Below are 116,247 nucleotides of genomic sequence, written 5' to 3'. Positions count from 1 at the left end.
GGCCTCTGGGTCTGTCGGACATTGTTGTATGAGAAGACCTCGAGGGTTACTGATGGTCCTTATCATAGCCCTGGGAGGCTGTGGCAGGGAGTATTAACCCCTTTGAAAGTGAAGGGGCAGAGAGACCTAAAGGTTGTGGAACTTGTTTGGGTCTAGGCCTGGAGAGATTCAAGAAACCCTGAGTTATAACCCTTTGGTCCACCTTGGTTTCCTCATTTGTTGGGAGTAAGAGAACCTGCCTACCAGAGCTGGTGACCTTAGCACATAATAAGTCTCCCTTGTTGAAGTTTAAGTAGCTGCCACATCTTGGACTGGAAGGAAGGGAAAGAGATAAGGAGGCACCCTCAGAAGTTCTATCGTGTTCTCCATTTTACAATGGAAGAAACTGAGTCTGACTCATTCCTCAGGGTGCTCCCTTTGACTCTCCCTTCTCAACCTCCCCCAGGAGGGGCAAATGCCACCAGCTCCTGTTGCCTTCCACTCCTCTCCCTTTGACAGCTTGTCTTTCACTGCTGTTTGCCAAAGCTGCTTCTTGGCCCCTCCAGCTTCTTCCTTTGGCAGACAATAGCCTGAGTCTTCCCACCCTAGGCATCACTCTAGTGGGATGCTTGATATACTCTTGGCAGCTTCTTTCCTTGGTTGGTCCCTATTTGCCTTGGCATCTTGGGAACCCCAGGATGGTACCCTATTTGGCTTTGAGTCTAGGCCATGGGGCTGCCAAGAAGGCCAGCAACACCCATCCGAGGAAGCTTGCCTGGGAGGTGGAGGAACTTGGAAGACTGTCTTGTCTGCTTCTCTTTATGGAACTATTGACTAATAGAAAAGGTTTTGAACTATGCATATTTTTAATTTGATCAATTTGAATCTGTCCCACGATGACACCCTTACTCTGTCTTGTCTTTTTTTAATTAAAGATTTTATTTATTTGTCTTGTCTTTAAATGAGAATTTAATGATTAATATACTTATAGTCCGAGATTATTATACTTATAACCTAAGATTATACACAATTACATATATAGTTCACAACCCAAGATTAATATACTTATAACTCAAAAGATATGCTATTTTATATATATACAAATGTTCAGGAAAAATATCAGCATAGATAAAGGAAAGGAACGATAAGAGATAAAGAAAAGTTACTCAACCAAAGAGGCTCCAACAAACCTGGAAATCTGACTAGGGAAGTCCCTAGATATCACGACACAGCCTCTGGGTCTCGATTGGGAAAGTCCCTTCAGCAGAGCATCCTCTCAGAAGGGATGGACTTCCAAAGCCCACTTTCCCAAGTAAGACCTTTATAGTGCTCACACAAAAGTGGCAGAGGTCCAAGGATTTACAAGACTGAACTTAGTCATCAATGGGCTCCCTCGACCGAGCTCAATGATCTGTGAGTTTCAGCCAAAATACCCTCAGATCCTGAGTACGATCACTCTCTGGGTGTCTTGTGGTAAACACCCAGGGATGTGCCAAATCCCTAGGTGTGGACCCCAAAACATATTTACTAGGAATGTTCCCCAGCATTCCCTGCCCTGTAACATGCCTTCATCAATCATGCCTCTGTTCAGTGTGCTCAGGAAGTTCCTTCTCAACTTAATCCCTCACCCTTCAGGTGGGAAAGGGCAAAGGGAAGGAAGACCCATGGCATCCTTGGAGGAGCCACTCCTTTCTCTGCAATTCAGTCCAGAAGGCTGAAGAAGATGCTGAGGAATGGGCAAGAGCCCCTGCTGAGTTGTGGGGAGGGAAGGTCTAGTGCTGAATCCTCCAAATTTTTATCTTTGGGGCCACAGGATCAAGAGATTTTGGATCAATTGCTGTCCCTGCCTGGTCGTGGTGTTCAACTCCACCTCACTATGAACAGCCCCTAGCCTTCTGAGATGGACACAGATGAGCTGGGCAAGCATGGTGAGTCTGACAGGGGGAGGGGGGGGATATGACCTGGAGAAGAAAATGGGGGAGAAGGGAAGAGCTCTGACCAGCCTCCCCCTTCCCCACTTTGGGCAGGAGCCAAGGTGACCCCAGTAGAACTGGAACAGCTCACCGGAGGTATCATCCACTCCAAATTCTGGGTGGTGGATGGCCGGGATATCTACCTGGGCAATGCCAATGTGGACTGGTGGGCTCTCACCTAGGTAGGAAGGTGGAAGGGAATAAAGTGTGTGGCAGAGCAGCAGGTAGTGTACTGTGTGTACAGACTTGAGAAGGATGGGTAGTGTAAGATGGGGAGGGGGAGAGGGCTGTGCCAGTTTCAAAGACTTTGGGAACCCCCAAACCTCATTTCCCATTCAGATCAAGGAGCTAGGGGTCATACTGTACGACTGCAACCCTGTCGCCCAAGACCTGCTCTCCATTTTCAACATGTATCAGGCTCTTGGAGGCCCTGGGGCAGTCCTGCCCTCTTCTTGGCCTTCTTAATTCTCTGCAGGCTCCAGCCTCCAGAAGCCCATCCATCTACAAATTGATGGCCATTCAGCTGATGTGTACCTCTCGGTGAGACACCAGCCTCCCCCTCCCTGCCCTAGGCCCTAAGCCATCCCCATCCCCATCCGTACAACACACACACACACAGAGGCTGACCAGTAGGTTCAGAGATTCAGAGATTCCCTTGGGATTGTAGCCATATTGGGAAGCTTGATTCTACCTTGCTGATCACTGAATGAAGGGTCCCAGGGAACATTCAAAGCTCCTTCTGATACTTAACACCTAGGTGATCCTGAGCAGGTCATAGACTCTTCCTATGTCTCAGTTTCCCCATCTGTAAAGTAAAGGGTTGGACTCAAAGACCTATGAGGTCCCTTGAAGCCCACCATGAGACTTGGGGTTTGCCCCAGGTGTATGGAAAGTCAATCAGCTCCAGGTAGCCTGGGGTTGGTCTGGAGTCCTGGGACTAAGAGGACAAAAGAAAAAGCAAGAAGTTGTGCCCATAGTTGGTTACTCTTCATTCCCAATATGCTCCTGTACCTTCCTATACCCTCCTCATCCTCATTTCCTCTTCTTAACTTCTGTGGGTTCTTTTTTTTTTAAGGGCAAACGGGGTTAAGTGGCTTCCCCAAGGCCACACAGCTAGGTAATTATTAAGTGTCTGAAACCAGATTTGAACCCAGGTACTCCTGACTCCAGGGCCAGTGCTTTATCCACTGTGCCACCTAGCCGCCCATGGGTTTTTTTTTTTAAGATTTTATTTATTTTGAGTTTTATAATTTCCCCCAATCTTACTTCCCTCCCCCTCCCCGACAGAAAGCAGTCTGTCAGTCTTTCTATTGTTTCCATGGCATACACTGATCCAAATTGAATGTGATGAGAGAGAAATCAGATCCTTAAGGAGGAAACAAAGTATAAGAGATAACAAGATCAGACAATAAGATTTCAGGTTTTTTCCCCCTAAATTAAAGGCAATAGTCCTTGGTCTTTGTTCAAACTCCTTGGTTCTTTCTCTGGACACAGCCGTTATTCTCCATCGCAGACAGCCCCAAATTGTCCCTGACTGTTGCACTCATGGAATGATCAAATCCATCAAAGTTCATCACCCCCATGTTGCTGTTGGGGTGTACAATGTTCTTCTGGTTCTGCTCATCTCACTCAGCATCAGTTCATACAAATCCCTCCAGGCTTCCCTGGATTCCCATCCCTTCTGGTTTCTAATAGAGCAACAGTGTTCCATGACATACCTAGACCACAGTTTGCTAAGGCATTCCCCAATTGAAGGACATTTACTTGATTTCCAGTTCTTTGCCACCGCAAACAGGGCTGCTATGAACATTCTTGTACAAGTGATGTTTTTCCCCTTTTTCATCATCTCTTCAGGGTATAGACCCAGTAGTGGTATTGCTGGGTCAAAGGGTATGCACATTTTTGTTGCCCTTTGGGCACAGTTCTAGACAGTTCTCCAGAAAGGCTGGATGAGTTCACAGCTCCCTTCTGTGGGTTCTTGAGGGTCTTGGGTTGTTAATCACTTCTATGTCTGCCCACCAGAAGAGGAATGGGCACAAGGCCCCCTAGGGGAAGTCCAAGAGACCAGGAAAGAGGGAGAGCAGTCCAAGTGGTAGGCACAGCCAGGGCAGATGCCCAAAGGCTAGAATTTGAATGGGCCCTGTGGGCTGGAGGTCAGGGAATCCACAGATCATCATCCTGGGAAAGGAGGCTGGATGCAGGGGCTCAGCAGAGGAACCAGCACCAGGTCTTCCTCTATCCATTGGTGACCCATGAGCTCCTTTTGACTGGACTGCCCTGGACTTGCTTTGTGGTATAGAAACACACTGAGGTTTCTGCCTCCCTGGTCCAATATCACACAAGGGAGATCTGAACTCAGGTTCTTACACTGTAAACTTTCACTAGTCTTTTGTATTTTAAAAACGCTTTACAAACATTTCTTATCTCTGCTACCCCTGAGTGAACATCTTTTTAATTTTTTTTATTTAAGACAATGGGCTTAAGTGGCTTGCCCAAGGCCACACAGCTAGGTAATTATTAAGTGTCTGAGGCTGGATTTGAACTCAGGGCCTCCTGACTCCAGGGCCAGTGCTGTCCATTGCACCACCTTAGTTGCCCCTTTATAAGTTGTTTTTAAAGAAAAAGAGAGAGAGAGCGTGTAGAGTTGTCTTTATTAGTATTTCATTATGTTGCTTCATCTCTTCTAGAGTTTGTCCTTTTGGGGTTTTTACAAGGCAGTGGGGCTAAGTGGCTGCACCAAGGCCACCCAGTTAGGCCATTAGGAAGTGCGTGAGGCCGGGTTTGAACCCAGGTCCTCCCGATCCATGGCCGGGGCTCTACCCCCTGGGCCTCCTAGCCGCCCCATGTGGTTCCCCCGTCAGGGATGCGCTGCTCAGTCTTCTGCAAACGCGGGCCGGGGCCTCCCCGCTGCTCTCGGCCTGGCCGAGGGGGGCCTGAGCTGGACGCAGCCACTGCGGGCCATTTGGGGGTCCCGGCCCTGACTGGGCTGTGAAGGGTGGGGGGGTCTGGAGGACCCGGGGCGGCGGCCTCACCTCCCATCCCGCGGGCACCCCGGGGCTCTCCTCGCCGACCCCCCGCCCCGCAGAAGCTGCTGGAGGGGCCGGTGGGGGCCCAGCGGGGGGGTCCGTTACGCCCGGATGAAGCACAAGTTCATGGTCACTGAGCGGGCGGCCTCCATGGGTGAGTGGGGGGCTGGGCCCGGGCCCCTCCACCTGGGCGCACGGCCGGCGCGGGGCTGCTGCTGCTGCGGGTGCAGCGGGAGCTCCAGGCCGTCTCGGCCCGGCCCGGGGGACGCGGGGGACGCGGGGGACGCGGGGGGCGAGAATAAAGCGGCGGCCCGGCCCCGGCCCCGGCCCCGTTCCCGGCCCCGGCCCCGGCCCCGTTCCCGGCCCGGCGTCCTGTGCTCTCCAGGGTCCGCCTCCACTTGGGGGGCGGCGGGGCCGGGGGGAGTGGACCGCGCCCACAGAGATGGACCCGGGGGCCCGGAGCCGGCCCTGGGCGGGGCGGGAGGCCGGAGAGGGCGAGGCCTGGGGGAGCGCGACCTCCGGGAGGCCGTGGGGCGCAGGCGTGACCGCAGAGGATGGAAGGCGCCTGGAGCCGCGCGAGCCGGCGCACCCCAAACGCGCTCCTCCCGCACGTGGCGGGGCTGGGGCGGGGCCCTGGGGAGCGGCTTTAGGACGAGCCAATCAGCAGCCACAAAGGCGCCTAGCGGGGGCGGGATCTGGGCAGCCCGAGCCACTGGCCGGTGACTCCGCCCTAAGGGGCCCGGAAAGGGCTCGATGGTCCCGAGAGCCAGTCGATTTCTGTCTAGCGGGCGGGAGGCGGGGTCCAGAGAAAGACCCAATCCGAAGGGGCGGAGGGGCGGGAGGCAGGCTGGCACGAGCCAATCAGGTGAGCCGAGGGGGAGGTCAAGGGCGGCACCTGCTGGAGGCTTGTTCCCCCGGAAGCGCCGTGACTTCCGGGCGGGCCCGCGGATTCCCGGCGGCGGAGGCGGTTCCTTCGCGCCCTCCGGTCCGGGAGACGATGTTTTACCACGTGAGCGCCGCGGGGTGGGGGCGGGGAGGCGGGCGGGGCCGGGGTCGGGCCTGGGGCCCGGGGCCCCGGTCCCACCGCCCGGTCCCCGCAGATCTCCCTGGAGCACGAGATCCTCCTGCACCCGCGCTACTTCGGGCCCAACCTGCTCAACACCGTCAAGCAGAAGCTGTTCACCGAGGTGGAGGGCACGTGCACGGGCAAGTGAGTGAGGGGCGCCCCGGGGCCGCCCCGGGCTGGCGAGCCGAGCTCGGATCCCCCCGGGCGCGGGCCACGCCGACTCTGGGGAGGTCCTGGGGGGCGCAAGCGGTGATGGCGACCTCGGACCCTGCTGCAGCCCCTAAAGCTCGCCAGAGGCTTCTGCAGCAGGGGCGTTGGGTGGGAGACACCCCGGCCGGACCCCCCACACTTGGTGGGCGCTCGGGCCCCTGGCTCTGACGGGGGCTGGCCCCGGAGGCCGGGGCGCATCCAGACCCCTCCCGCCTCCATCCGCCGCATCCCTTAGCTGCTGCTTAGACAGTAATTAGTCATTGGAGGTGGGATTCGAACCCAGGCTTCTCCTGCTCCCAGGACAGATCAGAGCAATATACTAGAATAGAAGGGTGGGCCACCTTTCTCCCCAAATGGATTGGGGGCCCCTTGAGGCCAGGTATTGAGCGGCTCCCCCAACTCAAGGCCTCGGCCAAGGTAGAACCTGGGAAACTCTTGGAGAACTTCAGCAGGGTGCCTTCTCCAGCCCTCCGAATCGGGTCTTGTCCTTCACTCAGTTCCCTTGTTTTGGGAGCAGGACGCCGAGCCCGAGGCCTGGCCCCTCTCCCCAGGGTCCACCCTGAGGCACTGGGGTAAAAGGGGGATGGCTGCCACCCAGCTTCCATCCTGTTCCCGGTCATTCGTCCTCTCCGTGCTTATCCAGTGGGACTTTTCTGCTTCTGGTTCACCTAGACTGTTCTGCTTATTCCCTTTTTATGTGTTTAAAGTAACACCAACCAAATAGAACAGTGATTACTACCTTATAAGATCACTTTATGATCCAGACTCACCTCTGTGTTGTCTGGGTTCTGATGCTTTTTGGAGTTCTAGAGTCCAAGGGCTTTGACAGGCTTTGACCCCCTCCGGCTTTGAATCCACCAGTTACCTGGCCCCCATCCTCCCAGTCTGTTCCCTCATCTGTACAATGAGGGTATTGGATTGCTTCTCGCCTCTCTCCCTGCCAGCTGGGCTTGTCTTTCCTTCCTTCCCTCCAGGTATGGTTTTGTGATTGCTGTCACCACCATTGACAACATTGGGGCCGGGGTAATCCAACCTGGTCGAGGATTCGTGCTGTATCCCGTCAAATATAAAGCTATCGTCTTCCGTCCCTTCAAGGGGGAGGTTGTGGACGCTGTTGTCACACAGGTCAACAAGGTGAGCCCTTTAGAAGAGCGGGGGAGGAATGCGCATGGCAGGGGCTGGAGGATTGTGGGCGCAGAGTGGGTGAGACATCAGGGGGACTGCTGGTGACTTTCATTTTTGCCTTTCCTTGCTGCAGGTGGGACTCTTCACAGAGATTGGACCCATGTCTTGCTTCATTTCTCGCCATGTGAGTAGGTACCTTGGGTAGGGTGAGGAGAAAGCCTCAGTTTGACTACCATCCACCCACTGATGTTTCTTTTTCAGTCCATTCCCTCTGAGATGGAATTTGATCCCAACTCTAACCCTCCATGCTACAAAACAGTGGATGAGGTGAGAAGGTGGAAAGGGAGGGAGGAGGAGGTGATGAGAGGGATCCTGATTTGCAGGGGACTCTGAGCTAAAACACCATTCCCCCTCTCCCCCTCTCCCCCCACGTACACAAACCTGAACGATTCAGAAATATCTGTCCCTCTCCCTCCCCAGGACATTGTGATTCAGCAGGATGATGAAATCCGCCTCAAGATTGTGGGAACACGAGTGGATAAGAACGATATAGTGAGTCGTTTCCTCCTGGGCTCGTCCTGAGTGACCCAGCCCATGGAGCTTGGCCCATCTTTGCTGGAAAGGGAGGCCTTCCTGGGGCACCCTGAAGAAAGGTGGGTGGGTGGGGATGTCTGTGGGGCTGAGCCTTGGATCCATCTGATCTTGTTCCTTTTCTTCTCAATTCTAGTTTGCTATTGGCTCCCTGATGGATGACTACCTGGGTAAGGCCCTTGTTCTGCTGCTGTTGGTTTGGGGGCAGGCATCAGATGGGCAGTATGATCTGCTTGGATGGGGCCCAGCAGGGCTCCTCTGGTGCCATGGGAAGCTTGGAGCTTCATGGCTTTTTGTGGAGGATTTGTGATTTTGTTTCTCTGTGCCATTTATCACAGGTCTTGTGAGCTGAGTGGAGAGGCCTCTTCCTTGTTTAATGCTGACTTTCAGCGAGGTGGACAGGCCTCAGAGTGCCCCCCAGGCTGGACCCTGGTGTTCTTTGGAAGGCCTCAGGGAGGAAGGTTCTTTGTCTCTGAGAGACTGCCGGCCTTTTCTGATTGTTTTCAGATGGCTGTTCTCCTCTAACTTGGATAAAGACTCTTGGAGCACCCTAGAGCCTGGGTGGGAATGGGCCTTAATAAATGTCACATGATATCCATTTTCTCTGTGCTTGTTCTCTGATGCTATCCCCTCCCCCCAACTCTCTCTTGGGTTGGAAACCCAAGTAACTAGGGGCAGCTGAAATGAATCTGGGCTTCAGTATCTTTATCTGTAAAAGGGGCAGACCGGAGTAGATGAACTCCTAATTCGGACACTTAATGAACCAGAAGGGAACCAGCTCTTAGAAAGAGCCAGGAGTCCCAAGCTGTGCCAGTGGAGAGGATGGATTACAGATGATGATGTATAACCAGACACACTGGTTGGAGAGCTGCACTCTGTGGTGTCCATGAGAGCAGCGCTACAAATGCTTCCAAGGCTGACTTGGATGAAATCCGCAGGCGACAGAGCCAGAAGAGGCAGACTCGGTATCCAGTGATACCTTGGCATGCCTGACTGGGATTAAACCTAATGAAATCGACTTCAGTGGTGGTAAATACAAGAGTCAGCTTTATAAGCTGGGGGAAGCATGAACAGGCAGCTCTGAAGATGATCTGGGGGTCCTGGTGACTGAATTAAAGCTGAGGTAGACAGGAAGCTTGTGGTTGATCCTCAGTCTTCTGTGTCAGATATCATTACCAGCCTCCTTCCCTAGGTGGGAAGCCAGATCTTGAGTTTTCGATCTCCTCAGCCTTCAATCTCTAGGCCATCTTCCATCTCCCCTCCCCAAAGTAACATCCCAGCTTCATGCCACCTGCCCAGTCTCCCAGCTGGGATGTGAAGGTCCAAGGAAAACTCTCCTTCAGCCTCTGGCCTCCCACCTGATCACAGGGATCCCATCCCAGTGATTCTGACCAGATCATCCTCCAAATCCCAGGCCACACTGCCTCCCCCACCAGATTCCTCCTTGCTCTCAATCTTCCCCAAGGCTTCATCCTGCTTGTACCCATAGATGTGATCTCTGAGACATCTTGGGAGTGATCAGGAGAATTTCTGCATTCCTCATTCTGAAATGAGTTAAACAAACTGCTACTTGATTACTGGCACCTCTGGCCTGCTCTGTTACAGGCCATTCTCAGCTTAGACCAGCTCAGGGAAATTCTGTTAACACTGCCTTGTATCAGTGAGTCCCTTTCCGCTGTTCCTGGTGATACTCATTTTGTCCTAAATGTAAGCCCTGCTTATTCATTCCTCCTTTTCCCACTTGTAAACTACTAAATGAAGCGGAGCCTCAACTGGACAAATGTTTATTATTGGGGGCTTGCTAGACAGAAAACAAAGAGTTCGATTCTATGGCTTTCTATGGTACACTACCACATCGTGAGCTATGCTGATTGTGCATACTGAGAAAAATATATTGTTGTGACATCTGCTCACCAGTCCTGAGAAAGGCCTCCCTTTTAGAGACCTTGAATTGACAACAACCACCTGGGTATTCTGTTTCTCCTCCGGGAGGATCCCACAAGGACAGGCAAAGAGGGACAGGCCCCACATGATAACACTCTTAACCCTTTGTTTCCCAAATGAGCCTTTGTTACCCCAGAATACCCTGATATAATCCTCTTTACTTAGTTTGCCCAGGATCTTCCACATTACCCAGTCCATACACCATCCCCTGAACCACTATATAAATCCAAGCTTTTCTCCCTGCTAGCTGCTTATCCATTAGAGGTAGAGCCCACCATGCAATAACCTTAAAACCTGTCAAATAAAACTTATCTGTCCCATAGGGGCAGCTAGGTGGTGAAGTGGGTTAGATTACTGGCCTTGGATCCAGGAGAATGGGAGTTTGAATCTAGCCTCAGACACTTGCCACTTACTAGCTGCGTGACCCTGGGCAAATCACTTCAGCCTGACTGCCTCACACCTCCAGTCATCCTGATCCATATCTGGCTGCTGGACCCAGATGCTTCTGGAGGAGAAAGTGAGGCTGGTGACTTAGCACAGCCCCCCTTCACTGAAATCCAATTCATGTGCTTGTCACAGCATCACCTCCCTGATGCCTTGGTCTTTGAAAATGAAGGGAAAACATCTGTCCCCTATCACCCTGAGTCTTTGTGAGATTCCTTCACATTCTAGCTTAGTACCGGTACCCCAAACTGCTTCATTATCACATTCTATAGTCACTCTTCTAAACTTTCTATTCCCAGACCAGCCCTCTGTACCCCTCCTCTTTGCCACTCTTCCCCCAAGCTCCTTTACCTCTTGATTGAGAAACCAGAAATCAATTGCTAGAAACTTTTTTTCCTTATTTCATACCCAAAAGACTCTCTGTGGTTTTTTTCCCTCACTCTCTCCCGTTGTGATAGTGTCTAATGATGCCATCTGTTCCCATCATCTCTGGGATCTGGACTCTCCCAACATGCCTTCCTCCCTCATGCTCAGGCTCTCCTGCACTGGCTCCTTCCCTGCTGCCTACAGCCGTGCCAGCCTCCTTAAGCTGTCTTCACTTAGGCTGGACTCATTTCTTGTCCCATCTCTCTTCCGCTCCTGGCTAAACTTCTAGAAAAAGTCTCCACCCTCTGGCAAGTTCATTTACTGAAGACTGCCGCACTTTTTAGGCTAGGCAATGGGTCAAGGCATTCGCCCAGGGCCACGCGGCTGGGCCCATGAAGCCTCTGGGGTCGGATTTGAACCCAGGTCCTCCTGGCTCCGGGGCTCCAGCCCCTGCGCCACCGGCCCCGTGACGCACCACGTTCCGTGGCTTTCAAGGCTGGGGAGGGGGCTCGGCTCCCAGTTCACTCACATTCAGCCGGAGCCCCCCAGCCTCCCTTCTCCACTTCGGTCCCCCCCCCCCGGCTCCTAGGCCGCAGCGAGTCACGGGGGGGGGGGGGTCGGGTGCCGACCCGGAAGTGATCGCCTCGCTTCTCTCCCCCCTCCCACCCGTTCTCCACTCAGGCCCAGGGAAGTTTCCTTAAGGCCGGGCCGGGATGGGCCCACCCCAGCGGGACCTCCACTCGGCCCTGCGGGGCTGTTGGCCAGTTAGAGACGGGCCTGGGCCTGCGGTGGGGGAGAGGGAGGAAAGGGGGGGCGGGCTCTGGTTTGACTGCGGGGCGGTAAAAAGAGGGGGTGCAGAAGGCCCGCCCTGGGCCGACCGGAATACACCCCCCGGGTCCCTTTAAGGGCTGGCGTCACGTGACGCCCCGGCAACATGGCTCCTCCCGCAGTCGTCCCCACGTGACGCCAGGCCTGGGCGGGGCTCCGGAGAGCCGCCCGGGGATTGGCCGGGGGCGAGGGAGGGCGGGGCCAGCCTCCTGCGAGGGAACTGAGACTGGGCACGGGAGCCGGAGCCGCCGGAGCCCCCCGCGCCCTCGCCCCCCCGCGCCCTCGACCCCCGCTCCCCCCGCGCCCCCCGCGCCCCCCGCGCCCCCCGCGCCCCCCGCGCCCGCGCCGCCCGCGCCCTCGCCCCCCTCGGGTAAGTTCCGCGCGGCTCGCTCCCGCCTTCAGCGCGGGGCTTCCGAGCTTCTTCGGGCCCGGGGTCTCACCACCTCGCCCTCCCCTCCGCCGGGGGCCCCGGCTGTGGCAAGCCTGCCCTCGCCTGGCCCCGCCCCCTGACCCCGAGGTCAGAGGTTGCGACTCGGCGCCGAAGCCTCTCGTAGGTCCAGTTTTGGAGGGGGAACCTAGAGGTCGACCCTCCCCGCCTTTTATTTTACAGATGAGGAAACTGAGGCCCGGAGGGGGGGCCCGGAGAGAGTCGAACTCGGGCCCGGGCCGGACTGGGGGGCAGCTCCTGGGGTCTCCTCCTCCTTGGCAGCCCCCTGCCCCAGGGCAGTCGGGAGGATCTGAGTTCAGGCGCGCGGAGAGGAGTGAGGAGGGCCCTTGGCCTTGGTCTCTGCTGCTCTGAGGCCCAAAGGGCACCGTGCTGTACCCCCAGGCCGCCTGGGGGCCCTTCTGCAGCAGGAGGTCGCTCCTGGGGGCCCCGCAGCCTTCAAGGGCCCTGCAAATCCTGGTCACTTGTGTTCTGTGGGGAAGAGGCCCGACCAGCTTCTCCCTCTGGCGCCGCCCCCAGTGCCAGGGCACCAGTAATGAAGGGGTGAGCAGGTGCCAGGACCCCCCATCCCACCGGGCCCATGGGCTCCAGAGCCCCTCCCCACCCCGATGTTCTCTCCTTCCAGACTGGGAGGCCCTCGTGGCCGCCCCAGCACCCTGGGGCCATGTCGGAGCGAGAGGAGCGGCGCTTTGTGGAAATCCCCAGGGAGTCTGTCCGGCTCATGGCCGAAAGTGCCGGGCTGGAGCTGAGCGACGAGGTGGCCGCGCTTCTGGCCGAGGACGTCTGCTACAGGCTTCGGGAGGCCACCCAGGTACGGCCCAGCGGGAGCAGGGAGGCCCCCTGCCCTGTTTCCCCTTGTATTCTCCCCCTGCTGACACCTGCCTTCCCACTGACCTCAGAACAGCTCCCAGTTCATGAAGCACACCAAACGTCGCAAACTGACGGTGGAAGATTTCAACCGGGCCCTGAGGTGGAGCAACGTAGAGGTGAGATCTGGGGCAGGCTCCACGTCCATCCCTCAGCTGTCAAAGGGCAGGACCATGTGTGTGGAGTCTTAACATGGCATAGAAATGGGAATGATTCTTTTTACCATTATGGAATGGTCAAGGAAAACTTCGTGGAAAAGCTAGGCCTTGAAGGGAGGCTAGAAATTGGGGAGGAAGCCTTTTCAGGTGGGCAGATCACTGTGGCCAATGGCTTTGCCTGTAGTTGGTGCTCATGAAACACCTAATATGGTAGAAGTAGTTTGCGAGGTAAGGAATGAATGAGGAGAGACTCATCTGAAGTGTTGATGTGTCCAGAAGGGAAGTGCAGCCTTGACTGCCACACCCAGCTTATCCCCAGTTATGTTCCCATGACTCTCTAAGAACCCAAAATTTGCCCCAGAACTCTTTGCTTCCGTTCCCAAGGACTGTGGTGTCTCTGGATCTTCCTGCCCCTGGCCCTCTCTTCAGGAACAGTTCCCCTCCGGGCGGCTAGGTGGTGCAGTGGATAGAGTCCCAGCCCTGGAGTTAGGAGTACCCCAGTTCAAATCCAGCCTCAGACACTTAATAATTTACCTGTGTGGCCTTGGGCAAGCCACTTAACTTCATTTGCCTTGCAAAAAAAAAAAGGAACAGTTCCCCTCCCAGAATCATCTTTCTCGATGTCAATTTAAAGTTTCCAGAACATATAGCCTTGCCCTCCCATTCCTAGGCAGTTTGTGGCTATGGTTCCCAGGAGACCCTGCCCCTGCGTTCTGCCAGGGAAGGCGACCTCTACTTCCCTGAAGACCGAGAGGTGAACCTGGTGGAGCTGGCGCTGGCCACCAATATTCCCAAGGGCTGCCCTGAGACAGCTGTGAGAGGTAGGAGACCCCCAGGGCTGGCCCAAAGGGAGGAGGGGGACCAGAGGGTTGGGGTTTCCTCAACTCAGGGTGGAGAGGCCATGAACAGAGTGAATCTGACCTGCCTTCTCTGGTCTTTCTCTAGTTCATGTTTCCTATCTGGATGGTAAAGGGAATGTGGAGCCTCAAGGATCAGGTAAATGATGAGAAATGACAAGAACACATTTTGTTCTTTTGAACACTTTAAAATATTTTCACTTAATCAACTACAAGCCCCCCTTCTCATTCTTTCACACTTGCCCCCCCCACCTGTGAGCACAAGAAATGCAAGCCCATGACCTACACATGAAGGTGATCAGAAGACTGGCTGTACCCTGCTTCCTTCCCCATGCCTCACCTCGGCCTTTACTTCCCCCGTCCCCTGGGGGGCGGTCGCCAAGGCTAGTCAGAGGCTGCAGTGGGGTTCTTTCGGTCTCCACTCTGTTACTTGTTGAGCCATTCCCCAAGAGAGGGATGTGTGTGATGGCCTATCTGCATTCTTCCCTCTTTATCGCTACCACCCCCACCTTGTGTGTGTCTACTGCCTCTCCCCTCTGCAAGTTGCTGCTGATTGTGAGATCTTTTCCCTTAGGCTTCCTTTCCCTTCCCCTGCCAAACTTCCACTGAGGGGACCTCTTATCCCCTCTCTTTTTAGAAGCCCAATAAGACCTATCAGAGCCATTCTTGGGCCTTGATTCCTTGGATGCCCTTCCTGACCTCTAAGGTTTCTCTTCTCTCCTACTTTTGAGCTTCAGAGTTTTTATGACTGTGGTCCCTTTTTCATGTGATAGATGGGGAAGAGATCAGGAGACTTTAGAACTGTGCCTGTCTTCTCTCCACCATCTTGGCCTGAAGTTGACTGTGGTCCCTTTTGGAGGAGGGCAGGGAAGAGTCTCCCCAGGAACAAAGCAGGATGGCAGACAGCAATGGTGCTTCAGGTGCCCATAGGCCCCCACCTCTCTGCAAAGAAAAACAGGGAGACAGGTGTCATCAAAAATCCCCTGATCCTCGCAGAGTCACCCCCCTTCACCAAGAGCATTTTCTTAGATCTAGGAGGTCATTTCCCACAATTGCAGACTGTTCCCTTGTAGCCTGATGGGGAAGAACATTCATTTTTCTAAAAGTTTCTCCCTCCCCTTGCCTTGATATAGCAAATTATCTGATACAGGATACAGGCACAGTGATGTCATATTTTTAGCTTAGTCATGTGTCATCTGAGCATGCCACCTCTGCCTATTATCTTAAGTCATGGATAAAAATGTCCCAGGGCCTAGGACTGACCACAGATTTCTGGGGCACTCCTCTCACTGCCCACCATGGCCTTGAACCTAAGTGTTTTTTTTCTTTCTGCAAGGCAGTGGGGTTAAATGGCTTGCCCAAGGCCACACAGCTGGGTAATTTTTAAGTGTCTGAGGCTGGATTTGAACTCAGGTCGTCCTGACTCCAGGGCCAGTGCTTTATCCACTGTGCCACTTAGCTGCCCCCTAAATGTTCTTTGAGTTCATTCAGTCATCATCTAACCCCACCCTCTCCATCTTCTAACCTAGTAAACATTGATTAATGGCCTCCTAAGCACTAAGTACTGAGCATACACAGAAAGGCCCTCCCCTCCAGGAGCTTCCAATCTAATCTTAACAGAAGGAGGGGATTTTACCAAGTGCTGTTCTTGAGGGGTGCCCTGGTTCTTGGTGAGTTCCACTTCCCTTTTTCAGGTACCCCAGAAATATTTTCATCTGCCAAATGATGGGGGCCTTGCTCCCCAATTCCTTCCCATGCCTTCAGCTGCACGAGAGCCATCTTTATTGTCTGGGCAAAGGTCCATCTCTTTGGCAGAGGAGCAGCCCTGTCTCTTCCTACTGTCCTGACCCTTCTCTAAGCTTTTCCTTCCTTCCTTTCCCTATTTCCTTTCCCCTAAGAATAGAATTGGGTCGATGCCACCTTTCATGCTCTTGGAAGAGAGATGATGGACCTGAGGGATAGAAGGAGCCTGAGATTTTCAGACATGACCAATGTGATTTTAGGCTTTTATTTTGATTGGGGAGGAGTGTTAAGAGATGTTAGAAAAGAAAGAGGAAGCCACAGACAATTCTACAGCCACAGAAAAGAGTGTGTGGCAGTTTAGGGGAGCCTGGTTCCATTGTGTTCACTGTAATGTATGTTCTTTAAACTAAGGTGTACAGGCTGGATACCTTTACATACAATTCCTCCGATACAGCAAACTGATCCCTTTTTATCCATTGTTGGCTCCCATAACAGCTTTGACTCCTGAGCGGGGCTCTGTTCCCTGGCCCTCCTTCCATTTATGTACTTCACATGCAAGTTAACTGGGCAGTTTCTGGGCATACCTGGCAGTCTCTTTGGGCAGCTCCCATCTTCCTCAGGAGAATAATTTTTCTTTGTCTCAGACATTTCTTTCTCGAGCATCGTTTTTCCTTCCTGGTGGCGTTTTCTTTATAACCGCCTGCCTCTCTTTTCCTGAGCCTCCTGTGGCAGCGGTCCCATCCTTCTGTCACAAACCTCTAGGGGCCTTTCTCCAGAGGGTCTGAGCAGCCCTAGGCCAGCAAACCCTCCCTCCCTGTTTGTGGAACTCAGATCCAGCATAGAAGGTCTCCAGCTTTTGAAATATGATGTTCTAATTAAGGCAGGTCAGGAAGTCATTCACTGAGAATGATCAGGTGACTCCAGCAGAGGTCAGCATGAGTCCATGATGGTACCAGCCTCTCCTTGTTTATCCCCACTTTCTGTGGTTTACAAGACCCAGCATAGATAGGCTCTCAGCAACATGGAAGGGTCCTTTGTTCATCATTCTGTTTTTTTACTGTCCATTCCTTTGCAGTGCCCAGTGCTGTCTCCTCGCTGACGGATGACCTGCTCAAGTACTACCAGCAAGTGACCCGTGCCGTGCTGGGGGATGACCCACAGCTCATGAAGGTCCAGACTGCCAGATCTCTGGGGTTTCCTTTAAGAAGTCCAGCCTGGGGCCTGTGGACCAGCCAAGCTGAGCCCAGACCAGGATGGATGATAGACTGGAGTGGACGTTTTGGAATATCCTCTGGGGTTTATTTTGCCCTCACCCTTCCCTGTGGCCTTCCTCTATTTTGGGATGGGAGAGGATCAGGGTCTACCTCCTTGAGGGCTCCCAGTTAAGCATTCTCCATTCACACCCCAGGTCTTCTGGCCTAAGTCTTGTCCTCTCATCATTCCCAAGATTCCCTTTCTTTGCCTCCCAGCCTTGTGGAGTGAGCCATCATCACTCAGATATGATCTAGGGTTCTTACTGAAGCAGGAAAACAAGGGCCCTTCCTTGCTCCTGCTCCAGGGGTCCTAGCTTTCTGGACCTTGAGTCCAATTTGTTCTGTGGTGCCTTCATCTGGATTGAGGCTAACACTACCAAGGAGGAGCCCTAGTGTGAAAAGCCCCCCGGGGGGAGCATGTGCTGGCTCCCCTTTGGTGAGCTTGCTTCTACAGCCCCTCCCCTACAACAACCTGTTGAGATGGAGGCTTGGGTCTGGGGCCTGCTAGGGGCTTCAGCTCTGGTGGGGCCTGATTGGAGGAGGGCATGACGGCCTCCAGAGCCAGTTAGGACTTTCTCTTTATCTGTGACTATGTTCAGAGTCTCCCCTCCCCTCACTCCTCCCCCACCCCCCCCAACATGGGCCCCCTTTCCTCTGAAAAGGGATGAATGCCCACCCTAGCTCTGTGGCCCTGGACCTCAGCTTTGTTATGAGTACAGTGAAGCCCCTGGGAGCCTACAGGTCCCCAGGGCTGGAGGGCTCCACGGGGACCCTGCTGCCCCAGGTGGGAGGTTGTGGGCCCAGAGGACTCACGGTCACCATCTCCTGTTCTTCCAGGTGGCGCTTCAGGACCTTCAGACCAACTCCAAGATTGCCGCCTTGCTGCCCTACTTTGTCTATGTCGTCAGTGGGGTCAGTGATGGAGGGGGGAGGGCCGTGGGGGGGGGCGGGGGCCAGGGATGATTGCTGCAGCATCTAGGAGAGGGTGGGCAGGAGGGAAGCCAACAAGACTGGAAGCGCGTTGCTCAAGGGCAGAGCCCTCCCTCTCACTTTGCATCCATATAGCAGGCCCCTATCTTGTGACTTGGAGGGGGGAGTTGGCTTTCACGTGGCGCCTCTGCCAAAAGCGCCCCCCCCCCCCCCGTGGCCATCTCTGGACCCGTGGGGCTGCCCTGGTGTCCAGGGGGCCCCGCCCGGACCCCGGGGCCTGTGGAAAGGGCGGAGCTCGGGCCCACCTGCTGCTGCCCCCGCGCCCAGGTGAAGTCGGTGAGCCACGACCTGGAGCAGCTGCACCGCCTGCTGCAGGTGGCCCGCAGCCTCCTGCGCAACCCGCACCTGTGCCTGGGCCCGTACGTGCGCTCGCTGGTGGGCAGCGTGCTCTACTGCGTGCTCGAGCCGCTGGCCGCCTCCATCAACCCGCTCAATGACCACTGGACCCTGCGCGACGGCGCGGCGCTGCTGCTCAGCCACATCTTCTGGTAGGGCCCGCGGCGGGGCGCGGGGGGGGGGGCTCCCCGGGGACCCCGGCCCACGGCCTGCCCTGCCCCCCGCAGGATCCACGGGGACCTGGTGAGCGGCCTGGCCCAGCAGATCCTGCTGTCGCTGCAGAAGGTGCTGGCGGACCCGGTGCGGCCGCTGTGCTCCCACTACGGCGCCGTGGTGGGGCTGCACGCCCTGGGCTGGAAGGTGAGGGGGCGCCTCCGGGGGGGGCGGCGGGGCCCGGGCTGCCCTCACCGCCCCCTCCCCCGCAGGCCGTGGAGCGGGTGCTGTACCCCCACCTGTCCACCTACTGGGCCAACCTGCAGGCCGTGCTGGACGACTACTCGGTGTCCAACGCGCAGGTGAAGGCGGACGGCCACAAGGTGTACGGGGCCATCCTGGTGAGCGCGCGGGGGCGCGGCGGGGGGCACGGAGGGGGCACGGCGGGGGCGCGGCGGGGGCACCGCGCGGGGCACGGAGGGGGCACGTCGGGGGCGCGGCGGGGGGCACGGAGGGGGCACGGCGGGGGCACGGAGGGGGCACCGCGCGCTCACTCCCCCCCCCCCCGCAGGTGGCCGTGGAGCGGCTGCTCAAGATGAAGGCGCGGGCGGCCGAGCCGGGCCGGGGCCGGGGCCGGGGCGGCCGGCGGCCCGAGGACCCGGCCTGGAGCGGGCCGCTGCCCGAGGCGGGCGCCGCGGAGCCGGGCTGCGGCCCGGGGGCGCCGGCGCGGCTCGGAGCCACCTACCGCGAGCTGTACGCCTTCTTCGGGGACAGCCTGGCCACGCGCTTCGGCACCGGGCAGCCGGCGGCGGCGGCGGCGCGGCCCGCGGGCGCCAAGAAGGAGCCGGCGGCGGCGGCCGACGCGGTGCGCAAGATGCCGCAGCTGACGGCCAGCGCCACCGTGAGCCCGCGCGCCGAGGAGAGCCCGCGCGGCCCGGCGCCCGCCGAGAGCCGCCCGCTGCCGCGCCTGCACCGGCCGCGCGGGGCCCCGCGCCCCCAGGCCCCGGCCGCCGGCGCCCGCGACGTGTTCCAGAAGAGCCGCTTCGCGCCGCGCGGCGCCCCGCACTTCCGCTTCCTCATCGCGGGCCGCCAGGCGGGGCGCCGCTGCCGGGGCCGCCTCTTCCAGACGGCCTTCCCGCCGCCGCCCGGCCCCAGCCCGGCCTCCCGCTACGCGCAGAAGCTGCCCATGATCGGCCGCACGGCCCGGCCGGCGCGCCGCTGGCTGCTGTCGGACTACTCGCTGTACCTGCCGCTGTGACGGGGGGGCGGGGCGGGGAATAAAGGAGCCGGCTGTGACGTGTGCTGTGCGACGCGTGACGTGTGACGCGCGCCGCTGTGGGGGCGGGGCGGAATGAAGGAGCCGGCTGTGACGCGACGCGTGACGTGTGACGTGTGACGCGCGGCGCGGCGTGCCGACGCGGGGGGCGGTTGGGCCCCCGGCGCGGGGCGGGGCGGCGCGGCGATGGCGCTGCCCTGGCTGCACCGCGCCGAGCTCGTGGTCTTCGCCGCCGCCTTCCTGGCCGGGGCCGTGGTGGCCGTCGCCGTGTTCCGGACGCAGGTGGGGGGCGCGCCCCTCCCCCGGGCCTCAGTCTCCCCCGTCGGCCTGGTGGGGGGCCCCGGCCGGGGCGCGCCTCTTCCGGGGCCTCTAGACTCGCTCTTCCGCTAAGGGAGTCCCTGGGGCGGTGCAGGCGGCCGGTTGGGGGGAGCCCCGGGCAGGCCCCCCGCCCTCCGTGCGTCCCCAGGAGCGTCCACGCGTGCCCCGTGGGGGGGGCGGGAAGGCTGGGGCCGGTGCCCGAGGGCGCAGCCCAGTCCCTGCACCCCACTCGGGACGGGGCGCAGCCGAGGGGGCTTCGGGGGGGACGTGCGGGCGGGCCCGCGGGTGTCCGACAGTGGGCGGGGGCAGCCCGGCAGCAGCCCCTGGAAACGAGAGGAAGGAAAGCTGGCGGGGCCCTCGGACTGCACCCCGCCTTGTCCAGCGCCCGTCTCGGCCTCACCCGCGCACGCAGCGAGACCGGGTCCCCGAGATTGGTGCCGGCCCAGGACATGGGGCAAAGACCAAGTGGGCTTCCCTGGGCCGTTCCTCAGCCCTGCAAATCTTTTTTTGGGGGGGTTCCAAGGGGTTCAGTGGCTTGCCCGAGGCCACACAGCTAGGTCATTATGAAACGTCTGAGACCAGATTTGAACCCAGGTCCTCCTGAGTCCAGGGCCGGTGCTTTATCCTCTGTGCCACCTCCCCCCCCCACATAAATTCCAGCAAAATTGTCAAGATCAAATTACTCGCAGGCTACAGGTCCTTTGTATATAAACGAGGAAAAGCGGCATTTAAAGAGAGCCAGGACTCGTTAGTCCCGCGATTTGCTTATGTTCACAAAACCAAAGTATTCAGAGAAAGACCTTGCACCCAATTTAACAGTTACACGATATAAAAAGAGACCAAACGTATGGCAAGAAATTCTCAAGGGAAATCTCCCTGCAGTCACTTCTTATGGCCCAACTGAGACCGGCAAAACCTCCCTCTGACCAAAGCCTGGAGGGGCCTGGAGGCTGGAAGTCTTCTGTCCTTGCAGCTGAGGGAGCCTGGCCTCAGGCTCTGCTGGGAGCAGGGTGCAGATCCCACCAGCCCCCCAGAGCCTGGGCTCCCCACCTTCTTGCTCAGTTTACAGGGCAGGTGCTCGCCCATCGCCCTCTGGCCCGATCCCCCTGGCTCCTTCCCTTCCCACTTGCCGTGTTGTGAGTGTCTGGGCCCGGCCCCTTGCCCACTCTGCTGACCGGCTTTCTTCCAGGGCTCCTTTAAAGGCCAGTGTCCCGTCTACGGCACCGCCGGCTGGAACAGCTCGGCTCTGTCCTTGTCGAGCTCCTCCCCGCCCTCCCTCTGCTACTTCGTGGCCTGGGTCTCGGGCCTCCTGGCCCTCTACTGCCTCCTGCTGCTGTTCTACTGGAGCTACAGCAGCTGCCTGGAAGACTCCCACAGGTGACTGGGGCAGATGCGTGGGTCTGTGTGTGGGGGGGGCTCCAGCCCGGGGAAGGGGAGCCTCAAGGTCCTGGGCCTCTCCTCTCCGCAGAAGTCCCCTCGGCCTCCGCATCTCCCTCGGCTTGTCGGCAGCTGCCATCTTTCTGGTGCTCGTCTCATCCTGCATCCTGCGATTCGGCACCAATTCCCTCTGCGCCTCCATCATGCGCCTCCAAATCGTGGCCAGGTACTGGACACGGGAGAGCAGGGAGGCCCCGGGGCTGAGGTCTGCCTATGTGGCCCCACGAGGAACGAGGGTGCTTAGAGAAGGGGGGGTGCCTCGGAGTGACCCTAGGCCTGGACACATCCGCAAACTGTGCCCGGCTTTCAGGGAGCCCGCAAACTCACTGATCTTTTCTTGCTGCCCCCCCTCCAGCTGCTCAGAAGCCCAGAAGCTTCCCTGGGTGCCCCCCGGACCCGGCTTACACTTCTATAGCACCCTATACAGCGCAGAAGTAAGGAAGGGGCAGGGAGAGGAGGGGGAGGCCGGGACAAGGGCCGGAGGGGGGCTCCAGGCTGCCACCCTCCTCCCGTCCTCTCTTACAGGCTTCCTCCTGGGTGAGCCTAGTGCTGTGGTGCCTGCTCCTGGCATTGCAGCTGCTGCAGTGGAAGCGGGAAGCCCCCCCCTTCCGGCCCCTGGAGCGAGGGGATCCCGAGTGGAGTTCGGAGACGGACGCCCTCTTTGGGGCGCGATCGCCCCATTCCTGAGGGGGAGGTGGTCTTCGAAGCCTCCCGGCCCAAGACCAGATGCCCAAGTGCCTGTGACGGGAGGGCACCGTCCCCAGGGGGGGAATGCGAGGGCCCTCCCCCACGCCCCTTCCCGCCGCCGCTGTCTCTCACCTTGACGGTGACTTTCGCAATGAATGAAAACACCAGGAGTCTGTGCGTGTCTTTATTTGCCCCGGCCCCGCCCTCACAGGCCCCGGTAGGTGCCCACCGTGAGGTCGAAGAGCCGGGCGTCGGGGAAGCGGCCGCCCTTGTCCAGGAGGAAGTAGAAGCGCCGGCCCTTGACCTTGAGGGGCAGCACGGCCGGCACCTGGCCGCGGGGCGCCGCGCAGGACACGTGGCGCAGGGGCACGGTGAAGCTGGCGCCCAGCCCGAAGGGCGCGTGCGTGGTGAGGGTCACCCGCTGCCCCCCGCGGCGGAGCAGCACGGACCTGACGGAGCGGCGGGAGAAGAGCAGCCCGGCCGCCAGCACCAGCAGGCCTGCGGGAGAGGGGGGTCACGGCCGGGCCCGGGGCGCCCCCGCAACCCCCCGGGGCTCTGCGCAGGAGGGGCCCGTCCTTACCTACTGAGGCGCAGCCCGCGGCCAGTCCGTAGCGCCACAGCGCCGAGCGCGAGCCGGGGCGCTGCCCGGGGCCCCGGGCCCCGCCGCCCCCGGGCCCCGCCAGGGCGGCCGCGGCCAGCGAGGTCCAGAAGACGCCCTGGCCGGCGCAGAAGAGGCCCAGGAGGGCGAAGAAGCGGCCGCGCTCGTGCTCGAAGAGGAGCACGTCCCCGGCCGGGGCCGCCTCGTGCAGCGCGGCCCGGGCCCAGGCCGCCCCCGGCGCCCCCCGGCGCCCCCAGCGCCTCAGCAGGCCGGCCATGGCGCGCCGCTCCCGGGGCGGGACTTCCGGCCTCCGAGCCTCCCCGGGCCGGCAGGAGGCCGGACTTCCGCTCAGCCGCGGCGCGCCCGGCCCCGCGCAGAGCTTCCCCTCACTCTCCCGTTTCCGGGCAGACGGTGCCACCAGGGCGCGTGCGCGCGGCGCAGACGGCGCGCGGGGGCGGAGCCCTCCCCGGGCCCCGCCCCCAGGGCCTGCCTCCCAAGTGACGCCCCGCCCCCCGACGACTCCGCTTCCGGCTCTCAACGTTTATTGACAAACCAACCTTGAAATAAAAAGGGGGATCTAGAAGCTGACGTGGGGGTGAAGAGAACAGTCGAGAACACAACCGGCCTACAACACGGCAACGCGCGTGGGGGCCCGGCCCGGCCCCACGGGGGGCAGACGGGGGAGCCGGCTCCCCGGGACAACAGAACGAGCCGCGAGGCGCGGGCGGCGCCCCCACTGTCAGTCCTGCGCACCAGGCTGCGGGGGGCCGGGGGCCGGGGGGCCGGGGGCCGGGCCCGGCGGCGTCCCAGGGTCCCGGCGGGGGCGGGGTTCACAGTCGGAGGCGGCCCGGGCCGGGGGCGGCGGCTTCGGGGTCACTTGAGGAAGGCCACCTCGGGGATCTTGCCGCCGGCCTGCGGGGGGAGCGGAGGGGGTGAGGCCGGCCCGGGCCCCCACAGCCGCCCGCGCCCCGCGCCCCGCGCCCCCCGCCTCACCTTGAGCTGCGTGAAGACCTGCGCCGCGCGGGGGAAGTCCCAGTCGTTGTCCTGAAGGCACCTGTGGGGGAGGGGCGGTCCGTGAGCGCGGCCCCCGCCCCCCGGGGCGCCCCGGCCCGTGGGCACAGCGGACACGCGCTTACTTTTGCGACCACTCGAGATTCATGCCGGACTGCGTGGAGAAGGTCTGCAGCATCTCCTGCTGCTCGGGGGCCAGCGTGGGCACGGGGCTGGACGAGGGCGTGGGCGCGGGCATGGCGAAGGCGCGGCGGATCTCGTCCGTGGTGGCGTTGCGGATGAACAGCTTGTCGTTGACGATGCAGAGCCTGCGGGGCCCGGACGTCAGAGCCGCCCCGGGGCCCGCGCCCCCGCCCCCCGCCCCCAGACCCCCGCCCCGCGCCACCTGGCCGCGTTGTTGGAAGGGACGGCGATGAACACCCGGGAGAAGGCGCGGACCGCGTCGCGGGACTTCCCGTCCACTGCAGGGAAGACGGTGAGAGACGGGTCAGAGCGGGGTCCCCGGACCCGGGGGAGGTGGGGAGCGTGGGGTGCCGCCCAGGCCCCGCCCCCAGCTCACCTTCCTTGAAGACCCCGTGCACGGAAAAGCACAGCAGCGTCTCCTGAAAGACAGAGGAGGACGGTGGAGCCTGGGCCTGCGCGGCCCCCGGGGCCCCCCTTCCCGCCGCTCCGCACCCCATCTTCGGCAGGGGCAGGGGCCGGCCGGCGCTCACCGTCTGGGCGCAGATGTCCACCACGAAGGAGTTGATGTCGTGCTGGGTCTTGGGGAGTTCGTTGAGGAAGGCCACGACGTTGAGGCGGGTGTGCTTCAGCAGGCGGAAGCGCAGGGCTGCGGGTGCGAGAGGAGGGTGAGGGTCCCGCCCGCTGCGGACCGCCCCCCCCCCGCACCCCCTCCCCAGACTCACTGGGGTCCTTCAGCTTCTTCACGTTCCGGCTGTCTTTGAAGTACTCGCTCATGTTGCCACTGAGACAGGAGAGCAGGACGGGTCACGTGCCCGCCCGTGCCCGCCCGTGCCCGCCCCATCCCACCAGGCCCAGGTGCTCACCGAGCCGGGTTCTGGATGGTGAAGGGGATGCTGAGGGAGCAGCAGGCCTGGTCGTGGTAGGCGTCCAGCAGCCCCTGCCTGTCCCCGGAGTCATACACGGAGTAATACCTGCAGACAGTGACCGCGGGTCAGGGGCATGGGACCCCAGCTCTGCCCAGCCCCCTCCTGCCCCGCTCCACTTACTGCTGCAGGAAGTACAGGACCATGGCCTTCAGGTTTTCTGATCCAAAGTAGCTCCCCTGCATCGAACCCAGACGGAGAGGGTGGGTGTCAGGCCCCGGGCCGATCTCTGCTCCCCCCCCCACTCCTGTCTCCCGCTCCTGCCCCAGTCCATACCTTGCAGGGCGGGAGCGTGGTAGGGGCTTCCACATCAAAGGCAATCGGAGGGGGCAACTCGTGACCGTCCTGGGGAGCAGTAAAGAAAGAGGCCACAGAGAGTGAGGGACGGACGCACGTCCAGCTCCAGAGACCCCAGCTGGGCAATCGAGGGGGACAACAGAGCCGCCCAGGTGATTCACGGGGCGAGAAAGAGGCCTTGGATCACCCACCCACCGCTCGATGGAAAACGGCACACACAAGAGACAAACTCACCAGGCGAAGCAACTTGGGGAAGCATTCCCGGATGGCGCTGTCAAGAACGGGACAGGAGTGAGTGACACCTCAGAGCCGCCGTGTCGCCAGGGCCGCTCTAGGAGCAAACACACCGAGACCCCAGGCACGGCCCACCCTGGCCCCGAGCCCTCTGGGGGCCCCGGGACCCCTCGGCTCCTCTCCCTAACATAGGCCTCGACTACCTGGCCCTGAAGCCCAGCCTCCTTCCTGATGGATCCCCATTTCTCAAGTGCGTGGGAAGCAATCGAGACTCCCAGTCGCGGGGCTCCCTTCTCTTACCTGCCTCATACTCACCTGTGCAGCCCAGGGGAGGGGGAAAGGGGGTGGGAGCCCAGGGACCCAGCTGCCTCAGATGATGTCCATCACTGCTGTCAAGCCCAGCCTGGGCCAAGATATACCAGGGGATGGGACAGGATGTCGAGGAACACAGCGAGAAGCAGCGGGGTGGGAGAGGGGAACACAGCCGAGGGGGGGGAGAAAAGAGGGGAGAGGAAGCGGGGGAGGGGAGGACTGGCTGCCTAACACGGGCCTTTCCAGGATCTGCTCTCTGCACTCCGTGGGGGAAAGGAAGACAAAGGCTTCCGAGGCGCTTCTCATGGGCCGAGTCTCTACCCTCCGCCTGGGTCCAAGTCTGAGCTGGGCTCGGGAGTGGAGCAGCCACGGGGGCAGGAGACGCCCTTTGGGGGAGGGCTCCAGAGTCAGGCCCTGCCAAGCTGGGGGGGTGGGGGTCTTGCCCCACCTCTGTTGGCCCCCGAATTCTCTCCTGCTGGCCCCTGTTCGACTGTGCCTGTCTTAGGTTGTTCCTCCCTTGAGGAATCTTACCCGTCTCTGGCTAACCAGCCATCTTCCGGGGCCGAGCAAGGTGGTGGGAAGTGTGTGAGTAAGGGAGGGTCTGCGCCCCCAGGGAGGGGGCCATCGCCTCATGGCCTGTGCCCCCATAGCTTCCACCCCTGGCTCCTGTCCTGGGGTCCCGGCAGCCCGCTGGCTGCAGGCCCAGCTCTTGGAATTAAGCAAAGTGACGGACTGCGTGAGGGAAGAGGGCCTCGCCGAGCCTCCGCGCAGGTCCCTAGGACGAGCGCGCCCGTCAGACGGGGAGGCGTCGGCAGGAATGAGACCTGGCTCGGCCACGGGGCCGAGCTCTCGGCACCGGGTACGGTGTGGGGACTGGGGGGCCAAGGGTCCCCAGGGCACTACAGGGAGGGGTCCTGCTCCCTCCCTGGAACAAGGTGCGGAGGGAAGATGCTAGAAGAGGCCGTGTGCTAAAGGGAGAAGCAACAAATGGGGGGGGGGAAGCAGGAAACCTCCAAGCCGACCAGACAGACACAGACGAATACCACAGGGAGTGAGTGGGCTGTGGGCTCCGCACTCGGAGGGCAGCTGAATCCGGGTCCGGGCTCCAGGCTCGCAGGCTGGGCCTCCTCAGGGCAAACTAGTTTTATCCCCCCAGGGGGTGCTGGTCCCCAGGAGGGGAGTCAGGGGCTGGCACTGACCTTACGTAGGAGGACTGGTCCCGGAACACATCACACAGAGGGTTCCCGATGAGCCACAGCTCGTCCAGCTTGAGCCCCTTCACCTTGTCCAGCTCTCGCTCTGACTTCAGCTGTGGAAGAGACCAAGACCCAGGGATTCTGCGCAGAGGTGCGACCGGCCCACCTCTCACCCCCCTTGGTGGAGCAGCCCCGGCTCTCACTTCATTCCCAGAAAGGTTCAAGATCTTGAGATTCGGCGCCTTCTGGATGATTTCAGACAAATCGTCCAGCCTGTAGAGTCGGTTGTTGCTCAGATTCAATGACAGCAACTGGAGGAAGGGAAGGAAGAGAGAGAATAAAAGAGGCCGGCCCGGCAGCTGGTTGGGGTGGGGGGCACCCTTGCCTGACCTCACCTCAGGGATGTTTTCTTCGATGATCCGGAGAGAGGCCGACATACAGCTTTTGCGATTCAGGACAACATCGATGTTCTGGGCCACCAAGTCTGCAGAAAAGAATGGGCCTTCAGGGGTGGGGGCTGAGGTGGGGACACAGGTTCTGGCCCCCCATGGGCATGGGCATGGGCAGTACCTGGGTCTGTACGGAGGCCCTTCAGGTCCAGGGCCTGCTGGGAGCCATCGTAGCGCTTGCTCATGACAAACTGCAGAAAGTAAAGGACAGAGTGGTCAGAGGCATGTCTGGAGCCTTAGTCTTGGGGAAGGAACTAGGGGTAGGGGAGCCCGAAGAGGAGGCTGCTGGGGAGCAGTGCTCTGGGCCTCACCTTGAGCTGCTCCACCTGCTCAGGCTTCAGCTCATTCTGCACCGACAGGGGTGGGGCAGACGGGTTGATTATGACCGAAATCTGCGGGGAAAAGAGGTGACGCACACGCTATCTCCCCCCCTCAACACTCAGAGACCTTCTCGGGCCCCCATGTCACCCCAATACCCTTCCTACCCTTCGATTATCTCGGTCCAAAATCTTGTGATTCACAGCCTTGAGGGCAGACGCCGTACTGGCATCCTCCACGAAGAATTGGGCCCGGGTGTTCTCGTAATGAAACTGAGGGAGGGAACGGCAGAGAAACCGGTGAGGAGAATTCCTCCTCTTACAGCCCCTCCATAACATGACAGACCCTACCCAATCCTCTGCAGAAGGTCAGGGGTAGAATGCTGCAACTGCCCCCCCCAATCCCATAGCCCCTCTGGACAGCTGTCCTGGCTAATTGAACCCTCCCCCTTCTGAGATGAGAGGTTGGACCCCTCCTTTGAGCAGGATGGCAACCACCTGAGGGGGAGCTCAATCAGTGCACAGGCCCATACCTCCACAGGATTGAAGGGCACGCTGCACTTGCTCTGGATCGAGTTCAACAACCAAGTCTTATCGTACTTCCTGCCATAAGGGATCTGGGGCATTGGGGGAGAGAAAGAGGAGCAGGATTGGTCAGAGTCTTTGCCCAAAGACCAGGGCAATCCGTCAGGAGAGTTCCCCCAGACTTGTAGAGACCTCCCCCCCCCCGCCAAGTACAGGTGACACGGGGGGGGGGTGGTGTCATGCTGAGCCTCCCCTCCTCATTGACCCTCACAAGGGGCACTCACTGTGATCCTGAACCAGTTTTTGGAAACCGCATCCAGGCTGGAACCAGCGGCGGCTCCTCTATCTTGGCCAGATCTCTCACGGCGCACCGTGACATGGATTCTCTCTCGATCATGCCAATTATCTCCTCCCCTCCGGTTAGGGCGTGAGTTGTACGGTGTGCTACGGGGGTGGGGGAAGCAATCAATCACTGACTACAGGGAGCATTTCCCAGAATGTCTCCCTGCAAATTAGGAGGGCAAGACTCATTGCACAAAGTGCTTGTCAAACATTTGGTGCTTAATAAAATGTCTACTGAGAGGCTGACCTTGGGACGGTAGGAGAGCTCCAACCAATTTCAGATGGGAACAACTGGGGGCTCAGTCAGGTGGGGGAAGAGGTGAGGGTGGCTTCCTCCTAGGGTCCTTCTCAGGGTTGGAAGAGGGTACTTACTACCGGACTCGGGGACCATCCTGGGCATCACTCATGGCCACGTCACCATCTTCCTCATCCAGACGTGGGGCTCGAGGGCCGGAACCACCTCGGTTTCGGGACCGTGAATTTGTCTCACCATATTTCCAACGGAAGGGGCCCCGGCCTTTCTTCCGTCTTTGGGGGAAGTTCCCTCCAACACGGTCATCATGGTCTGGAAGAAGGAGGAGAGATTTACCAGGTGCAAACCCAGTATCTGAAGCTGGGAGAACTAATGACAGAAACCCACTGTGAGACCAGAGGACATGAGGCAGGTGTTTCATTGGGAGGGAACCTTGGGGAGGACTCTTATGGATGGAGGATTTAAGAATAAAAATGTGAAATCACAAACAAATTATGAAAACGGGAGAAATGACCTTTCCAATCTATGGAGAGGTGAAAAAATTATGACCGAACAGGTAAAGAGCGGATCACAGAAAAGATGAAATGGATAGTTTCAATCATACAAAATGTAAGATTTTACACGCAAATCTAATGCAGCTAAAATAAGGAGCAAAACATGAATTGGGAAAATCACTGCAAGTGTCATAAGGACCATATTCAAATTTGCAAGATTTCTTTCACTTAATAGTAAATTACATTCATTTCTGTAAGATTTTTGATTTCCAAATTTTTCTCCTTTCCTCCTTTCCCTCCTCCAGATAGCAAAAAATCTCATGTATGAAATTTGAACATATTTCTCTATTAGCCATTTTGTAAAAAGAGAATCAAACAAAAGGGAGAAACCACAAGAAAGAAAAAAACACATTTTAAAGAAGTGGAAACAGTATTCCTTCATCAGCATTCAGACTCTATAGTTCTTTCTCTGGATATAGATGGTATTTTCCACGAGTCTACAAATTTGTAACATTAAGAATCATATTCCTCTACTGTCCCCATCACCACTGTGTCATGGTGGAGGGGCGGACGTCGCTCGAGGAAAGTATGATCTATGCCGTTCTAGTTATGGACAGATCATGGTGGAGAGTTCTGACAAAGGATGATCCACTCGAAGGAAATGGTAAACCATTCTAGTATGTTTGCCAAGAAAACCCCAATATGTTACTGGGGAAGAGAGGAGGCCAACTACAAGTAGCTCCAATACTGATGAAGCGGTTGGGTCAAAGTGAAAATGAAGCTCAGTTGTGGTTATGTCTGGTGATGAAAGGAAAAGATCAATGTTGCATAGGAACCAGGATCGTAAGATCTATGAACCAAGGTTAAGTTGGATGTGGTCAAATAGGAGATGCAAAGCTTAAACATTGATATCTTGGATGTCAGTGAACTTAAGTGGTTGGGAAATGGGTGAATTTAGGTCAGATGATCACTACATATTCTACTATGGGCGAGAATGGATTACAAGAAATGGAGCAGCCCTCACATCAATAAAAAGGTAAGAAAATCATTCCACCAGTGCAACAACCAGGGACAATTCTGAGCTATCTGCAATGGAAAACACCATCTGTATCCATAGAAAGAATTATGGACATTGAACCAAGACCAAAGACTATTACCTTCAAATTAGAAAAACAAAAACCCGTTATCATCTTATGTAATTTTACTATCTCATACTTTATTTTTCTTAAGGATATGATTTCTCTCTCATCACATTTAACTGAGATCAGTGTATAACATGAAAACAATGTAAATACTAAAAGATACCTTCTATGGGGGGGAAGGGAAGAAAGAATGGGAGATAAATTGTAAAACTTAAAATAAAAAAAAATCTTTCTAAAAAAATCACTGGACCTTAAATCAAGATTTTGAACAGATTGCTATACATTATATGAAAATAATAAACAAGATATAAAAAAGGATGAAAACTTAAAAAAAAAAAAGGTGAGAAAAGCAGTCCTGGGGTATAATCTCAAAATCCTGAATGACATCTGTTCCAACCCAAAGCAAACCTTTCAACATCACAGTAATACAAATCTATGTTTCAAGGACTGCTGCTAAAGAGGTTCTATGGAGACTTACAATAAAGAAATAACACTCCTTCTAAATGTCACATTGGGGATTAGAAATGCTAAAGTTGGAAATCAAAGGATCACTGAAAAAACAGGCATGTTTGGTCTTGGAGACAAAATGAAGCAGGGTAGAGGCAACAGAGTTTTGCCAGGATAATTTTCTGGTAATAGCAAATGCAAAAGGTGACTTCTTCACATGGATGTGATTACGTATTTTGCAGTCAAAGGCAGAGAAGCTTTATCCAATCTCCATTAGACTAAAAGCCCTTGAAGGGGAAAAAAACCTTTTTTTAAAATTTTGTTTCCTCATCACTAGCACCCAGAGCTCTTAGTCTAATGGAGAGCCTGAATCTCTTCTTTTGAAAAATGCCTGTTCTTTCACTATTTATCGTTGCTGAGTCCTTCATTCATGTCCTCCAGTATCTCCAGAAGTCTGTTGTCCAAGCTCATGTTCAGTGCTTCCATGACACTGTGTGATCTTCCTGCCCAATACATCCCATCTTCTCATTTTATGGCCACAGTATTTAAGCTTTAATTTCAGTATTTGAGCTTCTAGTGAAAAACCTAAATTAATTTAAAGGTTGGCAGATTTGGTCTCCAAAGTTGGAAAGTGTCCATCCTGTTTGGGCTCAACTTTCCTTCTAGTCCACCTCTCATATCCACACATTGATACCAGAAAAAAAAAATCATCGCTGTGAATAAGGTGACACCTTTGCTTTTCATTCTGCTGTCCAGATTTGCTGTGGCTTTCCTGCCAAGGAGCAGGTGTCTTCTACTTTCACGAGTGCAGTCACTGTCTCCAGTGATCTTTGAGACCAGGCAGAGAAAATCAGACACTGCTTCCATTTCTTCTCCCTTTGTGTGTCAAAAAGTGATGGGACTGGTCACCAAGATCTTAGTTTTTTTTTAAATGTGAAGCTTTAATTCAGCTTTTACCCTCTCCTCTTTCATCTCATCAAGAGGTATCTTAATTCCTCTTCACTTCCTGCCATCAGAGTGGTGTCATCTGAACATAAGATTGTGAGGAGACATACCCAGGTCTTGAGTCATCTAGCCTGGCATTTTGCATGAATACAGTGCAAATTAAAAGAACTTGGGAGGTTCCTCCTTACACTAATCGGATTAGCAAAAATGACAAATCATTCCCCAATTGATAAATGGTCAAAGGTGTTTTTAGATACAGAAATTAAAACTATCTAAAGTCATGAAAAAAAGGGTTCAAATTTGATTGCTCCAATAATTCATTAGAGAATTGCAAATTAAAACCAATCTTGGGTTCTACCTCACAACCAGATTGGCTAAAGTGACAAAAAAGGAAAATGATCAATGCTGGAGGGGATGAGGGAAAACTAGGACATATTAATGCATTATTAGGAGTTCTGAAATGATGCAACCTTTCCAGAGAATCATTTGGAGCTACACCCAAAGGGCAGTAAAAAGGTGCATACCCTTTGATCCAACAACACAACACTACTGCTAGTATCCCAAGGAGATCACCAAAAAGGGTAAAAACTCACATGTACAAAAATATTCATAATAGCTCTTTTTGGTAAAGAATTGGAAATTGAGGGGATGTTCATCAATTGGGAATGGCTGAACAAGTTATGGTATGTGAATACGATGAAACGCTATTGTTCTATAAGAAATCATGAGCAGGTGGACTTCAGAAAAGCTTGGAAAGACTTACATAAATTGATGCTGACTGAAGTGAGCAGAACCAGAAGAACACTGTACTCATCAATAGCAAGATTGGGTGAGGATTAACCAAAATGGACTTGTTCATCCCAGCAGCACAATAATCAAAGACAATTCTAAAGATTTGTAATAGAAAAAAATCATCCAGGGGCATCTAGGTGGCACAGCGGATAAAGCACTGGCCCTGGAGTCAGGGTTCAAATCTGACCTCAGACACTTAATAATTACCTAGCCCTGTGGCTTTGGGCAAGCCACTTAACCCCATTGCCTTGCAAAAAAAAAAATCCACATCAGAGAAGGAATTGTAGAGTTTAAATACAGACCAAAGCTTATTATTTTCCATTTTAAAAAAAATTTTTATGTTGTTTTTTTTGCTCATGTTTTTTTGTTCCCTTCTGTTCTGATTCTTCTTTCACAACATGACTGATATGAAAATATGTTAGATGTGGAACTCATGAATGTTGAAATGTAGGTGGAATAATAATTTGTTTAAAAAAAAGTCATGAGCAGGTGGACTTCAGAAAAGCCTGAACTGATGCTGAGTGAAGTGAGCAGAACCAGGAGAACATTGTAGACATTAACAGCAACATTGTGAGATGATCAACTATGACAGACTTAGCTCCTTGCAACAGTTCAGTGATCAAGGACAATCCTGAGACCTGTTAAGGAAAATATATCCATATCCAGAGAAAAAATTTTGTGGAGTCTAAATGCAGGTCAAAGCTCACTGTGTTCACTTTTTAAAATATGTTGCATGTTTTTTCCCCCTTTTAGTACTGATTCTTCTTTCACAACATAATTTAACATGGAAATATGTTAAACATTATACATTCACAACCTTTATTAGGATTACTCACTGTTAAGGGGGGGGGTGGAAGGGTGATAGAAAATGATGGAACTCAAAAGCTTTCCAAAAGATGAATGGAGGTGGCTAGGTGGCATAGTGGATAGAGCACTGGCCCTGGAGTCAGGAGGACCTGAGTTTAAATCCAGTCTCAGACACTTAATAATTACCTAGCCCTGTGGCCTTGGGCAAGCCACTTAACTCCATTGCCTTGCAAAAACTAAAAAAAAATAAATAAAAAAAAATGTTGAAGCCAATCTTTTCATGTAATTGAAAAAATAAAATAACATTTAAAGACAAAACTTAGTAAAAGGAGGAGGGAAAGGGAACACACAAAGGGCTTTTCAAAGTTACTTCATTTGACCTCACAGCAACCCTTTGAGGTAGATACAATTCCAATCTTCATTTTACAGTTGGGGAAACAGACAGTTTTGACCAGCCAGAATCTCACGCTGCTAAGGAGTGTCTGAGGCTCTAACTGACTTAAGGTCTGAATGTCTTCGGACACTGTGCACTCTGTTCAGGCGCTCTGTCCACTGAGCCTAAACTTCCATCCCGGGAAATCTTTGTGACCTAGCCCAAAGACATGAACAATATTATAGCGGCTCTTTGGGGGATAACCCAAATCTAGAAACTAAGGGAGTGCCCACCTTCTGTGGGGAAGCTCAACAAATCATGGTCTAAGAACGAAATGGGACAACTTCACAGGAAAATGGGGAAGAAATCTATGAAATGAAGCAGAGAGAAGGGAGCAGAATGAGAACAATTTCTGCAACTGTTTTTAGATAGAGACTGATCGATGCCATGACTAACCCAGTTCCTGTACAAGCCAAGGTAGAGACGTTTTAGAAAGGAACAGTCTTGAGAAGCATCATGGGGACCTGCCAGGCTGAAGACTACAGGAGGACAAGCCTCGGCAGAGAAGAGTTTAGACTTCTGTGAAACACAGAAGCACAAAAGTTCCTGGGCAGGAGACTGGGGCTCAACCAGCAGCATCTGAAGACAGCCTCAAGGCCAGCTGGGAAATGCTCCGTTCCATCCAGCTGAGTCCTGACCCGGCCCCTGAGCGAGCTCTCTGGGTGAGGGGCTGCTCAGGGGTATTGACACCTAAATTCCCTCTATTTCCATCTTCTCCTCACACCGGTGAACCTCAGAGCAGGCTTTTGGGAAGGACACTGGGTTTCCTCCCTGTCTTCTCTACCTTGGAAGCAAAGCAGCCACCCACAGGCCTTAAGGCTTCCCCGAGGTGCCAGACTGCTTTGTGTTTTATTAAAATCCTCTTCCTCATCTACCTCCTCCATGGGACGTTTCCCCAAAGGGGCCATCTGATTACCAGTGCTTCAATGTCTCCTTTATGGAGATGGTTTCCAAACCGTATCTCGAGCCCAACTACTTCCACCAGTCCCACATTTACAAGCCGCAACGCCACAATTCTCAACACAAAATCTTCATCTTCCCCTCAGAATCTGCTCCTCTGGCTTTGGGAAGCCAGGCACACAAAAACTCTTGTTGGCAAAGTTGAGAATTAGCATGAAAGCATCTGGAATTATGTTTATTAAAATAAAAAAGTAGCTGTCTTTTGCACTCTAAAGAGGTCAGAGACAGAAAAGGCCCTGGATTTCAAATATTCATAGCAGCCCCTCAGAACTGGAACAAAGACCAGAACAAACCAAGGAGAAGAAGTAAGAAATAATGAATATGAAGGCTGCTGTGACCCGCAATGACTCCAGGAAGGAGCCACTGTAAGGACAAGTACCGCCAACACGGCCCACTCCTCTCCTTCAGAAGAGCCGACAAAGTGTACCCCGATGCAGAAGTGGGGGGTCGGAGCTACCAGAGTGCCAGAGAGAGCTCCTTGGGGGGACTTGGCTGAAGAGGAGTGGAGAAGGGAGGGAGGAAGTGAAAAAACAAGGCGCAAAAATGTACAAATTCTCTTTCTCCTAATCCAGACTCAGACTCTTTTCTTACCCTTTCCTCTGAGGCTCAGCTCAGGTGCTGCCTGTCTCATTACAGCCTCCCCAGGCCCTGTCACCTAACAATGATGTTCGTCCTGCATTCCTGAAGGCCTCCCCATGGGGAGGTGATGCCACAAGCATGTTCACTGGACTGGAACGAGGAGGCTGTGCTAAGCCCCCAGCCTCACAGGCGCCTCCAGAGCCACCTGCGAACCAGGACAGGGAATGGCCCTGGGGGGGGGCAATCGGGGTGAAGTGACTTGGCCAAGGTCACGCGGCTGGGCAGGGGCTGAGGCCGGACTGCAGGGCCAGGGCTGTGTGCCCGGCCCGGCCCGTTTGCCTGCTCAGGTCATCTCACATCTTTAGTCCCGTGGGCATGAGGGGGCCGGGGGGCTCCTGCCCGCGGTGACCCGGCCGCAGGCTGGCACGACCCCGCCGGACCCCGCCCCGCCGCGTGCTGCCCCCCACCGGGCCGGGGCCCCAGGAGGGAAGGAGGCCCGGCCTCGTGTCGGGGGGGCTCGGCCCCTGTAGAAAGGGGCGCCCCACGCGGGTGGCAGCACGGGGGCGCCCTCCCCGGGGCGTGGCCGCTGCTTCTGGGGGCGCGCGCCCCCCTTCCAACCAGGGAAACCGAGGCAGCGGGCCCCGCCCCGCCCCCCAGCTCCTCCGGGGCAGAGCTTCCAGGACCCCCGCCCGGGCCGGGCCCCAGCTCGGCGCGCGCGCCCCCGCCCGGCGTGCGCGCCCCCGCCGCCTCAGGGCCGCCATTCGCGGCTCGAGGCGCGCCCCCGCCGCCCGCCCCCGAGAGCTCCGGCGGGCCGGGGGGCCTCCCCTCGCCCTCCTCCCCGGCCCCGGGCCCTTCCCGCGGCCCCCGGCGCCCCGCCGCGGCCCGGGCCCCGGCACTCACCGATGTACGATTTGCCGTCGTCCGCCATGACGAGCGCGGGGAGGCCGGACACCGGCCCTGACGAACGACGGAGCCCCTCGGCCGCTCCGCGCCGCACTGCGCCTGCGCCCCGGAGCCGGCCGCGCGCCCCCCCTCAGCGTCCGCGCCCCGCCCCGCCCCGCAGCCGGCCTCCTCGCGCCGCCGGACTGGCTGCGAGCCGCGACGCCGAGGCGGATGCAACAATGGAGCGGGGGCACGCCGCGCCTGCGCACAGAGCCCGGGCGGCGGCGGCAGGAAGCCCCGGTGCGCCTGCGCCCGCGCCGCCGGCCCGCCCCGCCCCGCCCCGCCCCGCGCATCCGGGGCCCCGCCCCGCCCCGGCCCACCCCGCCCCGCGCATCCGGGGCCCCGCCCCGCCCCGCGCATCCGGGGCCCCGCCCCGCCCCGCGCATCCGGGGCCCCGCCCCGCCCCGCCCCGCCAGGGAGCTGTCCAGTCCGCCCGCACCTAGTCGGCGCCGCCTGCGTGCTCCCCGCCGCTTCACCCCGACAAGAGGGGCGCTGGGCCGGCCTTGGAGGGGCAGAGGCGGCTGACGGGCCCGGGTTCGAGTCCGGCTCCTCTGCCCCGTCCGCCTCGAGTCGCCCCGTCTGTGAAACAGCGGTGACGTGCCGGGAGGAGCCAGTGACACATTTGCACCAAGGCCCCCCCGGAGAGGAGGGGTGGGGGTGGGAAGGAAGCCCCCCCCAGACGTCGGCGGAGCGCTGCGGTGATGCTGTGGGGGGAGGTCGGGGGTCTGCCCCCCCCCCCGCCGAGACTCACTGAACCCGCCCCCCCACCCCGAATGAAAGCTCCCGGCGGGCAGCGCCTGGCTTCCCTCTGGGACCCCGGGTACGCCGTAGGGGTTAAATAAGTGCTTATTGAACTGGACTGACCGGAAGGCCAGCAGGACGCGGGGGTGCGACATTGTATCCACGTGGAGCCGGGACTGGCCGGAGCGGGGGGGGGGGGGGGGGGCCCGAGGAGCCAGAAACCTAGAGGCCAAGGGGTCCCCTTCAGAGGAGGCGAGAGAAGGGTCCGGAAGGAGCTCGAGAAAGTGGGGGGAAAGCAGTGACGACACTGGAAACATGAAGGGAAAGGGGGAAGACACGGAGGCGGCCTCTGCCTGTCGGGGGCGCCAGGATGGATTTGCAGAGGAGGGGGATCAAGCTGCTGAAAGGAGGGGACAGGTATAGAAGAAAGGGTGAGGGGGCAGCCAGGTGGAGCAGTGGATGGAGCATCGGCCCTGGAGTCAGAAAGACCCGAGTTCAAATCCAGCCTCAGAACTCCAGCCTCAGACGCTTAATAGCCTTGCTATATGACCCTGGGTGAGTCACTTAACCCCATTACTTTAATGTTTAATGTTTATTCTCATTTTGTACAAATAATGTTTTTTATACATTAATAAAATATTCTTGTTTAAGAGTAAACAAAATACCCCCTCCCCCAAAAATATAGACTTGCTTGAGCAATAAAGGGGAGAGAAAAATTAAAATTAAAAAATTAATAGTAATAATTGTAGGTATGGCCAGGTGGCACAGTGGACGGAGCACCAGCCCTGGAGCCAGGAGCATCCGAGCCCATATACGGCCCCAGACCCCCAGCAATCACCCAGCCGTGTGACATGCAAGCCACCCCAACCCCACTGTCCTGCAAAAAACAAAAAAGAAAAAAAAGACCTAAAATAAAATAAAATAGTAATAATAGTAGGAGTGGCTGGGTGGCAGACAGAGCACTGGCCCTTGAGCCAGGAGCACCTGGGTTCAGATCCAGCCTCAGACACCCAACGATCACCCTGTTATGCAGCCCCAGGCAGGCCCCCCAGCCCCAATTGCCCTGCACCCCCCAAAATAATAGTAATAAAAAATGTGCTTCAGTCTGTGTTCCAACACCAACAACTCTGTCGTGAGTGTATCACATTCTTTATGATAAGTCCATCACAAAAGTTACGTCCATATTTTTCCACCATTGCCATTGCTGATTGCAACTCCCTCCTCTCATATTTCTCCACTACCATGTACTCTATTTTCTCTCTCCTTTCACTATGACTCTGCTGTGTGTTAGCTGAGTGGCGCAGCAGACAGATCCCTGGCCCTGGGGCCAAGAGGCCCCCGAGCCCCCCGACCACCCCTTAGGCCCAGCATCCACCTGGCACTATGGTCCCAGACAAGCCATCCAATCCCAGCCCCTTGCATGAAGTAAAAAAAGAAAATGTGCTATATCTGACCACTCTCCCCCCATGGTCCATCCTCTCCTCCATCACTCACATCCCCCCCTTCCCCCTGCTCCCCCCTCCTTCTTACTCCAGATGTCTATACCCCATTGAGTATATATGCTGTTTCCTCTCCTAGTCACCTCTGATGAGATCAAAGGTTCCCTCATTCCCCCTTGCCTTCCCCCCTTCCATATCATTGCAATAGCTCATTGTGATAAAGAAAAATAATATATGAAATATCTTGGCTTATTCCCCCTCTCCCTTTTCTTTCTCCCATTACATTTCCCCTTTTTCTAGTGACTCCATTTTTACACCATATTTTATCTTCAAATTCAGCTTTCTCCTGTGCTTCATCTATAAAATCTCCTTCTACCTGCTCTATTAACTGAGAAGGTTCATATGAGTATTATCAGTGTCATTTTTCTATGCAGGAATACATACAATTCATCCTCATTAAGTCCCTCATATTTCCCCCCTTCTCCTCCAATCTCCATGCTTCACCTGAGTCCTGTATCTGAAGATCAAACCTTCTGTTCAGCTCTGGCCATTCCAAAAGGAACATTTGAAATTCCCCTGGTTCATTGAAAGTCCATCTTTTTCCCTGGAAGAGGACATTCAGCCTTGCTGGGTAGTTGATTCTTGGTTGCATTCTAAGCTCTTTTGCCTTCTGGTATATTATATTCCAAGCCCTATGAGCTTCCAGTGTAGCTGCTGCTAAGTCCTGTGTGATCCTGACTGCAGCTCCACGATATTTGAACTGTGTCCTTCTGGCTGCTTGTAATAGTTTCTCTTTGACTTGAGAGTTCTGGAACTTGGCTATAATATTCCTGGAGGTTGTTTTTTTGGGATCTCTTTCTTGGTGGGGATCGGTGGATTCTCTCCATTTCTATTTTGCCCTCTGCTTCTAGGATATCAGGGCAATTTTCCTGTAATAATTCTTTGAAAGTGATGTCAAGGCTCTTTTCCTGATCATGACTTTCAGGTATTCCAATAATTTTTAAATTATCTTTCCTAAATCTGTTTTCCATATCAGTTGTTTTTTCAATGAAATGTTTCACATTTTCTTCTAATTTTTCATTCTTTTGGTTTTGAAGTATTGAGTCCTGATTTTTCGTAAAATCAGCAATCTCCCTGAGTTCTGTTCTTTGTCTGAAGCATTTGTTTTCCTCAGAGAGCTTTCTTATCTCTTTTTCCATCTGGCCAATTCTGCTTTTTAAAGCATTCTTCTCCTCAGTAACTTTTTGAACTGTTTTATCCATTTGACCTAAGCTGGTTTTTAGCATGCTATTTTCTTCAGCGTTGTTTTGGATCTCCTTGACTAAGCTGCTGACTTAATTTTCATGTTTTTCCTGTATCTCTCTCATTTCTTTTCCCAGTTTTTCTTCTAACTCCCTCATTTGATTTTCAAAGTCTTTTTTGAGCTCTGTCATAGCCTGAGCCCAATTTCTGTATTTCTTGGAGTCTTTAGATGCAGGAGCTTGTGCTTCCTCATCTTCAGACTGAGTATTTTGATCCTCCTTAGGCTCACAGGCAAAATATTTCTCAATGGTGTTCTTTTTTCTCTGCTTGCTCATTTTCCCAGCCTAAGGCTGTTTTGGGGGTGCTTCCTGAGCTTTTGGGACACTCCCACAAGTATCTCAGTGTGAGAGGCTCTGTCCTCCCTCCTGGTCTGTGAATGACCATATGTGCCCCACTCTGCCACGGGGCTGAGGTGGGGGGGCCTGCTGTTCTATTGGGGGGGCCTAGACTGCGATCAGGATCTGAATGTGGTCAGAGCCCCAGAGTCCTGTTCCAAGGACAGAGGATAGAGCTCTGCAGTCTCTCTCTTCACTCCCCTCCCTAGGTTCAATGGGCTCATGCCCTGGGGGCTCCTGCTTACGGCCTGCTTATGTTTCCTGGATCTGGACTGCCTTGGCCATGCTGCTCTCCTGCTGTGTGCCCTGAGGGCTGGGCTTCACATGCTCTCTCTGGCAGAGGTCCCCTGATGTTCCCCCAAGTTGTGCCTGGTGCTCCCCAAGGCATAAATCAGGAGATTCTCCCTCTGCTGGGAGCCGCAGCTCCCAGCACCCTGGGGCTGCCTCTGGGAGGCTGAAGTTCTTTCGCTCTGGGGGGGCACCCCTCTAACAGGCCGCCCCTCCAACCCCAGGGAGCAGAGCCTTTCTGCTCTTTTCCAGGTTACCTTGAGTAGAACTGCCTCACTGGGTTCCTCTGTGGGTTCTGTCACTCAAAAATTTAGAGTCCTTAGTTTAGAAGTTTTATGAGAGAGCGCCTAAGAGATGATCCTCTCTTGTCACCCAACCCCATTACTTTAAATAAAATTTTTAAAAAGGGGGTTAGCCTTGGGGAGAAAGGACATTAAATCATCTGAAAGAAGAGAATGGGGGATGATTTCCAGGGGTTGGGAGATTCCAAGGAGAGCTCTTGGGGTCCTACTTAGTGTGGACAAGAGGTCAAATCCAGGATAGGACAAGTGTGAGCTTCATAAAACTGCCTGATGAAACCCTGAGAGGAGTGGGGGGGTGGAGGGGGACAATGCTGGGGGTGAATGAAGTCTGGCAGAGAAAGCACACATCATGGGCCCACTGGATGCTTGGAACTTTATGAATAGCCTGGGGAGTTAGGTCCAATGACTATCCCCAATTTTATGGCCAAGGAAATCGGGGCAGCAAAGGTGATCACCCATCTAGGAAGCATCTGAGGCTAAATTTGAACTTGGGGCTTCCCTATCCGTACCATGATAAATCACTATCAGATAAAGGAATTTTAGAGTTCCCGATCAGGGAAGTGGGCATTTGTGGGAATATCGACTTGAACACTGAGGCCCCAAGGTCAAGGGCAGAGGGAGAATGGATGGCAGCCCCAAGAATGCAGTCTGGGTACAGGAGGCTTCAGCTGAGAACTGGAAGAGGGCAAAGGGGAGAGGTACCAAAAGCCACTAAGGGGTAGTTATTCCAATCTCTCCCCCAGCTCCACCATCCATTCTCATCAGAGGGAAGATGAAGAGGAGGTATGATCAGCAATGCAAAGATGGTCAAGGGGCGCTGGGCCAGAGGGACCAAAGAAAAGTCTGGAAAGACAAGAACTGAGGCTGATGGACTTGTTCATCTCAGCAGCACATTAATCAAAGACTTGTGATGAAGGGGCAGCTAGATAGTGGATAGAGCACAGGCCCTGGAGTCAGGAGGACCTGAGTTCAAATCCAGCCACAGACACTTAGCTGTGTGACCTTAAGCAATCACTTAACCCTGTTGCCCTGCCCCCCCCAAATCAAACCAAAAAGAGATTGGTTAAAACTATTATGTAGTTGGAAAAACACAAAATTAAAGAACTTGTGATGGGAAATGCCCTTGTCCAGAGAAGGAGCTGGGAATCCAAATGCAGCCCCGAGATGTCCATCTTCAATTCGCAAACACGTCTTCTGTTTAATATAGGTAACATATCACTAGATGCTTTGAGTTTTGGACGAATGTTTACGATAGTTAACATAATGACCATATTAACATATGCTTTCCATCCCAGAAGGGAAGGATGTGAGACTCAAAACACCTTATAAAATTGTTGAAAAAATAAAAAATGTGAAGGGATGAGGAATTATGGGACAGAAATTCCAGAGGGCACAATGGATGGGATGGGGAGGGGCAAGGAGCTAGCACAGGGCTTGGAACAAGGTTAATTTTAATTGATTGGTAAGGAGACAACAGGAAGGGTGGGGGTGACTGGCCTAGCAAATTGGTGATTAGGGTCAAAGGAGGAAATGTGCTGGGCACACTGGAAGCTCTAGAGAAAAAGTCTGTTTTATTGACTTGACTAGTAAGGTCACATCAGCGAGAGTGGGGATGCAAACCCCTGGCCCCTGGCCTTGACCCACTAGGTCTCACCATCTCCTCCTCATCCTCCCCCCCCCCCCCAATCCCAGCTGCCTCAGGTTCTCTTTAGTAAGGCCTGAAGCCTCCCAGAGCACAGATAGGCAGCCCTGGGCCTCAGGGGGCTCCTTCTCCAGTCCATGGGAACAGGATGTTAACCATGGACTGCTGAGCTCCAGAGCCCAGAGAGTGTTTCCTATAAGACTCCCCGCCCCCCCCCCCCCCAATCTCATCACTCGAGCAGACCAGGAAGCTCCATGAGTTCTTTACAAAGTAGATGACTGGACCCCAGATCTAGGGGGCAGAGAGCTGACTGGCCACTGGGGGTCTTCCAAGTTCCTTAGATCCCAAGCTATTTCCTGGTGTAAAGCAGGAATCTGAGAAATGGGTGCCTCCCCAACAGCTCCCTGATTACTGATGGACTGAACCTTCCTGGGGAATGGGCAGGACATGAAAGTTTTGGTTCCAAGGCCAGGGTGGCCCCAGGGAAGAAATGTTGAGAGGGGCCTGGCTGGGGTAGAGGCTGGCTGGTCAGGCTCTTCCTGGCACACTTCTGAAGGTCAGGTGCAAAGGCAGAGCACCATCTTGACCTCCCTTTGCAACTGCCTCGTTGTCCAAGGTGGTGCCCGGTGGGGCTGGGACATGGAAGACAGTGTGATCCCAGTGAGAATCCCCAGGCCTGGACAGGAGATTCCTAAGCCCCTGGCAGGCTCTGCTGACCTTCCAAAAGCTCAAGTAGGAGGCCCTGCCAGCAGTCCAGGACACCAAGACTCCTCATAGACATTCCCTCCAGAAAGAGCCTGGCATTTTTGGGCTGAGGGCCCTGGCTGCTGCAGGGGTGGGGGTGGGGGTGGCCGCAGTTGATTGCAGAGTGCAAAGGGGCAGGACCAGCAGCATCCTTAGGGCAATCCCTTGGTCTCCTGGGGTCACTAGCCTGGTGGGAGGCCAGGCCAACCCCTGCGACGCCCCTCCCTGAAATGAGGACAAGGCCAAAGGGCTGACTGACCGTTTTTCTGTAATTCTGGCAAAATGGGGATGACAGTGCCTTTGGCAAACTGACAGTCACTAGGAGCCGACAGTGGGGTTCTGGGGCATTGGGGAAGGACTCGGGGCCCCCTGCCCCACACAGTGAAGACTGGGGGAAGAAGGGGAGAAGGGCCAGCCCAGGGCTAAAAGGGGCCCCTGGGATTCCTTTCCCCTCCTTTCCCCTTGTGCACATCAGCAATGGAGCAGCCTTTGGGGAGAGGCCTGGGCTTAGCACCCCCTCACCCCTTTCACGGCAGCCCAAACCCACCTGAGTCTGGGCCAGGGAGGGGAAGGGCAGAGGTGGGGAGGGGTCACGGGGCGTGGGCCGTCTCTCTCAGTCCCAGGAAAACAGGGACAGCCTCCTGCCCTTCTTCTCCCACCACCCCAGACAGGCTCAGCTGCAGGGGCCCCTGAAAGGAATGATTCCCATCCAGGGAAGCCTCAGGCCAGGAAGACCACAAAGATGATGAAGAAAACAATGAGGATGAGGAAGATTTTGACCATGAGCCAGCGGTTGGAAGTGACTGACTGGAAGTACTTGAGGATCTCTGAATGGGCGGCCTCAACGTCCAGCTGTGCTCCCTGAACGTTCTCGTCGATCCTGGGCAGGGGCGGGAAGAGGGGGAGGCAACACGGAGGTTAGCCACCGGAAGCACTGTTCTCAGAGTGGTCGCGAGACCTTTCCCAGCCCCCAGCCCCTGCCACATCCAGGGGACGAGCAGAGGCAGAGCTAAGGAAGTGGAGTCTGGGTCTCTGCATCACAAGCCAAAGGGATGGGGGGTGTGTATATGTGTGTGTGTGTGTGTGTGTGTGTGTGTGTGTGTGTGGTGAACTAGTAAGGCCCAGGAAGTCATGGTGCTCTGAGGCCGCAGGCATTGGAAAAGGGAAAAAGAACAAGCAGGAAGGGCCTCAAGAGGGCCAGAGCTGGGGGGCTGGCGGGGTGCTCAGGGTGGTAAACCCCAGGGGCCTCTCTGTACAATGGGGATAACCCCACACGTAGCAGCTGCCTCAGAGGCTTGTTGGGAGAAATGGCTCCTAGAGACTGGCCCCCTGGGGCTGCTGCAGAGGCGCCTCCTGGTCCCCAGCATTCTTGGCATTTACCCAGAGAGTCCACGTTAAAGAAGCTTCTGTGTACCTTCTCTCCCTGGAGAGAGGCAGGACAGATGCTATCTCCCTCCCTGACAGAGGAAGGAGGGAGGTGGGGAGACCCAGGGAACTGCCTCAAACCACCCCCGGGGCCTCCAGCTGCCTCCCTCCTGGCCTCATCCCAGAATCCTGAAGAAGCAATATGGGAAGGGACCAAAAAGTCAGCTCCCAAGAGGAGGAGGAGGAGGCTGCAAGGGCAATGGTGGCAGTCTAAGAAATAGTATGTCGCCCTGGAAATTAGGATCTTTAAAGTGGAACAAAATTGCAAAGGACCTAGGGAATCATGGACTCCCAACTCTTCCTCCTCTCCCCTTCTAGAGCATAAGCAGTTCCTTGAGGACAGGTTACCCCCCAGCCCCATTTCCAAAGTGCTCACTGGAGGCCTCTGCCCTGCTCCACAGTGCAGGCCCCAATTCAGCCAGCCCTCTGGCCATGATGTTCTTGGTTCTGGGTGAAGGCACCCCTCCCCAGGGCCCAGCGGCTCACCGCTGGATGGTTTCTTCCTGTTCCTTGACCATGTGTGCCAGCTGCTGGAAGATGGAGCCCAGCTCCACGATGGTGGACTCGATGTTCTGCATGGTGTCCGCCCTGCTCTGGATGTAGGAATCCTGCAGGAGGAAAGATGGCCATGAGCAAGCGTCCTGGGGACCTCCTCTTCTCCACTTTGGGTCGCCTGGGCTTTCATCAGTATAGGAGGTGCTCAGGAGAGAGCCCCCCTCCCAACTCAGCGGGTCCCTGGGCCTAGGCCTGGGTACCCACCCGCTCATCGATGAGCTGGAGCTGCTGGCTGGTCCGGGAGTCCATCATATCGATGGCCACATCGCCTGCGGCCCTGGGCTCAGCTCCCAACACCACGGCCCCGCCCCCTGCGGGAAGAGAAAAGGGGCTCAAATTTGATCCAACAAACCTTTTGCCACCTAGCTACATGAACCTGTTTGCCTCAGTTTCTCCCATAAAATGGGGATTAGCAATAATACCTACTTCATGGGGGTGGGAGTGGGGCTTATGAGAATCAAATGAAATCACTGTCAGTCACAACTTCTGCCCTGGCATGTGAGAGGCCATACAGAAACACTTCTTCCCTTCCCTTCAGTACAAGTCTCTGGGAATACAAAGGCAAAACCAAAACTGCCTGCCCTTGAGGAGCTGACATTCTGCCAATGAGGCCAGAAAATGGAGCAGAGGAGGGGCTGGCCTGGGCTAGGCAGAGCACCGGAGACAGGACATGGGACAAGAGTGCCTCAGAGAGACTGGGCAGCACAAGCCAACGGTGAGGAACAGGAGTGATGGGAGAAAAAAAACAGACATGAACCACAGAGCTCAAATGAGAAAAATCCACATATGGACCTCCCAGGCTTTCCCAAAGGCAACTGCCTCCTCGGCATCCTCTCCCCTCCTCTATCCTGGTACACCCAGCTCTTGGGCTCTGCCTTGGCACCTTGTGGCACTCCTTTCTCTGGGCCTGTTTCCTCATTGGTAAAATGAAGGTGCCAGCTTGAATGAGACCTCTGATCCCTAAGTTAACCCAAAAACCACCTGGCACTTGTGTCATTTATATATGCTTATTACTCAAATACTCCCGAGGGTGAGATGTTTGAAGGGGAGGGTTTCTTTGTAGCCCCCCTTCCCATCCCAAATTGGACTATTACCAAGCACGGGGGGGGGGGGGGGGGGCAACGGGATTATAGGTTGGCTGATTCTCAAAGAGGAAGGGATGAGGAGGGGCCCAGGCCTCCTAACTGTCCCCACCCCAGGGTCCCCAACTCACCCAGGTGGTTGGGGGCAAGAGGCAGAGCTGCCACAGATGGACGGGAAAACTGTTCCCGGCGGCTTCTCTGCTGCTTCAGATTCTGGGATGGCAGGAAGGGAGATTATCTGGTCACTGAGACCCTTAAGGACACTATCCAAGTGAACCCCCTCCCCTCTATAATCAGTACTCCCCACTCCTCCCCAGCCTGCTCCACTCAACGCCCCCATGCAAAAAGGACTCTCACCTCTGTCCTCACTTCTAAAACGGATTTGAAGTCATTGGACATAGAGGCCAGCTTAGACTAGGGGAAAAGACCAGGAAGCGTGAGGACCCAGAGGAATGACTTGCTGTGCTGCCCATGCCCCCTCCCTCAGCCCTGGTCCTGTTTCCTCTGCCCCACCTGCAAGGAGACCACGATGGTGTTGGAGTGGGTCTGAAGGTGCCGCCCGCTCTGGCTCCCCTTGGCCCTGACAAAATCCTGGAGTTGTGCAATCTGCTTATTGAGACTGTTGATGTCCTAGTGGAAGAACCATGGAGGAGGCCTGGGTCAGCAAGACCCAGCCTGGCCTGCCCGAGAGAAGCACTGAGGCTGCCGATAGGAAGGAAGAAATGGGAGCTGGGGCCTGCAGCTGGCCTCGGGGGTCTGCCCATGCACCTTGGGAGGATGGGAGGAGTGCTCATCACCTGGTGCTTCGGGTGACCTTGGACCAGGTTTCCGTAGATGAGAAATGAGGGAGGCTGGTCTAGAGCTGGGAGCAGCCCTGGAGAGGGTGGAGCTGAAGGCCAGATGGAAACTCACCTTGAAGAGGTCACCCAGTGAGGGAGAGGCAGAGGGGACCCTCTCAGCCACCCCCAAACCTCTCTCCAAAATAGGATGTAGGGAGGGAGGGAGTGGGGTTGGGGGAGAAAAGGGAAGGGGCAGAGCGAGCTCCCACTCCAGAACAGTGCCAGGTGGCCACCTGCATTACCTGTTTGATGATGTAAGTCAGCTCCTCAATCTCCACAGCCTTATCATCAAACAGGGACTTCCTCTTGGCCACTATAAAGGGAAAAGAAGCCAAGAGAATCTGGGGGGGTGAGGACACAGAGTCTTAAAAGGGCCTCCTAGAAGTCTGACCCAGACCTAACAAAATCCAAGCTCCTTGGCCTGGGCTTTAGGGTTCTTGGCAAGGCTTTTCCTCTTTCTAGGAAAGCCTTGCTTTACAGCGAGCTGACCCTCCAGTCAAGCTTCTCTCTTCTAGCCCCACTAGGAGGGCCTCCCCCCCCCATCTCTGTGCACTGTCTCATGCCCTAGGGGATGACCCCCAGAGACTTGCTCAGATCTATTTTACCTGTCACCAAAATTATCTGCCAGGTCATCTTGTCAATAGCTTGGTGGCAGGGACTGGCATTTTTGCTTTTGTTTTTTAGTTTTTGCAAGGCAATGAAGTTAAGTGGCTTGCCCAAGGTCACACAGCCAGATAATTATTAGGTGTCTGAGACTAGATTTGAACTCAGGTCCTCCTGACTCCATGGCTGGTGCTCTATATACTGTGCCACCTAGCTGCCCCCTGGGACTGGTATTTTTCATTGAGGTTAGCCCAGAACCCAGCCCAACAGGCACCTAATAACTGTGTGTGTGTTGGATTAAGGCAGGGGGGGCTCCCCAGGCCCTTGGGGGCTAATCCCTGTGGGGACTCACAGATTGTCAGCTTCTCCAGCTTGGCAAAAGTGTTGCTCAGGTCCTTCCCGATGCGCCTAGATGGAAGATGACAGAGTAATAAAGGGAAGGGATCTTCTACCTCCAGCCCCTCTACACACAAGGCCCCAACACCCCAGGGTATCCAGGCTCTCCCAACTTACTTGGCCATGACGGTGAACTCACTCCGCTGACGGACAGCACTCAGGGCTGAAGATCTGTTTGTCTGGAGTCCATTCTGAAAGAAAATATTGAGAAGTGAGCTTCTGAAGAGCCCCCCCCCCCCATTCTAGGCCTCACTGTTTGGTTCCTCAAGCTCCCCAATAAACTATTGCTCTAATGGTGGGGGGGGGATGTCTCCAGATCTCAAAATCTAAACTGGTAGAGTACCAGACAAGGCTTTATAAATTAATTAGGCTGCAGCCCCAGGCAAAAAGTAGTGGGCATTGCTGCCATCATGACTCTATGCAGGGACCTGATGTTTCCTTTAGACACGGGATGGCCTCTCCCTTGGACTGTCACATGTTGATTGTATCTTCAAAGCTGGAATTTCAGGCTCATCACGCAAGGGCAGCTCACTCATCCCCAAGTGCCCCAGCCCCCTTGGGTGCCCATGTTCCCGGTCCCCCTCACCTGGCGGCTCTGCAGGGATTTGCAGGCAGACAGGAACTCCTGAGTTCGGTCTCGACAGGACATGGTGTCAGGAGGGAGACCCAGAGAAGGGGAAGTGGTGGTGATGGGGATGCTGCTGCCAAGGCCGCTGCCAGCTGCAGCAGGGGGCAGCACCTGTGTCTTTGAGAGACCCAGGTAGACTCCCTGATCCGTGTTCTTAGACCCGTAGCGTTTCCTCGTGTTCATTTAGACGCATAACCTCGGACTGTTGTGGGGGGCAAACCATCATTCTCTGTCCTCTCTCTTCCCCCATCTTCCCGATCTCCTTCCTTCTCTCCTAGCCCACAGTATTCCCAGCTTCCTGTCTACTCTTCGTGTTCCCCCCAGGAAACCACCTCCAATCTGGCAGGATGAGGAAAGTCCAAAGACAGCCTTCGTTTCCCCTTCCCACAGTGAACTCTGGCATCATGGGGGACAGAGAAGAAAGGGTCACACTAGAATTGATCTGGGAGAAACAGGAGCCATCACAAGGGGCAGGAAGATCAGGAAGGAGAAGAGCCGGGGGGGTGGGGGTGGGGGTGGGGAGGAAGCACTGTCCCAACATTATTAGTCTCTTTTTACAGACAGGGAAATGGAGGCTAAGACTTGCCCCAGATCAGATCGCACAGTCACAGAAGAACCAGGACAGGAACTGAGGGGAGGAGGAAACACATTAGGATATCCCTGGTCTACCTGCATCCCTTTTCTTGTCCCTTCTTTTCTCTCCTTGGCTTGGAGAGAACAGAGGAGCCAAAGATGTTGGATCCAAGGCCTGATCCTTGCCCAAATTCCCCATCCCCATTCCTCCTCTCTTCCCTCCCCACATTCCCCTCCAACTAGTCCAAAAAAAAAAAAAGAAGGGAAGGTGTAGGATGATTGATGAGAAAGAACAAGGTGGGAAAAAGAACAGGAAGGCAGAGGATGGAAAAGGGAGGAATAAGGAAAGGATCACGAAGAGGGAGAAGAGATCCAGGAGGTGGAAGAGGCCCAGCCTGAGGCCCAGAGGGAAAGTGACTTGCCCAGGTCACACAGATGGCCCCTCTGCACGGGGGCTCTCACTCCAAGTTCAAGGTTTTCTTGCTGTACATGCCAAAAGGGAAATAGGAGAAGATATCTGAGGAAACAAGAGAACAAGATAAAGAAGTGAAGAGGAAACTGAAATGAGAAAATAAAAGCATAGGAAGAAAACAATGCTGGGCAGAGAGAGGTCCACTACGGAAGGAAAATCAAAGAGAGGACAATGGAGAAAAGAGGATGGGAAAAAGGAAAAAGGAAGGAGAGTTTGAAGAAGACGGGGAGGGAAGGAAAGGAGGAAGGAGAGAATAGGGAGGAGGAAAGGAAACGCTCATTCAGGAAGGGCCTGGCACCATGCTGAGTGCTTTACATAAACATCTCCTCTGAGCTTTACAACAACCCTAGGAGGTAACTGGCATTATTACCTTTACTTTACAAGTGAGGAAACTGAGGCCAACAAAGCTTAAGTCACTTGCCCGGAGACACACAGTTAAGGAGTCTCTAAGACCAAAACTTAACTTGGGGCTCCTTGTGACCTAGCTACCACACCTGGGAGGGCAGAAGGGGAAGAAAGAATGGAAAGTGAATGGGGGGAGAGAGCAGATAGATGGGGGGGGAAGAAGGGAGGGAGACGAGAGGGAACCAGAAGAGAAGGGAAAGGAAGGAAGTGAGGGAGAAAGAAGAGAAAGGAGGGAAGAGGGGGAGAAAAGAGGTGAGGGAGGAAAGAAAGGAAAAGGGAGGGGAATGGGAAAGGAGGGGGGAAATGAAGAGGAGAAAGAGGGGGAGCTGAAGGAGGGGAGAGACGAGGAGAGGAGAAAGGGGGGCTGGAGGAGGAGGGGGAACAAAAGGGGAGGGCAGGGACCAGAAAGGGCAGGAGAATGGGGGAAGTCAAAGGGGGGAGAATCACCCAGGGGCAGGGGGAGGTGGACAGGGGGCTGTCTAGGGGCCGGAGGAGGGCTCGGGATGGGGAGAGGCAGGAGGGGAGGGGAGGGATAATGTTCCGGGGATCCCAGGAGACCAGGACGCCGCTGGGGGGGGGGGTCCCCTCCAAAATGTTTATCCGCCATCGGAAGTCCCGCCCCAGGCCAAACCCCGCCCCCTCGCGGTTTCGGGCAACGATTGGCCGCCTCCGTTGTCTTTCTCACCGTGCGACGTTCTGATTGGGCGGAGGAGACGTCTCTCACCAGCGCCTGGACCGGCAGAAGTGTCCTGGCTCCCGGAGTCGGCCGCCCCCCCATCCCCGCCCCATCGGCAGCCGGCCGCCCCGGGCCCCCAGCGTCCTGCCCGGCCTCGTCCGGGGCGCCTCCTACCTCCGCGTCGCTGCCTCCTGCCGCCGCCGCCGCCGCCCGGACTGGTACTGCTTCTTCCCCGGGGACCGAGCCAGAGAAACGGGACCAGAGACCAGAGGCTGACACGTCACCTAGGCGCGGCCCCGCCCCAGATGACGGCAGCGCGTCGCCCCGCCCCCCGCCGGCGCCGGAAGTCACGCCCCCTCCCGCCGCCCCGCCCCCCGGCCGGCGGAACCCCGCCTTTCCTCCTCTAAGAAGCCCGCGGCGCCACGCCCCCGTGACGTCACTTCCCGAGGCGCCTTAAAGGGCTCCGGGCCGGCTGCGCCGCCCGGCCGTCCCCCCTTTTCCCTGCCGGGAAACTGAGGCCCGCCCCCCACGGCGAGGCAGGCGGCGTCTCGCGGCTCCAGATCTCCACGTTTATTCTCTGTTCCGGGGGGGGCGGGGCGGGGCGGGGTCACCGGGGCCCGGCGGCGGGGTCGGGGTCGGGGTCGGGGTCCAGGTCCAGGTCCAGGTCCAGGTCCAGGTCCAGCTCCGGCAGCGGCGGCTCCCGCGGCGCCTCGGGGCCGCCCTGGGGCCGCGCCTCGGCCCTGCCGCCCGCGCCCGAGCCCACGGCCGAGGAGCGCTTGCGCGAGTCCCGGCGGCTGAAGAGGGACAGGCGGCGCCACAGCACCGTGATGATCAGGCTGTCGTTGGAGCGGCGCGACCCCAGGCGGCTGGCTCCTGCGGGGGGAGGGGCCGGGAGCGGGGGGCCGGGCGCCGCGGCCCGGGCCCGCCCCGGGCTCCCCCCCGGCCCGGCCCCGGGACAGCGCCGCGGCCCCCCGGCCGCCCCTACCTTCCATGGCCTCCCCCGAGTCCGGCTCATCTTTGCCCTTCTTGGACTTGGCGCAGCCCATGACCCCACCGGAGGCCCCGAGTCCAGGCGGCCATCGCCCCGCCCCCTCGCCGGCCTTTGTGACCTCAGCGCCCCCCGCCCCCCGGCCGTGGAACCCCAAGGAGGAGGCAGGGCTCGGGCTGCGGGACGTCTTTATTTGCACAGGGGGGCCAGGGGGGAGGGCGCCCCGGGCCGCGGCTGCTTCTTGCCCCCGGGGCCGGGCCCCGGGGCGCTGTGCCTCCTCTTGGCCCCGGCCACCACGGGCTCCAGCGAATCCCACAACTCGTCGGCCTGGGCTTCTTCGGAGGGGGCCGGCCCGGGAGTTCTGGGCGCATCCTGGGGGGTGAAGGCGGAGGGTTGGGAGGCCCGGCCCGGGAGCCCCCCTCTCTGCCAAGCCTCTCCAATTCCCCTACCCCCCCCCAGGTCACAGCCCCGGTCTGCCCCCACAGCACCAGCTCAGGGCCTGTGATTGCCCAAGACTCGAGATCCCAGCTCTGGGCTGGAAGGGGTCTCGGAGGAAGGAAACCGAGGCAGGGAGAAGCTGGGTGCTGAGCCAACTCTCATCTGATCTTCACAAGCACCAAGCCGGGGTATCACTACCACCAGCAGCACTTTACAGTTAAGGAAACTGAGGCAAAGGTAAAGTGACATGCCCAAGTCCAGAAGCAAAGCACCCCGATTCAGGTGAACTCGTGATTTTTCCACATGGGCAATAAGTATGGGGGAGGAGGGCTCCTCAGATCACACCAGCAGCTGTCTCTCACTAATCTCTACTAAAGGCCCCCCCCAGCTCAGACCCTTCCCTCTAAATACCCCTCCGTGTTTCCTATTTACTGCCCAGCACCACCACCACCAAGTTGCTAACAAATAAATGAGATTGGATGAGGCTGATCTCACCTCCCAGTTGTCTCTGCCTGATAACAGGAGACAGTTCAGTCTTGACTTGAGATAAACCTGAAGGAGACAATTGGGGAACAGGAGGGAAGTTGAAAGTGGGTTCGCCAGGCCCCTCCCTTAGCCCCCCCCCAGAAGCCTGAGGCAAGATTGTTCTGGACTAGGTGGGAAGGGTTGAAGAGAAGTCTAGAGTGAGGGATGGGATGTGCGTCTGCTTGCAGTCACCTTGTGCTCCAATCCTCGAGGTTCCCGAAGTCGATGGACCCGCAGAACTCGGTCCAGGCCACAGGAAGCGAGAATGGGCTGAGTCGGATGACACTGCAGGCCTCGGACGCTGCCTGCCAGACCCTTCAAGCAGCAAACCAGGCGCCCTGGGGAGTGGGGGGGGGGGGGAGTATTTGAAGGAGAGTGAAGAGGAAGGGTGAAGGAGCCACCACTCCCTGGCCTATCCTTCCTCTGCCCCAGACTCCCAGTTTCTCGTGGCCCCTCTGCCCAACTCACCTTGCCGAAGGTCAATTTCAGCTAGCTGCCCATGGGTGTTCCCGATGACCACAGAGCTTTGGAAAGGAGACCAGAAAGCAGACAGGGATTGATGAGAGGTGGACTTCAAAATCTCCTTCACACCCAGAGTCCCCCAAGTACCCCATTCCCCATCACTCACTTGCCCCCTGGAGTGAGGGTCATTGCCATCAGGGGATACTCTCCATAGGTAGTTTCCAGGACAGGCCGCCTCTGTGGGGAGGATGGGTCATACACTCGAACCTGGAAGGAAATTGGGATGTTAATGTGGTATGAAGAGGAAAGAGCACTTGGACGTTAGGGCTGTAAAGCCTAATGAACCCTTAGATATACCTAGTTCTCTGAGCTCAGTTTCCTCATCTGAAAAAGGGGCTGGAGAAGGAAAAGTTGGATCAATTTTGTCAACTCCAGGATCCTCTGGAGACCCAGAATTTGTCTGTCCAACCACACATCTTATATACTCCCATTCCAGCTCTCCAGACTTGTGTCTCTGGCCTACCAATGAACACTGAGTTGTGGGGGAAGAGACAGGCCATTCCATGGTGAAATCTAATCAGGGACCACGAGATGGGGTGAGCAGTGGAACAAACCAGCCTGAAGAGGAGCATGCACTGTTCTCTACTGGAGGGAACAGTTCAGACTGAAAGCAGAACAGAGAAGATCTTGTATTCATAAAAACAAAGCACCTTCAAGTCAGTCTGAGAGGCTGTCTTCAGTGCTCGTGAAAACTGGAGGACCACCAGTCTATCTGGTTCAGAAGAGGCAGAGAGACCCAAGAGTGAGAGTTTGGTACAGAATCTCAATCTTTTACTATGGTTTTTTTTTTTACTGACTCCATGGGCAGCACTCTACCCACTGCACCACCTAGGTGGTTAAATGATTTGCCCAGATGTCTGAAGCCAGCTTGAAACCTGGGTCCTCTGGAACTCTAGGCCTGGCACTTTACCCACAACACCACCTAACTGCCCTCAAGCAAGGGCGCTCATTATTAATACAGTTGTACTACTTAACACTTTGCTAACAGTGTTTGCTATAAGCAGTAACTTTCTCCAAAATATTAAGGGAATTCTAGACAAAGAATATTAAATTACTACTCTTTGCAGATATGCTCTTAGAAAATCCAAGAATCGACTAAAAACTGAATTAATGTCGGCAAAATTAGAGGATATAAAATACAGCCCACATAATCAGAATTTCTACATATAACCAAGAAAATCCAAAACAAAAACTAAAAGGAAATCCTAATCAATTTCCTAAGAGCCCCTCAGAGACTCTAATTCTAAAGATAAAACACAATACAAAAGGGCCTACAAAACTGATGAAACAAATTCTTGGAGAGGTCAAGCCAGTATTATAAAAATGACATTAATTAACTGACAAAGTTGCTCTCTCAAGAGAATGTCAGAAAAAAATCAAGTTAATATGGAAGAACAAAAGGACAATTTTTTTTTTTTTGGGCAGGGCAATGGGGTTAAGTGAATTGCTCAAGGTTTGCACAGGTAGGAAATTATGTATCTGAGGTCAGATTTGAACATGGGTCCTCCTGACTCTGGGGCTACTGCTTTATCCATTGCACCACCAAGCTGCCCCCCAAAGGTCGAGAACTTCAAGAATTTTTTGAAAAATGGCAAGGAAGGTAGTCTACCAGTATCAGATCCTCAGACACATTACAAAGCAATAATCATTAATTCAGTAATGGTTTTTAAAGACATAAGTGAAACTAATAAGATATACAATAGCACTTTATTTTTAAAAAAGCCAGAGACACCAATTACTAGGAGGAAAACTCATATTTGACAAAAACTGCAGGGAAACTTATGAAACAAATTAGATTTTACCAGCCTCACAAGAAAATAAGCTCCAAATACAGTCCATGGCCTCACTATTAAAAAAAAGTTAATCAAATTGGGAGAAAGACAGAAATTACTTTAAAGATGAATGGAGGGGCGGCTGGGTGGCACAGTGAATAGAGCACCAGCCTTGGAGTCAGGAATACCTGCATTCAAATCTGACCTTAGACACTTAACAATTACCTAGCTGTGTGGCCTTGGGCAAGCCACTTAAACCCCATTGCCTTGCAAAATCTAAAAAAAAAATTAAAAAAAAAAGATGAATGGAGAAGCAAGGGTAGGTGGTGCAGTGGATAGAGCACCCACCATGGAATCAGGAGGACCTGAGTTCAAATCTGGCCTCAGACACGTTAATTACCAACTATGTGACCTTGGGCAAGTCACTTAACCCCATTGCCTTTCAAAAACAGAAAATATGAATGGAGAAAGACTTAACGACTACATGGGTGATAATTTTGATTATTACAAATTAAAAAGTTAATGTAAAATTTAGAAGAGAGGTAAAAATCAAGTTTCTCTGAGAAGAGTCTCATCTCTCGGATATACGAGGAAGTGATTCAAATTTATAAGAGCCATTTCCCCAAGCATCAACACTCATCGAATCCAATCAGACATTTTTCAAAGTAAATCTAAGCTGTCAATAATCATACTTTATCTGAAGTTAACAAATGGGGAAATGCAAATTAAAGCAACTACCTATCAGGTGGCCCCTATGCCCCTATCAGAATGGCAACGATGCCAAAGAAAATGAGGAATGTTTGATAGAAGGTTCAGCTATTGGGGAAAGCAATGAAGGATTCTAACCAAAAAGTTAGAGCTTCTCTTTTCATGGCAGTTAAGATTTGGAAACAGAATGGCTAAAGAAACTGGCAACTAAATGTAATAAAAGATACCTTGTAAGAAATGATCAAATAGACAATTCTGGAGGAAACCAGTAAGAGCTTTGTGAACTGATAGAAAATGAGCAGAAATAAAAAACCCCAAAATAACTTTACAGATAAAAATATTGAAAGATTTTAAAATTCTGATCCACATAATAAGATTACAAAAAGAATGAAGATCAAACATACCAGTACCCTGACATATGTTAAATTTTAAAATGTAGAGATGGCGAGGCAATGAGACAGTGATGGACAGAATACTAGGTCAGGAAGACCTGAGTTCAAATCTAGAGATATGTACTAATTGTGAAACCCTGAGCAAATTACCTAACTGCTACCTCAGTTTCCTCATCTTTAAAATGGGGATAATGATAAAATTTGTAAAGTATTTTGAAAACATTAAAGCACTATATAAATGCTAGCTATTATTCTTGGCCATGCCTGCCAGATTTCAATTTGTTTTGCTGGCAAAGTTTGTACCTGGAGGAGGACTAGGGGAAACGGCTTAATTTAAAAAAAAATACTTAATTGTTTTTTTAGGTTTTTTAGGTTTTTGCAAGGCAAATGGGGTTAAGTGGCTTGCCCAAGGCCACACAGCTAGGTAATTATTAAGTGTCTGAGACCGGATTTGGACCCAGGTACTCCTGACTCCAGGGCCAGTGCGCCACCTAGCCGACCCAACACTTAATTTTCAAAAAAAAAAAAAATTTTTTTTAAAGTAGGCCAGAGGCCATTTCCCAGGAGATAAGCAGTCAAGAGATAGGAAGAAATTTCCCCAAAGAATCGCCAGCTATTCATTACTACAGAGGAAAGCAGTCTTAAGAAATACAGACCAGAACATCCCTGAAGTTTGGTTTAAATATGAGCCAACTGACCAAGCCACCAAAACTAGGAATAGAGTTGGAAGGAGGCAGGCTAGCAGCACTGTTGGTGGAGTTGAATATAACCATTTTGGAATGGGGCCAAGGAAGCTCATACCTTCGAAGATGTGGGAGAACAGTTGGAAGCAAAGAAATGGGAGCTCCAGCTCCAAAGGAATATGAGCCACAACAGTCTCAATATACAAACATTCAAGGAGATGAAGGAATTTAGGGTTTAATAGGAGGCACAAGTCTCAGTGAAGAAAGCTCCATGGTACAGTGGCTTTGGTGTCAACGAAACAGTTCAAATCCTGCCTTTCACAATAGCAAGTCCTTTAAAGCTTCTAGGATTCAGCTTCTTTGACAGAATGAAGGGGCTGAACAAAAAGGGCTGGGAGTTTCTTCCCACTCTAGATGGAAGATTTCATAAGTTTTATTTATGCTAACCCCACCTTTCTCTTGCCTTTTAGTCTCTCAACAACTACCTGCTGAGAATTTCTAACTGGGTAATCCAAGATATTTTCAACTTGACACATCCAAAACAAAACATTCTTTCCTGAAAGCACTCTTCTCTTTCCAATCTCCATGTATTGGCAGGATCATCCTTCAAGCCTGGAAGGCCACCCTCCATGCCCACCCCCTCTACTTCCCCCATAAAAAGGAAATCTTAGATTATCCCTCTGTTGGTGGGCGCCCTCCTTCTCTAAATTGGTGCATTTTTGTTACTTGTAGGCCCCATCTGAGCAAACTGCCAAGCAAATTGCCCAGAAATCAGTTTAATAAATGTGCTGCTTGATTGGGAGATGAAGGCCTGGAGCAGCAGTGAAGGCCAGCAAAAATGCTGGACACTAGTGACTGGCCATCCAGTTGATCACTGGGGGTCGTCCCTCCTACTTTCTCACCTGGTGATGTCCAGTGCATGTGACAATCTTCTGTGACCCTGGGAGGAACTGGATGTCCTGGTCCCAGATGGGAACCCGGAGATTTAACCAATCATTGCGGACCTAGACAGGGGACACATGGGTCAGGTCCACTTCTGATTGCCCTACAGTGACACTGGAGACCCTCCTATGATCTCCCCTCTTGCCCCCTGCCCCTCAGCATCCAGCTTGACATCCCCTGCCGTGACTCCATCACTCACATTCTTAGCTTTGAATATGGGCTCCTGGGATGATGTCTGCAGGTCCCAGACCTTCAGCGAATTCTCCTTCCCACCAGTGGCTACTATGTGGGGTCGATCAGGGTCCTGGCGCATCCTGCACACACCTGGACCCACACTGAGTTCTTTGATCTGTGACAAAAAGGCCCATAAAGTGGATAAGTCGTCCTGGTAGGGAGGCATCTTAGGACCCAAAAGGAGCCAAAAGATGAGAGAAGACCAGGCAGCTTACCTGCCAGGGAAGGTCTGGCTCATCTTCAATGACTATAAAGTTCCTAATACAAAAGGGCAGTTCATGGGAGGGTTTGAGATTGGATTGGATCCAAGGAGCTGGGGTCTGAATGCCACTTAACACCAGTGTGTCCAGGGGAAATCACAGCCTCTCTCTGGGTTTGTTTCCTGCTCTGTAGAATGAGCAAGCTAGAGGCAAGTCCCTTCCACCTTCAAATACTATGGTCTAGTCTTAAAGGCAGCCAAGAATCTTATCTGGGGAGCATCTGTGTGGCACAGTGGAGTCAGGAGGACATGAGTTCCTATCCAGTCTCAGACACTTGAAAATTACTAGCTGTGTGACTTTGGGCAAGTTACTTCATCTCACTGCCTCAAAAAAGACCAAAAAAAAAAAAAAAACAAAAAAGAATCCTCTCTGGGGATAAGCACAGACAAGATGAAGCTGCTTTCAGAACTGATCATAAACTTGTTATGAGGGGAAAACCTCACATGGATTAGACCATTCCTTTGGGGAAAGGATTTGGAGCTCAGTTCTCAAAGAACTGAACTTCCCATATACTGATTCTATACCCCAAAGAGATCAAATAAAGGAAAAGGGCCCATATTTACAAAGATATTTACAGAAGCTCTTTTCTGCATGACAAAGAATGGGTAACTAAGGGGATGTCTTATCAACTGGGGAATGAAATAGTTTAACAAATTACAGGATGTGATTATACAGAATAGTACTGGACCTTTACAAATGATGAAATGGACTGTTTCAGAGAAATCTGAAATTTCCAAGATTAGGAAATAGAGAATAACTTATACAATCATAACTTTTACTGTAGAGTTATTTTAAAAAGATTTAAAAAACACTGATGGATGCAAATGACCAACCAACTACAAAATCCCTGAGGAACAATGATGGAACAGCAAACTGTTCATTTCCTGATAATAGGGATGGACTCAAGATGCAGGAGCAAACAGGTATTTTTATGTAATCTGTTTTGCTTGTCTATGCTAATTATAACAAGGGTTTTTACACCCTTACCTCTCAAATGGGGAAAGAGGAGCTTTTTGTTAATCACAATAAATAAATGAATAAATAAAATTCTATTTTAAAAAAAGAAACAAGGTTGATCTGTTTGACCCTTTTGGGAAAGAAACATAGCTTTATCCATCCCAAGAAAGTCCTTTCTTTGTTAAAAGTATAAAAACACCTGACTTTGTAGAAAGATTTAGAGCAAAATGTATTGTCCTGTAAAATGTGCCTCAAACTGTCATGGAATAGAAATGCAGTTTAGGAAATGAGCTGTGAAGAACAAAGAAATCCAGGAAGACAAACGGGAAAGAGACTGAAGAAAGAAACTGCCTAATGAGAATGATGATGCTAATAATAACCATGTTGAAAAACCAGCAACAGCTCCTGGAAAATGCCCTGAAGGGGCAAGGGGGGGGGGACCGGAACTCCCAAATGATTGTGTTGCCACTTGTTAAAAGTAGTCAGGCTACACGATTTAAATTATGTGCAAATTCCCTAAATAATAGCAATTTCAAACTTCACACATCCTTTATTTTTGTTTAAACATCTGGATATTTGCTTATAACAAAACCTAAATCAAAACAATCACCAAAACGATTTTCCTAAATCAATAAAGGAAAAGAAAAGCCCTCACATGTTCAGAAGAGTCTTCAGGCCAGATTCGGAGTATCCCAGACTCCACACAAGTAATGAGGCAGCTGCAGAAACAAACGGGAGCAAAAAACAAACGAGGTAATGGACAGACTTTAGTTGAGCCCCAGAAGGAAGCTCTGCCAAGCTGTACCCCACTGTATGGCCTCTACTCTTCATCTGAAGTCCCTCGCCTCCCTCCTTTGCCTCTTCTCCCTAGCCCAGTTCTAAGAAAGGCTCTTGATACATCCCCCCAATAGCCATATGTGGTCAGGGGCTAACTAGGATCCTAAAGTACTGGACCAGGAACTCCAGGACCAGGATCTGCTGGGATGGGGGGCAGGGGAGGCAGGTAACTGAACTCCAAGTCTGTTGAAGAGGAGAGAATGCCTGGACTGAAGCCAGTACTGGGGGTGAAAAAGGGAAGAAAGGGGGTAGAGTTTGGAGGTCCTTACCCATCATGCTTTGCAAGTCCCCGATAAGTCCCTTCTCCTCCTGGACAGGACCTGCTCCTCAGGAACTTGCCTTCTTCTGTGCTGAAGCATTTCACAGTTCCATTGGCACAGCCAATTAGAATCTGTAGGGAGGGAGACTGGATTAGATTCAATTCACCTGAACAAACATCTCCCCAGGTATAAAAAGGAGGTGCAACGGGTTCTGAATGTTGGAAGTTCCTAGTTGTATGCAGAATTGTTGTGCATAAAGCCAAGTTAAGACAGACAAGCTTTCTGACTTCATAAACACACAATCTGTGTCTGATGTTGTAAAATGTCAAGTTTCCTGCCCTGAATGTGAGCCTGAGTTCTGCCAGACAATCCTGTTCCATGACTACTTTATGGAAAGTACTTTGCAAATCTCAGAGCACTCTAGAAAATGCCAGATGTTATTCCTGATGCCGTTATTCCTAAGTGAATTTCTAATCATTGTCATTGTTCCTTTGACTATTATTTGTACTGCCTCAAATACAGGATCTGATAGAAAAATGTTGGTGGTAGATGCATCTGTGAAATTTAAAAAGGTGCTACCAGTCATTACAACAGCTCAATGGCAAGTCAAAGTTTCTGAACCAAAGAAAGCATTCAGACTAATTACATGAAAGATAGTGGGCACAATACAGCTGGGAAATGAAGACTATCTCTGTCTTCTAAGGAAGCTTTAGTGAATATATGATCGCAGCTGCACCCCGAGGTCACTGATATGGACCAGAGACATAAACTAACTGGCACCTGGGGACTAGATAAAACCACCTTTTTCAAGGCTAAGGCTGAGGAGGTTAAACCTGGAAAGGGATCAGCTAGTCCACTTCTCAAGGATAACACAGAAACCTTGAAGGTGAAGCTGAGATAACAGTTTGTCTTTAACTGGCAGTGGTTATGGAAAACTTAAATGTTAAATATCTAACTTCCGAGAGGGAGACTGAACTTTTGAACTCCTCAGCTGCTTCCATGTTCAGAAAAAGAAGCTTTGGGTTGATATAAAGAACACAGAACAACAAAACTTACAGAGTAACATTCAATATAAAATACAAAATTGAGTTGCATAGTGGATAGAACACTGGTCCTGGAGTCAAGAGGATCTGAGTTCAAACGTGGCCTCAGACACTTGATACTTAGTAGCCATGGGACCTTGGCCAAGTCATTTAACCCTACTGTCCCAAAAAAAAACAAAGTGCAAAATCAACATCAATTCTCCCACTTAATGTGTACCCCAACCAAGGGTCGAGGGCAGGTCTTTCTGTTCTGATAGCATTAGTGCTCAGGGTGGGCTCTTTAACACCAGGAATCAGAGGATGTCTTCTGGTGATAAGACAACACTCAATGGGAGCATCGGGAGAAGCAGAACAGAGAAAGGACAATGGGAGGCCTGGGGTGGGGAGGTCATTTCTCTACCTATCACACTATTCCAGCTCTGGCCACCCTTTATCACTAAATCTCTCCTATCCAGGTCATCCTTCCCACAACCCTCAAAATACTCTTCTTAACAGATTTAGAAACACAAAAGTATAAGGCCACCTAGTCCAATCTCTCATTTTACAGATGGGGAAATTGAAGCCCAAGGCAGGGAAGCGACAGATGTCAAGACCATGAAGTGAGGAAGTGACAGAAACAGATCTGGAGGCGAGGGCCTCCCTCTGTCTTGTCCCTCCCCTCACCAAATTCACTCGCATCTGGATGACCGAGAGCTCAGGCCAGCGTTCAAGGCCTTCCCCAACCACCTCGTAGTTCTGTGCACTCAGGACAAATTGGACTCTGCGGTCATACGAAGCTCTCCCAGCTGCCTGCAAGGTCTCCTCCGTCCAAGTGAAAGGGCCAGTTCCCTCTTCTGCAGGAGGAAGAGACCTGGATTTAAAAGTCCGGAGTCCAGTGGAGAAGACTCGGGCCTCAGTTTCCTCACTTGTAAAATAAGGGTGGGACAAGTTGACCTAGGGGATCACGAAGGTTCTTTTTCCTCTAAAACCCAGGACCCTCTTCAAAACACTCCATGCCCGCCACCTCCCACCCGGCCCGGATAGCGTGCACGGCCCCCCTCGCAAAGACAAAAGGCTGGAGGGCAAGATGTCGCGGGAGGCAGGGGGCGGCAGGCTAACGGGGCGCCCCGGCATCCGCTTCCTCGGGGTCCGGCGGCCCTGCCCAGCAGCAGGCCTTGCAAGACACAACGCAGGGGGCGGCCGGACCCCGGCCCTGGAGTCGGGAGGACCCGAGTTCGAGTCCGGCCTCCGACACAAAACGACCGAGCTGTGTGGCCTTGGGCAAGTCACTTAGCCCCGCCCCAAGGCACAGAGGCAGAGACAAGGGGGTGACAGCCGGGGTCCCGCCCTTCCCCGGCCCCGGCCCCGGCCCCGCCTCACCTGGCTCTCCGCCGCGTCCGCCCAGCACAGCGCGCTCACCTCCTCCTCGCGCCGCGGCCGGCCCGCCGCCTCCGTGAAGTTCACCGCCTGCTTCCGGACCAGGTTCACGCCTGCGGGGACGGGGCGCGGGTGAGCGCCGCCCCGGCCCGGCCCGGCCCCCCGGCCCGGCCCCGGCCTCCCCCCGGCCCCTCACCCTTCAAGATCCCGGTCTCCGAGCCGACCCACACGTGATTCCAGCGTGCCGACGCCGCCATGACACTTCCGTCGGGTGACTTCCGGGGCGGGGCGAGGACTAGCCTGGTGGCCGGCTCCGCCCCCAGGAAGACCGGGTGCGTCCTCCAAAACCTTCCGGATGGGAAGCCGCGGGCCGTGGCAGGAACGTTCCCGGGGGGGCACTGTAAAAGGCGCCGCGTTGGGGCCCGAGCTCCGAGGGCCGGAGCCCCGGAGCGCCTGGCCGCGCGCGCCCCCGGGGAGGGGCCCGGGGACCCCACTCGAGAGGACTGCCGGGCCTTGAAGCCCACGCCGCGGAGCTTTACCACACCCCTGCCCCGACGGCCCATTGCGGCCCGGAGGGAAACTCCGAGAGCGTGGTCTATGCAGTGATAGTGAGTTGGGGGGCAGCTGAGTGCTGCGGGATCGAGCACCGGCCCTGGGGGCAGGAGGCCCTGAGTTCAAATGCGGCCTCAGACACTTGGTAATGAGTTATGTGACTCTGGGCAAGCCACTGAACCGCACTGCCTTGCAAAAGCCTAAAAAACCAACAATAGTTCTTTGAGCATCTCACTGGATTCTCAAAATTTCCTTCTGCTTCTCGCTCTCTTCCCCCCCTCTATATTTTGTAAAAATGTTCTTGAATCTCATACTTCAGACCCAAAATTGATTTCTCAGCCTCTCATTGGGTTGATAGCTCTGGGTGTCGGCCTCTGCCCTCCTCAAGGATGTGAATCTGAAGGCTGGCGTCTAGTTGCGTCTACAAATGGACTTTCTTGGTCGTGTGAACAGTGACAGCAAAGCAGGCAAGTGGCCCGCTTATCTCTGTAAGAGATCCAGAGAAATGCTTATACTTAGGACATTTTGGAAAGGGAGAAATCTCAATGCTTTCTATGCCTAGAACCTCTGATAACAAAATGTCAAGTCAGAAAAGAGACGGGCTGGTCCTGCTAGCTGTCAGTGCTGGAGGCATAAGAGGATCATAAAATCATCAAGGACACCCTGATGTACTAATGCGACCCTAATTGTTTGACACCCCCCCAAATTTTATGACTCTTTCTAGGATTCTAAACATACTTTCCCCTCATTAAGCTCTTTGTCACATATCTTTAATGATAACTTCCACATATAGGTTTCTCTTAGAGAATAAAACTTCACATAAAACCTATTTTTATTTTCAATTGATTTGTAGTCCCAAAGGATTAAGGTTGACAATTTATATGTGTATATAATATATGCATATATGTTTTTTTATGTATGTATGTGGTGCTGCTGCTGCTCCTGATGTTTGTCTTTTCTTGAGGAAGACTATGATGGAGGCAACTAGTTGGCACAATGGATATAACGCCAGCTCTGGAGTCAGGAGGACCTGAGTTCAAATTTGGCTTCAGACTTCAGGCTTACTTGCCTGTGTGATCTTGGGCAAGTCACTTAACCCTATTGCCTTGCAAAAGCAAAAATAGAAAAAGAAGACCATGACATCAGGGAGGGGATGCCTTGAAAAGCACATGAATTGGATTTGAGTGAGGAGGGCTGTGTTAAGTCACCAGCTTCACTTTCTCCTCCAGAGTCATCTTGATCCAGATATGAATCTAGATATGAATCAGAATGAGTGGAGATGGCCCTGAATGTGCTTTTGTGGCTACCTACCAGACTGAAGGTCTACAGTGCCCTACTGGAACCTGGACAGTCTACCAGTCCCATAACAGGAAATGAAATCTCTTCCACTTGAGCTGTCTGGTGAAGATGCTGAAGGTCATTTGGCAACATATAGTGCAGGATACTGAGGTCCTCAAGCTATATTCCAAGCATTCAAATTCACTACAGAGATAGTAACTCATGAACTGGCCATGTTCAAATGCCATATTCAAATGTGTATTTTCCTAAAAGATTAACTTAGGGAGTACTGACGCAAGACATGCACTTACATGGAGATTAGAAATGATGCAAGGGCTATTGGTAGAATTGTGAAAATTGATCCAGCTGTTCTGGAGAGCTATATGGAACTGCCCAAAGAGCAATAAAACTGATCATACCTTTTAGCCCAGTAATACTAAATTGATCTTTATCCAGAAGAAATCATAAAAAAAAAAAAAACAGAAAATCCCACGTTCCAAAAATTCATAGTAGTTCTTTTTGTAGTGGCAAAGAATTGGAAATTGAGGGGATGCCATCCATTGGTGAATAGCTAAATGTATGAATGTTGAAGTACTATTCTATAAGAAACCACAAATGGTCAAACACTAGACAAGCATGGAACGAAGTACAGGAACTGATGCTGAGCAAAGCGAGCAGAACCAAGAGAACATTGTAGACAGCAACAACATTGTGAGTTGATACCTTGATAGATACAGCTCCTCCCAGCAGTTCAGAGAGTGAGAACAACCTTGGGAGACCTGTTATGAACAAAGCTTTCCACATCCAGAGGACAAAAAACAAAAAAAACCCTGAAACCCACAGAATCTGAATGAGCTTTTTTAAAAATTTCACTTTTTAAAAATTTCTTTTATGTCTTTTCTAGCTCATGGTTTTCTTTCTTTTCCCTTATTCCTATTTTGTTCATACAGAAAAATGACTAATCTGTAAACGTTAAACAAAATGTATATATACAATATTCACCAGATGGTTTGCCTTTGAGGGGAGGGAGGTGGGAAGGAGAGTGAAAGAAAATTATGTAACTGGGGCAGCTAGGTGGTACAGTGGATAGAGCACCGGCCTTGGAGTCAGGAGTACCCGGGTTCAAATCCGGTCTCAGACACTTAATAATTAACTAGCTGTGTAGCCCTGGGCAAGCCACTTAACCCCATTTGCCTTGCAAAAACAAAAAAACCCTAAAAAAATATGCTATCTCAGGGATCTGTACAAGATCTGCTGTCAGCTGATGACAGTGATGGTGAGGACTCTTAAGTTCAAGAAAGGAGATCTACACACACGTGACCTCACTATGTATGTCAGACTGTGACTGATTAGACCAACATGAGCTCAGAAGGCTCTACCACAGGTTGGACACAAACAGACCACATGAACATCTGGAGTGGAGATGACTCTAAATTTGCTCATCTCACATTTCTTTTGAACCCTTGTCATTCTGCTTCACTCACAGAAAATAGCACCTTCTTTAAAGGGGGCAATTTCTTCAGAGAGTGTCCATGATCACTTTATCCCCCCTCCAACTGATAAGTTCTTTTATTTTCCCAATTACATGTTTTGAAAGTTTTTCAACAGTCATCCATATGCATATTTTTAAGTTACAAAATTTTCTTTTTTCTTTGCAAGGCAAATGGGGTTAAGTGGCTTGCCCAGGGCTACACAGCTAGTTAATTATTAAATGTCTGAGACCGGATTTGAACCCGGGTACTCCTGACTCCAGGGCCGGTGCTCTATCCACTGCACCACCTAGCCACCCCGATAGCATTTTTTTTTTAGCCAGCCCCCAGCTACACCCACTATCAGCTCCTTGAATATCTACCCTGAGTCAGATGCTGCCAATCAATTAGCGGTTCCCAGTTTTGCCAGCAGAATCTGATAGGAAGAAAAAATAGATATATATTTTCAAAGGGTATGATTACAAGAGTGGCAGCACAGTTCCTATTGTCCAATATTACTAAATTGGGTCTTAAAGCATCTTCCTGGGGTGGCTAGGTGGTGCAGTGGATAGAGCACCGGCCCTGGAGTCAGGAGTACCCGGGTTCAAATCCGGTCTCAGACATTTAATAATTACCTAGCTGTGTGGCCCTGGGCAAGCCACTTAACCCCATTTGCCTTGCAAAAAATCTAAATAAATAAATAAAAAGCATCTTCCTTCCCTGAACCTGCTCAGTTTGCCCAAATCTTGTTTTCTGTCACTGGTGGTTTTAACTGTGCTTTCCTGCACTAGCCCTGCTCAGAGGAATACCACAGTGGCAGAGGATGCTGAGAACTTCCATTTGATGCCCCCACAATAAAATTAGTACTTTCTCTCAAACTGAATCTCCTCACCCCATTCAAAGGGGTGTAGTTCAGTCTGGAAATGTGAATGATTCCCAAAGACTCAAGTAGGTAAATGAGCCCTCCCTCATTAAAAACAGACCTTGGTCTGGTATCAAAAAAGCCTGAAAAGACACCATTCTTTCCTACAATAGGAAAAAGGTTTAAGAACAGGAACCAAACACCTTCTAACATGCAATGAGAGGCCAGTTAGCCTCATCTGAATCCAGATTTTGAGGTTCACCCTTTTTTTGGAACAAAAAGATGCTAATGAGAGCAGTGCCTAGGAAGCCAGGTAAACCAACTGCTAAACTGAAAAGGACAGACCAAAATGACCTTTTTTGATAAACATTGATGAACAAAACTATGACTGAGTCATGACAAGGCTCAGGGAGGACATGAGGGCAGAGGAGTGGGGGGACCTGTTTGAGAAATAAATCCCCCAGCTGATGTCATAACAGAAGAGGTAGGTAAGAGGGAGATAGTCATGTGTTAAGGAGGAGGCAGAAAATTGATTGTAGGACAAATGTGCCAGGGGCCAAGAAGCCCCCATAAAAAGAGCAAATAAATTCCAGACATACCAGGAGCCAAGAAACCCCCTGTCAGATAAGATAAAAGGAGCAAACAAAATTCCAGGCATACCAAGGGCCAAGACAAAGAAAAGAGGCCTCACCCTCCATTATCAAGAACAAACAGATCACAGACTATCCCTTCTCTCAGGCCAAGGCATACCAACTCCACCCCTAAGCTAATCCCCTTGTTCCTTCTCTACAATATAAGCATGTATTTTCTCAAATAAACTCAGACCTTATCCACCATCCTTGGGTCTCACTCTCCTTATTCTCACCCATTCCTTTTCAGGCTGGGTCCTCCTCGACACCCCACTTTTCTGCCCCGCGGGTCGGGGCATGTGGCGCCCAACGTGCGGCTCGAGGCACGGACTCTTGCCAGGCAGACCCCGTAAAGAAGAATCGTCGCGACCCCCTCTGATCGCTCCGGAGAGCCCCACGAACAGGTAAGTGACGTCTGCCTCATCCTTTTCTCATGGGTTCCAAGCTGTCTAAAGAACAGGTCTTTATACGGGACCTTAAACTGGCACTTAAAGACAGGAGAGTTAAAGTAAAGAAAAAGGATCTTGTTAGATTCTTCCTTTTTATAGATGAGGTATGCCCGTGGTTTCTGGTAACAGGACCTGAGATCCACCCAGGCAAATGGCAGAAAGTAGGAAGAGATCTTAATCAGAAATTGAAAATAGAAGGACCCGATGCCGTCCCTGTTTCAGCCCTTTCTTACTGGGGTCTTATAAGAGACATAGTGGAAAGCGCAACCAGGGACCCCACAAAACAAAAGCTTCTTTCAGTTGCGGAGTCCTGCCTTCGCCCTCTTTCGCGTACAGCCTCTATAAAGTCTTTGAAAGAAGAGGAAGCGAAACCCCCTAAAACTCCAGCTAGATCTCCCTCAGCAGCTATTGAAATCCCCCCAAGCAAATCCCTCTATCCTCCTCTCCCTTCTGAGATAACACCAGCAGAGGAGCCCATAACCTTCCCAGTGTTTAGAAGAAATAAGAATCTCCGGTCCAGTCCAGAAACGGACCCAGATTCAGAGCCTCCAGACCCAGGCGATGAGGCAGAACTTGAGGAAGAAGCTGCTAGATATAATAACCCAGACTGGCCCCTAGCCTCCGCTCCCCCTCCATACCTAACCGCCCCTGCCTTCCTGCCCCTGGGGCCTAATGCCCCCTTTACTCTCTCACTAGAAGCCATCTCCCGTGGAGGATATCTTCTCCCCTCCGAATGGCTCAGGGTCGTCCAGGCAGTACTTACACGAGGACAGTTCCTCACCTGGAAGGCTGATTTTTTTGATCGTTGTCAAACCATTGCTTCAACTACCTATAAAACTTCTAAGGGAGCTTATGAAAAACCCTCAAGGACAGGGCATTGTAGAAAGAGCCCACCAAATGCTCAAAAACATGATTACTAAATTACAGAAAGGGTCAGAGACACTCTACCCCAAGATTAATAATGCTAAAACCATTCTTAACCATGCCCTCTTTGTCCTCAATTTCCTCTCCCTTGATGCTAATGCCAAATCTGCAGCAGATCTCCTTTGGCATCCCACTACTGAACACAATTATGCACAGGCTATGTGGAGAGATCCCATCTCCAACAAATGGCAAGGACCTGACCCAGTCCTTATCTGGGGTAAAGGACATGCCTGTATTTATGATTCATCAGCTCAAAATGCTAGATGGCTACCCGAGCGTCTAGTAAAATCACATAATCCACCCAGGGAACCCCCTGAGGAATCTCCCTCTGTGCTCTCTTGTAGATAAAAGATCCAGCATGAAGGCACTCGTCCTGTGCCTGCTCCTTCCACTGTCCTGATCATACCAACTACTTAACTACACTTGGTCAGTCGAAGACGCTCAAGGATTCCGCATCTGGAGTACCTCGAAAGTTGACTCCACGACACCCTGGCTTCCCCTGTACCCAGATCTTTGTCGATTATCCGAATGGAACAGTGGATGGGACGCAGTATGGGGGTCCGATGATCGCATGACAGGCTGTGGCTCTCAAGATAGAAAAGAGAGGCTTGGGACCCTCTCTTTTTATGTTTGCCCGGGATGCCATTGCTCATCAGCCCCACAATGCGGTAGAACGGGGGACTTCTATTGTAAAAATGGGATTGTGAGATGACAGGAACTGGGTACTGGATCACCTCATTAATGCCTCTGTACAAGCTTTGACCCAGATACAGAATTCTTCATTGGAAGAATGCTGGATCTGCTATTCCTCTTCCCCTCCCTTCTATGAAGGTATTGCTCAATTCGGGAACATCACACACTCCAACAGAACAGATGATCTCAGATGGGGCACTGGGGAATCCCAAGGCCTCACTCTTGCAAAAATCTCCGGTCAGGGAAATTGTCTCCTTGGCCCGCAAATGCTCCCCCCTCTTCAGCTAGACACAGTATGTAACCAAAGTACCCTTATTAATACTTCCTATAGATATGCTGTAGCCCCTCCTAATACCTATCTTGCTTGCTCCTCAGGACTAACCACCTTTGTGGACACCAAACAATTCCTTGAGAAAAAGGACTATTGTGTCCTTGTCTCCCTTTTTCCTCACCTAACTGTCCACTACCCGGAGGAATTCCTCCAATTTTGGGAACATGGAAGGGGTACCCTTATCAGAGACAAAAGAGAACCCCTGACAGCAGTTACACTCGCAGTCCTGATTGGACTTGGGTTTGTTGGCTCTGGTACAGGTATTGCCTCCTTAGTTTCCTCCAATGCACAGTACACCCAGCTTAGCTCTGCTATTGATAAGGATCTCTCAGAACTTCAAGCAGGGTTAGAACACCTAAAAGATTCTGTTGCCTCTCTAGCTGAAGTAGCATTACAAAATAGACGCGGTCTTGATTTGTTATTTTTACAACAGGGGGGACTCTGCGCGGCACTAAAGGAAGAATGCTGTTTTTTTAAGGATAAACTTGGCCTGGTAGAAGACAGTCTGCAAAGGGTTAAGGATAGCCTGGAAAAAAGAAAAAGGGAGAGAGAGAAAGGTGAGGCATGGTATAAAAATTGGTTTTCCACATCCCCCTGGCTCTCTACTCTGCTCCCAAGCCTTCTAGGCCCATTAATTGGCTTCCTAATTCTAATTTCTTTTGGACCATGGGCCTTCAGGAGACTGACCAACTTTATCAAATCCCAAATTGACTCAGCCCTTGGAAAACCAGTTTCGGTCTTATATCACCAATTGAAAAGCCAAGGGTCCTGTGAGGACCCCCAAATGGAACCCTTGAGGTTCGCTGCTCTTACACCTCGCCCACCTTGGTATGCGTGCTTCTGCTCAAGGAAAGGCACCCCCTAAGGGCTGCAGTGATACCCAATGACGGGATTTAGTGCAACTCCATGACTTGGGAACATCATATCCTACAGGAGATAACAAGGACCTTGCTAAGGTCCCCTCCTGGTCAAGGATACCAAGCATGAAAATCAAGTTGCACAGCCTAAGACAGGGATCCTGCCCATAAATTTAAAATAAAAAAGGGGGACATGCCAGGGGCCAAGAAGCCCCCATAAAAAGAGCAAATAAATTCCAGACATACCAGGAGCCAAGAAACCCCCTGTCAGATAAGATAAAAGGAGCAAACAAAATTCCAGGCATACCAAGGGCCAAGACAAAAGAGGCCTCACCCTCCATTATCAAGAACAAACAGATCACAGACTATCCCTTCTCTCAGGCCAAGGCATACCAACTCCACCCCTAAACTAATCCCCTTGTTCCTTCTCTACAATATAAGCATGTATTTTCTCAAATAAACTCAGACCTTATCCACCATCCTTGGGTCTCACTCTCCTTATTCTCACCCATTCCATTTCAGGCTGGGTCCTCCTCGACACCCCACTTTTCTGCCCCGCGGGTCGGGGCACAAATGCTATTGTTGTTCAGTCTTGTCTAACTCTTCATGACCCCCTGGACCACAAAATGCCAAGCCCTTCTATGCTTTTACTATCTCTCAGCATTTGCCCAAATTTTTGTTCCTTGTTTCCATGACACTATCTGTCCATCTTATCTTCTGCCATTCCCTCTTTCCTTTTGATTTCAATCTTTTCCAATATCGGGATCTTTTACAATGAGTCCCATCTTTGGACAAAGTATTTAAGTTTCAGTTTCAAAATTCTAGTGGAATCATCTGAATTAATTTCTTTAAGAATTAACTGATTTGATCTTGTCCAAGGGACTCTCGAAGTCTTTTCCAGCACAATTCAAAATTAGTACTCAATTTATAGTCCATTCTCACATCCAAATATTGCTACTGGAAAAACTAGCTTTGACTCCACAGACCTTTCCTTTGTCAGCAAAGTTCACTTTGCTTTTTAGCAGACTGTCCAGATTTGTCATAACTTTCCAAGAAACAAGTGTCTTTTAATTTAATGACTGTAGTCACTATCTGCATTACTCTCTCTCTGAGCCTAAGATTAGAAAATCTATCTCTGCTTCCAATTTTTCTTCCTCTGTTTGCCAGGAAATAATGGAACCACTTGCCATGATCTTAGTTTTTTAAATGTTAATCTTCAAGCCAGTTTTTACACTCTCCTCTTTCACCCTCATCAAGAGGCTTCTTAATTCCTCTTCACTTTCTGCCATCAGAGTGGTAACTCAATCTGAGGAATTGGCAGGCTTACGGACTAACTCCCTAGAGTTCTTGTGGGATCTTAACAGCTGAGGCCAGTCAGTTTTGGGGCACTGATGGCTACCAAGGGCAACCTTGGCTTTCTATGATTGTGACTGGCATCCACTTGCTTTGCTTCCCCACCCATGGGTAGAGTTTTGGGGAAGGGAGGACTTGTCATTGTTGTTTTAATTATTGTTATTACTGTTGTTATTGTAGACTAAACCTATGATTCCATGGCATAGAGAGCCTTCATTGAAGAAACTCCTGTCAATGCAGATCAGCACTTGCCCTGCAATTTAGATGGTCTCAAGTCGCTTGGGGGCGGGGAGGAGTATGGAGATGCTCTGGCTTAGGGACCTTAACTCCCCAAGCTCTGGGTTCTGTAGGACTCCATTCTAGGAGGGCAGGGCGGGCGGAGGAAGAGGGGAAGAGGTTGCCGTAGATAGCCACCTAGTGGCTCCCTCAGACATTGCCGTCTGAGGTCATTCAAACTTGGAATTTTTGTCCTTGTGTGTCTTACAGCAGATGTTCTGAGGGTCTGTAATTTGAGGGATCTTTATTTCCACCCCAGAGATCTCCCCTTGTGCTCAGAGCATGAGGGAATAGTAGCAAGATCTCACTTTTAATCATCTCTCTGTAAATGACTCTCCAATCTCTATCTCCACTCATCATTCTCATAATCTGAGGTCCAGGCAGTCCAATATTGTTTGTTTTTGGAAAGCTTTGGAGTTAAGTGACTTGCCCAAGGTCATAGAGCTAGGGCATTATTAAGTATCTGAGGTTGGATTTGAACTCAAGTTCTCCTGACTCTAGGGCCAGTGTTCTATCCACTGGGCCACCTAGCTGTCCCTCAGATCTGTATTATCTTAAAATGATTTTACATTTACATTTATATTTATTGCCTGTCGACCTCTCCGATGGGATAACCTTTGGCATTTCAAACTCTCACCTATCCAAATCAGAACTCATTTTCCTTACCAAACCCATCCTTTCTCCCACCCTTCCCTTGGGGTCATCTTCAAACATCTCTGTCCACCACAATCCATACTTGATCAGTTGCTGGGTCCCAATAGACCCAGTCTTTACCTCAACTCTTTCACCTCTTCGTTTCTCTATCCTCAGATGGATATCACCAGAAGTGAACCGGGGTAACTCAGAGTTATTAAACTTCCAGTGTAAGCATTTTATACCTCAGAAGTCCATAAAGGCTTCAAGTCAGGACTTCATTTATTATTGTCTTGCTGATTGCCCGGTCTCAAGAAAGTGATGTAGAAAATGATCATAAAAGCAGATCAAACTTAAAAGTATATCAATGTTTGCGCCCTGCTTTACCCCAACCCCCACCACTCTTTTTTTTTTTTAGGTTTTTTTGCAAGGCAAATGGGGTTAAGTGGCTTGCCCAAGGCCACACAGCTAGGTAATTATTTAGTGTCTGAGACCGGATTTGAACCCAGGTACTCCTGACTCCAAGGCCGGTGCTTTATCCACTACGCCACCTAGCTGCCCCATTCCACCACTCATTTGTTAAATATCTCAATTCTCTTTGTTCTAGACTATTGTAATAGTTTCATCACTGACTCCCCTAGCTCTAGTTTTTCTTCTTGCCAATCTATCCTCCAAATGGCTGCTAAAATAATCTTGTCGCAGCCCAAGTCTCACTGTGAATGTCTGTTCAAAGCGCCAGATGACACAGTGTATAGAATACTGCATTTGGAGTGAGGAAGAAGCAACTCTGGTCTCAGACGCCAGTTGGGTGATCCTAAGCAAGACTTTCCCTTCTTCATCTCAGTTTTTCATCATTAAAACTGGAATTAATAGCAGCACCTACCTCCCAGGATTGTGATGAAAATCAAATGAGGCATCAATGGTTTGATCTGGACTCATTCCATCAGTTCTTTTTCTTTTCATCTTGAGTCCTTTAGAATTTTCTTGGATTACTGAATTGTTCAGAATAGTGAAGTCCTTCAAGATGATCATTGTGCAATGTTGCTGTTGTGTACAAGGTTCTCTTGGTTCTGCTTGCTTCACTTTGCATCAATTCATTTAAGTCTTCCCAAGTTTTTTCTGCTTGTCATTTCTTTGAGCACTATAGTGTCATTGTCATTTTTTATGTTTGTATTTGTACCACCAAAGTTTAGCAGAATTCCTATCACACAGTCAGTTTATACCTTAGTAAGGGGAAGGGACTTACTCAAGGTCACACAGCTGGGAAATAGCAGAATGAGATCTGAATCTAAGTCCTTGGATTTCAAATCCAGTGTTATGGTCACACCACTCTTGTGGGTTGGGATACACTATCCTGTCCCCAACAATCAATGCTCAAGACCAGAAATGAAACCAGGCAATCATAAAAGGTTTCTATCTCTTCCCAGAAGCCAGGAGTTTCCTCCCTAGGGTCTTCTACCTGGTCATCAATTTGGCCTTGAAATGAGAGCTCTTTCTTTCTCTTGATCTTGACTAGTAGACACTATTGCTTCCAATTGTGGGATCCCCATTCCCTTCTCTCTTTCCCTACCTGGGTTCTCAGGTTATTATGAGGCAATTAACTTAAAAGGATGAGTTCTTGACTCTCCTATCTCCAAAATCCTTCCCTCCTCCTCACACACAGATCTAGAAAGAGGGTCAACTAACCCCTACCCCCCCCGCCTTTTTCTTTGCAAGGCAATGGGGTTAAATGACTTGCCCAAGGCCACACAGCTAGGTAATTATTGTCTGAAGCCAGATTTGAACTCGGGTACACCTGACTCCAGGGCCAGTGCTCTATCTACTGTGCCAACTAGCAACCCCCCCCCTTCCAGTAAAGGTTCCCATTTCTATTGCCTAGAGGCAGACTGACTAAACCAGGCTCCTTTTATTCTGAAAAAGAGGCAAGGATAATGCAGTTAGAGATGGACAGACTGACCAAGAAATAGACCCCAGTGTAGGCCAAGACCAGAAGGATTCTACAAACCCCTGCATTCTACCTTCTCTAGCCTATTGGTGATGGGAATGTCCAAAGGTGGTAGATGTTTACTTACCCTAGCATCCAGATCCCTTTTTCTACCTTAGTGTAAACCACCACCCAGGTCCTGACTTCTGTAGATCATCTTTGGGTTGGGCTGAATTGGGTTGGATTGATGTCTGGCAAGAGTTGAACTGTGGGGAGCAGCTAGGTGGCACAATGGATAGAGCAGCGGCCCTGGAGTCAGGAGTACCCGAGTTCAAATCCGGCCTCAGGCACTTCATAATGACCTAGCTGTGTGACCTTGGGCAAGCCACCTAACCCCATTGCCTTGCAAAAAAAAATATTAAAAAACAAGAGTTGATCTGTGATTAGGGAAGTATGTGTCTTTTCTCTGGATCAAAGAGGGTGACAGGGAAGCTCAATTGTACACATCCTCTTGTATACACACTTATTCCTTATTCTTTATTCAATAAGCCTTGTAGTTAGAATGTGAACCTTTGTCTTATTGTCTTTGCAATCCTTAACCCAGTCTACTGGGTCTCATTGAGCTGTATAAATCCAAAGCATTTCTCCATATTTTGCAGACAAGGAAACCAAAAGTCAAAGCTGACCCAAGAGCCACTAGCTAGAAAGGGGGCAATAGTAAGGTTTGAGCCTTTACCTCTTCCACTGAGAATTGTTTAAACATCTCCTATATATCTTTCCTAATTTCCCCCAGCCACTAGTACTTTATCTTGAATCTATTTTTTTTTTTTTTAATTTATTTAAGGCAATGGGGTTAAGTGACTTGCCCAAGGCCACACAGCTGGGTAACTGTGTCTGAGACCGGATTTGAACCCGGGTACTCCTGACGCCAGGGCCGGTGCTCTATCCACTGCGCCACCTAGCTGCCCTTTCTCTACTTTCTGTATGGCTACATATATAGAGGTGGTCATTCCCTGCTAGAGTGAGTGCCTCAAAGAAAGTATTTTAAAATAGCTCCTATGCACCACACCAGGCTAATTTTTTTTTTACAATAATCTTTACAATAATCTCATTTGATGTTTGCAACAGTCCTGGCAGATGGTTTTTATTTGGTCCTTATTTACAGTTGAGAAAACTGAGGCAGAGAGCAGTTAAGGATGGCTCAACTAGAAAGTGTCTGAAGGGGCAGCTAGGTGGCGCAGTGGATAGAGCACCGGCCCTGGAATCAGGAGTACCGGGGTTCAAATCCGACCTCAGACACTTAATAATGACCTAGCTGTGGGGCCTTGGGCAAGTCACTTAACCCCATTGCCTTGAAAAATTAAAAAAAAAGTGTCTGAGGCCATATTTGAACTCAGGTCTTCTTGTGTTTGGTCCAATGCCATATCCCTTGGGAAAGAGGGCTGATTTAATTTACTTTCCTCTTTGGAGCGAGCCCTGGTGATTAGCCTGTGTGATGAGGAGTCCATTGCTGCTACCTGATGCTCCCTCCCTTTCCTTTGTCTAATGTTCTCTCCCTCCACACCATCTTGCCTTGAGCTTAATAGGTCTTCACAGAGGGAAAGAGGAGCCTAGGCAGAGGTGCCAAATGGCCATTTTATTCAGGTGAGTCACTGCTGCCTCACTAGCCCGCGAACCCAGAGGTGGGAAGTATGGAGGCAGAGCTTCGGCCTCCGTCCGGCAGCCCTGAGTCTCTTTTGGTTGCCTACTCGAGTCCACGTCTGGTGGTTGGTTCAGTCCTGTCCAGGGAGCAAGGGATTGGGTCGAATGGAGAAGGAATCCTTGGTGTTGGGGCGGCTGCCCCAGAGCATGGCTAGGAAAGGGGGGCAGCTCAGGGCTACCTGAAGGGGCTGGCAGGAAGGCTGGCTGGCAGGACAAACAGCTTTCACGCAGAATTCAGCCTCCTTGGACCGGCCCTCTCTCCTGGCACTCCGGAAGGGCCTGGTGACATCGTAGAGGAGCCCACAGGCTGACAGGCTAAGCAGGGCCCGACCATCCTTCCGGGGTCGCAGGCGCCTGCTTGGTGAGGACAGGAGCCGCGAGGTGGATAGGAGCTCATAGGGAGTAGCCAAGGGCTCCTTCAGATCTAGTAGCACATAGACCCTGGTGAGGCGTTCTTCTGTCCGGCAGGCCCGCCTTCTCTGAAGCCAACAGTATTTCTGTTCCTCTGCTGTAGGGGGAACAGCAGATGAGGGGCTCAGTCATTCCCTGGCATCTTTCTGGCCTCCCCTTTTGCTTTCTTAGCCCAGCCACTGAGTCTCAGAGATTAGAGGCAGAAGGGACCCTTCGTGGTAGAGGTGAGAATGCAGGACCTACCTCCAATCTCACAGAACCATCCTTGTCTTTTCCCTCTAATTCAGTGCTTCAAGGCACACTTCTCTTAGGACAGCCTTGGGATTAAGCCATATTCCCTTCTCACCCTTCTCTGGGTCCTGGATCCCTGACAGACTGGTGGGACCCTCAACTACTCATGACCTCTTTTCAGTGCAGAGGAGACAGAGGATCACAAAAGTCAGTTATCGTAACGGAGACATCACCCCAATTTATAAAATCTTAATGGACTGCTCGGCCCCTTGGGTTCCAATTTGAGGTCTTTGGGCTTCATCTGTGAGATGGGCTAATGACCTGGCTAATGCTCCAGGACTAGTCCTTTTTAACAACTGGGATCCATTGGGCCAGTCTCCTATCCAGAGGCTCCCTGTTTCCAACTCTCCTCCCCTGACTTGTGTGGCTCCAGCTCCCCAGGCAGGATGGAGCATGAATGGTCTGGCAAGCTGCTCCCCAACCTAGGCACTAGCTGCCCTCTGAGCCTCCCTGAGCAGTGCCAGGTTTGCTGGGCCCACCTTACCTGCCCGAGCCTCGTTAAAGAGCACCGAGACGACTCCAGCCCCCAGTCTGGGCAGGACCTGCTGAGCACAATGCACCATGCAGGGACTGACCTTGGGCAGTGGGGGCTGTGGCTTGCCCTCCTCCTGAGGCAAGAAAGGACTGCTGGACTCCAGGCATGGTATCCCTTGGCTCCCAGTGGGCAGCACCAACATTAACAGTAGCCACAGGCAATCTCTGGCCATGGCCAAGTGCACAGGCTGCTTAAGGGAGCCCAGGCTTCGGGGGCATGGGAGGAGAGAGGATCTACTGAGCCTAGAAAAGCAAACGAGGCCATTCCTAGTGGAATGTTGGGGCCAGCAGGGGGGGAGATGCTTTCATCTCCAGAGCTCAGGCAGTCAGTGCCCAGCCAAGCGTCCTTGCACAAGACCTCAATGGACCCCCAGTCACCACGCCCCAGACTCCTCCCTTGGCCCCAGCGGGCCAGCTCCACAAGCCTGACTTCCAGAGCTCTTGGGATAATGACAGATATTCTAAGTAGAGCAAGCCATCTCAATGAGGCAGCTAGGCATCCCCAGGCCAAATGGGGATTTATAGTTCAGAGGGACTTGATATGATGCCAGCCCCCTCCAACATCATAGGGATGGGCTGGAAAACCCCTCCCCTTCCCTCAGTCAAACCCCATCTTCCTGACCCACCCCCAGGTGACCAAGGGGAATTGATGTAACAAACTCAAGAGAAACAAAATACTTTATTTGCAAAAAACAAGATAAGGAAAACTTCCATTTTCTTCTGACAGAATTGACTGGATACCATGTAGTGTACTGTGTTCTGGCACAATCTTGTGTTCCAGTTCCTTTGAGGGGAAAATGAGTGTTATCTTGGAAGGCACTCAGAAATGAAGACAGTAGATACAACCAAGCCTTTGTTGGGGTGGCCCCAAATGGGTAAAGGTCCCTCAGACAGTTCTCTCTGAACAGAGCTTCCTCCCACCTCCTAGCCAGCCCCAGTGGGTTCAACCTTTGCAGGTTCTGGGGCAAGGTCAAGGAGTAAGACAGGTGAGGTCTTCTTCATTGGGATCTTTACTGACCACTGCCCAAATTCCATGCTACTTACCTAAATTTCCTGACTCAATCCAGGAGGAGATAGATTGACACTGCCTCTCCTGCAAAGGAGAAGATGGATGGGGAAGCTGAATCTCATACTCAGCACAAGGTTACTTCCATAATCAAAGGGCCTAATTCAGAAATACCATTCAGTCACCATAATCAGACTGGGGCGGTTAAATCTTTCATCTTTATGCTCCCCTGAACTTACCTAACTAAAAGCTTCTTTGCCATGTCAAGCACCAGAAGAGCCAGTCACCTGTGGAAGAAAGAGTAAAATGAACCCAAGGCCCTGTCTGAAGGCCCTGCCAGGTCCTAAGGCCTGCTAACCACTCAGAACAACCTATCAGTCATAGGAATCAGACTGGGGCGGTATTCATCTCATCACTGGTGGGAACAGGCCCCAAAATAGGAAATGGAGGTTTGACAGGATTTATTGACCTAGGATCTAACAGGTTAACTCACCTATGTATTTGGACCAGACTCCCCTGGAGAGTTGTCCAGCTAGCCCATGTCAGATGTTCAGAACCTGCAACTTTGAAAGACAGGAGTTAGACTGCCCCTCCTGTCCCTCCAAGAGCAGGGTGGCCCCAGTAGCTCTTTCCTGGTCAGTTATGCATATCTCAACAAGGGGTTCAGACGAACGAGATTCTATGAATGCATCATGCCAGGAGGCTAAGCAAAGAACTCTATACTATTCAAGGACCCCCCCCATCTTAACAAGTGTCAAGAAAATACTTACAGAACAGTAATGGCCTAACTAATTTCCTTCAGTCTTCTTTGAAATGGACCTAAAGAAAGAATAGGCTAGTCAGATAGATCCTGTCCCTACCTAAGACTTCATTTTCCCTGGGCAGTTTCTCAGATGTTCAGACCTTTTCATTTTACATAAATCATAGTGAGCTAGTTAGACTCATCACTGAAACCGTAGTTTAAGAATTTTCCAAATGCATCAGTTACTTGGGAAACTGATGGTTAAATAATCAACTAACCTTTTCCCTCGATGAGCTGCTACTTGAGAGCTGTAGTGAACCCTAAAACAGAAATGGGAAAATTAACCAAGCTGCTTCCTCCCAATGGATGAATCTCTACCCTGTACAAGTGTGGGTACCTCAGACAGTTCCTTCTGGAACAAGACATCCTCCTCTCCCCCAGCTAGCTCCAGTGGGTTCACCATTGCTGGCTCTGGGGCCAGGACTGGGGTTAAGACATGTGTTTACTTTCCTCATTGGTACCAAGGCAATCCCAAATCAATCCCAAACTACTTACCATGATCTTCTCAGTCTGGTACAGGACTAGCCAGCAATTCCTCTGCCAAATGAAATGTTAACAGGTTAGTAAGTGCCTGAAGTAAAGGTGGCAAAGGCAGCTGGGCAACCCCCTATGGTTGATCAGGGCTTTGGTGACTCAAAGAATGCCATAAGACACATGTCGTCCATTAGATAATGGGTTCATACCCACATCATCAACTCAAACCAAGGGCTCTGATGTGGAAGCAGCAGTGGTATTGGCTGAGGAGAACTTACTCATTTAGGAATAAGATGAAGAGCATGGATGAGAAGATCTGGGAGAGAGAAAAATAAGCAAGTCAGAGGAGCCATTGCTGATGCAGAATCTGTTTAACAACAGGAGCTGCCATCAGAACTCTAACATGCTATAAAGAACGTTGGTCCTCACAGGGCCTCAGTAGCTTCAATTCAAATCATCTGACAGGAATTAGTGAGTGAAGCTCCAACTCCCTTCCCCCTTGGCTTCCTAGAAACCTCCAGGAGCAGCAAGTTTTGCCTTTTTTCCTGGTTTCTGAGGTCAGGGAGGACACCCTACTCCAAGCCCAGTCTGTCTCAATTACCTGTGGTCAGTTCACATCAGGTCACATCCATTGTGCCTAGAGAGACAGAAATGAGAGGTCATATTTCGGTTACATGGATTTGATTCCCCTCTAACAGAAAAGCCTGCCCACTTGTCAGAAAAAGAGGTGACATCACAAACATTCAGTCATATGCTTGCCACTGAAATTCATCATTGTGGACAATCCCAAGGTCAAAGTCCACCCCCCCCCAACCTCCCCCCTGAAATCTGCTGAGCTCTGCCCGGTCACGGCGCTTACCTGAGCCTGCAGCCTTGGCAGGCCAGGCCGGCATGGTGGGCAAACTCGACCTGCAGGACAGAGGGGGCACACTCTGGAGAAGCCCGCGGCCTGCTGGCATCCCCCACCCCCATAGCACTGAGCGTGGGGAAGCCTGTCACAGGAGGGGCGCCCTGGTCGAGGCTACTCAGGCCGTGATGAGCTTTCTCCACTGACCCATCAGAAAGAGAGAATTCAAGGCCAGATCATCCTCGTAGCCGGCCCCCAAGGTTCCTCCCGCCCCCCCCAGACCCCGGGCCCCAGCCGCCCCACTCACCGAGCCTCGGCGGCCCCGGGCCTCGCTCAGGCAGCAGCCCTGCGGGGAGGAAGCGGCGTTAGGGGCGCCCGGGCCCGCGGGGAGGGGGTGCGCGGGCGCGCGGGCGCGGGCCCCCCTCAGTCGGCTGTGTGTCCTCAGGGCGCATCGGCACAGGTCTGTGAGCGGTCTCATCACCGAGGGCCCGGCCCCGCCGCCCCTGCCCCCGGGTGAGGCCGCCAGCTCCGCCCTCCCCGCCCCCGCCCGCCAACAAGCCCCCGCTCACTCACCGCCACCGAGAAAAGAGGGCGAGCGAGCCGCGGCGAGGGGCTTAAATAGGCCCTCGCAAGGGCTCACGGGATAGCGGAGGGGAGGGGAGCGGGAAGGCGGGGCGCATGCGCTCCGGGCCTGTCTCGCGGCGCCCCGGGGGTTACCGGACGGAGAACAAAGGAAGAGGCGGCCGCGGCTCGCGCCCGGAAGCCCCGCGGCTGTGGGGCCGGGCCGGGCCGGGGCGCCTGCGCAGGGGCTGCGCGTGCGTGCTGCCCGGCCCAGCGGGCCCCCCCCCCCCCCCTCCCCCCTCCGGCACCGCCTCTTCCGGCCGCGCGGGCCCGCGCGCTGCCTCGGCCTGTGGCCTCCGCGCCCCGGGGCGCGCCCACCCCCAGGCTCCCCTGCCCCCGCCGGGCCCCCTCAGCCTCAGGTCGCGGCCCCCTCCCCGGGGCCTGGCCGCCCCTGGGCCTCCCGGCCTCCCTCTGGGTGCACGCGGCTTCCGGGGGCCCCCCTCAGCCTTGAAGCCTGGCGCCTCCTGCAGACGCAGCGGGACCCCCACCCCTCCCTGGGCCCGGCCGGCGGCCGCGCAGGGAAGGAGCCGGGGCTGGGCTTTCTCCCCCAACTCAAACCCGCCCGAGGCCCCTGGTAAACGGACTCCGCGTCGCCCCAAGTCAGCCCCGGTGGTTTCTGGGCAGGGAAACGCTTGTGCAGATAATTTAACACTCGACTCTCGTGGCAGGTTCCTTTCTGGGTGGATTTCTGGCAAGACCCGGACCGGTCTTGTAGGCTGAGACAGAATTGGGGGCCGGGAGCCCCCCAGGCCGAATGCAGGTCGCCGCTGCGTCCAGAGGGGCCTGGCTGAGCTGGCTTCTCATCACTCAGAAGGAAGCTTGGGGCTAAATGACTTGCCCTGAGGTGCCGTGGGAAGGGTAGGGAACGGGCTGGGTTAGAGCCTGCACCCTGCCAGTTCCGATAGTCTGGTGTCAAACGTTCTCCCTTGATGGATGATTTTCCTATCTCCATGTCGGGGATGGCCCAGACCCACCACACGTTCCCCTCCCAAGGCTTCCTTCCTTTAATGAGTTGTCTCTTTTCATTAAAAAGTGAGCCACGAGAGGGCAGGACCTAACAGGCAGCTAGGTAGTGTAGTGGACGGAGGACCTGCCCTGGAGTCAGGAGGACCTGAGTTCAAACTGACCTCAGACTCTTAAATACCTAGCTGTGTGACCTTGGATCAGTCACTTAACCCCACTGCCTTGCAAACGTAAAACAACCCCCCCCAAAAGATATACACAGAGGGCAGGGCCTGTCTTTATTTGTTGTAGTACAGTGCTTGACCCCGAGGAGGACCTTAAATAGTGGCTTTAGTTGTAGCCCATCTGTCTGACTTGAGTTTGAGCTTCTTCAATCAGAGACCTCCCTTTTGTAGCAGAAGCAAACAGGTCCCCCACTCCTAGAGGGCAGGAACTGGTCCCCATTTTACAGATGAGAGAGGGAGCTGATTGCCCCAGCATCCTAGAGCTCACTGGGCTGCACTCCCCTCACCCTCCACCCACCCTGGCTCTTTCCTGAGCCCTCTGAGCTCTCTGCCTTGTCAGTGATCTTACAACTCCTATGGATTTCATTGCCCTCTCAGGACTTTCTGTGCAGCCTTCCTGTCTTTCCTGACATCTCCAAACTGGGCGGTGGGGGAGGTACCATGAGAGCAAGAAAGCCCAAGTTCAAATCTGACCTTAGAGATGCTGGACCGGTCACTTAGCCTAGTCTGGCTGCCTCCATTTCCTTAACTGTAAATGGAAAGGATGACAGCACTTCCCTTTCAGGGCTGTTGTGAGGGTCAAATGAAGTTATTTTGTGAATTTAGCATGGTCCTTCACTGAGTGCTTGTTTCTTCCCTTATTTACCTCCACCAAAGGGCTCCTAACAGGAATTCCTCTTTGTTCTCATACCTACTCCTTTGGTGGACTTTCCTGGCAAGAACTCCACTCTCCTTCCAGAGCCCCTTCCCCATCCTTCCTCTTTCTTCTCCCTTCCCCCTGCCTACTCAGTTACCTACTCAGTTGTCCCTTGTCAGCAGCTGCCCTATCTGTCCCCTTGTCTTCACTTCCAATGTCATCACCTCTCCTCTGGCCAAGGCTGTTGCCATCTCCTCCAGGTTGGTCTCCCTGCCTTTTTCTAGTCTTTCCCTCTTCACTTCATTCTCCAAACAACTGCCAAACTGTAATCTTCAAATCCAGTTATCATCTTCATGTCACTCCCTTCCTCAAGACACCCCCACACTTCCCTATTGCCCCTAGGATCCTATCCAAACTCTGTCCTTTAGCATTCAAAACCTTGACCCAGTCCCAAATTACTCCCCTCTCCCCTCCCCCAGGAAGAAGCCTTAGTTGGTTATAATGTTTTTATTGTTAACACAACTTTTAATTCCTAATTTATTTTGCTAAACCCTGTAAGGTCTGCCCCGGTATTTTGTATTCCACCCTGAGTTTCCTCAGGTATTTGTTAGATACTTCTTTACCCAGTGGGGAGCTGGTGGTCATGGGTTAGGGTTTGCTTCACTTCATGACCTTTGAGTAATAACTCTTGTGCTATGTATTAATTCTCAGGCCACTGTATAAAGGAATCTTTACCCCTTCCTCTTCCAGACACAGTCAAGGGGAGTCTATCAGCCTTATTTTATTTTAAAAATTAATTTATTTGCAGCAAATGGCATTTATTTTCTCTCCCTCACATTATCCCCCATTGAAAAAATAAAAATGAAAACAGATATGTTTAGTCAAACAAAACGAATTCCCCCAACTCTCTGTCTCATTCTGCATTTTGGGGGCATCCTCTCTCTGTTAGGAAGAGGGTAGCACACTTCACCTCTGGTTCCCTGAAACTGTGGTTGGCTCATCATTGCATTAATCAGGATTCTGAAATCTTTCAAAGTCATTTGTCTTTATAACATTATTGTTACTATAATAATTCTCTTAATTCTGCTTACTTCACTCTGTCACTTTGTACTAGTCTTTCCGGGATTCTCTGAAACCCTCTTTTTTTAAATCATTATTACAATAGTAATTCCAGTTCATTATATAACAAAATTTATTAGTGAATTCCCCATTAATTTTCAGTTCTTTGCCACTACAAAAAGAGCTACTGTAACTATATATATATATTTGGATATCTTTCCATCTGTCTATCATGTGTTTATGTACAAATAGCTATCCCTTTAGATGTCCTTTCTCCTCTTTGTTTGATCTTTGATGCAGTGGTACAGTTGGGGTAAACAGAATGCACAACTCGGGAAATTGCTCTCCAGAGTGACTGGACTCTTCTCAGCTCCACCCCCAGTGCACTAGTGTACTTGGTTTCCCACAACCACTTTCTCCATTAACTTTGTTACAGATGTGAGATGAAACTTTATTCCAACTATCTTCTCAGATTTCATGACCCATGTTTTTTTTAAACACACATATCAACTAAATCAGCACAGGACGTATCATCTGTCAAGCATGTGAGATGCTTAATCAGTCAATAAACATTTATTTATAACCTACTATATGTCAGGTCCACGAAAACAAAAGTTATTCACCAGCAAGCACTGCACCACCCATATATGTAACCACTGGTTACAGCAAAGGGAGAAATTTGGAATGTGTGGCTAAGTTCACTTACCCTGGTACAGTATGCTTTCCAGGAATACATATAGATGATTGTCCCTCTCATTGCTAGAAAGTTTGGAAGAGAAGAGCTCTACAGAGCCATGGTGCTGACCTCATCGTTGGATGCCTGTGAAACCTGGACAGTCTACCAGAGCCGTGCCAGGAAAGTGAATCTCTTAACTTGCCTTAGGAAAATTCTGAAGATCACCTGGAAGATAAGGTACCTGAGCCTGAGGTCTTCCTTTTTCAAGCCAAATTGTCAAACATTCAAACTCTACTGCAGAGAGCACAGCTCTGGCCATGTTGTTTGAATGCCAAACCTCTGCTTGCCTAAAAGACTTTTCCAGAGAACTCACATTTGGAGGTCAGAAGAAACAACACAAGGGCACTCCCGAGGTCCCTCTGAAGAACTTTGGAATCAATCATAAGACATGGAAGACACTGGCACAGGCCTGCCCAACATGACTCGCCTGCTGTGGCTCAAGAGAAAAGTGAGATACACAAATTTAGAGACATCTGCATTCCAAATATTCATAAAGACATGACATTTGGCCCAGCCTGTGGTAGAGTCTTCCTAGCTCATGTTGGTGTGATCACCCACAGAGGGAAAGACTTTGCATTGAAACCCACAAAGTACTGTCCTCTTTGAAGAATAACAACCAGTCAACCAAGCCCAGGTACTCTGGAGAAACAAAGAGGGACAAAAGACAGGTCCTGCCCTTAAAGAGCTAAAAATGAACTAACAAGTTTTTATCTGTGAAGTTTTTATTCTCTAAGATCTTACTGAACCAATAGGTGAATGGTATCATTAAAGGTATCAACCGAGAGCTTAATGAGGAAACAAAATTTATAGAAATCTCACAAAGGATTGTAAAATTTCGTCAGCCAACCCATCAGGTTACAATTAGTACATAAAGGGATCATTGATTATGATTCTGTAACTCATCTATAAGGTCTGTTCTTTGTTAGAATTGACATAGATCCAATCAGCAACAAGACTACTATCTCCTCTTCTGTATATCTGCATCATATTTTATGTTGGTATCAAAAATGGAATTTTTCCCTTTACAAAATGTCCTAAGTATAAGAATTTATTCAGTCTCTTATAGAGATAACCAGACTAGTTTCTTGCCTTCTCAGGATGGTCTTTACTTTGATTGTTTTCAGAATTGTGAAAACCCAAACTTGTAGATTCAGTTAGAGGGGGACTAGGCTGAGGAGGGCAGAAACAAACATTCAGCCTTATAAATCCTAATTCGAGTCTGATAAAATTTTTGATCAGAAATATAGAATTAAAAGACTATAAGACTTAGTGCCAACAGAAATATTCTGAGAAAATCATAGGGAAAGTAAGAAATAATTAGCAGAAGAAAGCTTTAGAAATCATCCATTATGCCTCTTCTATGCAGCCCTTCTGATTCTTTAAAATTACTACTATACTTCCTTTAGTAAAAGCCCATCAACAATCTCTTTATATATCATCTTTTGAAATATTGAGAAATTTTCTAGCAAATGAAGTTAAAGTTAGCTCCCAATGGTTTGGCAGAAAACATTTTTAAGTTTGGAAAATCAAGACCACTGTCTTATTTCTGTTTCTTTGGCATATCTCTCATAATCGTTCTTTGTTATAAATGGCTCATAAATTATAAATACTTAGTCCAGAGTGATTAACATATCTTTTTATTAATTACATAACTCTTCTGCAGAAAAGGGCCAATTTCCCTAACAGAAAAAGGCATAGAATTGTGACAATGTCTAGTTTTATATGCAGTTTGAAAGGCTCACTCCTCCCCTTCGTACCAGCCATTGGTCAGGGTTACAATCTAATCAACATGCTTACTCCATATCATTTTTTTTAATATGTTTTCCCCACCCTGATCACTAATGAGCATAGGGGAGTGTGTAGTAATATGTATGAACTTCATTGAGCAGGTGTATTTGCAAAGGACAGGGACCCTAGGTCAACTCAGGACCAGATGCAGCAGATCTGATCTAATCTCAGGTCTGATCAGGTGGATGTCAGTTCTTTTGTCTTACCCTTACATAGCTGCACAGAGGCACCACAGCCATAGGCAGACCCCAGGCTTTATCATGGAGATATATATAAATATATATACACACACACACACACACACACACACACACAAAATCATCTCTTACATTCTGTGGAAGCCAGTACCCTACATTGCTCACATTCTTTTTTTAAAAAATTCTGAAATGAAACTGAAAAAAGAGCATTACTTTGCACACAAGCAAAGCATAAAAACGACGTCTGTTTGAAACTGTCCATCTTCATTTTGCATGCATGCTTTTTTAGGTGCACATAATAAATCTCACACATCACTTCCCAAAGTGTCCCGCTTATCTGAATTTCCTTATGTTCTCTTCTGAATTTGTAAACATGTCAAATAGTCCTCTTTTTAATGGTTTCATTATTGCTAAAAGATACTTCCCTTCCTGTACCTCTGCCCCAATTAAAAACCAGAAAAAAGGAGGGGGGAAAACCTTTGGAACCAATAAGCCTCTACTGCCCCGTGCTGAGGGCAGAGGTCAGAAGTCGCTATGGCCCCAAATGCAGGTCACCTTTTGTACCTTGTCCCTCTGACAGGTGACAGAGAATGGGCTTTATGGCTGTACTCTGGAGCCTTGGCGGGGTGGGGGTCATGGCACTGATCTGGTGGCTTGGAAAGTTGCTTTTCTTACCTTATTCCTGCCCTTGTATAATTTGTTCTTTTGGTTCTGCTTGATTAGCTATCAGTGCAGTATGCCAGGATTCTCTAATGTAATTTCTTAATGAATTTCCTATAGTATAATGCTATTGTATTGTATTTGTAAGGGGCAAAGATAGGCTTGGCTCCCTCTTGAGAGAGACTGGGGAGCCTCCAGGTAGGAGTGGGACTGTTGGACCTCCCATGGAGCATGCATGGGCTTCTGCAACTGGCCCAATGTACCAACCTGTGTAAGCAAGAAGCAGCATTTTTGGATTGGTGGAGCTGAACTGGGGACACCTTTCAAACACTTAAGTCACCTTTCACCTTATGTCTTCTTTGGACTTGAAGGTTTACAAATTGCAAATGTAATGGAAGTTGTCTGAGGTTCTTCCAATAGCCCTTGAGGGGGACCATTTAAGAAGGGAATTACGTGGTTGAATTTGAGGCAACCATTGTGAGGTAGAGAAGGCAGCAAATGGCAGCCGTTCTACAGACATCCTGGTGGTGATGAAATTATCATATTTCTTTGAGGAGACTCGGAGGAAGATCCTTGCATCCTAAGCTTTCACTTGATTTGCTAGCCCAAAGAGGAAATGAAGTGGTGGAAGTATGTGTGTGAGTGTTGATGGAAAAAAAAAAAAGCAGTATTAGTCAAATGGAGAAGAGATACAAAGCTCACTAAAGAAAAAAAATATAGGAGTGGATAGAGCAGTGGCCCTGGAGTCAGGAGTACCTGATATATATGGAGCAGCTAGGTGGATAGAGCACTGGCCCTGGGTTCAAATTAGATCTGAGACACTTAATAAATTACCCAGTTGTGTGATTTTTGAGCAAGTCACTTGAAAAAAAAAGAGCAGGAAAAGAGATATAAAGCCTACTACAGAATGTGGATGTATGTGTGAATAGGTATGTTGCCTATGTGGGTTGTGTGTGTGTAAAATAATGGGTGTATACAGTGATGATTTCTTCTTCACTTGGCTGCCAAGGCATGAAAAACTAGACCCAACAAGTTGTGGGGGAATTTCAAGTTACAGGCTCTCCGAAGCAGTAGTCCAAGTGAACCTGGTTCCTCTTCCTTCTGGATTTCACATTTACAAAAGAATTTGACCCTGTGTGAGTAAGTAATCCTTTCTGCAACTGGCCAACCTGGAACAATTAAGGTTCTTTGGAGTCCTTTGATCAGTCAGGATCACCTGAGGGAATCAGTTCTACCCTTAGTCTGTGAAGAGTCCAAGACAGTACTGATAAGAGAAAGGATGGAGGCAGCTGAAATGGGGTCTTGCTTGTACAAGGCCCAGGGGAGTGCTCCCGTTGCAGAATCCAAGGTGAGGATGCCTGGATTCTCCTGGTCCCTCAGTTATGCTTGGGAGAAATAAAGGACACAGGCCCTCCCACACAGAGCCAACTACCTTCAAAGATGGTGGCTGAATCATTAGAGTGCTACTTGATGGCTGGCATAAACATAATCTAAACAACTATATTAGCTATAGCCTATATTCAGGGCAAGTGTATGTGTGTGTGTGTGAATGTGTGTTTTGGGGGGCAAGTCCTTTACACCCCCTACAAAAGAAATACAAAATAATTTCAGGAGAGGCAAAATACCAGCAACCAGAAGGTTCAGGAAAGACATTAGGTAGAAAGTAGCACCTGAGCTGAGGACATACCAGGGTCTCCTAGCCAGGGCAAAACACAGAGGTGGGGCAGAGGGTAAAGCTAACAATATAAAGTCCATGGAGTAGAATGATAGAAGATAGAGCTAGAAAGGTAGATTTGATGTGCTGGGATGCAGCGTTTGTATTTTATATGAGGAAAAAACCCCTTGAATATCCTTAAACAGAGCCAGAGATGGTAACATGTGTCTTGGCAGCACTTTATTTTGGTAGCTTGTGAAGGCTGACTTGGGGAGAGGAGGAGAGAGCCTGAAAGGCCCATCAGGAGTTATTGCAAGAGTTCCAGAAAGAGATAACGAGGACCAGAGTTAGAGTAATGACTGATTGGATATGCAGAGATGGAAGTGAGAGGTCTTTTGGAGGTTAATGTCTGTGTTGGGAGATGAAGAATCTGGGATAACTTTTTTTCATGAGAAAGTGCCTGTGTGAGAAATAAGGAAGTCAGGGGGAGGGCTAGGTTTGGGGGGAAATTAATGAATTCTCCTTTGGACATGTTGAGTTTGGGTCCATTCTAGAGCTGGAGAGGGTCAGCAGACAACTGGAAAAGCAGAGCTCTGGAGAGGGAGGGTTAGATATGTGGATCAGGCGTCACCTGGACAGATGTGGTAGTTGACTTGGGAATATTTTCAGCTACTGTGAGCAAATATATTAGACAAAAAAGAAGAGACCCAGGACGGATCTCAGGGTCTGGCCCACCCGTCAGATGCAGTCCTGGAGGTAGAGTTGTCAGCAGCCGTGTTGAAGAGCCTTGAGTTCAACCCTCACATTTTACAGTAGAGAAGGAAACAAAGGGCACCTAGCCAGTTCTTCAGGTAGGATTAGAACCCAGATGATTTATACACAGACATGTATGGTGATCCAACAATGGAAATAGAGGAAGATTTCAGACATTAGGAGGAGAACCAGGTGAGAGCCAAAGGGAAAGTGACTGGAAATCAGTATCAGAGTCCCAGAAAGGTGAGGAAGGTGGAAGCCCCTGTTCCTTGTTTTGTATCAGTGATAGGGTCTAATAGTATTGGGGGCTTGGATTACACTTGTTCCCCTTGGTACCAGAGGTATGGTTCTGCCTGGAACAGTAGTTGAAATTGTAGAGCAGATCATTTAGGACTGAGGTCAGGAAAAAATTGCCTGAGGGAGCAGTGGCTCTCAGATGTTTTTTGCTCCTGGCTCAGCATTTTTGGGGTGAGGAATCCTGGCCACTATGCAAGAAAATCAGGAGACTCCCAAAAACCCACTTCCCCTTCCAATTGAGCCTCTTTGCTTTGCTGGGCTCTTGTTGAGTCAAACTCTGCCGGGTTGTGAGGTTAGTGTGCCCATGTGAGGGGCCATGTGTGTTCATTTTGTAACTCCTATCCTAAGGGGAGCCGCAGAGTTTGAACTCTGCGTGGGCCGCCACCAACTGATTTCTTGGCAGTCCTTTGTGAATGTATTTCAAGTGCTTCTCTGTAACCCGACTTCTCCTAGCCCACCCCCACAGTTCCCTTCAAGATGAAACTAAGATCCGTCTCCCTCCATGAAGAAGTGAGCTCATCATTTCCTGTGGAGTCATTGATTTCTGGTCTGTAACACTGAAGGAAAAAACCTCTTAACCGTTAGGCACACAAGGCCTAAAACGATTTTTGTTTTTCTTTATTATTGCATGCTTGAGAGAAATGTACCACCATCCAGCAGAGCCCCCTTATGTCCTCAGGTGCAATACAGGAAGGTAACCAACAGGCCTTAAACCTGCCAGTGTCCATCCTAAGCGGGTGAAGACTCCCCTGGTGGAACTGGCAGCTGAAAACACTGTTACAATAACCATGAAGGAGGCTGCAGCAGGGCTGGGTCAGACATCCAAGGCAGCCCTCCACTGAGGACACACTGGGCTCACCTGTTGGTCCTGACTTTTGTCCTGCCACTTTGATGATTCTGGGGGAGCGAGGCTGATGGCGTGGTGCAACTCTGCCTCACTTGAATCCAATCCATAAATGAGTCAAGACGTCACCCTCTTTCTTTGAAAAAGGCCAAATGCAGGCAGCTCAGTGGCATCAGCCCTGGAGTCAGGAGGACCTGAGTTCAAATCCTGCCCAGATACTTAATACTAACTTAGCTGTGTGACCTTGGGTGAGTCACTTAACCCCATTGCCTTGCCAAAAAAATTTAAAAAAAGGACAACAGCAATTACTTTAGATAGACTACTTTTTTTTTTTTTATAGATCTAGAGTTTCATCAAAGTATGGTTCCCAAGCAGTGATTTTTACTACATTACAAGGAATTTCTTGTTCTAGATTTGGTTACCGTCTTGAGCCATTATGAGTGGGAGGTTGACCTTCCACACACTTTCCTAAGAGAAAGAAATTAGGTTTCAGAGACAGGAAAAGGTCTAGAAAGGACTTTAGAGAGTCATTTATTTCTTAATATTTTCAGGAGACCTAAAAAGGTCTTCAAGATGCTACTGCCATATTATGTTCAGTTGGAGCTACATCACCATCCCCTTTATTTGAAGGCAACCCTGCGTGGGCAGGGACTGCGTCATCTTGACATTTTCTCTAATTTTGTCACTAACAAGACTGAGGACGAAGTCCTAGGCTGGCTGCCTCTATCTAGGGTTCACAGACTATCCCTGGTTCTTTATCTGCTTCGAGACAGAACCTTGAAAATCGATCCCCTAGCATTATTCTGCTCACATTCTGGGCATGTTTGGGGCCTCTCACACTGGGGAATTTGGGGAGACCTGGGAGTGCCTCTTTCTGTGGAGAGGAACTCGGGACAAGACTGGCCTTCATTTGATCTCCTCTGGTTTGTTCTGGCTCCCTCTCCTGGAGTCCTCCCTTCTTTCAGCCCTTACGCTTTCATGTTTGACCTTTGACTTCTTTCTAGTAAACAACAGAACTGGCACAAGGTCTTAGAAGGCAGGGAGAGAGAGGGGAGGGGAGGTGAAGCTTGCTCAGCTGTTTCCTAAGAGCTGAGCCATCTGGCAGTACAAAGGGTTCTCAAGGTACTTGGCCTCTTCTACCTGCTGTCCTAGGCTCAGCCCTGGACTCTAGACACCTCCTCATTTCCCCTTACTCTCCGAGGGAGTCCCTGTAGCCCCTTCCCCTCTCCAGCTTCCTGCCTTTGGAAAGGAGAGTCAGAAGTGGGGAGGGCTGGCAAGCTGGCTGTTTTTTCAGGCAGTCAAGCCAAAAAAACAAAACAAACCTTTCTGAAGTTCTCAGGCTCTCAGCCCAGTCGCTTCCATCTGGCCAGCTCTAGGAAAGAGATTTGCTGTTCCTGGTTAAGGAGGGACTGTGGGATGTTTGTTCCCAGTGTGGTCTGGGAATCAGATTAATCTTAAGATTAATCTTAACATTAACTTCCTCACATGCCTTCATTGTGAGAAGCTCATCACCCCTTATATTGGCAGTCAAGGCCCTTTCCTCTTCCTAGCCTGCTATCCACTGGGCACCTCTCCCCCACCAGGCTGGCCTCCACCATTTTTCTCGGGCCTTACCCTCTTCTTCATGGTACAATTGAAAGGGGCCAGCTCTGGAGCCTAGAATCTGCTACTCGTTACCTGGGTGGCTTTGAAGAACTGGTCAGCTCAGTTTTCTTCTGTTAAAAGAGGAGGCCTGGGGTCTTTTAGAGTTCTATGTCCAGACTCCTCTTTTCTGTGCTCACTGATGGCTGTGGGTGCTTTACTTCTAGTCTCCCTGCAATTGTTCAGCTCTCAACTGCCTAATAACCTTGGTTTTTAAAATTTTTTTATCTATTTATGGCAATGGGGTTAAGTGACTTGGTTAGGCAATTATTAAGTGTCTGAGGCCATTTGGGTTTGAACTCAGGTCCTCCTGACTCCAGGGATGATGCCCTCTCCACTGTGCAACCTGGCTAACTTTGTGAAGGTCTGTCTTTGAGCTTTTCTTCTCTCCCCTGCTACAAAACTTTCAGAGGGGTCCCTGGGCTTAGAGGAGGAAATACACCATTCTTCCTCGGTCATCCCTCAGGGGCCCAGTTTTCCAGCTTTTAGGAGTCATGAAGTTGCCCTTTGAGAGGCTCACTCTGCCTTGCCCAAGGGGTACTTGGCCCAGGTAGCCCCACCTGATCTCCCTGTATTATTCTGGACCAGCCAGTGAGAGGGCTTTACCTAATCTGGGTTTCTTCTCAAGGCCTAGCTGGATAAATGTTTGTTGAATGAACTGAAGATGATGATGATGGTTGTCCTTCCTTCATGAAGACCATGGTGGTGCCCTGACAAGCACATGAGTTCATTTTTTTAGTTTTTTTTGCAAGGCAATGGGGTTAAGTGACTTGTCCAAGGCCACACAGCTAGGTCATTATTAAGTGTCTGAGGCTGGATTTGAACTCCTGACTCCAAGGTAGTGCCCTATCGGCTGTGGGAAGGAGACGGTGGTGACTGGGGACATGGAGAAGCTACCTCCTCCTAGGCAGGGAGGCCTGGGTTCAAGTCCTAAGCAGCTGGGGGAGCCTGGGCAAACGTTGCATTGGTGCAGGGGTTCCTTATCCTAAAGAAAGAGAAGGTCCTCTGCGTGAATGAGTGAATGAATGAGTGAATGAAGGAAGCGCTTCTTGCCGGGCTGCGGGGACCCTGGCGGGGCCTCCTTGGAGCAGATTCCGGGCCTTGAGATGGAGCCTCCTGGTAGGGGGCTGCCTTGGGGCTGGCCGGGGGCGGGGCCGGGGCGGGGCGGGGCGGGGCCGGGGCGGGGCTCCCAGCTGCTCCCGGGGCCGCGGCGGGGCTGCGCCAGACTGCTGACGGCGGCCGAGCAGCGAAGGGTGAGTTGCGTGCGTGCGTGCTCCGCGCGGGGAGGCCCGGGGCCGGGGCCGGGGCCGGGGCCGGGGCCGGGGCCGGGGCTCAGCCGGACTCCTTGTCCCCCGCAGGCGAGACCGAGGGCCCGGCCAGCCGCGTCGCCATGAGCCAGGAGGCCGAGGTGGACATGAAGGAGGTGGAGCTGAACGAGCTGGAGCCCGAGAAGCAGCCCATGAACGCGGCCGGGGCGGCCTCCGCCTCGGCCGCCGCGGCCGCCGCCGAGAAGAACGGCGTGGTCAAGGTCAAGGTGGCGGAGGAGGAGGAGGCGGCGGCCGGCGGCGCCAAGTTCACGGGGCTGTCCAAGGAGGAGCTGCTGCAGGCGGCCGGCAGCCCGGCCTGGGTGCGCACGCGCTGGGCGCTGCTGCTGCTCTTCTGGCTGGGCTGGCTGGCCATGCTGGCGGGCGCCGTGGTCATCATCGTGCAGGCGCCGCGCTGCCGGGAGCTGCCGCTGCAGCGCTGGTGGCACCAGGGCCCGCTCTACCGAATCTGGGACCTGGGCGCCTTCCTGGGCGGCCCGGGCGTGGCCCCGGAGGCCCCGGCCCCCCTGGCGGGTGAGCGAGGGCAGGGGAGGGGGCCACGTGCCCGGGCCCGGGGCCCCCACCCCGGAGGCTTTGCTGACCTTGCCCACCCTGAGCAAGACTGCCCGCTCCTTACATCAGCCGGGCCGCCCCACCCTTCCCGGAAGTGAGGGAGGAGGGGCCCCCCCGAGAGACCTGGAGCCCCCCACCCGACACCCGAAGAAGGTCTAAGGCAGCCCTTCCTCCCCTGCAGGCATGAAGGCTCACCTCGATTACCTGAACAGCCTCAAGGTGAAGGCGCTGGTCTTGGGGCCCCTGCACCGCAACGTGAAAGATGACCTCGCGGCCACCAACCTGCAGGAGATCGACCCCAACCTTGGCTCCAAGGAAGACTTCCACCAGCTCTTGGAGGCAGCCAAGAAAAAGAGTGGGTGGTCCTGAGGGGAGGAGGAGGGGAACTGCCCCCCTAGGAAAGGAGAAGCCCTGAAAGAGGGGAGAGACCCGGGCTCCCACTGGAACCCAGGCCCTGCTTTTTGATGTCTTGGGGTTCCTTCTTTGTAAAATAAGGGGGCTGTAGACTATAGGTGGGCCTTTGAGGGTGGGGAGACCTTTTGGCTGGGGAACGCTTCCATGGCAGGGGGTTAGGATTATTAAGGAGGAGCTGCAGTGAAGTTTTCTCCAGGTGCGCGCGCCCCCCCCCCCCCCCCCCCATCCCTCACTGACCCTTGCCGTTCCCCTAGACATCTACATTGTCCTGGATCTCACCCCCAATTACCAAAGTCAGGAAAACCCCTGGTTTCTGGACAGTCAGCGTGATGAAGTGAATGAGAAGATGAAGGTGAGGGCTCTGGGGGAGGGACTCCCAGGGGGAGGCTTATGGGTGGGAGATGGAAGAGAACTGTGGGACTTGGCCATTTCAGAGAGATGAGGCTCTGGCCTCCCACTCCTTTCTGTGCTTTTTCTTGGTTTAGATCTTGTCTTCTGTGTTGCCTTCTGGGTGTTGGGGGGTGTCACTTCTTGGATAGTCTTCACATTTTTTGGATATTTTTCACTTTGCTTTCATCTCACTCTAAGCCCCAAGATTGAAGTGAGCAGAAAAATGGATTTAACAAAAGGGGCCCTGGAAGGGAGAACTCCAGAGTTAGAAAGGAATGCCCAAGGAAAGAGGAGGGCAGGACCCAACCTTTCCAAGGAGACGGATAATCAGAACAATGTGGCTGCTTTATGGGTGGCAGGGCTTCCATCTACAATCCACACAGGCCTGGACCTGTCTACTCCTCCGAACTGTTGTTGGCCTACTCCCTCTCCAACTATGCAAAAATATAATTTGGGGGTTGGGAGCAGTGGGAAGGACTTCAAGGCTTTTCAGGTCTTGGAAGGCCAGCCTTGCCACTCTCTTGTCTCCTTTTTCTAGAACTCTATAAAGATGCCTGAAGTCCCTTTACAAGAGGGACCACTAGGGAATTGGGCATAATTGTTACTGACTTTTAACAATTATCATAAGACCAATTTTGGGCATCCAGTAAAAAATGTGCCCCCTAGTCATTAAGGAAGTGGGGAGATCACAAGTGTGAAATAGATATTTAAAGTTTACTTCTGTGATTTCAGAACTCATCCCTCCTTCCCATCCCCCTTGAATTATTTTGGGAGAATGCTTTGAAAATTCTACCATCCTATGATGCAACTTCCTCCTGTGCTAGTCAGATCTTATTGATGTGGTTTTGCCTTTTTCTTCTCTTATGAGGAGGTAGCATGACATGGGAGAAAGAGACTTAAGTCTGGGAACCAAGAAGGGCCTAGGTTCAAATTTTGCTTGTGACATTGGCTCTGTAAGCCTGAGATCCGAGATCCGAGCGTGTGTTGATTTTTTTTAAAACCATACTTTGGTATTAACTACATTAGATTGTAATTTTATTCCTTAAAAATTCCTTAAAAATTTGCCCAATTACAATTTTGAAATGAACCTTTAGGAGTTCTTTGACCAGCAAGGAACTTGTTCTCAGTGAAAGGACAGAAGACCCGGGCCTCTTTCAGACAATCAGCGGAAGCCAACCACACAAAAAGATCATAAAGTTGTTTGTCCAAGTCCTTGTCATACTTCTTATCTATACAGTTTTGGTATAATCCTGTTACCTCAGGATGAGCCACTTCCTGGGCAAACACAAAAGAAGGAAGATGGCCGAGATACCTAGCCAGCAGGATTGCTAAACAACAGAGGGGCAAGAGGGTCTTAGACCTTTGTCCTTCTTATCTCACAGCTGTGGTCCTCCAGGATCCCTAACATAATTTAATCAAGTTTGGCCCAAAGGCCTGAGTTTTGATGCCTCAGCTCTAGACAGGCCTGCATTAAAGAGGGAGTTTTCCTTCCCAGAAGTGTCCAACTTGAGGCTCTGTCCCTGTCCCTGGGCAGGGGATATTAGCAGATAAAGTTGGTAGAAGAAAAAGATCTCCATAGAAGTCAGGTGAAGTAGACCTGGCTCATTGGGCTGCTTTCCAGTTGGTAAGAACCATAGGGGACAACCTTGGTGTAAGGAAGACCATCTTTCTCTTCTTTGGTCCTCAAAATGTGTCTAGACAGCTCTGCTCACTCAATCCTTGGGGCTACCCCTCCATGCTGTAGTGCGTTTCCATGACATTGTGACCTTTCCTTTCCCTGTCTCACAGGAAGCCCTGAGCTACTGGTTGAAGGCTGGTGTGAATGGCATCCAGGTCCATAATGTTCAGAACCTTACAGTAAGTTCCTCTCTTCCCTTCTCTGGGGGGTGGGGGGGACCTCATCAGTGTTGGAAGAGATGGCCTCCATTTCCCTCCTGACTTGACTTTTTCTACTCTCCTTAGGATGCATCTTTATTCCTATCTCAGTGGACTAACCTTACTCATAGCATCCATGATGACAGGTCAGTACTACAAACTCAGGTGAGAAAGCCTGGGGTTAGTGTTGATCACCCATCGGGGGAAGGAAGCCTCATCCCTGGGTCTTTCTACCAGAAGTAGCTAGTCCCTTCCACCTCCAGTTATTGTACTTTGTTAATCTTAGCTTAATCTCTGCCCTCTCTCCATCGATCCCCACAGACTCCTGATGGCGGGCACAGACGCCTCAGACCTTTCCGAGGTCAGGAACCTGCTGAATGAGACTGACCTCCTGAGCAGCTCATATCTGGAGGACTTTGGGAGAACGGGCTCCTCTGTGAAAGAGCTGAAAGAATTGATCAGTCACTATCTGAATGCCACTGGTCACACCTGGTGCGCCTGGACAGTGAGTCTGGGGCCAGGAAAGGGGGGGGGTAGTAGCCCCAGGGCCTCCGGGCTAGTTACTGCTGGGCCTCAGCTTTCTCCTCCTGGATCCCAGGGTCACAGCTAGTGAAAGTGTCTGTGATCTCCAACAGCTGGATATAGGGAGGTGTTAGGGAGAAGGGGAATGGGGGGTGTCAGACCTCTAGGAGAGCCATTCACAGCTGACCCCGGGGGTTCTTGTTGCCACAGTATTCTCAGGTTGGCCATTTGACCTCCTATGTGCCTGCCCATCTTGTCCGCCTCTATCACCTGATGCTGTTCACACTTCCTGGAACACCTATCTTTAGTTATGGGGATGAAATTGGCCTAGCGGCAGCCACTCTCCCAGGACAGGTAAGGGCATCAGAAACCTGGGTGGGGAGTTTGGGAGGAGAAGGAGCCCTCTTCTACTGAGGTGTGATGACCATGACCACTTTAGGAGGGGGCCTGCCCAAGTGCAGGGCCAGAGCTCACTGCTTCTTGGGCTAATCTTTGTTCTGGGGGCCTCCACATTGTATCCCTATCCTTTGCCACTTTCAGCCTGCTGAAGCCCCCATCATGGTTTGGGGTGGAAAAACACTTGGGCCTTCTGAGTCTGTGAACATGACTGTCCAGGTAACCTTTGGGTCAGCACTGGTGGGTCTGGGAGGAGGATAAAGAATGGGGGAGTCAAAGTGTGTGTGTGTGTCTGTAGGGTCACACTGGGCTCCCTCTCCTTTTCCTGCCAGGGCCAGATGCATCACCCCAACTCCATCCTTGCTCTGTTCCGCAAACTGAGTGACGCCCGAGGCAAGGAGCGGTCCCTGTTACATGGAGACTTCCTGATCCTGCCCACCCCAGATGAATTCTTTGATCTCTTTGTCTACTTGCGATATTGGGACCAGAATGAAAGATTCCTTGTTGTCCTCAATCTGGGCCCCAGGAACCTCGAGGTTGAGCTGAAGATACCCGCTGGGTACACCAAGCAGAAACTGGAACTTCCCGAGAAGGCAGAGCTGGTGTTCAGCACGGGAGGGGGCCAGCTGGAGGGGAGCATAGTGTCCCTACACAAGCTGCCAGTGGCCCCAGGGGAGGGGCTGCTGCTCAAATTCCCCTATGTGGCTTAACCTGCCCACTGGGTCCCTTCTCCCCGTTGAGTCTTTTTTTTGTCTTTGTTGTGTCTTGGGGGGGCAAGGGGGTGTTTTTTTTTTTTTTTTACTGTTGATGCCTTGGGAAGAAGTTTGAGCTGTTAGATACTATTAAAATGATAGTGATGAGCATTTCCTCTGGAGTGTCCCTTTTCTTCTAGGGGATCTTAAGCCACTTCCCCCACTCCTCATTTCCCTCCTTGGGGGGGGGTTGTGGAATGTCCAGTATCCTATGGTGTGCCCATTCCCCCATTGGGGTCCCACTTCTGAACATCTTCCCTCCATTTCCTGTACAACAGCTTAAAGAATCTGGATGGGCATTTGCCCAGTAGGCAGTCAGCTTACATAAAATGGCTTGAGCGCAGCTGTGACCCTGTGCAAGTCACTGCCTTTCTAAACCTCACTTTCCTGTAAAATGGGGATGAGAATAATCAAAGCCCCTGACTCCCAGAGGGCTGTGAAGCTTCACCCCAACAGAACTTTCTTTGTGGCAGCTCCCTGGATTGTCTCTGGCTGCTTCTTGGAGTGGGGAAGGGAGGTGGCCTCTCATTGGAAGCTGGCACACTGGGCCACTGAGCCAGGAGCCTCCCATCTTGTCCCAGGATGTCTCTACCTTGGATGGGATGGTGGTGGTGGGGGATGGCAAGGACTAGGCCCGATCTTCCATCCAAACCTGGAATTCATTCCTTTGCATTAAGTAATTTACAACAGGAATAAGACACCCAAAAGCACCCTGAGCATCTCAGATCCCTGGAATGAATCATTGGGTAAGAATTTAGGACCTTTAAGATGTTTGCCATGCCTCCAGGATGCATGTTTAGTTCTGTGTAATCTGAGGGTCTCCAGGACTTCCTGCACAAGCCCTGAGTCAGAATCTGGCCTCCAACCCAACTCCTCACATACCTGTGTGACTTCCTTAGGTATCAGGTTCCTCTCCTAGTCTAGTTAGTGAAGGGGATGGATCAGGCCCCAGATTGGGGATGGATCAGGGCTGTCAGACTTCACCTCACATTTCACCCTATTTGTCTTCTCTGTCCTTTTTTCTTTTGCTCATTTGGACTTGGATCCATTCCTCCCTTTTATTAAAGTTTTTGCAAAGCTATGGGGTTGTGATTTGCCCAAGGTCACACAGCTGATTCCAGGGCCACTGCTCTATCCACTTCACCACCTAGCTGCCCCTAAAACTAGGATCTTAAGAATCTGTTTAGTTGGGGTACAGTGTGGTGTATTCAGAACTGAGGGTGAGTCTTAATTCAACTCTGTGAAACCCTCTGAGGTCATCCCCGTTTTACTTAGGTGATCTTAGGCTCTTGGGTGCTGCCCTACTGGTCTGGAAGAAGGCCCCTATTAGCATTCCAGCAGGATTAATATCTTGGGTCTTTGTGGGTGTGGGCTGCTCTTTCCCTGTCTCCAAGGCTGGAGTCTGGAGTACTTCACCAAATGGCTCAGGTTGTGGATTGGAAACCTGGAGACGCCTTCCCTTCCTCCACCCCTCCAGTCCCAGGCCTCCTTCTGCTCTGGTTGACTCCCACTTAACCCTTCTCAGGGTTTTCCCTTCCCCAGGTTTCTCTGATTTCATGATTTCCAATTGCCTGCTGGACATCCCCGACCCTCCTCAGTAAAGCAAACCCCCCTTTCCTCCAAAACCATCTCCCTTTGCTTAACTTCCCTATTGCTTTTATTCAGGAATATTGTATAGGTCATGTTTTTACCTCAAGTTGAAAGCAACCTGTTCCGAGTTGAAGAGACATTTTTCTATTTTGTTTTTAGGTTTTTTTTTTTTTGCAAGGCAATGGGTTTAAGTGGCTTGCCCAAGGCCACACAGCTAGGTCATTATTAAGTGTCTGAGGCCGGATTTGAACTCAGGTCCTCCTGACTCCAGGGCTGGTGCTCCATATATATATATATAGCCACCCCTATTTGGGGTTTTCTTGAAGATACTGGAATGTTTTGCTCTCTTCCAGCTCATTTTCCAAAGGAGGAAACTCAGACAAACAGGGTTAAGTGACTTGCTCAAGGTCAGACATCGAATAGGTCACATTTGAACCCAGATCTTCCTGACTCCTCACCCAGCATTCTGTCCACTGTGCTACCTAACTGCCCCCTCCCTATTGATGGCTTTTTCCTATTGTACAATCAAGAACCATTTATTAAGACTCTCTGGAGGAAGGGATGGAGTACCACAAGGTGACTCAGTGGGCAAGTCCCTGGGGTTGCAGTCAGTAAGAACTGAGTTCAAATCTTCCTCCAAATATTTACTAGTTATGTACACACAGTCATTTAGTCTCTGCCTCAGACTCTCCAGCTGTAAACAGGGATCCCAGGAGCATCAGTCTCACAGAATTTACGGATAAAAAGAAAACTAATAATTGTTAAGTTCTCAACCTCATGAAAGCTCTGACATCACCTTGAGGCCCAAGACAGAGAACAACGTGCCAAGATCACCTTTGTCACGTGATGGAGTTGCTTTGACAGGACCTGGCCTTTAGTACATACTGAGCCTATTAGAACTGTGGGTCCTTTAAAAGAATAAGAGACATCTGATGGTCTATAATTAGGCAGCTGTACCTTACCAGCCAGGTTCTGCAACACTGGAGATGGGAGAAGAGAGAGATCACACCTCCTTTCTTTCAGAGCCACTTTCTCTTTTGCTACCGTTCCCCAAAGTTGGAAAGGATTTGTCCCTCATTTCAGCCTATTAAAGTTATCTGAGGGTATCAGGAAAGAGCTAGGAGGTGCCTTGCAAGCTAAGTTTGTAGGAAGAGGAGGAAGGAATGCCTTCCAGACCTGAGGGGGAAGCTGGAATGCTATATATGAGGATAAGCTGGAAGGTCAAAGTCCCTGGAATGTAGGGCATGTAAAGGGAGGATGCTATCACCAGGCCCTCCCCCCATCTTTCACAACCCTCACCCTCCCTGTCCAAAAGGGGCCCAAGGACAGGCAGAGACAAAATGGTGGAGCTTCCCTCAGAAACACCATTCAATCAAGTGAAATGATTTAATGATCTTGACTGACTTAGGTGATAGCAAGTTCTTCCCTCAGAAATTTCCCCTAGTTCCAGGATCTTTCTTTTCCCTTTTTTTTAGGGTTTTTTTTTCAAGGCGATGGGGTTATAAGTGCCTCACCCAAGGCCACACAGCTAGGTAATAAGTGTCTGAGGTCGGCTTTGAACTCAGGTCCTCCTGACTCCAGGGCCTCTTTCCACTGTCTCACCTAGCGGCACCTAGTTCCAGGATCTTGTCCTTTTGTGTCACAGTCACAGGATGGCAGGATTTTATAAGGTTGGGGGGTTCTTCATTTTATAGTTGGGGAGAGGGACCTCTTAGGATGTCACAGAAGTCTGTGTCTTTCATTGTCAATGGATTTCCGGCTTCTAATCTCTCCAGCCATTTTTTGTACTTCTGCCCAAGACATCGGGATGACATAGCGAATATAGAACACCAGCTTTAGAATCAGGAGGATGGGAGTTCAAATCCAGCCTCAGACACTTAATAATGACCTAGCCGCGTGGCCTTGGGCAAGCCACTTAACCCCATTGCCTTGCAAAAAAAAAAATAATACTAAGAATGAAGGGGGGGCAGCTAGGTGGCACAGTAGATAGAATGCCAGCCCTGGAGTAGGAGGCCCTGAGTTCAAATGCGACCACAGACAATAATTACCCAGTTGTATGACCTTGAGCAAGTCTCTTAGCCCCTGCAAAAAAAAAAACCAAGAAAGAAAGAAAAAGAAAGTGAAGGACGAACATCATCATCTGCCCAAATAATGGGGCAAATGCACTGTTATGATCTTAACGGAATAAAGAAAGCAATAATAATAATATTAAAAATAATAGTAACCATTTGTTTTACAACTACTATCTCACTTAACCCTACAACAACACTAGGAGGTGGTTGCTATTATTATCACCATTTTAACAGGTGAAAAACAAAGGCAGACATGTTGAAATGACCTGCCCAGGGTTACAGCGCTAGTAAGTGTCTGAGTCTGCATTTGAACTCCGGTGGTGCAGTGGGTGGAATGCTGGCCCTGGAGTCAGGAGGATTCATCTTCTTGAGTCCAAATTGTCCTCAGTTAAGTCCCTTCACTGACTAGAACTTAATTCAAATCACTTCCCCCTGTTTGCCTCAGTTTCCTCATCTGTCAAATGAACTGGAGGAGGAAATGACAAACCCCTCCAGTATTTTTGCCCAAATGGGGTCTCAAAGTAAGACACTCAGACATGACTGAACAACAACCTGATGAGTCTTTCTGACTCCAGGCCTCCTGTACCACCTAGACTGCTTCATGTCCTAGATTCTCCACAGGATGACTCTAAACTCCCCTTCAGGTGTCCCAACATCCAAACAAAGATGATGACTTTCTCTTGGTCCCTCATCTCCGGTCCCTCTCCCCCTCAGTCTCCCCCTCCACTTTTTAAGGTTTTCTCCTGTCATTTCTCATCTCTATGGAAGTCTGGCAAGAGGGTGGCTCAAGAGGCAGTGACTGATCTAATGTTTTGACCCAGGAGTCCTTACTCCAGCCAAGCATACAGCTTGGCAGATGGGAGATGTTTATTGACTGACCAGTCTGAGAGTTGGAAGTCACTTTTCTCCAGGTCTGTTTTTTTTTTCAGTGTTTAAACCCAGATTCAACAGCCTTTCCCACAGAGACTCTGAGAGTATTTCCCTAGGATCACAGAGAATTCTGAGGCTAAATTAGGCATCCACAGGGGTCCCAAGGGCAGTTGGTGATCTGGGTGCAATTTGTGATCAAATTTTGAGGTACCACAAATAGGGAAGGGGAGACATGGGGAAATGTGATATGAGTAAGATGATGGGACCAACTGGAATGACCAAAGAGCTAAGATGAGCCTGAACTAGCTGTTTGGAGAAGAGGGGAGCAAATTCTAGGTGATGTCTTTTTCTCCCTCTCCCCAGGGCACAGTCTAAAAAAATTGTTACCCAGAGAGGTTCAGTCTTCACATTTTTCTTTTTCAAATTTTTTCTTTATTAAATTTGGGGCAAATCATTTCACCCCACTTCCTTCCAAAAACCAAAAAAAATTTTTTTTTTCATCTTTATCTTAAACAGCCCTTAGCCTGGGGGAAGGAGGAGAGGAAAAAATCACCATCTTGTAATCTCCAGCACAACCTAATTCAGACCTTATTTCAAGGGTCTTTGATTTCTAGGGATTCCTTCTCAGAATAGAGATAGAACAATCCAGTTACATTGAAATACAGTTATCAAAATAGTTTTTCAAAAGCAAACAAATGCAAAGACCCCCAGGTTGTGATTGTCTCTGTTTCTTTGAAGGTTTTTTTTGTGTTTATATGATTTATCACTAGTTTCCTTTAAATGGATGGTTTGAAATTTAAGAGGGAGAACACTAGCCCCCAGAAGAGATTTTCCTGATTTTATTTACTGGGGACTCCAAATGATTGATGAGATAGTTAGTTTTTATTTTAAGTTGTTTCTAAAAAATTCTAGTTCATTGTCACAGGATGGCCTCTGAAGCAGGTGACAGAAGATGGGGACTTACCAGGAGGAGGAAATGGGGAGAATGGGTCTCTTTGTCTAGGTAATTACAACTTCTCACAATGGACCAGTTAATTCATCTTATACATAACTGAAACTCTTGGGTAGATTGTTTTCAGTGCAAAATCTTGGATCCTAATTTTTTTCTTTCTTTCAAAGGCTATTTCTTTCTTTTTTATTTTTGCAAGGCAAATGGGATTAAGTGGCTTGCCCAAGGCCACACAGATAGGTAATTATTAAGTGTCTCAGGTCAGATTTGAACTCAGGTACTCTTGACTCCAGGGCTGGTGCTCTATCCACTATGCCATTTAGCTGCCCCTCTTTCTTTTTTTTTTAATTTTAGGCAATGGGGTTAAGTGACTGGCCCAAGATCATACAGCTAGGAATTATTAAGTGATGAGGTCAAATTTGAACTCAGGTCCTCCTGACTGCAGGGCTGGTGCTCTATCCACTGTGCCACCTAGCTGCCCCTCAAAGGCTATTTCAAAGGCTATTTGGCTATCTGTCACAGGGTGATTTCAGTAATAATAGTTACTATAAGTTTTTATAACTATTTCCCTGATCAAAGGTTGTTTTTCTTATCTATTGTGAGGAATGGAATGGAATGTGACCTCCTTTAGACTTTGAAAGGAAGACTTGTGCTGTCCTCCTTAATCCAGGAAAGAATGATGTCCTCCTTTAGACTTGCCCTGCCCTCCTGGAACTTAAACTCATTTTGTTTGTAAAAAATTACCTCCCCCAGGCAAGATAGCATTGTAGAAGGATGGTTCTCTTTGATATCAAATAAGAGAGTGGTCTCCAAGGAAGTTTGAAGGTCTACTCTTGTTGTGCATATTCTTTTCTCTCTTTTGTTGAAGTATGTTTTCTGATTTCCCTAAATTTGGTGGGATCATCATCTGATAGTAAATCCCAGAGAACAAAACTTCATATTTAATCTATATTTTTGGTTGTCTATTTTAATCTTATTTTTTACGGTACTTATAGTTTTGGGGTTCACATCTCATTCCTCAGATCTTCCCCAGAGTATTTTATTTTTTATTTTTTTAGGGTTTTTTTTGCAAGGCAAATAGGGTTAAGTGGTTTGCCCAAGGCCACACAGCTAGGTAATTATTGTCTGAGACCAGATTTGAACCCAGGTACTCCTGACTCCAGGGCAGGTGCTTTATCCACTGCACCACCTAGCTTCCCCTCCCAGAGTATTTTATCTGGAAATTTTTTCCCCTATCACATTTTGTGACTTATTTTATTATGTGCTAATACTGTAGCTGGTTGATCAGGACACCCAGAAAATTGGAGAGAGAGGGAATGAATGATTGTTGGGGTAGTCTGTCCAAGGGGATGGGAGATGGGAGGGAAGGAGCTCAAGGAGAAGGATTTGTCTTGGAAAGGAAGCTCCTGGGACAATTACCATGGATAGAGCACTGGCCCTGGGGTCAGGAGGACTTGAGAGTTCAAATCCAGCCTCAGATACTTAATAATTACCTAGCTGTATGATCTTGGTCAAGTCACTTGGCCCCATTGCCTTGCAAAAGAAAAAAAAGGAAAGGAGGATCAGGATTCTGATCTAAAGGAGGAGGTGGGGGATGAAGTCAAATGGCGAAACCAACAAGTGGTCTCTAGGCTCTCAATATAGTAGGAAGTAGCTAGCTATTACCCCTAGGTTCTGTAAACTTCATGTTTTCTCAGAGGGAAGATCCTTCCCCATCAGAGCCTCAATAAGTCAAAGGGACATGGGACTGTAGAACAGAGGGCAATATGGTGATGCTAACTTCAAGACCAAGATTGTGGAGGGAGGGGAAAGAAGAGCATGGAGAGGAGGAGAGATGAGATCAGAATGGGTTTGTCTGGGATAGCTAAGGGTGAAGGACTGAGTGAAAGATGGAATTCCATGTAAGAAATCTGGAAAGAGTCAAGCGTGCATATCCATAATTTGTTTGTAAATTGTAGTTTTAGGGACTTGCCTTCAACCCTGTGACTTCATGTTTATGGTCATGTAGTTAGTTGTATCTCAGGCAACAACCCAAAGCTGGGCTACTACTGATGGTCTCTATCCAGACCATAATGGATGACCATTGAGTTAGTCCACAATCCATTGGGAGAACTCTTTTTGGAGCTAGAAGTGAAGAGATGGAAGAGATCCCATTAAGGGGATATTTGAGGGTTCCATCATTTTAATGCCAGTGTTCTTTGTACAGGGTTGCATGTTGGGACACCTCAGTCTCTGGGGAATTTGTTTCAGGTGTTTCAAAGGGCAATGGAGAGGTATGTGACTGGGTGAGAGGAGGCTGCAGATCTCCAAGGATGAATGTTATGCAAGAAGTCCTATTAGGGATATCATTTGGGAACTATATGAGTGGAAATAAAGGCCATCCTTGAGCAATCACTCAACAGATATCTATTAAGCACAGATCCTGTGTTAGTAATTGGGATGCAAAGAAAAATGAAGCAGACCTTGGCCTCAATAAACTTACATTTAGCCAGAGGAGGCAACATCTATACATAGGAGCATCTGGTGTCCCAAAAATCTTAGTGCAGTTTTTTTTGGCAAGGCATTGGGGTTAAATGACTTGCCTACAATCACATAGCTAATTATATATTTTTGAGTGTCCGAGGGCAGATTTGAACTCAGGTCCTCCTGACTTCAGGGCTGGTGCTTTATCCACTACACCACCTAGCTGCCCCTGCACTAAAATTGTTGAGACATATATAAATAGTAGAGAATTTTGGCAGGAAGGTATTGACACTAGAGGGAGATGAGGAAAGACTTTGGGAAATGTCATTTGAGTTAAGCCTTAAATGAATTGTAGATTCAAGAAGCAGGGACAGGAGTAAGAACATTTCAAGCTCGACTGACAGCCCAAACAAGGAACAGTAAGAACTCGTTTGACTGGATTGTAAAGTATGTGAAGGTGCTGGGGTAAATAAGCCTGGAAAGGTAGGCTTCCTCCTGGATGCAAAGGTTTCGAAATTCCAGACAAACTTCTATTTGATGTCCTCCAGGAGAGGGAGCCATTGGAGTGTGTGATGGAGGGTGAGCTAGAGGAAAGATCACTTTGGCTGAATAGTGGAGGATATGTTGGAGAGGGGGATGGATGGAGTCAGGGAGGCCAGTTAGGAGTCTGAGGCAATAATCCCAGAGAGAAGTGAGGAGGAATTGTGGGAAGGGGTGATTGTACAGGAAAAAAGAAGAGAGAAAGGGAGAGAGGCTGCTGTCATTCAAGAATGGGCAAGGTATTGGGGAAAAAGCTAAACAAGCTATGAATAATATGGAATATTATTGTTCTATAAGAAACCATAAATAGTTGGACTCTAGAGAAGCATGGAATGACTTACAGGATCTGATGCTGAGCAAAGTGGGGCAGAACCAAGAGAACAGTATACATGCATTGTGAGATGGTCAACCTTGATGGAAGCATTAGATTGGCCAGGGATAATGTTATCCCCATCCAGAAGAAGAAAAACAAAACAAAACCAAAAAAACCAACCCTTGGAATCTGATGATCACTTTATAAAAAATGATCTCTTATGTATCTCTTCCCCATAATCCTATTTCCTCAAACCAACAAGGACTAAATCTGTAAACTTGTTTATCAAAAATATGTGTGTACAATGCTAACCTGACTGTTCCTGTTCCACTGCTGAGGGGAGGGAGGTGGGAAGGGAGGGTAGAAGGAAATTTTGAGAGTTTGTTTTATGGCCTCCGACTTTGCTAAAGTTGCAAATTATTTCTAGTGGTTTTTTAGATGATTTTTTGGGATTCTCTAGGTATGCCATCATGTTATCAGCTAAGAGTGAGAGTTTTGTCTCTTCCCAAATCCAATTCCTTCAATTTCTTTTTTCTTCTCTTATTGTTGAAGTTAACATTTCTAATACAATATTGAATGGTAGTGGTGATAATGGGCACCCTTGTTTCACCCCTGATCTTATTGGGAATACCTCTGGCCTATTCCCCATAGCATATAATGCTTGTTGATGGTTTCAGATAGATACTGCTTATTATTCTAAGGAACAAACCATTTATTCCTACACTCTCTAGTGTTTTTAGAAGGAATGGGTGCTGTATTTTGTCAAAAGCTTTTCCAGCATCTATTGATATGATCATATGATTTATTTTGTTTAGATTTTATTTATTTTGAGTTTTACATTTTCCCCCTTCTTGCTTCCCTCCACTCCCCTCATAGAAGGCATTATGTTAGTGTTTACATTGTTTCCATGGTATATGTTGATCTCAGCTGAATGTGATGAGGGAGAAATCAGATCCTTAAGGAAGAAAAATAAAGTAAATCATATGATTTCTGACAGGTTTATTATTGATATAATTAATTATACTAACAGTTTTCCTAATATTGAACCAACCCTGCATTCCTGGGATAAATCCTACTTGATCATAATGTATTATCCCAGTGACAACTTGTTGTAATTGTTTTTGTAAGATTTTATTTAAGATATTTCTATCTATATTCATCAGGGAGATAGGTCTATAATTTTCTTTCTCTGTTTTAGCTCTCCCTGGTTTAGGAATCAGCACCATATTGGTGTCATAAAAAGAATTAGGCAGAGTTCTGTCTTCCCCTATTTTTCCAAATAGTTTATATAGAATTGGAACCAGTTGTTCCTTTAGTGTTTGATAGAATTCGCTTGTGAATCCATCTGGCCCTGGAGATTTTTTCTTAGGGTGTTCAATGATGGCTTGTTGAATTTCTTTTTCTGAGATAGGGTTGTTTAGGTATTTAATCTCCTCTTCATTTAACCTGGTCAACTTATATTTTTGTAAATATTCCTCCATGTCATTTAGATTATCAAATTTATTGGCATAGATTTAGGCAAAATAATTTCAAATTATTACTTTAATTTCCTCCTCATTGGTGGTGAGTTCACCTTTTTTCATTTATTTGGTTTTCTTTTTTTTTTTAATTGACCAGTGGTTTATCATTTTATTGATTTTTTTTCATAAAAGCAGCTTTTGGTTTTATTTATTAGCTCAATAATTTTCTTGCTTTCAATTTTGTTAATTTCTCCTTTAATTTTTAGAATTTGTGGAAGGAAATTTTGTAACTTAATATTCATATGCATATGTATAAAAAAATTAAAAAAATTAAAAAAAAGAATGGTCAAGGTAGGGGACAGTGAGAACACATGTTATCAAGGATGACACTGAGGTCGTGAACTGGGGGAGTGGGAAGCATGGAGGTGACCTTAACAGAAACACAGATATATAGCAGAAGGTTTGCTTTTGAGAGGAAAGAGAATGAGCTCTTGGAGTTCTGAATGAAAACAGCTGGAATCTTAAGTAATAACATCAGCTACAGTTTACAGAACACTTCACCTATGAACTCACAATGATCCTGATAGACCCCCCATTGTTATCTTCATTTTACAGATCAGGAAACTGAGGTAAGACTCTAACTCAGATCTTTCTGATACTAAGTCTAGCTCTCTAGTCTGTATTACCACTAAGCTCTCTTTGTGAGTTGTTTGCATGGAGATGATAAATAAACCCATGAGAGCTGATGAGATCAGAGAGATAGATGGATAGAGAAAGAGAGAAGAGAGACAGAGGGAGGAAAGAGAGACAAAGGTGATGCAGGGGGAGATGAAGAGAATTTGAATGTAACACAAAGAATTTAGGTGAAGATGTAAATTGACTCTTTTTTTTATTTTTTTTTAGGTTTTTTTTTTTTAGGTTTTTCCAAGGCAATGGGATTAAGTGGCTTGCCCAAGGCCACACAGCTAGGTCATTATTAAGTGTCTGAGACTGGATTTGAACTCAGGTGCTCCTGACTCCAGGGTTGGTGCTCCATCCACTGGTCCACCTGGCAGCTCCCTAAATTGACTCTTGAGATGTAATTGACTTGAAGTAGAGAATTATGATTGTAACAGAAATAATTGTAATCTTGGGTGGAGACCCTCTCCATTCTTAATGTACCATTGTTTAATGTAAAATTTATATCCTGACCTCTTTGGGCTTTATCCTCCATCTAATTTTGGGTGGAGTATAGGGGAAGGGCGTTCACCTTTTGTTCTCTGGATGAGAGGCAAGACATAAAAACCTGTGCTGGATTCCAGTTCAGGGCTGGCTCAGTCTTCTCTGACCATGGCCTGGCCAAGCCTCTCTCCCTTTTTAATATATTTTTTGTTTTATTTCTACTCTTGCTTTCCTGATTTTGAATAATGATTCCTCATAGGCAGAACCAAACCCAAAGTAGCTAGTGGCTACAGAGAGAATCATAGAGAGACAAGAGAACACAGAGAGAGGGGAAAGAGAGAGAGAGAGACAGAAAGACAGAGAGAGCAGAGAGAAGAGACAGAAAGACAAGAGGTCCAATGAGAGAGGGGAATGAGAGGGAAAGACAGACAGATAGACAGAGACAGAGAAAAGAGAGAGACAGAAACACACACACACAAAGAAAAGAGAGTGAGACACACACAGAGGAGAGGGGAAGAGAGAAAGACAGACAGAGAAACCGAAAAACAGAGACATACATACAAACACAGAGGAAAAGAAAGAGATGAAAAGAAAACACAGAGAGACAAGAAAGACACAGAAAGGCTAATGAGAGAGACAGATAGACAAAGACAGAGAGAAAAAGAGAGAGAGAGAGAGAGAGGTGGGGGGGGAGAACTGTGACTCTGTCCAAGCCTCTTCACTTCTTAGCCTCAGTTTGTTTGTCTGTAAAACAGTAGGGACTAAAGACTGGAACATCTGAGGTCCTGAGATGTTCATTTCGAGATGGCCCTGGGACACTTAGAATATGGAGACCCATAGGATGGAGCAGAGAGAAAAGAGACCAGACAGAGAAACTAGGGGAACACGTGGTGATGAATTTAGTTGGATCCAGCTCTTCATGACCCCAGTGAATTATATCACACCTATACTGTCTCTGGGGAATTCTTGGCAAAGATGATTCTGGAGTAGTTTGTCATTTCTTTCTCCAATTCATTTTATGGAAGGGAAAACTGAGACAGACAAGGTAAAGTGACATACCCAGGGTCATACAGCTGAGGAGAAATCAGATGGGTAGAAAAAGTCAGGTCTCTGGGAAAAGTTACCAAAATCTAGGATATCACCACTGTCAAATACTACCCAGGGCAGAGACAGGGGGAGAGGGAGAGAGAGAGAGAGAGAGAGACAGAGAGAGACAGAGACAGAGACAGAGAGAGAGAGAGACAGAGAGAGACAGAGACAGAGACAGAGAGACACAGAGAGAGAGAGACAGACAGACAGAAACAGAGAGAGTGAGACAGAGAGAGACAGAGAGACAGAAAGTCAGAGAGAGACAGTTGGAAAGAGAAGAAGAGGAACACAGAGAGGGGGGAAAGAAAGAGAGAGACAGAAAGGAAGGTCTGGAGGGATGAGGACTTAGGGAAGGCTCTCAGATATGAGGTCATTGCTAACTTTGGAGGGAGAGAGAAAGCAGATTCTGCCAGACTGTGAAGTACGGAGACATCAGTGAAAGGAGAGGAAGTAGAGACCAGTGGCTGGGGGTAGGTTATTTTATTTTGGAGATTGACTCTAAACAGGAGGAGAGCTCAAGACATAGAGTTAATAGGGATGATAAATTCAAGTGAAAGTCTTTTTAAGCTAGGAGAGACTGAATGTGTTTATAAATAAGGAAGGAAGGAATGAATGAAAAACCATTTATTAAAAGCTTACCATACTATGTGTGGAGAATACAATCCCTGTTTCCAAAGAACTCACATTCTAATTGGGGGAGAGAATGTGCATAAGAGAACTGTGCTGCGGGAGGATTCCCAGAATTCCTAAGCATGCTGCAACAGGGCCATTGGTGAAGCCCAAGGATGCTCAGCATGCATCAGTGGGATCAGAGTTGATATTTGGTTTCAGAGGTCTGCCTACAGCTGGCCTATTTTGGGGCAAGGGACAGGGTGAATGGTAGGGTTCAGGGGTCCTCTGTCCTATTGGAAGGCTGGCAAATGGCAACTTCTTGTTAATCCTAGCAGTGTGGTGAGGCCATGTCGGCTCAACCATGGGTGGAAGGTTTCAGGGGCACAGTCCATGACCTTTGGGAAGGAGGATTGTACCTGAGTGGAGTGGGGACTCTGAATTTCTTCCCAAAGGGATGTAAGGCTAAGTGTCCAGGCAGCAGGGGAGAAAGGAAAGAAAAACCAGGGAACCAGGGGTCCCTAAAATATCTCCTTCTGTTGTAGCAGGTGTTAATTCTATGTAAAGTAATCTGGAAATTATTCCACTGCATTGAGGTCACCTGATTGGTAGTGGAGTTTGGTTCAAGTTTCAGATGTAAACAACTGTTTATGGTGTTGTTTTTTTTTATATTGTGAAAACTGGTAAAGTTTTGAATCATGCACCTTTTTATAACTTGGATGCTATTAGAGCATACACTAAAAAAAATTAAAAGAAGATGGAAAAATTGTTTAAAATTTGTAATGCTATTTTATCAGCCTAACCCTGTTTTATAGTGTTTAGTTGTTGCAATTTAGGAAATGCTATTTTTTCCTGTGCCTGTAGTTAAGAGGGACTTATAGCTAAAACTTTTTGGCTATCACTTATGAAAGCTGTAAGATTGTCATTTAGTTATTTGGGGTTCTTGTCATAATGCTAAAACCTAAAATTGGTAATTTATTACTAGGCAAGAAAAGGTACAAAGAAAAGATCTTACAGGCTCCTCTTATTTTGTAAATTTGTTAGTTCCTGGAAACTATCTGTGTGAGCAAGGCCATCAGCCCTGGGAAAAGAATTTGTTTGGATTATGGACTTTTGAAACAATGAAACAATGAAATTTGGTTTACTGAGAATTTAAGAGGTTGTGTATAATATAGAAGAGATTTCTAATGCTTGATCTTTACTATAGGGAATGTTTAAACTTAAGAAAAAGAAAAGAAAACCAAATGGAGAATATTAAGTGAAATCTCTTATTATGTTTGAACTCTGGTAAACTTTTACTGTTCATTGCAAGTCCATGAAAGGAAAAATAACTGTATTTTTGGACCCTAAGCTGTGATTGGTGGAAATCGTCATTTGTGGTAAAAACTCCTCGGAACTGTAACTGAAACTGTTTTGAATTATATATAGTTGATTGATGGATCATTAAATCAATAATCACCATTTGTGAGATATACCACAGGCTTCTCAGAGGGACTGGGATCCTGATGTCACAGGTGGAAGTGCCTCTGGGAAAAAGATGGCCTTCAAGTCTACCAAGGTCATCTTTTGTTACTTCCTTTGTGTTGCTTCCTTTTGGACAAGAATATTTGCCACCTGGCTATTCCTGAGTCTGACTACGAGATGGAATTGTTAACTGCTCAGTAGGTTGTCAACTCTGATTTTTACTTCAAGACATATAGAGCTAAGGCTGTTTTATCTTGCCATATATGTACCCTTAGGTTTATGCTTGAAGGATCAAGCTGGTAGATCAGAACACCCAGAAAAGTAGAGAGAGGGAATGAATGGTTGCAGGGCTTATTTGCCAGAGGAGATGGGAAGTGGACAAGAACAAGGAAGTAGAAATGGGAGTTGATTCAGTTCATGCATCTCTGCTTATGTGACTTTGGACAAGTCATTATTCTACTCTGTTACCTCTGTTTCCCCTTCTATAAAACAAGAACTTCTGAAGTCTCTTCCAGGTTTATATCTTCAATCTTGTGATTAGATCACAGGTCTATTGAAACAGCAAAATATAAAATCCTATATTATTATAATAATACACATGATATAGATATGTATGTATAGACACACATACACACACACGCAACACACACACACACACACACACACACACAAGCCCCTAGAAGCTATCTGTTAATCTGTCTGTTGAATTGAATCCAGATGGCCCAGATGTGATATGTCTTTGTAGGACCAATGTTCAATAGAGGGCCTTGCAGGTCAGCAGATCTGAGGCAATGCTTATTGAATTGATAGCAGTCCCCAGACCTAGCTACCATCGTCTTTCCTCTTTTAGGCTTCTTGCTTCTGGAATTTCCTCTCCTTGGGTCCCTTTGCAGTGAGGTAGTAGGGATCCCAAAGGTCTTCTCTTTCTGTCTAGTTCTTCAGTCTCAGAGGTAGGGTGATGGGTTCTAGAGCAGGAAGAGACCTTGGAGAGTTGTCTAGGTCGGGCATCCCTGGGTGGGGACTGTGACTGTCAGTGTGGCCCATTCCTGTTGGCCAGAGACACTTCATCTGAATCCCAGAAGGGCTTCTAGACTGGCATGCTCAGACCAAGGAAGCTCAGTTTCAGAAGTTTCAATTCAATGCTGGTTCTTCATAGAGCCAGCAGGTGGGGGTAGCGAGTCACACGTGTGTGCATGTGCATGTGCGTGTGCGTGTGCGTGTGCGCACGTGCGTGCGTGCGTGTGTGTGTGTGTGTGTGTGTGTGTGTGTCCATCTCCGGGAGCTCCACCCCATCTGCTCAGGGGGCAGCTGTCACCATCAAGGATTTGCCCCCACATCTCAAAGACAATGCTTCTTGTTTTCCCTCACTTCCTGCTCGCCCATGAAGAGAACTGTTGTTTCTCTGGCCAAGAATGCTTCTCCTCCAGGCCTCCTCCTCTAGCCCACAAGGGAGGGATGTTTTGGGTGGGCTGATGCCATCTTTCTCATTGGTTATTTCCTCCCTTCTTCTCTTTTCCCTTCCGGCCGGATGCTGGCTGCCAACCTGATCCTGGCTAGTTGGATGCTCCTTTCCCACCCCACCCCCCATTCCTACTTGATGTCCACTAGTTCTAGAAGGAATTGTGCCTCAGTTCCTCTGTTGGAGAGAGTGGCCAGATCTCATGTTCTGGAGAGATGGATCAAGTCTCACCTCCTCAGCGAAGCCTTGGGCCCTTTTCTGAGGGCATGGTCCATGTGGTATGACAGGAAAAATTCAGGACTGGAGGCAGAAGACATGAGTTCTAGTTCCTGTAACTTCAGTCAACACACACCCCACTCTGGGCCGCCATTTCCTCATCTGAAAGATCAGAGGGCTGGGCTTCATTTGGTCTTCTTCACTGATGCTAAATGAATTTGACATCTTCCTTTCCCATTCCCTTCCAAGTCATTTGGTTTAGTGTGCATCCTTGATGTAGGAAGGGGCCAATAAGGTCATGGTAAAAGTATAGAAGGAGGTGCGTCAGGAGAATCCTGACCTATTTCTGACACTATTAGTTGTGAGGCAATGATGTGACTTTGGTCAAGTCACTTGACTTCTCTGCTCTTGGTCTCCTTGTCTTTTAAAATGAGAGTTGGACTAGGTGACCTCTGAGATCATCTAAATCTATGATCCTAATTCTCTTAACCTCTCTGAGCCTTATCTATAAAATTAGGATCACAAAATCAGAACCTCTAACACTAATCACACAAGGTTATCATGAAGCTGTGTTAAGTTGGGGTTCCATAGCTCTTTTGTCCAACTCTTACTCTAACTGCCATTGAGTTGGAGGACCAAGGGGGATGAGACAGAGCACATTTGCCCATATGGAAGGCTAGGGCATAACTTTATCTCAAATACCTTATGTAATGTGACCCAGAAGAATAGAGCCCTGGACCTGATCTGGAATCAGGAAGACCTGAATTCTAATTGTCTCA

At 50.6% G+C, this 116,247-nt stretch overlaps 10 protein-coding genes, 1 long non-coding RNA gene and 7 other non-coding genes across 38 annotated transcripts; 6 read left to right on the top strand and 12 right to left on the bottom strand.

Annotated features, from left to right (window-relative positions):
* Nucleotides 1-5,879: 5,879 nt before the first annotated feature.
* On the top strand, nucleotides 5,880-8,568 carry POLR2G (RNA polymerase II subunit G). The gene is made up of 8 exons (XM_074227648.1): nucleotides 5,880-5,987; nucleotides 6,079-6,188; nucleotides 7,229-7,388; nucleotides 7,513-7,563; nucleotides 7,641-7,706; nucleotides 7,860-7,931; nucleotides 8,107-8,140; nucleotides 8,309-8,568. The coding sequence occupies exons 1-8, from the start codon at nucleotides 5,976-5,978 to the stop codon at nucleotides 8,320-8,322; spliced, it is 519 nt and encodes a 172-aa protein (XP_074083749.1). The 5' UTR covers nucleotides 5,880-5,975; the 3' UTR covers nucleotides 8,323-8,568.
* A 3,442-nt stretch (nucleotides 8,569-12,010) lies between these two features.
* On the top strand, nucleotides 12,011-19,636 carry TAF6L (TATA-box binding protein associated factor 6 like). Of its 2 annotated transcripts, XM_074231269.1 has the most exons (11): nucleotides 12,011-12,102; nucleotides 12,623-12,808; nucleotides 12,897-12,983; nucleotides 13,693-13,843; nucleotides 13,968-14,018; nucleotides 16,698-16,792; nucleotides 17,713-17,787; nucleotides 18,133-18,353; nucleotides 18,429-18,561; nucleotides 18,627-18,755; nucleotides 18,926-19,636. In XM_074231269.1, the coding sequence occupies exons 2-11, from the start codon at nucleotides 12,662-12,664 to the stop codon at nucleotides 19,610-19,612; spliced, it is 1,776 nt and encodes a 591-aa protein (XP_074087370.1). In that variant the 5' UTR covers nucleotides 12,011-12,102; nucleotides 12,623-12,661; the 3' UTR covers nucleotides 19,613-19,636. The 2 variants fall into 2 exon arrangements, with proteins under 2 accessions (XP_074087370.1, XP_074087369.1); XM_074231268.1 differs by having other exon boundaries at nucleotides 12,058-12,808.
* A 124-nt stretch (nucleotides 19,637-19,760) lies between these two features.
* On the top strand, nucleotides 19,761-22,242 carry TMEM179B (transmembrane protein 179B). The gene is made up of 5 exons (XM_074231270.1): nucleotides 19,761-19,912; nucleotides 21,138-21,325; nucleotides 21,417-21,551; nucleotides 21,741-21,819; nucleotides 21,911-22,242. Exons 1-5 carry the CDS (start codon nucleotides 19,817-19,819, stop codon nucleotides 22,070-22,072), a joined length of 660 nt encoding a protein of 219 aa, XP_074087371.1. The 5' UTR covers nucleotides 19,761-19,816; the 3' UTR covers nucleotides 22,073-22,242.
* Nucleotides 22,243-23,400, bottom strand: TMEM223 (transmembrane protein 223). The gene is made up of 2 exons (XM_074231271.1): nucleotides 22,653-23,400; nucleotides 22,243-22,570 (listed from the first exon to the last, which is right to left on the bottom strand). Exons 1-2 carry the CDS (start codon nucleotides 22,945-22,947, stop codon nucleotides 22,278-22,280), a joined length of 588 nt encoding a protein of 195 aa, XP_074087372.1. The 5' UTR covers nucleotides 22,948-23,400; the 3' UTR covers nucleotides 22,243-22,277.
* Nucleotides 23,401-23,452: 52 nt separating this feature from the next.
* Nucleotides 23,453-36,340, bottom strand: NXF1 (nuclear RNA export factor 1). Of its 2 annotated transcripts, none has more exons than XM_074231267.1 (21): nucleotides 36,212-36,340; nucleotides 28,832-29,024; nucleotides 28,402-28,561; nucleotides 28,126-28,209; nucleotides 27,761-27,865; nucleotides 27,587-27,667; nucleotides 27,397-27,466; nucleotides 27,222-27,310; nucleotides 27,030-27,137; nucleotides 26,830-26,939; nucleotides 25,319-25,355; nucleotides 25,064-25,132; nucleotides 24,911-24,966; nucleotides 24,728-24,835; nucleotides 24,587-24,645; nucleotides 24,395-24,510; nucleotides 24,241-24,283; nucleotides 24,067-24,142; nucleotides 23,807-23,989; nucleotides 23,664-23,724; nucleotides 23,453-23,582 (listed from the first exon to the last, which is right to left on the bottom strand). In XM_074231267.1, exons 1-21 carry the CDS (start codon nucleotides 36,237-36,239, stop codon nucleotides 23,544-23,546), a joined length of 1,875 nt encoding a protein of 624 aa, XP_074087368.1. In that variant the 5' UTR covers nucleotides 36,240-36,340; the 3' UTR covers nucleotides 23,453-23,543. The 2 variants fall into 2 exon arrangements, with proteins under 2 accessions (XP_074087368.1, XP_074087367.1); XM_074231266.1 differs by lacking the exon at nucleotides 36,212-36,340 and adding an exon at nucleotides 35,324-35,561.
* Nucleotides 36,341-43,297: 6,957 nt separating this feature from the next.
* On the bottom strand, nucleotides 43,298-51,299 carry STX5 (syntaxin 5). Of its 10 annotated transcripts, none has more exons than XM_074231254.1 (12): nucleotides 50,875-51,299; nucleotides 49,570-49,664; nucleotides 48,533-48,970; nucleotides 48,064-48,137; nucleotides 47,903-47,958; nucleotides 47,190-47,260; nucleotides 46,622-46,738; nucleotides 46,466-46,522; nucleotides 46,240-46,321; nucleotides 45,231-45,337; nucleotides 44,958-45,079; nucleotides 43,298-43,926 (listed from the first exon to the last, which is right to left on the bottom strand). In XM_074231254.1, the coding sequence occupies exons 3-12, from the start codon at nucleotides 48,755-48,757 to the stop codon at nucleotides 43,767-43,769; spliced, it is 1,071 nt and encodes a 356-aa protein (XP_074087355.1). In that variant the 5' UTR covers nucleotides 48,758-48,970; nucleotides 49,570-49,664; nucleotides 50,875-51,299; the 3' UTR covers nucleotides 43,298-43,766. The 10 variants fall into 10 exon arrangements, with proteins under 10 accessions (XP_074087355.1, XP_074087357.1, XP_074087362.1 ...); XM_074231256.1 differs by lacking the exon at nucleotides 50,875-51,299 and adding an exon at nucleotides 50,710-50,812; XM_074231261.1 differs by lacking the exon at nucleotides 50,875-51,299 and having other exon boundaries at nucleotides 48,533-48,776; nucleotides 48,907-48,970; nucleotides 49,570-50,701.
* Nucleotides 50,820-57,403, top strand: LOC141518879 (uncharacterized). 2 transcript variants are annotated; one of them, XR_012477297.1, is made up of 3 exons: nucleotides 50,820-51,852; nucleotides 52,148-53,926; nucleotides 57,199-57,403. It is a non-coding gene; the product is annotated as an uncharacterized LOC141518879 (long non-coding RNA). The 2 variants fall into 2 exon arrangements; XR_012477296.1 differs by having other exon boundaries at nucleotides 51,620-53,217; nucleotides 53,610-53,926.
* On the bottom strand, nucleotides 51,860-62,914 carry WDR74 (WD repeat domain 74). 4 transcript variants are annotated; one of them, XM_074231250.1, is made up of 11 exons: nucleotides 62,814-62,914; nucleotides 62,621-62,730; nucleotides 60,228-60,349; nucleotides 59,777-59,840; nucleotides 57,870-58,019; nucleotides 57,631-57,732; nucleotides 53,280-53,380; nucleotides 53,120-53,175; nucleotides 52,844-52,989; nucleotides 52,622-52,678; nucleotides 51,860-52,060 (listed from the first exon to the last, which is right to left on the bottom strand). In XM_074231250.1, the coding sequence occupies exons 1-11, from the start codon at nucleotides 62,872-62,874 to the stop codon at nucleotides 51,878-51,880; spliced, it is 1,152 nt and encodes a 383-aa protein (XP_074087351.1). In that variant the 5' UTR covers nucleotides 62,875-62,914; the 3' UTR covers nucleotides 51,860-51,877. The 4 variants fall into 4 exon arrangements, with proteins under 4 accessions (XP_074087351.1, XP_074087352.1, XP_074087354.1 ...); XM_074231251.1 differs by having other exon boundaries at nucleotides 62,660-62,730; nucleotides 62,814-62,913; XM_074231253.1 differs by lacking the exon at nucleotides 62,814-62,914 and adding an exon at nucleotides 61,925-62,094 and having other exon boundaries at nucleotides 62,621-62,684.
* LOC141518878 (uncharacterized) lies at nucleotides 62,637-71,230 on the top strand. Of its 2 annotated transcripts, none has more exons than XM_074231265.1 (2): nucleotides 62,637-63,314; nucleotides 67,658-71,230. In XM_074231265.1, the coding sequence occupies exon 2, from the start codon at nucleotides 67,841-67,843 to the stop codon at nucleotides 68,774-68,776; it is 936 nt and encodes a 311-aa protein (XP_074087366.1). In that variant the 5' UTR covers nucleotides 62,637-63,314; nucleotides 67,658-67,840; the 3' UTR covers nucleotides 68,777-71,230. The 2 variants fall into 2 exon arrangements, with proteins under 2 accessions (XP_074087366.1, XP_074087365.1); XM_074231264.1 differs by having other exon boundaries at nucleotides 62,637-65,158.
* A 4,614-nt stretch (nucleotides 71,231-75,844) lies between these two features.
* LOC141518874 (uncharacterized) lies at nucleotides 75,845-81,687 on the bottom strand. Of its 5 annotated transcripts, none has more exons than XM_074231247.1 (12): nucleotides 81,221-81,449; nucleotides 80,926-80,975; nucleotides 80,668-80,703; nucleotides 80,345-80,382; nucleotides 80,088-80,129; nucleotides 79,811-79,852; nucleotides 79,561-79,609; nucleotides 79,284-79,347; nucleotides 79,030-79,077; nucleotides 78,829-78,877; nucleotides 77,735-78,568; nucleotides 75,845-77,056 (listed from the first exon to the last, which is right to left on the bottom strand). In XM_074231247.1, the coding sequence occupies exons 11-12, from the start codon at nucleotides 77,955-77,957 to the stop codon at nucleotides 76,620-76,622; spliced, it is 660 nt and encodes a 219-aa protein (XP_074087348.1). In that variant the 5' UTR covers nucleotides 77,958-78,568; nucleotides 78,829-78,877; nucleotides 79,030-79,077; nucleotides 79,284-79,347; nucleotides 79,561-79,609; nucleotides 79,811-79,852; nucleotides 80,088-80,129; nucleotides 80,345-80,382; nucleotides 80,668-80,703; nucleotides 80,926-80,975; nucleotides 81,221-81,449; the 3' UTR covers nucleotides 75,845-76,619. The 5 variants fall into 5 exon arrangements, 4 of the variants coding, with proteins under 4 accessions (XP_074087348.1, XP_074087346.1, XP_074087349.1 ...); XM_074231245.1 differs by having other exon boundaries at nucleotides 79,284-79,353; nucleotides 81,221-81,441; XM_074231248.1 differs by having other exon boundaries at nucleotides 77,826-78,568; nucleotides 79,284-79,353; nucleotides 81,221-81,439.
* On the bottom strand, nucleotides 78,666-78,791 carry LOC141519761 (small nucleolar RNA SNORD22). The gene has a single exon (XR_012477403.1). It is a non-coding gene; the product is annotated as a small nucleolar RNA SNORD22 (small nucleolar RNA).
* LOC141519756 (small nucleolar RNA SNORD31) lies at nucleotides 78,949-79,014 on the bottom strand. The gene has a single exon (XR_012477399.1). It is a non-coding gene; the product is annotated as a small nucleolar RNA SNORD31 (small nucleolar RNA).
* Nucleotides 79,147-79,213, bottom strand: LOC141519755 (small nucleolar RNA SNORD31). The gene has a single exon (XR_012477398.1). It is a non-coding gene; the product is annotated as a small nucleolar RNA SNORD31 (small nucleolar RNA).
* Nucleotides 79,675-79,743, bottom strand: LOC141519750 (small nucleolar RNA SNORD29). The gene has a single exon (XR_012477393.1). It is a non-coding gene; the product is annotated as a small nucleolar RNA SNORD29 (small nucleolar RNA).
* LOC141519758 (small nucleolar RNA SNORD22) lies at nucleotides 79,926-80,052 on the bottom strand. The gene has a single exon (XR_012477401.1). It is a non-coding gene; the product is annotated as a small nucleolar RNA SNORD22 (small nucleolar RNA).
* On the bottom strand, nucleotides 80,452-80,529 carry LOC141519753 (small nucleolar RNA SNORD28). Its single transcript, XR_012477396.1, has one exon. It is a non-coding gene; the product is annotated as a small nucleolar RNA SNORD28 (small nucleolar RNA).
* Nucleotides 81,087-81,161, bottom strand: LOC141519754 (small nucleolar RNA SNORD26). Its single transcript, XR_012477397.1, has one exon. It is a non-coding gene; the product is annotated as a small nucleolar RNA SNORD26 (small nucleolar RNA).
* Nucleotides 81,688-94,156: 12,469 nt separating the features above from the next.
* On the top strand, nucleotides 94,157-99,339 carry SLC3A2 (solute carrier family 3 member 2). Its single transcript, XM_074231244.1, has 10 exons — nucleotides 94,157-94,240; nucleotides 94,346-94,825; nucleotides 95,046-95,219; nucleotides 95,533-95,630; nucleotides 97,457-97,525; nucleotides 97,631-97,689; nucleotides 97,865-98,048; nucleotides 98,276-98,419; nucleotides 98,606-98,680; nucleotides 98,794-99,339. Exons 2-10 carry the CDS (start codon nucleotides 94,378-94,380, stop codon nucleotides 99,169-99,171), a joined length of 1,629 nt encoding a protein of 542 aa, XP_074087345.1. The 5' UTR covers nucleotides 94,157-94,240; nucleotides 94,346-94,377; the 3' UTR covers nucleotides 99,172-99,339.
* The last annotated feature ends 16,908 nt before the right edge of the window (nucleotides 99,340-116,247 follow it).

This window comes from Macrotis lagotis, chromosome 3, assembly GCF_037893015.1.
Source record: "Macrotis lagotis isolate mMagLag1 chromosome 3, bilby.v1.9.chrom.fasta, whole genome shotgun sequence".
Classification (NCBI taxonomy): domain Eukaryota; kingdom Metazoa; phylum Chordata; class Mammalia; order Peramelemorphia; family Peramelidae; genus Macrotis; species Macrotis lagotis.
Note: the sequence above shows the minus strand (reverse complement) of the source record. Positions and strands in the feature narration are given on the sequence as shown.

Excerpts from the sequence above, each read along its gene's own strand:
- POLR2G (XM_074227648.1), top strand. Across the intron at positions 6,189-7,228 it reads GAGGGCACGTGCACGGGCAA|GTATGGTTTTGTGATTGCTG; the intron begins GTGAGTGAGGGG and ends CCTTCCCTCCAG. Across the intron at positions 7,707-7,859 it reads GCTACAAAACAGTGGATGAG|GACATTGTGATTCAGCAGGA; the intron begins GTGAGAAGGTGG and ends CTCCCTCCCCAG.
- TAF6L (XM_074231268.1), top strand. The coding sequence starts at position 12,578 with ATGGGCTCCAGAGCCCCTCCCCACCCCGATGTTCTCTCCTTCCAGACT. Across the intron at positions 18,562-18,626 it reads TGCACGCCCTGGGCTGGAAG|GCCGTGGAGCGGGTGCTGTA; the intron begins GTGAGGGGGCGC and ends CCTCCCCCGCAG. Across the intron at positions 18,756-18,925 it reads AGGTGTACGGGGCCATCCTG|GTGGCCGTGGAGCGGCTGCT; the intron begins GTGAGCGCGCGG and ends CCCCCCCCGCAG.
- TMEM179B (XM_074231270.1), top strand. The coding sequence starts at position 19,817 with ATGGCGCTGCCCTGGCTGCACCGCGCCGAGCTCGTGGTCTTCGCCGCC. Across the intron at positions 21,552-21,740 it reads CGCCTCCAAATCGTGGCCAG|CTGCTCAGAAGCCCAGAAGC; the intron begins GTACTGGACACG and ends CCCCCCCTCCAG. Across the intron at positions 21,820-21,910 it reads GCACCCTATACAGCGCAGAA|GCTTCCTCCTGGGTGAGCCT; the intron begins GTAAGGAAGGGG and ends CCTCTCTTACAG.
- TMEM223 (XM_074231271.1), bottom strand. The coding sequence starts at position 22,947 with ATGGCCGGCCTGCTGAGGCGCTGGGGGCGCCGGGGGGCGCCGGGGGCG. Across the intron at positions 22,571-22,652 it reads CGCGGGCTGCGCCTCAGTAG|GCCTGCTGGTGCTGGCGGCC; the intron begins GTAAGGACGGGC and ends CCTCTCCCGCAG.
- NXF1 (XM_074231266.1), bottom strand. The coding sequence starts at position 35,363 with ATGAGACAGGCAGCACCTGAGCTGAGCCTCAGAGGAAAGG. Across the intron at positions 29,025-35,323 it reads GCTGAGCCTCAGAGGAAAGG|ACCATGATGACCGTGTTGGA; the intron begins GTAAGAAAAGAG and ends TCCTTCTTCCAG. Across the intron at positions 24,836-24,910 it reads GTCCTGTACTTCCTGCAGCA|GTATTACTCCGTGTATGACT; the intron begins GTAAGTGGAGCG and ends CACTGTCTGCAG.
- STX5 (XM_074231254.1), bottom strand. The coding sequence starts at position 48,757 with ATGAACACGAGGAAACGCTACGGGTCTAAGAACACGGATCAGGGAGTC. Across the intron at positions 47,261-47,902 it reads GCTGGAGAAGCTGACAATCT|TGGCCAAGAGGAAGTCCCTG; the intron begins GTGAGTCCCCAC and ends TTCCCTTTATAG. Across the intron at positions 46,739-47,189 it reads TGACTTACATCATCAAACAG|GACATCAACAGTCTCAATAA; the intron begins GTAATGCAGGTG and ends TTCTTCCACTAG.
- WDR74 (XM_074231250.1), bottom strand. The coding sequence starts at position 62,874 with ATGGCGGCGTCGGCACGCTGGAATCACGTGTGGGTCGGCTCGGAGACC. Across the intron at positions 52,990-53,119 it reads TGAAATTGACCTTCGGCAAG|GGCGCCTGGTTTGCTGCTTG; the intron begins GTGAGTTGGGCA and ends CCCACTCCCCAG. Across the intron at positions 52,679-52,843 it reads CTCGAGGATTGGAGCACAAG|GTTTATCTCAAGTCAAGACT; the intron begins GTGACTGCAAGC and ends TGTCTCCTTCAG.
- LOC141518878 (XM_074231265.1), top strand. The coding sequence starts at position 67,841 with ATGGGTTCCAAGCTGTCTAAAGAACAGGTCTTTATACGGGACCTTAAA.
- LOC141518874 (XM_074231247.1), bottom strand. The coding sequence starts at position 77,957 with ATGGCCAGAGATTGCCTGTGGCTACTGTTAATGTTGGTGCTGCCCACT. Across the intron at positions 77,057-77,734 it reads CTTTAACGAGGCTCGGGCAG|CAGAGGAACAGAAATACTGT; the intron begins GTAAGGTGGGCC and ends TTCCCCCTACAG.
- SLC3A2 (XM_074231244.1), top strand. The coding sequence starts at position 94,378 with ATGAGCCAGGAGGCCGAGGTGGACATGAAGGAGGTGGAGCTGAACGAG. Across the intron at positions 97,526-97,630 it reads ATAATGTTCAGAACCTTACA|GATGCATCTTTATTCCTATC; the intron begins GTAAGTTCCTCT and ends TACTCTCCTTAG. Across the intron at positions 98,681-98,793 it reads CTGTGAACATGACTGTCCAG|GGCCAGATGCATCACCCCAA; the intron begins GTAACCTTTGGG and ends TTTTCCTGCCAG.